This window comes from Lytechinus pictus, chromosome 2 (genome assembly GCF_037042905.1).
Source record: "Lytechinus pictus isolate F3 Inbred chromosome 2, Lp3.0, whole genome shotgun sequence".
NCBI classification, from domain to species: domain Eukaryota; kingdom Metazoa; phylum Echinodermata; class Echinoidea; order Temnopleuroida; family Toxopneustidae; genus Lytechinus; species Lytechinus pictus.
In genome coordinates this window covers 19,540,069-19,652,147 of record NC_087246.1, presented here as the reverse complement: position 1 = coordinate 19,652,147, position 112,079 = coordinate 19,540,069, and the positions used below count along the sequence as shown (strand labels likewise).

Sequence of the window (112,079 nt, the reverse complement as noted above, 5' to 3'; positions counted from 1 at the left end):
AATTTCTTGTCTAAAAAGTAAAGTAAAGTATTGTGCCCGTACATAGTGATTTCAACTCCATGTATATGGTAAACGTCCTTTCACAGTTCCTGTTCCCACTCTCATTAAAGATTTAATTCATTTTTTTTTTCAATTTGCATTTATTCCATTCTTGAATAAAAATATATTGGTATACAAAATATAAGGAACTATTTACAAGCAAAGGTAAAAAAACAAAAACGAAAGGGGGAACTGCATAAGCACAGATCCTACACCATTGATTACATGGTAAAGAAAAGAAAAAATAAAGTATAAAATGTAGTATATCAACAAAATACAAACAAAAACATGTGACAATTTACAATAGAGAAATTACTATACATATTTGAGATATAGAAACTACTTCAATTTTTTTTGGAAAGACTCAATGGACTTAGTTTCAGTTACATCTCTAGGGGTAGAATTCCAAATCACAGGGAAATTATGTCAGATACATTTCATTATTACTAGGCCATAAGTATAACAAATCTTTAAAACAGGTATCCTATATCTGGTGATTGAGGGTGAACATTTCATGGACATTAACAGGTAGTTTATTCTATAAAAAAAGAAACCAATATATATAGAAATTATACAAATGGAAAAAAATTAAGAGACTTCAATTTTCTAAACAGGGCGTCCACTAGCGTTATGTGCATTAGATTTTTTACAGGCCCTTGGTATATGACAAATGATGTACAAAAAATAAAATCAATAATGAATTGTTTTGGTATATCTTTATGTTGACGGTTAGCTTATGTGAATACAAAACTGGAAATAGATTAATAACAGTTTTTGTCTCAGCTTGAACTATAGCTGGAAAATGACCTGACACTTATGATTATTTTGAAGACGAATATATACATATAACATTCGCTGATGTGGTTTACGGTACACCATGTGGAGTATAATAGAAACAGTGGATAGAAGAAGAAATTGAAATGGATAGGCGAGAAAGTGGAAATGTAAACCACATCAGCGATTGTACATGCCACCATGCAAACCTTCAAACAACAAAAATATACATATAATCAATAAAACCTGAGAGATACTCAGACAAAAATGATTATTTGATTACTAACAATGCTTAATCTCTGCTTTATCCTAGAAGTAGTAGTTTTAAAAAGGTTTTAAATATCGCATGCAACAATAAGTTACAATAGTCCCCTACCTCTTGTAAATTTTCTTGTATTTTGCAAGGAAGTTAACAGAACGCAAAGATAAGAGAATTTTCAGAATACCTTTTATCTCGATATGTTATCTTGTGCACAGGGATATTTATGCGCCGTTTTTAACTTTACGCATAATTCTAGTTCTGACATCATACGCGCTCAGTGAAAGTTACAAGAAAATTTACAAGAAAAGAGACAAGAATTTTATTGTAACTCTAACGATACAAGAATATTTCTCTTAAGACAATTTTCAGAATACGGCCCCATAGCTTCTTAAATGACTATAAACCAAAATGAAAGTAGCAGTAAAAATTACTTGCTCCTTGCATTCTTTCATGATTATGTTGGACTTATGTGTCATTTCCGTATCATGATTTTCACATTCTATTTTCTTTTTGCTTGGCTGAGCATTACTGATGTGTAAAGTACCATCAAGATCCACACCTCAACTTTTAACAAAGACTATCAAAATTGGGTTGTTAAAGGGCTACAAAGCCCCCCAAACCCTGCCTCATGAAAATGGAAGTGTGGCACTTCTAGGTATGTTCATGGATGAACAATGATATATGTAATAAATAGGGATTTTATGAATTTACTAGCCCTTTATGGGACTTTTCGTTAGTATGATAAAGGGTAAAGAAGAATGATGGAATTGTTATTTTGCTGGAAGATAATGCTAATTGAGCAGTTGGTACATTACATTTGTACTTAACCGAATGATGGGTTTGGGGATTTGATTCATGAATCTACCTACTTCTTTTGCATACTGTACAAAGTAAAGCAAAAAAAAAAATGTTTGGTTAAGGTCTCACTTTAAAATAAAGTTATTTTACTTTACTAATTCGCACTCATTCATGATACAAATGAAAATTCAGATTATTTTACAGAATATATGCATCAAACATAAACATACATGTATGCAGATAACCATTCATTACTTTGACCTCTCTATGTGACCTATGGTAAATGACAAGTGACTACAGTTTTTGTTTTAGTAAGAATTAAAGAAAAACTAGCCCATCTTAGCTTGTTGTACCCTTATTTTCCATTCCCGATTAAACTATGCTAGAATATACATCAAAATCTTAGATCTTAAAAAAATCCTTTATCAAATTGTGATTACAAAATGGCCTGACAAACTATTTCTAGCTGCTTTGAGTATAATTCACATATTACTATTTCTTCTCCTGGCATGATTTCTAAGGACTTCTATCACATTATATCCATGTTTTGCTTTGTCTCTCCAATCCTCTAACTTATCAATATGAGCCCAAACCCACTGGGTTTTTCCTCTGGTTATCTCATTTGCATAATACTCCAACTCTTCTGGTTTAGCTCTTCTTCCAAGATCTTTGATTACTAATTTTTTGTGGGATTCCACATTTCCTTGCCCTAAGAACATGGAAAACTCAAGGTAAGGTTCGTACCTTGTCAGACGAGTATTCAGCTTTGATCGTATCGTGCTCCTAGCAGTTGTAGAGTTCTTTGTTGAAAATACTTCCACCAGGCAATGGTCACGATGTTTGTTTTTCAATCTGGCATCTAACCTTCTGGAGTCCAAAGAAATGCAGTGTATCTCTGGATCGATGTACAGTTCTTGGCCTGCCATGGCTTGGAGTTGTCGAACTGATTAAAATGAATGACTGTTGATGTTGGCACCGATAAGTTTTTCTGAAGATAAATAGAAATTGTAATCATTCTTTTACATTCCATATGCAGTTGTTTATTCGTTTGTACTTCTTTTGAAATTGGAGCTACATGAATTATTTGAATTTCATTGTCACTCCATTCTTTTTACCTCCATGTGTCATCTACTTTGCATACATGTATATTCGTGTCTTATCTCAAGTTGTGTCTAATGATGGGGTTCCAAACTTCGCTAACACGTCAAATTTATTCATGAGGATAATATTTGTTCTCAAAATATTCACATTTGATACAAAACCAATTCAAATAAAAGCTACCAAATAAATGGCAAGATCGTAAGCTAAAAAAAAATTGACAAGTAGGTCAAGGGGTTTTGCCAGCATTTTAATTTCAAAATTCTTTTCTGTTTGGTTTACTCACTTTTTGACAATTTCTGCTTGTAAAATGATGATTTCCCGATACTTGTTATAAAGTTCAGATATTTATTTCAATAACTGGGATACATCCCTTTAACTATGCTATTCATTCAGATGAATGCCTAACTGAAGACAACATACACAAAATTCCTTGCTACACTTACGATGTAATGGGTTCCGGAGACCCCCTTTTTTATGGTCAGTTCAAGAGTATTGCATTTTAGCAATCATTATTCAAGAGCTGTTCCAGGGACCCCTGCTTTAAGACCAAGATTTAGTTCCAGAGCCCCCAACTGGCCCCGACTTTGTCGCGGCACATAGGTATCATGTTATAGTTCGAGCCCCTTCACGCACTCTGTGTTTGATCACTTGGTTTGGAGTTGCACTTCCATAATTGAACCCTGGCTGTGCAGTGATCAGAACTATATGCACATTTAATTAAATTTTAAAAGTACACATAATACCCATTGATTATTCATAATATACAAGCATTTAGAATTTAAAAAAATAAAAAATAATCTGAAGTACAAACCCTACCTTCAAAACATTGAAGTGTAATAATTCACTCAATGACTCAATCTCTTGGCCAAGTGTATGTCCTGTCAAAGTCCCTTCAATCAATGATGCTCTCTTTCAAGGAGGAGGGGCTAATATTGAAATTAATGCGCCAAATTCTCTTCCTGAACTTAGTGACTCTTCTGTGATTGGCCATTAATTAATAGATGGGCAAAGGAGAGCTGAGTGATTTCATAAACTTTTTTTTTAACAAATGCATCCGTTAGTGGGAATTCCCAATCACAAAGGAGGCACAAATGAAAAAGGCGCTAAAATCGGTTCCTGATCAAGACGATGTTTGATTTCACATTTTTTCCCCTTTTTTTTTACTACAAATGAAGCATGTGGGGAATTCCAAGTTGTAAATAAGGAATAAATGTAGTCTGCAAGCGCAGACTCAACCTTGACAATTTATCTAAATATATACCATCTGTAGACTAGATTGAAGACTGGACTCCAAACTCTCTATATGCATAGATCCTTTGATCTGAGTCAAATGATGATAATTAAAAGAAGCAGCCGCAGTATTTTAGTGAATCTCACTGTTTCAAGGGCTGCTTTATATGCACTTTGCTGAAACAAAGGTCTGTGCCCGCAGACTAGCACGAATGTAGGTGCCAAAATTGAGGATTTTATTACATTACTGAGGTATTATTTTTTCTTTTATAAATAAAGCTCTGGGAATTCCCAGTTGCACAGAGAGTACAAATGAATGCGCCAAAATCTGTTCCTGACCTTTGTCATACTAATGTGCACCTAGCAGAAACAAATGTCTATGTCTGTAGACCAGCACAAATGAAGACGCCAAAATATGAAGGTGTTTGATTATTTGATAAACTTTTTTTTTTTTTCCTTTTACAAATGAAGCTCTTGAAATTCTCGCTGCAGAGAAAACACAAATAAAGGCGCATAAATCTGTTCCTGACCTTTTTTACGAGATAAGACATTTCTCACATATTTGATAATATGTCAGTATTCATATTTCTAGAGGAAGTATTACAAGAAACCGTGTTTACAAAAACCAACTTTATAGAAAGTATTACCCATTCTTCTGACTGATGCACACTTATTTTATAGGTTTGTTTTTCACTACATTCTTCCTACTCACTAAAAGTTTCACTTTCCCAATTTTGATTTAAGTTATAACTGTACAAATTGTTTTGGTCAAGGGCTCAAGGCTATAACCAAAAGCTGGGACTGTTATATGAAAAGGGTTCATTTCTGAACTCCAGTCAGATGGGTTTTTGAGTGAGTGACCATCAGACCTAATTCTGCCTATTGTTATTTTCTAGCAAGTTATTATCATCTACTGTACATTTCATCTTCCTTCATCTTTATTATAAGGCTGGCTGGAAATTAAAAGTGCAATGATCCAAACAGTGATATAACACTTTGTCCTATTGCTTTATATGCACTTTGCTGAAACAGAGGTCTGTGCCTGCAGACTATCCCAAAGGATGGTGCCAGAATCTGGGGGTGTCTGATTGTTTCATATTTTTTTTGCTTTTAAAATGAAGCTCTGGGAATTCCCAGTTGCAGAGAGAGAGAGAGCACAAATGAAGGGGCTGAAATCTCTTCCTGACCTTTGTCCTACTAGGGGTTTTAGTCGTGACATTTCTTGAGTGATCACACTCTAGGCTGCTTTTCTGAAGAAGATGATCAAACCTTCTGTACATAGGTCAATGCCGGGGACCTTCAAGTCCCAGACCAGACTCAAAACTGAAATTGATAAATCATATAATCAAAAGCTTTAAACTACTAAACACAGCATTGGAAGCTTTATACAGTTTCACCGCTTACCAGCTTAGTTTTTTTTAAACTTAAGAATAGCTTCAATTATCAGCTTTCGAAAATAGACATTCTTGCACTTTTCACCGGGCTCAAGGCCGTGACGTTTGGGTGACATCATGCCGTGTTAGAAGCGTTGTGATTCCTTACGTTTGTACACAGAAAAACTTGGTTATTTTTTTTAATTTTTAGATTACGCGTTTTATTTTCTTCACTTTTATCACTTTGAGATATCATACGTGTCTTTCCTTCAAGCTTGAAATAATGATATCTGCAGTCTCGGACTAGCTTGCCATATCCCCTTATTTGGTGCAATTTTCAAATTATATCTATATTCAGTTTACGTGTAAAAACTTTTCCTGACATAGCAATTTAGGCTGAATATGAGCCATACAAAGAAATGGCACAAAATCTTGTGAAGAGTTTAAAGAGAAATTCCAGTAGTTGCAGCAAACACTGATTTCATGAGAAAGTCTGTAAAACCATGCTTAATTGTCAGTATATCATCGAAGATCTAGATCTGGTACAGTTACATAAACTGAACTTTGTGAAATCTTGAAATCTACACTGAAAAATGTTCAGACTGAACTTCCCCAACACAGATAAGCACACGTGGGACTGTGTATAATTATTGCTTTGAGCGTCGGGCCCGACGCTCTACCCGAATCCTGTGCTTATTTGCTGATTTCTCAGCAATTACACAATTTCTTCCAGAATCCTTTGGCACATGCGTTTTATTTATACAAACAGACACTTTGGTGGTCATTTCATTGGATTCTGTACGAACTCATTTTGATATCGTTACCAAAACTAGCATTTACCTTTAAGGTTTCCATCCATTTGAGCACTGAATAGTTGTAAGTGCCATTTTCCTCAACACATCAAAAAATCAAATTCATAGTATGGAAAAAAATACTATTCATTGTACAAATCTATGGAAGCATGACCCTCCTAACACAACGTGATGTCACATAATTCAGGATGTTAGCTTGATGAAAGCCTATTGTTGAAACCCGTTAATTTGGGTTTTTCTTCAGCAAAATATTCAGCTGTCAAGCGGTGAATGCGTATCAAATTAAGTTCCCTTCACAAAGTGATCAGATGTTTTGCATGAAATTTCCTGTGAAGATTTCTTTAGTCGGCAGTCAGTGTGCACATTGGCCTTTATGTATTGTATGCACCACTCCTCAAAGGCCTAGCTCAATGTTATCTGCTGATTGTTGCTGATAACATAAATAAATAAAAGAATAAGATTAATTCATGAATTATTTTAAAAATCAATGGAGTAATAAATTAATGAATTATCAAAATTCATAAACAAATAAGTAAGTAAGTACTTAAGTAAGTAAGTAAGTAGCAAGCAAGTAAGTGATGTAAGTAAGTAAGTAAACAAGCAAGCAAGCAAGTGAAGTAAGTAGGGTAAGTAAGTAAGGAAGTAAGCAAGCAAGCAAGTAAGTAAGTACTGAAACAAGCTTGTATACAGATACACAGAAGTAAACTTTAAATATTGTCCAGAGTTCCAAAATACAAAAAATGTGTAATCTATCACTAAATGACAATGGCCAATCATGAGCATTGTTTCATGGATATACAAGTATTGTTTAAAACACTTACCAGGAACCAATCAGAATGGTGTTTTCATGATCCATCACAAACCTTTGTGTGATAAAAGCTTTCCATTTCTATTTCTCACATGACTTTTACAGGTAATAGCATATCTATTTTCTCAGAAGATTCTTGCCCCGGATAAGTTTTTCATGATTCGTGGAAACCACGAGTTGAGACCTGTTCAGAAGATGTTCCATTTCGAAGCGTAAGTGTGTATTATAATGATGATAATCGGAATGTGTTGCAAAAAAGAGTTTGTATGACTTGATATATCAAAATTTAGTTTGTGTTCTGAGCTTGGAATACTGGAAAAAAATGTCTGAAAGTGGCTGGGAGGGTTGTTTATAACGCTTTAAGATCTTGTGTTTGCCAGAAGTTATTGAAGCTCGCACAAATGGGAATAACTTGAAGAAAAAGTGCAGAGTCACATTTTCTGCACACAGAGATGAATGTATGGGACTGAACATTAAAGCGGAAGTTCAACCTGACAATGAGTTGGTTTCTATAATGCCATAAAATTGCAAAAAATACTGATGAAGGTATGATGAAAATCCATCAAAAAAATTAAAGTTTTGATCCATTTTGGAATTTTTGATTTTGTGACTTCAAAGACAGGCAGCTCCTCCATATAAAAAAAATATGATTTTCTAAAAATTGTTTGATTGTGTGGGGAATATATCATCAGACACATCACTTCACTCCCCCTTCCATGGGACTAATAAAGAAATAGAGTTTATGGGATTTACATTACATGACATATGAGGGAGCAGCTTGTGTATGACACCACAAAGTGACAACTTTATAAAGTTCATAACTCTTATTCTTTAATGGATGTTATTCAAGCCTTCACCGATACATGTATGTGGTGAATGTGAGAGTATCTGAAGAAAATGTATGAAAGCCAATGATTCGTATTTTCTTCTTCAATTCTCACCGAATGGGTAATAGAATTACATATGGCCATTAAGTGATTGTATACTTATACAAAGTATCTCAGCATATGCAATGGGGCTTCAGCTTGATTGTAATTTCACTAACTCATGAAATTCCCATTTGGTATCTATATATCCTTCTGGACATTGATAGTGTATTTATTGAACACTTAAAAGATTGTTATTATCCTGGTCATCAAATTCAATCAAAGATCTTTTATTTTGATACATCGCTAGGCCATAACACAGATCCTTTTTTCCTTTTCAGAGAATGTACCCAGAAGTTTGGGGCTACCATAGGTCAGCAGGTATGGGAGGCAGTCAACTGTTGCTTTGATGCCATGCCTATTGCTGCTGTTGTCGATAATAAGGTGAACGAATATCTAGGGAAGAATTACAATGCATTTGATTTCACATTGGTTAATTTGTTGTATCCTCACTCTGATGGTGGTCTGCATTATCGTTTGTTTTTATTATTTTTCTTTTACATAATTTGACTTATGTTGAACAAGTGTTTAGATCTGCCAACCTTTGAAATTTTTCACTGTCACGTCTCAAGCAAATGCGGTCATTTGTCATTTTGATACCCTTTTGGCCTTGAAAAAATACTAGTATCCTCATCCATATACTTTTGGCTTAACAAATTGGTCTAATGAAAAAGAATGCATTCTGCCGAAAATATTGGGTGCATGTATTAAGAATTTATTCAATCTTTCCATTGTGATGGTCTCGAGTTGACATCTAGTCTGTGTTTAATGCAGATATTTTGTACACACGGAGGAGTACCAAACTCTGAGGGCGGTGTTTGTACGTTAGCTGAAATCAACAAGATACCGGTCCCTCTGAAAGATCCCGAGACAGAGAGTCAGCTGGCCTGGGAACTCATGTGGAATGATCCTCTCAAGTAAGCCTCTATCCCTGTGTTCTGAACCTGGTCCTAGTCTGTACCTAGTAATGGTGGTTGCTGGAGGCATTATGTTTTCAAGCTATACATTTTATCTTTAGACTGTTAATGGGTAGTCAGTCTGGCAAACCTTCATGGTTCACTAAAAAATGGCTAATGATATTACTGCAGTGATGAGATCTAGAGATATTTTTAAGGGAGGAAGCTTAGCAAGATGACAGCTATTCTTTCAAAATTATTCAAAATCTGTGAATGTTATTTTGATACTTCAAGAGCAAGTTTCGATTTGTGTTCAGGACTGTAATGAGTAGGAATTGACTTGAATTGGTGCTACAGGGACCCTAACCCTTCTATTCAAAGTGTCATGTATTACCTCCATCTTGTATCTCGACTTTCCAATTTCATGTACAGGAGGGACTTCTTGGATGAGGATCAGATGTCGGAGATGAAATCCAACAACGGCTTCATCTTCAACAGTCGTCGCGGTACAGGTCACATGTTCAGCTGTGAGGCTCTTGAGCGGTTCTTACAGGTCAACAATCTTTCTCATGTGATACGAGCGCACGAAGTACAGCAGGCAGGGTTCCAGGTCAGTAGAAAACCACTGCCCCATCTTACCAGGATCGATCGATCTGATCAACCATACTATAAAAAGCTAGTAATGTCCTAACTTGTAGAATGCATGTCTATTCAAAATGTTTCCTCAATATGTATAGTCGTGCATTTATCAGTTTCTTGACAGTTCAGTTGCACTTTTGTTTCCAAAAAGATTGTATGAAGAATCCTGACATTGGTGGATCTTCATAGTTGAGATGGATTTGATCAGTTGCAACTCCTTGTTAGATGGTGCCCAGGGGAGTCACTTGGTTTGGGAGGTGGGGTAATATTTTTCCCACAGAATCAATGAGGTTTTTGAGAAAATTCATTTAGTCTTACATTAAATTTTTTTGTGGGATTTTCTTGTTATTCTTACATTGAATAATTTTGAGAAATTATAAATTTCAAGCAGGTCCTTTTGACAGGTAGATAGGAGTGATATAATGTAACGAATGATGCAATTTTAATACGGTCCAAGTTTGAGCTACTTATATGAGCAAACAATATTCCTTGTTTTGAAATATGGGGGGTGGGGTTATACTAGAATGTTTTTTGTAAGATATACCTTTGTTGAATTTGAACTTGTTAATCCCCATTTAAATTGAAATTAACCTGTTGAACAAAAATGATAGCCTCTATTACTTATAGTATATCATGTTTTTGATGTATTTATGTATGTATTTTTCTGTGATACTGGTTGGCATTTATTCCTTGACGATGAGGCCCTTTTGTATTCCAAGGAATAAATGCCAACCAATATCTTACCTCACCTGGGTCAAGTGTGGCAAAGGATGCTTGTATTGGGGGATTTAGACCCCAATCCTATGTATGAAATGAGTTTTCTTTTTTGTTTATGTTATTTGATATAGGTTCAACAGAAGGGCAAGTTACTGACCGTTTTCTCTTCGTCACATTACTGCGGGGGATCGAATGAAGCAGCATGCATCCTGGCTGATAGGCAGAAATTAAGAACGATAAGACTCGATACATCATGAGACATTCCATTGACTATGTGAAATCAGAAAAATTGATGACGATCCCTCATGATGTCGGATTGAAATGCATGGTGCTTCAAACATGATTTGATTTCTATTCTGATGAAGTCATGCAAAGAAAGAGTAAGGGCTTGATACCCAATGGGAGACACAAATTGAAATGTTTCATGGTTCTTTGTTCTAAGGCCATGTTTCATTGTCTCTGAAACTGGATTCTTTTCTCAGGATGCAAGCAATTGAGCCTGATGAGTGCAAATATTGACAGCCAGAGTTTGTAATTAAGGTATAGAAATGATACAATGTCATCTTGGCATGCAATCTGGGTTTACTAGTTGTGAATATGAAGCTCTATTGCGAGGTTACACCTGAATGTTTTCAAGATGGGTGTTGGAAGTCTTGCGCCCAATGAGCACAAATTTTGATAGCCAGACGTTAGAAGGTACAAATATTATGACATTGTTACCTGTTGTCTTGGTTACTTATTCAGAAAAGGAAGCTCTAGTGTAGGATTTAATATGAATATTCTCAAGAGGGGTGCTAAATTCTAGGGATATTCATTGGTTTGATCATGGTGCAATATTGCTTGAAACCATTAGTTTTGACAGCATGAACCACATACTGTTGAAATTTAAATTTTGATGCTGTTTTGAGAGCATTGGGTGATTTTATTTGTTGGTACTGGTGTTGGTGTTAAAAACACAATTTAGATTGTCTTTCATCGCTCCAAAACATACTTTTGAGTTTACAGAAATGAGCAAATAACATTATTGACAGCTCAAGACTTCACAAGGTTCATTCCAGTACAAACTTCGTTTTCAATTTTGTGCTATTCTGACCTAAAAACTGACAAAACACCAAGACTTGGAGGTCAACACCGGATTCGAAATCATCCTCAAGGAAAAGTTCTATTACATTTGGCCTAGATAGGATTTGATATTTACCTTGTTAACACCCTTGGGGTAAAGCTGAGGAACTTTACTTGTGACTTATAATTGCCAAATACATTTAAACGCCTTTTCTAGGTAATATTAATTTTTTTCAGTAACTCCATTTCCTCTCCCTTTAGTAAAATTCAAGTTCTGCCACCGTATTTTACATGTATGGTCAGTCTTTGATATTGGATGGAAAGATTTTTAAGCTTGATGATAAGCTTTAAAGACATGAATTAGGTTTGGAATGTCTTCATTTATAAGAGAATCTTGACATTTTAGATAATCCTCACATTCTTTTTTGAAATCCTAAGAATGATTTTAAAAAATGCATGCTTTCTATGTTTCTTTAAAAGATTTTATATAACTATAACACTGATGGGGTTCAAATTTTGATTGTTTTTGTTTTTACAAACAAAAATGATGTGCAATATTCCTTAAACTATTGTTTGTTCTTAGTTAACATAATATTTGAATACACTCTATGAGTTATATTATTTATGTGTAAATATTTCATGTTTGTTAATCAAAGGAACTATTTTCTTATTAAGCCAAAGTGATTGTTCTTTTACTGTGCATAAAGTATATATGCTTTGGTCTTGGTACCATTCATTTCATCAAATTATTTTTTTTATGGGGAAACATGTTTCCATTATTTTATCTGGAACAAGTAGTTTGCTGAAATAATACCTTGAGAATCAAAGGCTTGAGTGTGTGATATGATTAGAGAGTTTCATCTAGGTAAATCAAATATCTGAAATCCCTCTGTGATGTTGAATTTTGTAAAGCAAGTGATGAAAAGAATCTCTAGAAATAACAATGCCTCTTTAGTACTGACTTGAAATCCACAATAAACAATTGTGATTTGATGTGTGAACTGATGCCTTTCCGGGTACTCTCATGAAAGTGGAGAGTAGAACTTGGCAAAATATTGCCCTCATTTTCTTCACTAGTTGTCTATAGGGAAACCTGGAAGAGGGCAATATGACAGATATTGCCTGCTCTCGCTTTGGAGTCAAGGCAAAATATGACCTTTTATTTTGCAGCTAAAATGTCTTGTATAGGTAGTAATTATAATTTGTTTTGTTACTTTTATCTCATAATGACTTGTTTAAAGATGTACAAAGTTTTTGATACTGTTTATACTGAAATGATGATATGTACATTTGTGAACAAATGATTAGTGAATGCCTTTTTAGTGCAAATGAGTTGGGTTACCTGCAACCAATGCATTGACTAGAGTTTTGTTTCAATCAGAAACGATTAATTTCGTTTTAATTTTAACTTAATTACCCAGGGTAGCTACTTCAGTTGTAAGCTGTTCTCCCAGTGGGTCCTGCATGATATAATATCTTGTTATACAGCGTACAGTCTTTATATTATAAATGTTCGCAGACATAAATGCATAAAACTGCTTGGTCTATAAGACCGTTTTGTCTAAAAAATTTGGGAATTCACTTTATCATATAATGAATAGATAATTTTTCTAGTTAGTCACATTGCATGCTACAGTACACATCCTATTTGAAAGATCCCCCCTCCCCCCAAAAAAAAGAGAGATAACCAACATGAACAAAATATAATGGAATCCACATTAAAGATCATCAAGAACCTGACAAAAATTTACACTAAATTAGTAATTTTAAAACTACATCGACCAAGGAAATGTAAAAATGTGAAATGATTGTTTACTATTAATGTACTTTTATTTTAGAATGGATATGGGGGGGGGGGGTTAGTGGAGACAACTTGTTGAACAGTGATATGTATAAGAAATTTATCAGTATTACTTAAAGAGTCTTTTTCAATTATGATGCACAAGTGCACTTGTATTACTTTGTAATTTGAAATGCTAGCAGATGCACAAAATAATTATGCTTTTATATAATGCTGTGCCTTGTTACTTATATACTCTGACTCTTAAATATTTAAGCCAATCTAGAGTAGTCGCAATGAGCAATAATATAGTCTTGAAAATCCAGGTGGAAAATTAGTATTGTATCATGGATTGAATTCTGACATAGTATGTGCAAGGCAAACATTGTGAAATAATGAAATTAGTTGAAATCTGATTACCAGTATGCTGAAAATGCAATTCATCTTTCTACCATTTGAACACAATGCCTTGCTTATTTTGTTGCTTACTGAACAATTGCTAATTTTATAACAAATCACATTGGCACAGTTACTTGTTTATTCATACATATATACAAATACTTCATGTTTACTTTGTTGGCATCTGTTGGAATTTATTTTTATGATAGTGACAATTATTGTTTACCTTTGAGAATGGTGCTTTCCTTTTTAGACTCTTAGACCCGGTTCTCATTACTCTTTCTAAAACTCATTTGCTGGAAACCGGTTCAAATAACCAGTTTAGAAAATCGCTTTGCTAGCGTTTCCATTTGATCACCCGAAAGTGGTTTTCAAAATCACTTCACGTAAAGCGGTCTTGTTGCTACGGGAACGCTCTCAGTGGGGTGACACGTTTCATGCGAAATTTGAAAATGCAGCGTAGGCATTCTACACACAGTGTGTGGAGTAGCGCGCTCAAAATGTGCGAAGATCGCTTCCCGAAGAACTTTTGTGTCCTCGTTTACGCTAAAACTGGATTAATGGCAAAAAGAAGCTGCTGAAAACTGCTTATCTAATAAAAGAGAGCCAATGGAGTAAATTATGAAGTCAAAAAGGGGGCCTAAGCTTTCGATCCTAGCAGAATCTTCGTCGGAGGCAAAATGACAAACATATAAAGTGGAACAACCATAATATAGACCACAAACAAGCTACAGCAACACTAGAAACAAGGAGACAAAAGGGGCATTAGTGAGTAGAGAAGACCAATCAGGTTAGTGAAGGGGATGAAAGAAAAGGAGTAGGCAGACACAAAGGGAAGTTAGTGTAAGTAAGGCCAAGAGGGATTAAGATAATGAGGCAGGCAACATCAAACAGGATCTGGAACAAAACAGTGATAGAGGGATGAATAACTAGAGAATTAATGAGAGGTGGGTCAAACAGGTTCCAAAGAAAGGCCTGTTTGATGTTGCCTGCCTCATTATCTTAATCCCTCTTGGCCTTACTTACACTAACTTCCCTTTGTGTCTGCCTACTCCTTTTCTTTCATCCCCTTCACTAACCTGATTGGTCTTCTCTACTCACTAATGCCCCTTTTGTCTCCTTGTTTCTAGTGTTGCTGTAGCTTGTTTGTGGTCTATATTATGGTTGTTCCACTTTATATGTTTGTCATTTTGCCTCCGACGAAGATTCTGCTAGGATCGAAAGCTTAGGCCCCCTTTTTGACTTCATAAAACTGGATTAACGAGGCAAAGCGATCTTCAAAACTACATTGCGAGGTGGTTTTCCGAATCGGTTTGGAAGATCGCTTCCAAGACCGCTTTGACCGATCTCATAACACTTTTAACTAGTTTCCAGTAAACTAGTTTTAGGATGGTAATGAGAATGGTGTCTTACTCCTGACACATGTCTCTATATTTTATTCCATTGATGTGTGTATTACCATTTTACTGCATTAGCATATCATTTGTCAAAGCAAACTTTTTGAAAACTGTTCTTATCCAAAAGGTGCACATATACTTACTATAACTACAGTGTTTAGATGTGAGTGTTCTATATGTGTGTGCATTTTAAAAAAAGAAATATATTTAACAGAATTTACCTTGGTTTTGAAAATTTACATAATTATATTTTAACTTAAATGCTTTTTTAAAAGACAGGTTCATGAGTTCTTATCTTATTTTTTTTCACTTCAAAGAAACACCATTGATTGGACATTAACAAAAAAACTATCTGATTCCAATGAATTATTATACAATTATTGTGATAGCTTTGGTATGAATTTTTAGTTGAAATTGAAAAGCAAGTAAATTTGAATACAAGTGAGATTTTTACCAATCACCAATAAACTTTGTACTTTGTTCATTTGTGCCTTGTCATTAATATAAACATTTGTCTGGATCTGGGGAATGTTACACAATTAGCGTGATTGAGAGTCATGCTTAAACGGCAACGTGCACAAGATATTTAACACGTAATCTGATTAAATGATACACTGTACTTCACGTCTCGTGTGCAATTTCTGGGCCCCTTTTCAAATTCATTAAGACTTGTTATAATGAAGAATGCACAATTTCTGTAACAAGTTTGCTATCAGTCATTCAACTTTAAGGATTTCAGTAGCTATAAACTGCTGTTGCAAATTCGATAACAGTTCTTATGATCCAGGCTCCTGAACATTATGGTGATGCATTATTATCCCGCATGCAATTGAAATTTAAGTCACACAAATCTTTGTGGAACACCCCCTTAGATTGTAAGAATAATTATCTTGATAGTCTACTGTGTATTAAAGTTGGCAATCACAGCTGCTAATTGACAATGCAAGAAACTGTTTTGAAATTGCCTGGGTAAGAAATATTCCATTCACTTTATACATGTATATACATGTAACCTTTTAAAACTGCATAATAATTTTTTCCTTGTCAAGAGTTTTTCAGAGCTCTTGTTTTTGTAGTGGCCCTTTTGTGTTTTTGCTTTATATTCATTTGGTCTTCAAGCAGTTGGTCAACTTCTCAGATGGTCTAATACCACATGGGCGTAAACCTAGTTAGTCTTCTAATTGCTGTTTGGTCTAATACACATTGGCCCGTATTCTGAACTTGGGTTTGAATTAAACCATGGTTTAAATTTGTGGTTTAACTATGGAGAGTCAAGTTGGACACAAATTCCTGACAGCACACATCCCATTAATTAACTCATTTTGACACACAAATTGTTCATAATTGTCTATTGAAGTATTCTGAAGTATTTTTCTTCATTATGAATGCAACAAGAAACAAAATAGCAAACATAAGAGATATACAGTATCAACAAAATTTTTGAATTATTGGCTCCCCATAATTTTAGCACAGAGATAGACCGTGGTCTAAGTTAAACATGACTTCAGAATACGGGCCATTGAGTCTAATGCCCACATGGTCATGGCCTCCGGGAAACCATGTTTGCTTGGGGTACTGAAGCACCCCCACAAGATTTTTCTGGGATGTATGTCTCGTATGCTATTTACCATAGGCAGCAGCCCTCTGTAAACCAGGTTGACAAGCAAAAAACTTGAAAAAAGGGTTGTTGATCCCAAATGACAGAGATCTGGGAGCAATTTATCACCTTTCCCCCCTTTTGCTTGTCAATTTTTTTTAATGACAATCCACTGAACAATATCCACAGCACTCCTTATTTAGAAATCGTTCCCGGGGCCTTGCACATGGTCAAGTTTCAAAAACTTCATTTGCTTATCCTGCTTTGTCAAATGAAAATGTGATTTATTAATGGGTTATCTGACTTTGGTACACAAAGTGCTTTTAGACCAAGTGGATAGTAGACAATGGATAACGTCTGATATGACATAAGACAAAATGGCTATGTATTTTAGACAAAGTGTTTAGTATAGAGGAACTGGTTGGAGGCCAGTTGGGGTAAAGACCATAGATATATGCAACTTGGTTTATATGTCTATGGTGTAATTGTGTAGGCCAATCATTAATTTACCCTTGACATATATCACATCTACCCAGTAGCGTACCGTGAACCGCAGGAGACAAAGCATTGGGGGGGCAGTGCATTGTCTGTGAACAATGCTTTGCCCCCCCAATGCTTTGTCTCCTCCGAGTCACGGTACGCTACTGCATCTACCCCTGCCGAAAATGGGGGAACAAATTAAAATAAATCCAAACAGGTGATCAAGCTGTAGCAGTGTGAGAGTGAGACGATCTAGGAATTCCCTATTATTTTATCAAGTATATAAAGCTGGATATGAAATAGTTATTTCATGATTATAATGGAAGATGGCTGATCGCATTTCATTTATTTTGTGCATTACATTCTGAAAATGGCCTTTATCATATGCCCATGTTTTTTTGTTTAAAATGTGGCTGTGTGCTATTCAAGTTCCGGTATGTTTTTTTGAGAGACCTGCATTTACATGTACATGATCAGGGCCCTGTACAAACATAAGGAAAAACAATTTAATTTAATTCCAATCAATTCAAAATTTTGTGCATGTGGTATACCACAGCTGACAGTAAAAAGTAAAAAATCATATCTTTTATGTATATGGTCCTTGTAAAAGAATTTGAATCCTATTTTTGGTTGATAATTAAGTTTTCACCACTATATCTCTGTGCTACAAACATTTTTCCTTGCCGCTCAAATGAATAAAATATCAGATACACTTATGATTATTATAATTTCATGGGCTTTTTAAGATTTTGTTGCTTATACATAATACATACTGGATTTAGGCCTACGTGAACAAAAATATTAAAGAGATGAGATTTGAGAGAGAGAGACGAGGGAGAAGGGAAAAGGGAGCTAGAGAATATGATTAGAAAAATTAAAAAAAAAAGGAAGAGAAAGCAGGGATTGATGAGAGAGTGAGAAACAGAAGAGAGAAGGGGGGAATAAAAATGGCGGCGGTATAGAGCATTTATTACAAATCATCTTGCTCTTCCCGTCTTTTTTCGGTCTCCCTTTGGGGCCCTTCGGTCCTCGTCTCCGTTTTATGCTCGCGGTATAGTCTTGTTCAGAAAAGCTTTTCTCGCGCGCTCGCTCAATGCGAGTTACTGTCACATGTGTCGCAATAGTGACGTCTGGTAGATGTGATTTGAGCCCTTCTTTAGTCTGTGACCTCCTATATTTAAAAGATGGGGATTCTGGAAAGGATTGCTGAAATAGAGGCAGAGGTTTGTGATTGAATCCGATTTCTCTCAGTTGTGCCCATACTTTATACTAGTAATATAACGCCAATTGTCGGTAAAAGACGGAAGACTGGTGCAAATTCTTTCATTCTATTGCATGGTCCCATTCGTTTACTTTTATGTAGCTTGCACAAGCAATGTGACACTGCACTGTGTGAACTGAGTGAAATTGATGTGAATGTGAGACTGAAGTAAATGTGTAACTATTAGACCATGTCTTTCAAGACGAAATGGGCAGTTCAGGCAGAAAATAATGGCCTAATTTGTTCACCTCTGATCCTGTGACTGATTTAGATCTAGGCCTACATCGTTAGGCTTAATTTAAAGTTACTCACATTACGGCCTAAGGCTAAGTACGGGACTGAATTTGGATTTGAGTGGACTGTGTGGGAGCTGGGAGTCTGCCACTCACACGTATGCAGGGTGAAATACGGGATGAAATTTAAAAAAAAGAAAAATGAAATACGGGACAATCGACAAAAAAAGATCAACAAAGAAGGCCACAAAATGTTAGACTTGTGAAGAAAGTATAAAGAATTGGGAGGGTGAACAAAAGAATGAAGGAGAAAATTAAAGAAAGTTAAAATAACAGAAGGATGAAAGAAAGAATAAAGAGAGAAAAGGCGTTTCCGTCATTCTTTGAATTGAATATAGAAAGGAAGGGAAGATGAATAAATGTGTGAAAGACAAAATAAAGGAGAGAAAAAAAGAAAGCAAGAAAAAAGGAGGAAAGAAAAATGTTTCCTTTATTCTTTGAAAGAAGCAAACGGAAGAAAAACAGGAAGGGAGGAAGGAAAGAAGGAAAAGAATTATAAGAAAAAATGAAAGAAAGGAGGAAAGAGAGGGAGGAGAGAATGAAAAAAGAAAATAAAGGAACGCGACAAAGAACGAAAAGAAAATGAGAGGAAGAGAGAAGGAAGCAAAGAAAAGTTTAAGGAAATAAAAAAAGGAAATTTGATAAAGGAGGCAGGTAAGAGAAAGAAGGAAAGAAAGAAAAATGGAACACAGAGAGAAAGGATCAGGAAAGAAAAATAGGAAATTAAGATAGATAGAACAAAAAAGGGCAAGCAGGAAGGATAGAAGGATGAAGAAAGAAGGATAGAAAATAAAGAAAAAGGAAAAAAATTAAAACTTCAAGCAATTAAAAACGATCCAATGATCTAACAAATATCTATTTGGTGTTTTTTAAATATATTCTTAAAATTAAAAAAGCTAAAATGTTTTAGAAATGAATAAAATTTCAAAGTGAAACATTGTCAACTTAAAAATTAGATGAAACATCGCAGCATCATATACACAACAAGACTCAAAACGAAAGCTGAAAGAACTAGATCTAGTTATGAAAACTCAACTACTTGTTCCTCCGTTTACATCTCCAAATCAGTAATCTGAGAATCCATGATATAATTATACAAATTTCCCGCCGATTTGTGATTATTTTGGTTGAAAAACTGTTGATCATGTAATTGTTTGCACCATTGAGAATCTGCTGCTATCCTACATGCCTAGCTAGTAGCCTGCCACACACAGGCAGGAGGCCAGTTTGTTTGCAATGTATTGGGTTAGCAAGAAAATCACAGCAGAACTTGCAAAAGTTTAGTTATCGATTTTATTGTTGTCTCTGCTTCGTCATCTGTTGGTTAATTGATGAAAATTCGTCACTTTTAAATGTATTAACTACATTTTGTTCAATATTCTGAAATACGGGACAAATAGGCGTCCCGGAAAGAGTTTGTTGATGCGATCCCGGGAAATATTGGAAGTCTGGTCACGCTTCACGTATGCGAGGTTAGTAGGCCCTATGCTATACTAACTTCGCACTACGAATGTGATTACCGTAAGTAACGGTGTATTAACCGCACCTTTTTCTCGGCGGGACAGAATCAAAAGTCGGGGGTGCGGTTTATACACGGTGACAGGTCTGAGCCAAGCCAATCTCAGCCCGATACCACTACCAGTTTTCAACTCGCGTCGGGTGGCCGAGCATAGCCGCTTGGGGCAATCCCGTTTAGAGGGGTATGAGCCGCGGGTATAAAAGGGAAGCAACTATGACTACCGGTATCTACCGTAAATGTCCCTCAAAGTTATATCACGGTAACAAACGCACCTACCTTCATGAAACTGACTTTTTTTAATGGTGTGACTCTGTCTTTGTTGTCATTTTTTAGTCATCGCGGCAAAGTTCAGACGCCAATCGATCGCACAGCGCGGTGCAGCTAGCCGAATAAGACATGCATGTGTAATGTTTATCGCAACGTCAACGTAAGCTGGCGCTTTACCTTTCCGTGGAAGTTATTTTGTTTGACAAATTATTGGTATTATTTGACAATTAATTTCTTTCATTTGCCTTTCCTTCATTTCTCTCTATCATCCATCATCTCAAAATCAATCTTCAATCCCCATCTTCACTCCTTCCGACTTTTTATTTTTAATTATTATTCACTTTATTCCCGCCCAGAGCTCCCATTGAAAATACGGTATACCGGTACTAGCATTTTTCCCCTATTTTGCTGTCTGTAAGATACCGCCACACACGTACTGAGAACTACCGGTAGTGGTTCAAAGCAGACAAGAAAAACACCTGAACAAAATCGCAAATTTCTCGTATCTTGAACCTTCCCGTATTCCCTTGTCTAAAATTCATGTCAAGACATTGAATGCTAGACAGAATTCTGAAAGCAAAAGTGGGGCTGTGATGCAGGAAATATGATATGAACGATCTTCTCGTATGGGTGAGCCCCCATGTTGATGCTGGTATCGGTACTTGCAATGAACACCGGTACCATATGTGTGTGTGTGAGGTGACTCGGAGTGTGGAAGTGGCCAATAATATCGGCAACTTGCAGATAAGTGACGAAGCGCTGATTTCCCATCATTTTTTACCAGTAATTCTTCGATATTTTTTGGTTCTTGACTCTTTCTTAAATACGCATATTAGAGATAGAAAGTAAGTTTGATTAAATTTTTTTTTTTTGATTTTTTTTTTTTTTTAATGATTTTTTTTTTTTTTTTTTTCCATCCGAAAATGGGGGGTGCGGTTAATACACGGGTGCGGTTAATACACCGTTACTTACGGTAAACAATGGATTTTTGAGTTGTCGGTTAACATCACTTCATAACAGGAATAATGTTTGTCGAAACGCGTTCCGCTACTCACCAGGGCTCTTTCCAGTGACGGGCTATCCATTTTCAATTTTTTAATTATTTGTTGATAATGAAAAGCACATAAAAAAAAAGCACAATCGCTTACCTCGGCACGGAAAGTGGCTTCGCATGTCTCTTCTACAGAAAAAGGAAGGCCGTTGGTGGCGCTAATACATTAACCTTTATTCAGCTCGTCAGTATTTTATCTAAATTCATTGTATGTGCAATTCCTATGATTGTTTGATGAAATATGGACACTAATAAATGCAATAACTAAAAATACATGCTTTTAGATTATTATTGCTGACGATAAAACTTTTTGGAAAACATTCAAAGTGGTGACACATGAAACAAAAATATAGAAAATTCTACGTGCCTTGAACAAAGCCAGCAGTGCAAGCTACCGTTCGTTTGTCAACAAACGTTCCACCAAAGTCTATACAATAAAAAGATTGCACACTTTGCTGACTTCGCATAAAGCTTTGCACAGTGACGTAACTATGGGGGAGGTGGGAGGCAAAGGAGGAAAACGGGAAAGGGAGAAAAAGAGGGAGAAAGAAAGAGAAACGTAGTGGGGGAAGAATAAATTATTGTTTATTAACTATGATATATTATTCAATTCAATTCAATTAATTTATTGTCATGTTCAATGATTAAAAACACAAAAATTGTCCTCAGACTCTTAACAAAAAGTGCATTGAAACAAAAAATAATCACAAACTATAAATACATCAAAATAATACATACATGTAATATAAATATATAAATAAATATACCCTGTATGCATGCTTGAGCACCCACGACACGACACCAACCCCTGAACGACTGTATGAAACAAAGTGTAAAACCTTGTAACAGACCCACGGAGAGTATACCTAGGAAATTATTTGGGTGTATGGAATGACCCAAATGAACTACATCAACAAATATTCAGGGAAAACATAATTTGTGCCTCAAAAGAACAGTGGAGTTATGACCTAAGACATGTTTTCATGAGGTAGTCAAAATATGCAAACACTCTATTTGCAAACTTTTTGCTAGTCCACTCTGTTCTTCTCGAATCTTCCGGGCTTTCAGTGATGTTCATCAAATGTAGACTTTGAGACAACATGACATTTGCAAGAGCTGGTAATATGCTTCAAAGGATGCTGGTAGTTTCAGTCAGCCCATGGTGCTCTGTCGTTCTGGTCAGGCATTGCTGCACCAGGTCATCGTCGTCCTTGAAAAACAAGATTTCCATCCATGATTTTTTATGGATCATTTCCGGCTTCTTTGATGAGGTCAGGGACATCTCTGTAGATGTTTGGGAGATCAAACATGTGGATCAATATATCCTTTTTTCAAGAGGGTAGTTGTCACATACTTGCTGAAAGTCCTAAGGCTCTACATGCTGCGAGGTAGTAGGGTTCTGTTACAACAGCAGCAACAGTCTTTACTCTTTAGGCTGCTACACTTTCCAGGTTGGGAAGGCATCATATCCTCTAGGAAATAAACATATGCTGCATGAAAGAAAAAGATGTTTGAATGGTTCCCTCTTGAGTTGTACAAGAGGTTACAACCTCATCCTGTTTTCCTTCAGGAAATCCTCAGAGTAGGTCTGGAACTGGCCATGATTATCAGACTTCTCATCTCCACCATGGGCAAATGCTTTTGACAAATTCTTGATGAAGACAAAGAAGTCTCTTTGGTTAGGACTTGAAGGATAGACTCTTTTTCCTTCAAAGAGTTCTTCCTCTGTAGTAAGCAATGTCTTCTCACACACCTCTGTGTACTCTTCTAGACTATGAGGTCTACAAAAAAGTAGTAATGTTCTCCAATGACCTGCGCTCTTCATCACATAGGTTCTCCCAGTGGTCAATAACCGGTGGCAAGACTTCTTTTTTATCTGAATTTCCAACAATTCATGCCATTTTAGTTCTGTTGCAGCATGGTCTGACCTTGTGTTTCTTACATTGCCTCAAAGCTTCTTTCCTACCACACTGGCTTCTTATTCTGCATCCTCAGTGTCTGTAAGAACTTCTTTAAAGGTGACAAGGGTATCAAATGCAGATTTTGTTGTGATGTTTCTCAACCCCAGAAATAATATCTTTAATATCACCATATACATGTAGTTTAATTTCATGTATAATGTGGTGTCATCTAGTGATGTGACATCTTGTATTATCTGCTCTTGTGCTAGATAGAGCCTTGGAGTATTCATGTTTTCCATAAGTAGACTTCGCAGGTATCCTGATACATGTACCTCCAATAAGATGCTTCACAATTGCATTGATGCATGGTTAAACTTTCAACACAGCTGCATGTACGTGATTGTCAAGTAATTCATAAATATTAGCATATAGCCATGTTTTGTGAAATTAGAATTGTAACAGTTCTTTTCATTGTTGTAAGTTTCTCTTTACATTCTCTCACCCTAAGTACATGTATCTCATCCAGTTCCTTGTCTCTATGTCTCACAGCAGTACATTCTTTAATTGTCCTCTTCCAAGCAGTTCATCTAACAAGTTTCATGGTTCATTCTTTCTTCCATTTTCTTGACTTTTTTTCAGTAGTTATTTTCTTTGTTTTACTCCTTCTTGTCCTACCTTCTCTTTCTTTGCTGGGATTATCTCCTTTAACAATTCCAAAACATTGTGATTTTAAGAGGTCTTTTTCTTCTACTATTGATAGGGTGAATAGAAAGGGAAATGAAGTAGAGAAAAGAGAGAAAATGATATTAGGTGATAAAAGCACTTTTTGTCATAAATCATCATTATATGCTTCATTAAATTTGAAGCCCCTTTTAGGATGCATATCTGCATTGGGATCCTTTATCCCCCACCAAACAGGGATATCTTGGCCTTTGGGAGGAGTTCGTACCCCAATCGTGGGCAACCTCTTCATCATTTTAATACCAAGTTAGGCAGCAGCTAAAAGCAGAAAGTTACAAACAACCAAGTAAATAAATATAGATATGAATGTGAAAGTGTTTTCTCTTCGTATTCCTCTCTTTTGATTCAAACAGTTGGTTGCTTGCTCCATTCCCAGAGGAGTGGAAAACATCTCAGAAAAAAATACAGTAGACTTGACTTGTTTATCTTTTTGGATTCACAGATGGCTCGAACCCAGAAGAACAAGGCGACAAGCGGTCATCTGGGTATGCTGAAAGCCAAACTTGCTAAGCTGAGAAGAGAGCTTATTACTCCTAAAGGAGGTGGAGGAGGAGGGGGAGGAGAAGGTGAGTTTACTCTCAAACATAAATTCAGTGGAGTCCAGTGTTCTATTATGTAAGCAACTGGGAATTCTGTGCAATTTTAGTCACACTTGCTAATAATCCAGGAGGCCACATATGGCTTACTTTGTTTTATGTCCAATACTATTGGAAACTATTAGTATTTTAAAAATTCAATAAAACCATATTCTTATTTTTTTCCCACAGGTTTTGATGTTGCCAAGACTGGAGATGCAAGAATAGGCTTTGTTGGTAAGATTTGCATTTTTTTAATGGAAGTTACAGGTTTTTGTCAAAATATGTTTCCTACACATTCTTTCAGAACAAGTTAAAGTACAGATTTTCCTTTCACGAAAATCTACCCCTTTTAACCCTAACAAAAGACAAACTATATTGCGGTAGCTTATGTTTTTCAAGGTTAAGCATTTTTACTCTTTATCCAACTATCTAAAAATTACAATGTTTGTGTTATTTCTTCAAACATTTTAATTTTCTCTCTTTTGTTGGTTGGTAGGGTTTCCCTCGGTGGGCAAGTCTACCCTTCTAAGTAACTTGGCTGGTGTCTACTCTGAGGTAGCTGCGTACGAATTCACTACACTCACCACAGTACCTGGTGTTATCAGATACAAGGGTGCTAAGATTCAGGTATGTTATCAATGAGTGATTTCAAGTTTGGTGTTGGTGTAGAATGCGAGTAAGATGTACTCCCAACACCAAATTAGAGGGGTGTTTCACGAAGAGTCAAGTTTGAATTGGAGTTGCACATAAATTCCCATTTAATGTGTGGTGTAAAAGGCATCATCGCATTGGTCAAATCATGCAAAGAGGACACGCACTAGTGATCATTAATCAATAAGATTGCATGTTGTAAACCATTTGTGCATCAGCATTTAAGTATGAATCTAAATCATTCTAAGCTCTTTGTGAAACACCCCCTTGATTTACAAAATATACTAGTCACTTTCGAAATCCATTAACTCAACACCAAATTACATATAACATGATTCTCAGCAAGAGACCCATTTCAAACTTGATGTTTATAACGATCACCCTTGCACCATTACCAGAAATCAACGTCAATCTTGAAGTCACCCAATATTTCCCCTAATTCTTTCATGGATATCGATATTGTCAATGGCAAACTCCTTTTGCATATTAAAGCTATTTAAGCTTTGCTTGTCATCAACCTTCCTAATAAAATGTCACAGAAACAGTGCAAGATTGCGAGGCTACAGGCTTAATGATTGCTCGGACATTGAGAATGACCCAATTTATGCTTCTATAATGTTATTTTCATCTCTTTTGTCTTTTCTCTTTCAGTTACTTGATCTGCCTGGTATCATTGAAGGAGCTAAAGATGGTAAAGGAAGAGGAAGGCAGGTTATTGCAGGTGAATATGTATATTTTTTTTTATCCTACATGAATTAAATCCTGTATGATTATTATCTGAATATAATTTTTGGAATGTTTTTAGATTTTACATATCTTCTAGGCAATTCTCATCCTTCTATGAGATTAACGATTGTGGTAGTGCATTGATGTCTGTGTAAATGACAGACCTGTTAACTGTTTCACAAGAAATTATTATTTTGTTATTTCTTTTCTGTCAAAGAAGAGCATATTAATATTGAGGCTTGTAATTAATTCCCTTCTATCATATTGTGTTTTTGTTTCCAGTGGCAAGGACATGCAGTTTGATCTTGATTGTACTTGATGTTCTCAAACCCCTCAAGCACAAGAAACTGATTGAACATGAACTTGAAGGCTTTGGCATCCGGTAAGCCATCATGCTTACACTATATATCTTGGTTGGAGGGGGGGTGGGGGAAATTTAGCCCCCTTGACATAAGACATAAAGGTGAATTCTAATTCATGCATATTTTAACTAATTTTGGATCAATTAACTATACAAGTTTGTTGATTGTATTGTGGCTCTCCCAGGCTATGCGTTTTCAAAATAGCATGGGTTATTGTTATATATGATGAAAGTTGATACTCCCCATATGATCATACCTATGTAGGAAAATTTCCCACATTAGATGACCAAATGGAGTTTGAAATGAACTTTCTCATATAGTTTCTGATAATCATTTGGGTTGTTTAAAAATATATGTTGAACTTTGAAATATATTCATGCAATGGTATGTCTGGTTATCCATGAACATGGTTGACCATGGTCCCTGGGCCCGTATTCCATAAACGAGATAAGCATGCTTAAGTCAAAAATCTAAGCATTTTGTCTTATTTTCTGTCTAAGACAAAATTCTTAGCCAAAACGCGTATTCCATAAAGAATTGGCTAAGAATTTTGTCTTAGAATTTGGCTAAGAGGTTTTGCGCGACTAAGACAGATATAGGATGAATGGCTAAGTAACTTTTCTTAAAACTGCAGAGTCTGTATTTCATAAATACAACATGGCTAAGAATTTAGCCCTAACTTTAAGACAGTTGTGAGTTGTCTTAATTGCTTTAAGACAACCTGGTTTAAATCCAACAAATCATGGCCAATTTTTTTAAAGAATGTATACCTATATTGCATTTCGAGCTACTTCCTCAGTTTTTAACCGATTTTCATGAAATTTGGAACACACATTGGTCTTAAGGTAAGGAGGTGTAAGAATTTTTTTTTTGCTTTTTCAGAAATTGTGTTGCCATGGTAACAGTATATTATGGCAAAAATTTAAAATTTAAATTACTTCATCAGTTTTCTACCAATTCTCATGAAAGTTGGCTCACACATTGGATTTGAGGAAAAGATGTGCAAGACACAATTTTGCATGTGTCGGATATTGTGTTGCCATGGTAACAGTATATTAAATAACGAAAATTAGGTGAAAAATTTGTGGTTTTAACAAGTTTATAATATTTCAACCACTTCTCATGATGTTTGCCACAGACATAAGTCTTGAGGTAAAGATGTGCAAGACACATTTTCGCATGTGTCGGATATTGTGTTGCCAAGGTAACGGTATATTAGGGCAAAAATTATGTAAAAATCTTGCAGTTCCAACGACTTCTTCAGTTTTTAATCAATTCTCATGAAATGTGGCACAAACGTTAGTCTTGATGTGAAGATGTGAAAAGTATATTTTATGCCTTTATAAAAAATTGCGTTGCCATGGCAACAAATAAATTAACAAAAATTAGATGAAAATCTTGTGATTTGAATTACTTTATCAGTTTTCAACTGGTCAATTCTCCTAAAATGTTGGCGCACACAATAGTCTTGAGTTGAAGATGTCTAAGATATACTTTTTCCTGTATCAGAATTCGTGTTGCTATGGTAACATATTATATAATGAAAATAAGGTGAATATCTTGTAGTTCGAACTCCTTCATCTTTTTTCAACCAATGCTCATGAAATTTGGCACACACAATAGTCTTGAGTTGAAGATGTGCAAGACTAGTTTTGTCTGTATCAGAAATCGTGTTGCCAAGGTAACAACATATTATATAAAGAAATTAGGTGAAAATCTTGTGGTTTGAATCCCTTTATTAGTTTTACCAATTCTTATAAAAGTTGGCTCACACATTGATTTTGAGGTGTAGATCTGCAAGACATATATTGGAAAATGTGTTGGCATGGTAACAGCATATCAGATCAATAAATGTGTAAACAGCATGATGCGTATTGAACTACTTCTTCATTTTATGATATTGGCCTATATGTCCATGAAATGTAGGTTTTGAGCTAAAATAATCTGCAAGACACATTTTCTCATTCATCAAAATATGTGTTTGTATGATAACTACATGTATACGCCAAAAAAGATTAAGACAATGGTCAATGCTAACTTTTGTTTGGCTACATAGAGAACTACATGTAGCTGAGGGCTTAGTTTTTAGTTCTATTTTTTTTTTTTTTTTGGGGGGGGCTAGACCTCAAGATTTCGAACTACAGCCCCTAGTTTAGATCTAAGCCTAGATCAAGATCCTTTAGTCCTAGAAATAATCCAATGCTAGATCCCTAGCCTACTTCTTTTCTCAGGCCTAACGTTAGATGAGTAGAACTAGACTAGATCTAGCCTACATTTACTATTTTTAGATCTAGAATCTACATTGAGATAGAGTCTACAAGTCTCTAGATCTAGACCTATTACTAATACTATGACCCTATGTACACCTAGATTGGTATAGTTCTAGATCTAGATAGGGTCTAACTTTTAGTCTAAGTGTGTAAGTCATTTAGTCTAGATCTAGGCCTAGGTTAGAGATTTCTAGATCAAACAGTAGACTAGATCAGCCAGTCCTAACGTTAGGGCTACCGGATAGGCTAGAAATAGAATCTAGAATGAATAGAAGAAAGCACAGGCTAGGCCGCCTAGTTAGGCCCTAGATCTAAATTCTTAATCTTATATAAATCTAGGCCCTAGTCTAGACTGAGCTGTTGCCAGTGTTGGTCTAGGTTTAGGCCTGTTTTCTAGTCCTGGAAACCTAGATCTAAACAAGTCCTCAAAATGTATAAAATAAAAACTCCAAACAAACAGATGGACCTAAAGCAGGAGTAGATCTAGATAGATGTCTAGACTAATACTCGGACTAGATCTAACTTTAGGCATAGTTGGCAAGCAATGCATAGCGATAGATCTAGCACTGTTGACAGGAATAACCGTCGTTTCTGGGGATTTATAAAAGTTTCTGACATTTACTGTCATATCACATTGGTGAGACTAGGCCAACGTAACGTTAGACTGTTTAGTGTCGTACTCGTAATAGCGGAACAACCAAAATACAGTCGGAGACTGAAGCTTTTGGTCTAAGTCAGATCTATTCTAGACCTACATGTAGATCTAGATAGATCTATCCCTGTCTTAAGGATAAGCCAGGCTAAGTCCTGCATGTTCTAGGTCTAGACCAATACTAATATAGGTCTATCGTTAGATCTAGGCCTATGTAGCTTCAGTCTCAGTTGCTCCACTACGGCACTAGACTAACGAAGTTACGTTTTGCTTCAGCCTTCAGGAAAGTAAAAAGTAAAAACAATGTTCAATTCTCCTCCAAACAGACGGATATTAGTTGTAGATCTTGGGCCTAGGCTAGATCTAGGCCTAATGTTAGACCCAAGACTAGTCTCAAAAGTTACAAATGTTTTCCCTTAGACCCTAGGTCTACTTCAACTGAAGTAGAATAAAGATGTCGAGAGGAATCTATTCCATTTATATTTTGACAAACAATACATGAAAAGTAATGAATGGGACTGATACATAAAAAACTGTGCAAGTCACTCGGTTTGGGATTGAAATGTTTTGGTAATTCACAAAATATAGATAATCTGAATAAAAAATTCTTACCATATATGGGTGATGAATGCTCTTCTTTTACTACAATAGTTGTAATTAGTTTCAATAAAATCAAACTTGTTAAGAAAAAACAACTTCAATGAAATTTTTGCTATTTTGTTGCAGTCACCCCTGCAGCAGTTTAGAAGGTCATAGAATTTGACTTTGAGACTTTGGCTTAGCCATATCGTCTGACTTGAGACAAATGTCTTAAAGTTTATAGAATATCGTTAGGGAAGATTTCTTAGACAAGCAAAATGCTAAGACAAATTGCTAAGACTTAAGCAAAAAGCTTATCTCGTTTATGGAATACGGGCCCTGTTTCATAGCATATTTTATCAGTACCAGATAATGGAAATCTGTTCTAAAAGTACTCTTGACCAGTCAAATTGCAGGTTTTCAGTAGCTTACAACTATAGCATATATGACTTTCCATTATTAACAAGCTTCATGAAATAGGGTTATGATGTTTGATTTGTATGTTGAACAAGGCTCCTCCAAACATTGGATACAAGTGAAAAAGCAAAATTTGCTCTTAGCCAATCAAATTACAGGATTTCAGGAGCTCATAGCAGTAATTTATCAGTAAGCTTTATAAAACAGTGTTGGGGTGTTTGATATTCTTGTTGAACCAATATCCAAACATTGGATGCAAGAAAAAGGTCAAAATTGATCTCCAATCATATAACAGGATTTCAGTAACTTGTAGCAATATGTAACAGATTCATGAAACAGGTTATTGATGTTTGATTTCCAGGTTGAACTAGACTCCTAACATTGGATGCAAGAGAAAGAGAAAATTGCTCTTAACCAATCAAATTGTAGGATTACTGTAGCTTGTCATTGATACAGGGTTTAAAATGTTTGATTTCCAGGTTGAACAAGTCTCCTCCAAACATCGGATACAAGAAGAAAGACAAGGGTGGAATCAATTTGACCTCGACCTGCCCCCAGTCAGTGCTTGACCTAGACACCGTGAGGACTGTCTTGTCGGAGTACAAGATACACAATGCTGACATCACTCTGAGGTACACCATAGACTGGGAAGGGGGGTGATTCACAAAGATCTGGTCTGACTGAAAGTCATGATTAAGTGCCAACATCCCCATGATATATAATGCACATTAACAGATTAGCAGTAGAGCTCATGCCACGAGAGTGATCTGACCAATGCAGTAATGCATTATTTTCCACATGCAACTTGGAATTTGAGTGCAGTTTATTAAATCTGACTTGAATCTTTCTGAATCACCCCTTGGGGAAATCAACAATATCTGGAGCTAATTTCTTTATCTTGTCTCCCTCTTTGTATACATGAATATAATATGAATTTTGAGATTTTTATTGAGTTTGAAGAAGCATATCCTAAGCTTGATATTGATAAACAACCGTCACAAGTACTTGATTAAATGGAGAAGAAATCCAGAGCAAAATTCAAAGAATGTTTGAAGTTTGGGGTTCACTCATGCGTGAGAGGTACACACTGTGCAATCTCAATCAAACTTCTAATCAGTCTGAATAAAATGGTGTCAAAACCCCTCATATTTTGTCTCTTATTTCAGGTAACAACTTCAAATTTTGACAAAGAAGAATTACTATTTCAGACAAGCTAATATTCTTATTTAATTTTTTACTTTCCAAAAGCTAAATTATCATTTTTAGTATTAACAACGAACCTTCCCAGGCGACCTATTGTTACTTTTGGATGGCAGGTCTCATATTGTACATATATTATTACTATCAGTAATGAAATATATCGGGTACAAGCAATAAGAATTGCTTGTACCTGTTGCAAGCAATTTTTTTGTGGTCTAGGTTAGTTTATGGAATTGTAAATATTCTTTGTCTTTGTTTAAAAATGGTTTGTGATTGTGCAATAGTAATTCATTCAATTTGACTTATTTATTCATATTTCATAATTGCAAAGATATAATAAATTCATAAGTGTATACACACACACTGCAAGACAGATAATACAAGAACAATACATACAATAGTATTTTTATGTTCATTTATATACATTCTGACTTTAACCCTTTAACCACTTGGAACAATTTATGTGGGGCTAATTTATATCTTACAAGGAATATTTTCTAATACTTTTTTTAGAGATAAAATCCTTTGAGCCATTAACAGATCCTGAGGTCTACTGTAGGAGAAAATCAAACCATATTCATTATCAGTGATTCATTATTTTTCTTGTTGTTTGATTTTAGGTCTGATTGTAGTGTTGATGATCTGATTGATATCATTGAAGGAAACCGGGTCTACGTCCCATGTATCTTTGTGCTCAATAAAATTGATCAAATTTCTATTGAGGTGAGTATTCTCTCAATCAAAACAAGTTCATGGGCCCTTGACTTGATTTTTTTTAGGAAGTGGGGGAACCCTTACTATTACTTACACTGCCATGTTTGCTCTATCCGTGTTGAACAATTACTTAAGGCCATGCCAATAAAACAGTGAACCTCATAAAGGTCTTGTAGATTCTTTGTCCTTGATTTTCATATTTTTCTGGGATTCAGGTCTTATTGCATTCTGTAAAAGAATCGGACCATTTTAATCTGTGGGTTTTTTGCTTAGGTGAAGGGGGGGGGGATGGGGTAAGTCGTTATTATTTTTTACTTGATTGCTAATAAAACATGCTTGCTTGTAAGCAAGCAACCAGAAGGCTGACGGCTTAAGGTCCTCTCCGAGGGACTTAGTAATGAGGATTTAAATGCCTTACCAAAGGGCACTAGAGCACCAATTGGGAATCAAACTCGCGTCACCGGAATATGAAACCCCAGCTCTACCAACTGAGCGATTGCATCTCCTGGTTGCCTGGTAGCTTTTCAGAAAAATGGATAACAGTTTAACGATCAGCCATTTTATCATTTGATATTCCTATCCGAAATATTTTGAAACCTTCCCAAATGCTTACATTTAAATTTGAATATTGTAATATTTCTAATGGTCTAATGATTATTTCCCCAAGTGTGTTGCTTATTTGACTATTTTGAAGCATTATGTGGGCTTAACCTACCTTTGATTTGATATCTGCCATCTCTACAGGAATTAGATATCATCTATAAGATTCCACATTGTGTGCCAATCTCTGCCCATCATAAATGGAACTTTGATGACCTTCTGGAAAAGATCTGGGATTATTTAAATCTGATAAGAATGTAAGTTTATTTCATCATCAATCAACCTATGTGTAGCGTGTAAAATACTATTATATAGTCAATCTTGCTCCAAGGCATGTATGAGGCCGTTCTCATTACGCTTTCTAGAACTGGTTTACTGGAAACCGATTCAGGAAACCACTTTTGAAGATCGCTTTGCTAGCGTTCCCACTTGATCACACGAAAGTGGTTTTCAAAATCACTTCACGTAAAGCGCTCTTGTTGCTATGGAAACGCTCTTAGTGGGGTGACACGTTTCGCGCGAAATTCGAAACGCAGCATGGGCATTCTACACCTGTCGTGTGGAGTAGCGCGCTCAAAATGTGCAAAGATCGCTTCCCGAAGAACGGTTGTGTCCTCACTTACGCTAAAACCAGTTTAACGAGGAAAAGCGATCTTGAAAACTACATCGCGATGTGGTTTTCCAAACTGGTTTGGAAGATCGCTTCGACCGTTCTCACTACACTAAACTAGTTTCCAGTAAACTAGTTTTAGGAACGTAGTGAGAACAGCCTCTATGATTACATATGACAATTTTGTTCTGGTAAAAATGCTACCATTTCTTGTAGATCCATGACCAATTTTATATACTACAATGTTATGAATTTGGGTTTAAAAAATAGCGTGAATGAAAGATGAAAGAATTAGAGGCCAATTGTATTGAATTTACCATAATGGAAGTGTTAGCATGGAATGGTAACTTTCATCTTCCATGGAAATATTGCTCAACAGCCAATCAACACCAAGAATTTCATAGAAGTTACAAATGGATGGAAAAGATGCTATGATGATAACTTTTATCCAATGCGACCTGATGATGCAACAGGAATAGTTTTATTTTACTACTATTAAGTAGTAATAGGAAGATAATATACACTAGATGCTTACAAACTCTGAAAATATTGGTAGAATTACTTCGCTATCATAATATTGTTCTTATTCTGCTTCAATCCTTCTTCAGATACACCAAGCCTAAAGGTCAGTTGCCAGACTATGAGGCCCCCATTGTTCTCAAGAGTGAAAACTGCACTGTAGAAGAGTTCTGTAACAACCTTCACAAGAGTATCCTCAAAGACCTTAAATAGTAAGAAACTCATTCATTCAACATGCACCTCCTGCTCTGAAACATTTTGAGCCGTTGTGGGCTCTTTTTTTTCTCTACAATTTACTTATTTTAAAAAATCTGATTTCCTATTTTTTCCTATTTGATGACCTTAACACATACTCTTATTGAGAAACTGAATTTCTTTCTTTATCTTGACCAAACTCGGCCCATTTTACATAAGAAATATTGGGAGTTCTGAAAAAGCTACTTACAAAATTTTAGGATTTCATAATTCATGGGCACAGATTGCACATGGATTGTGACGTCATTCATTTGCAATTAATAATGAGAGATTGGTCAACAAATACTGTACTCAAGAGTCAAAACCATGCATTAATCACTGTGTTTTTCTTTCAAAAGTGATTACACTCCTAATATAAACACTACACAATTACTGGGATCTTATTATTCTTCCTTGCATTTGGGATTCGTCTTGTTCAATTCAATTTAATTCAAGTCATTTTATTTCACTCGATAAAAATAACATATATAGGCCTACAGTTAAATAAGAAATTACATAATGGCAAGATAGAACAATACAAAGTAACAAAAATGACAATACAGTAAAATAATGTACAAAACAGGCTTCGAGTGTGGACTGACAGAGATGCCAACCGTTACGTTTTTGCCGTATTTGTTACGTTTTTTCACTCAAAATACGGCGTTACTTTTTTTCTTTGTAAAATACGTTTTCTTAAAATTTCGATCGCGTACAATATGCATTGTGTTTAGCTAGCTGGGTGTTTAAGGTGAGTGTGCTTTAGGATAGGTAGTGCGGTAATAAATTACGCATAAAAAATCCCCAATGTGGTGGTGCTTTGTGCAGGGCATAAATTAAGGTATACCATAAAATTAATCGACGGCCGTCGATGCCCCTATAACTGGCCGTGATGCCTTTACAAAAAGTGATCAATTCACGGCCAAAAAGGCCGTGTCCTGTTTTTCTACCTGGCCGACTTGCCCTTTTTCAAAACTGGTCATGCCCTTTCTCGGTGTAAGATTAAAGTTTACAAAGTTCTCCCATATTTCACAAGCAAAAATACAGAAGAGAGAGAGAAAAAAACAAAGTTAAAAACTAACTCAGATCAATTCAAACTGCAAGCAATTTTCCGTGATTTTCTGGGATCTACACACAGACACACACACGCAAAGTTAGCATACAGTGTACATGTACCAGCTGCCGCACGTGGCTTGGCCTGCCTTCCTGTGTGGTGTGTGGCAGGCTTGCATGATCGGAGGAGATTTGCAAACTCTGAATTAAAGTGAACAATCTCACATGATTAACAGTTTTTCCAACAAAATAATCACCAAATCGGCAGGACATTTTTATAATTACATATATATGGATCCTCAGATTAATGATTTGGTGATGTAGTCGTAGGAGCAAGTTATCGAGTTTTCATTACTAGATTGGTCTAGTTGTTTCAGCTTTTGTTTTGAGTGAAATTGAGTCTTCTCGTGTTCGCACCGATAACAAGAAGACAAGACAATGGGAAGAGAGATGGTGTGATGCCGCGATGTTCATTTTAGTTTGACAATGTTTCACTTTGAAAATGTATTCGTTTCTAAAACATTTTAGTTTTCTAACAATTTTTAAATATATTACAAAAAAGACAAATATCAGTAAGATTTTTGTTAGATGATTACATTTGTTTTGTTTGCTTGAAGCTTGAATTTTTTTTCCTCTTTAATTCTTTCTTCATTTCTTTCTTTATTGCTTTCTTTCGTTCATTTTCTTTCTTTTCTATCTTTTTTTCTTCATCCTTTCTTCTTTCCTTCCTGCTTGCTTTTTTTGTTCTATCTTATTTCATATCTTTCCTAGTTTTCTTTTCTGATCCTTTCTCTCTCTGTTCATTTTTGTCTCACCTGCATAGCAGAGTGAGACTATAGGCGCCGCTTTTCCGACGGCGGCGGCGGCGGCGGCGTCAACACCAAATCTTAACCTGAGGTTAAGTTTTTGAAATGACAGCATAACTTAGAAAGTATATGGACCTAGTTCATGAAACTTGGCCATAAGGTTAATCAAGTATTACTGAACATCCTGCCTGAGTTTCATGTCACATGACCAAGGTCAAAGGTCATTTAGGGTCAATGAACTTAGACCATGTTGGGGGAATCAACATCAAAATCTTAACCTAAGGTTAAGTTTTTGAAATGTCATCATAACTTAGAAAATATATGGACCTAGTTCATGAAACTTATACATAAGGTTAATCAAGTATCACTGAACATCCTGCATGAATTTCACGTCACATGACCAAGGTCAAAGGTCATTTAGGGTCAATGAACTTTGGCCAAATTGGGGGTATCTGTTGAATTACCATCATAACTTTGAAAGTTTATGGATCTGATTCATGAAACTTGGACATAATAGTAATCAAGTATTACTAAACATCCTGTGCAAGTTTCAGGTCACATGATCAAGGTCAAAGGTCATTTAGGGTCAATGAACTTTGGCCAAATTGGGGTATTTGTTGAATTACAGCCATAAATTTGAAAGTGTGTTGGTCTAGTTCATAAAACTTGGACATAATAGTAATCAAGTATCACTGAACATCCTGTGCGAGTTACAGGTCACATGATCAAGGTCAAAGGTCATGTAAGGTCAAAGAACTTTGGCCTTGTTGGGGGTATTTGTTGAATTGCCATCATATCTCTATAAGTGTATTGGTCTAGTTCATAAAACGTGGAAATAAGAGTAACCAAGTATCACTGAACATCTTGTGCGAGTTATAGTAGTTTTCAAAATCAGCACTGCTGCTATATTGAATCGCGTGATGCAGGTGAGACGGCCAGAGGCATTCCACTTGTTTGTTCTTCCCTTCCTTTTCTTACTTTCCTTTTATTTCCTTTCTTCTTCCTTTCCTTATTTTTTGTGTTCCCTTCCTCTCCTCTTCTCTTTTCATTCTTTCTGTCATTCCCTCTTTCTTCTTTTCTTTCATTCTTTTCTTGCTTTCACTCTCTCTTTCGCTTCATTCTTTCCTTCCTTTTCTTTTCCTTATTCTTTCTTATCTTCCTTCCTGATTTTTTCTCTTTCTTTTTCCATTCTTTCTTTCTCCATCCTATGTTTTCTAAATTCCCTTTTCCATTCCATCTATATTTATTTCTTATTATTTCCTAGCTTTCCTTCCTTTTTTCTCTGTTCATTTATTTTCTTCATTCTTTCCTTCTTTACATGTCCCTCATTGTTTTTTTTTCTTTCTTTCTTTCTCTTACTTTCCTTCTTTTTTTTTTATTTTATTTTTTCTTTCATTCTTTCATTTCTTAAAATTGTCTTTGCATCCTTTTCCCTTTCTCTCCCTTTTCTTTTTCTTTCTCCTATTATTTTTTTTCTTTTTTATTCTTTCCTTCCTCTCTTTCATCCTTTAATTCATTCTTTTTCCTTTTTGCTATTCCCTTCCTTCCTTTCTCCCTCCCTTCCTGTTTTCTTCTTTCTTTTTCTCAAGGAATGAACAAAAAATTATTTCCTTCATTCATCCTCCATGTTTTTTCTTTTCCTTTTTTTCGTTCAAACATTCATCCCTTCCTTTCTTTTTCTTTCCTTTTTTCTGTTTTATTTATTTCAAAGAATGAAGGAAACCTTTATTCTTTACCCCAAGTTATTTCTTTCATCCTTCTTTTATTCTAACTTTCTTTCTTTTTTCCTTCATTTTCTTTAATTCATTTTTTCTTTCTTCTTTTATAATTATTTTCAGTGATTCCCTTTTTTTATTTTGTGCCACGGTTCGGTCATTTCGCTTCGTTATATTTTACAAAATACTTTTTTTTAAATCAAAATACTTTTTTTTTCCTCTCAGAATACTATTTTTGCTTTTTGGAGGTTGGCATCTCTGGACTGACATTAAAGATCTGTTGGATCTTAGTAGTTCCAGCCCAGTAAAGAAAGAAAAAGAAAATAATACAAAATAAAACATACAAAGACAAAAACATACAAGGTGAAAACAATCATTAACAAAGTGTTAATGAAAACGAAGTGTTTGTCTTTCTAGAAAAATGATATAAAAAAGGTAAACGATTAGCGTGTTCGGAGGGTCACAGAAAATCGACGGTGAAATTAGTGAGAATAATCTTACAATCAAATATTTCTTTATTTCTTCAATAGTTATTTGCGGTGAGTGCTATCTTGTATATTTTAGAAAAAATTGGTTAACCGACAATCCTCTATTTGGTGGCGGATGTGTTATGACATGCACAAATTTTATTAAAGAAACATCAGTGCTACCTTACCTGAATTCAAACTATAATATGTATGTCTCTTATTCTCTCTTCCTCCTCAGTGCCCTGGTCTGGGGCTCATCTGTAAAGCACAACCCACAGAAGGTCGGTAGAGAACATGTACTAAAGGATGAGGATGTTATACAAATCGTCAAAAAGTGAGTAGATCGATGGTGCCAAAATCATCATATAATAAGTTCATTTTATTTAATTTTATCTATGCAGAATTACAATTTATAGAATTCATATTGGATATATATCATATTTTTATATCCCAGGGGTAGCTGCTCACATGTGTCATCACAAAATTTAAGTTTTTTAAAATTGTTTACTTTATTTGATTTTTTTCACCAGACATTCATTGTTGTTTCTCTGATTTTCTGCCTTTATAAAAAACAAATGTGGGTCCCACACACAAAGCTAATAGGGTGTCGCAAGAAACTTGCGATCAATTGCAAGTCTATTCTTGGTCCCTAAATCAATCATGTCTTGCAGTTAATTGCAAATTAGTGATTGATTGCTAATCCGATATGTCTGGACCAAATTATTGTTGACCTTTGTATAGAATATTTGTATGTTTCTTAATTTCGACATTTGCTCTTGCATCAATTGCTCCGGGCTCCATTTTGTAAAGAGAATAGGGTTAGGGTTGCAATAGGGTTAATGTTAGGTTTAGGGTTGGGTTTAGGATGGGCTATAGTGATATATCCATGGTTGAAGTTGTCCATTAACGTGTGGAATGTGCAGCGGAACAATTGTCACCGGAGCAAATCATGGAACCTTCTTGATTTAAGGTAATATTCTAAATTCTTTTTGTCTTTTGTTGTCTTTCATTTTAGGGTATGAACATGAAACTTGCACAATCACAGATCATCTTTTTCAAGACTCCGACATGAATTCCAGAGTTTTCCTGAAATTTAAGACAAATTTATTGCATCATTTTGATCCTATACAACCTGTAAATCAAAATTATTACTAGTAAATGATGGATCATGTTTAACTCTTACTCTGACGATGTGTGACAAAGAGACTACGTATTTCCTATTGACCATTACTTCACCGAGACAGAATTATCTGTTGATTACAATAGGTCAAAGTTTAGAGGATAACTATTTTTATGCTAACTTTAATAGGAATTGTATGACAATTGCAGATTTGCCACTGGCCCATTCTCCTTTTAATAACATACATGTAAACTCAGACCTGCCAACCAGTACGTTTTAGCCGTATTTAGTATGTTTTTGCAACCAAAATACGGCAGTACGTTTTTTCTTTGAAAAATACGTTTTTTTTTTTTTACTAAATCGTAATTGAGTGAGAAAAATAATCTCTATATGTCTCTATTTCATAAAACGTACACAAATATGGTTATTAGATCAATGTAATTTTAGGTAACTTATTTTTTTTCAATCATTTTGTTATAACCAGGGTGAAGATATACACATGTCTTAATGTTTTTTTTTTTCATCTGCAAGAGCAGTGTGCATTTTAGCTTGCATGCAGCTTGAGCGCCGCGATGAGCGAGTGCGCCAAGCATTTTATTATGAAATACACTTTTTTTTGGGAAAATACATTTTTTTTAATCACAGAATACAGTTTTTCATTCCCAGAGGTTGGCAGGTCTGCATATTTATCTCACACGGTGAAAATACTGATTTTTTTGTCAAAATACTGATTTTGGGGGATAAGAATACTGAAAATGCAAAATACAACTTGGCAGCTCTGTAAACTAATAGCAATAAGAGGAGAAATTAGATAAAATGGAATCTCTGTTCCTTGATGAATTTCTTAGATCTTTGATTAGGACTACATGTATTTGTTATCATTTAGAGTATTATATTTTCCTCAACATGTGAAGAAATATATCTCCCTAGAAGTGACTGTTATAAACACATGGTTATTTGAAAGGATATGTGTCTAGAGGGCTTATAAAGGCTTCCAAAAATGTTACTATCACCTATTTTGAGAGCATTTCCTCTAACCCTAATCAACAGTTAAAAATATTGACTTCCGTTCAGCTTCTTGGACTCAAAATGAGAATTTGATTTAATGCACAAGAAAGGGTTACCAAATGTATAGTAAGTCTTGTGTTAATTTGTGCATAACTATTTTCAACAACTTTATGAAATCACTATTCAAGATTCATTAGAACTTGTGAGGAACTGTAATAATAAAACTATACCAATCAGTAAAAATGTACTGAAATTCCAGCTTTTCTTCATATGTTGAAATCATGAGCTTCAAATATTCTTCTTTTAATATGATATTGTGATATCATCAACATGGTCTTTAAGCAGAGTCTAGCGGCAATGACTATTATGTACATTTTCCATATGCCTTAAAATTTGGGCTTACACAAAACCCTTCCTGAATTGAGAATCTCATTTTTATCCTTCATTCATCCTTGCACATAGTCTAATTACCCCCAAAATGCTTGATAAAGCTCTTTTAGGTAAAGTATATAGTTTCTAATGTAAAAAATATATATCTGTACATGTAGATGTGTGGTATTCTATGGTACACTTTAAAGGACAAGTCCACCCCAACAAATAGTTGATTTGAATAAAAAGAGAAAAATTCAACAAGTATAACACTGAAAATTTCATCAAAATCGGATGTCAAATAAGAAAGTTATGATATTTTAAAGTTTCGCTTAATTTCACAAAACAGTTATATTCACATCCTTGTCGGTAGGCAAATGAAGAGACTGATGACATCACTCACTCACTATTTCTTTTGTACTATGTGAAATATTCAGATTTTTTCCCTATTGTGTGAAACAACGATTTATTCCTCCCTGAACATGTGCAATTAGCATTGTTTGATACTATATGGTTCAACCAAGTTGGTCCTTATTGTCAAATCTGTAAAAAATGAAATATTGTATAATTCAAACAATAAAAAACAAAAGAAATAGTGAGTGAGGGACATCATCGACTGTCTCATTTGCATGTCACTGAGTCGTGCATATCACTGTTTTTTGAAAAATAAGCAAAAATTTAAAATGTCATAACTTTTTTATTTTACATCCGATTTTGATGAAATTTTCAGCATAGTGCTTCCTTGATTTTTCTCTATTTATTCAAATCAACATTTTTCTGGGGTGGACTTGACCTTTAAGTTTCTTTCATTTGTTTTCAGTGCATACATTCTGTATTTCTTCAGTGAAATAAAATAAATTGTATTTTGAGTGATATGCTTTATGTATGCTATTTTTTGTTAATTGATTACTTTAAGTGTGATCAATTATACTTGACCTGTCACACAATTGTTTATGATAAGACGTTGTAAGAAGTTTACTACGTCATTATTTCAGGCCCATGTTGTATAAGTTATTAGGTGATGGGAGGCATGTTTATTACCTAGTCTGCAGATACAGACACTAATTGACATAGCTATCAACCAGTGGGTCTTGAGAGTAGTCTAGCTCAAGTTTTAGTTTGATGTGGTGTGGAGAGCTACAGTATACCATCACAGTACCTCTCTCTTTTAGTCTGCCAATTATGACCACAAGAGTTTGTTTGGTCATACACACTATTTATAACACCCCCCCCCAATAAAAAAAATGAAATGTTCCATAAATTATTAAATACACTATAGTCTATAATGTAATTCATTTTATATCCTCCTATGTTGCATGTATGATTTATATCTGGCATGTTACAGACTTGTAGAAGATAATTTTGGTAGTACACTCTATCTCCATTTAGTTCTTTAGCTATAGTAAAAAGCTGATTGTATGAAAGCAAATTAATAAAAGTAGAAAAATATTAAACACTCTGCGTTTATAGTGCCCACCTGTCTATGGTGTTGTTTACATTTCCCTTTTTCATGCTCAAATCATTCTTTTGATATGTCTATTTCAAACTGTCGTTGCTTACTTTCATATTTTTAGTCAAGCTCTGATTGACAATGCATTGTTTATGTTTCTGGGGAAGCATAAACGCGACATTGATTTTAAGCGTCTTTAAATGATGCTGTACCGGTTTGATAAAAAAATTGCAAAATGACAACTCAATAGTCGTTTTGAATAGCACACAAAAAAAGGTTAAAAACAGGACTCCTTAAAAGTGTTTGCGAAGTACATTTATGATTGAGTGTTTCAAAATGTTGGGCCGATGTAAAGGAAACGTAAATGCAACTCAATAAGTGTCAAAATCGGTAGTTAATCATGAAAATAGGCCCTACGGTGAGCTTTGTATTTTCAGACCCAGAACTATTTTTTTTTAAACCTCCATTGAACATTCTGGCTTCAGCTGGCTTCAGAGAGATAATTTGGAATAGTGCCAGATAGATATAGATATCATATGTATTATCCATGTGTTGGTCATTTTTCTGTTTCATGAGATAAGGCTAGAAGGAAGTCATGACTTTATAACATACTTCCTTGCAATGGCAAATAAGAACAAATGAAACACCATACAAATATACGTTGCTGGTACTTTTCACATCTTAATAAAATAGGCGCTCGACTACTTAACCAAATTTTTTTTTTGCAGGAACACTTGTCCTTCTAAGAGCACACAGTACCTTGGATATGTTACCCATTTGTGTTCTTTTACATGCCTTAGGTATGAAATTAAAGGAACATTTTATTTAAAAAAAAATTAAAGTATGAAATTAAAGGAACATTTTATTTAAAAAAAAACACAAAACCACTATTCTAAATGTGTTCAGAAATATTATGTGGAATCGAAAGCTCAGCTGACTCAGTTTTGTGCCTTGTCATGCCATTATGTAAAACATATGTAGGGCAAGACATAGTATTGGTTTGATATGAATAGGTAAAGGGGTTGCGCATTCACTGCCAGGGGGTTATTTCATAAAGCTGATCGTAAGTTAAGAGCAACTTTAAGAACGACTGGTGAACCTTTCTTGTGGTAAATGATATTGACCATTAAATGTCCATTGGTGATTTTTTAGAGCGTAAGAAAGGTTCACCAGTCGTTCTTAAAGTCACTCTTAACTTAACGATTAGCTTTATGAAACACCCACCAGAACTCTGGAATAACAATTAGGCAATTCAAATCTGCATTGAAAACATTTATTGAAATGATAACAGTATCATCATAGCATTACCATCAGCTTTCCCTCATCTTTTCTTCTTTAATTTTCCTGGTGCACATTGAGACATGCTGATTGGTATAATGCACTCTATATGAACAGTTCTATTATTATCATGACTGGATGACAGAAAGATTTTGCTTTTTACTGGAAATGTGAGTTTTGTCATAAACTTCCTTTTACCATTTCAAGAGAACACAACAGGAAATAATGACATCTCATGATCATTGTGGTTTAAAAAAAATCCATGAATTGAAATTCTTAAAGGAAGTCTTAACCTTGTCATGGTTTCCCTAAACACGTACCATTGTCAAATTTACAGGATGTCTGCCTTCCCCTTTTTCCTTAATGGTGCAAGATGAGAAAAGGTAGAATACTGTTATATTGACATTTTGGCACAGATGAATTTTCACCTTTTTTTCTCTCTCTGATTAAATTCAATCTCAAATTATTTTCATTTTCTTATATATGTTTTTGGTTTCATTCCAAATTACTTTAATTAGATTCCATCTCTGTATATAATCATTTAAAAAACACCATAAAGGTGCAATTTTGTACGTATAATACATTGAACAGGATGACTAGGATAATATTAACCAATCATAGCACTCACTGACTTGGAGCTTGTAGCTGTTAGAAAAAAGTTATAGAGACGAGTTCACTAAGTCTTATGAAGTTTGTTTACAACTCTGTGCTGATGATTTTCAATCAACAATGATGGGTTAACTTCATTGAGTGAAATAAAAGTCAATTTATTGGTAATTGGGCCTGCTTAATGACTTCCACTAAAGGTAATTAGTGATATAAATCACGAAGTCATCAGTTTGTTCGATGAGATAAACTGATCATACACTATTATGTTGTATATTGCAATAGGGCAAATACTTTTGGTTAAAGGTACCTCTGTCACTGCCCCCCCCCCCTCCACACATAACATGTTTCTTTTTTGTTGCATGTATCCATTGTACTAGCAATTGTTATGATTATTTTTGGCCAGGCATGGGAAAAAACACATTTATAACAATGCATTATTAAGAATGGCTAGTCATATTTTGTTAATAATGCTTTTTAAGATCTCTGCATCTTGAGTCAAAATTTCAATAAAAATACAGAACATATATACAAATATTGATGGTACATTGATTCTTGTTTGAGGTAGTTTTATTCATTTATCAATTTTATTGTTTTGATATTTTGTTTAATTATTGAATTTATTCCTCCATTCTTATGATTTTTCTCCTATATCTTTTTTCGTATACATTAGTAAGAACCTGTTTTCTTTTTATTTTTATTCTTTCCTTTGTTTATTCATCCTGTATTCCTTCCTTTGACTATCTTTCCAACTTTTTCTATTCCTCTCTTTCTTTCTTTCTTTCTTTCTTTCTTTCTTTCTTTCTTTCTTTCTTTCTTTCTTTCTTTCTTTCTTTCTTTCTTTCTTTCTTTCTTTCTTTCTTTCTTTCTTTCTTTCTTTCTTTCTTTCTTTCTTTCTTTCTTTCTTTCTTTCTTTCTTTCTTTCTTTCTTTCTTTCTTTCTTTCTTTCTTTCTTTCTTTCTTTCTTTCTTTCTTTCTTTCTTTCTTTCTTTCTTTCTTTCTTTCTTTCTTTCTTTCTTTCTTTCTTTCTTTCTTTCTTTCTTTCTTTCTTTCTTTCTTTCTTTCTTTCTTTCTTTCTTTCTTTCTTTCTTTCTTTCTTTCTTTCTTTCTTTCTTTCTTTCTTTCTTTCTTTCTTTCTTTCTTTCTTTCTTTCTTTCTTCTTTTATTTCCTTCCTTCCTTTTCCTTTCTTCTATTTAAAAAAAAACAAGTATCATATATCATTTCACGATGTGTACGTAGAATTTCCCATGTACATTTCAATCCAATTATCACCCAAATCCACGTTCTCCAAATTTGGCACAGACATGTATGTAATTTAAACGTCACATGAAAGTGTTCTGGTTTCGTCATGAATAGTCATGTGATTGCAAAACGACACGCTGTATACCTGTATACCTGTAAACCACGAAAGTGGAATTCCTGTTTGACATTTTTATTGTTATAGTTTGAAAAGTGCTGTCCAGAATATGGATAAAAATAATGTAAATGTTTGCAATGATGTTGAAAAAATATTTCTGTTGATAGGGTGTCAGTCAGGGGCCGCGGAACGGTTTTCAAAATGGGGGGGGGGGGGGGGGCTGAGCCAAAAGTGGGGGGGGGGGGCTGACCATGCAAAAAATCACAATCATATGGTAATTTTTACGTTTTTGTACACGGTTTTGGAAAAAAAAGTGGGGGGGGGGGGGGCTGAAACCCCCGGCCCCCCGCTTCCGTGGCCCCTGCCAGTGATCCCTCCACCCCCACTCTGATTACCTCAGCACCCTTGTGTTGGCTATAGGTGCCAGGTGATTAGCGGAGGGGCGGGGGTCTTGTGTCTTTTGTGAGTCTCCTGTGTTACAAATGCCAAACTGGACTATCGTAGTGCATGGTGATGATGATGATGATCGCAATGATGATGATGGTGACGATGAAGGTGCTGGTGGTGATGGTGATGATGATGATATTGGTATTGTTCTAGACTGGTAATTTGGAAGAACTTATTACGTCTTCATATTTAAGAGGATAAATACAGTGCTCTCTTTGAAATGCGTTATCCTTTATGTCCTTTAATCAGATCTCCAGCATAAGACACTTTTATGTTGACAGATATAACACTTGCATGTTTAATTTATTCATCCATAATAAAGAAATGAACCACATAAGGAAAACACATTGTCATATAGTTTCATTATACAATACATGAATATACATCAATACACATCAAACTGTTCTTTGGTGTTTTGAAAAATAAAATATAAAGCACATCATAGCACAGGCCTTGCTTAATTTACACAATTCAATCAACGAACAGGGGGGGGGGGGGGTATTCCTCTATAGAACACATTCATTGCTCCAAAAATATGTTCAAAAATGAAACTTTTTTATCAACAAAACGACTGAGTCAAAAAATGCGACAAAATTGTTGGTCGACCAACTCTTGATCGACGCTCCAACTTTATAATGTCCAGAATGTCGACCAGGAACAGGTAAAAACAAAAGGGTTGTCGAGTATAGGACATTTTGAATATACTGAAAACCCATACTCATTCCTCTTTTATTTTATTATACCACTTTAATATACAGTTATCAGACTAAACCTTTTATTATCTTTCTTATAAGGGCACTTTCCCATTCAAAAGTCACTCTTGTTGACAGTAGATTCGGTTCATTATCTATTTAGACAAACAGGAAACGAAACGCCATTCAGAAACTTTTAGCAGCACAATGGTCAGCGGAAATGTTAGAATGAAAAATGTTTTAAAATAATATAAATAGATTATTCATTTTACACCACTAGACATGTTTAGCTTAAAATAGATGAATCATCATAAACATAAATGTTTAAAGTCCTTGTTCTAATCATGCTAATGTAATTTCGAAAAGTCTTTATTCTGAAGGTTCGTAATTCCGAAACACGTAAATTGCCTATACCTCGATGTTCGTTAATCCGAAAAAGAACAGTGGTTCGTTAATCCGAACATTTGTGGCGTTATTCCGAAGGTTCATTATTCCGAAGGGTAGTTAATCCGAAAACAAAATAGGGATCGTTCTTCCGAAGGTTCGTTAATCCGAAAACGAAATAAGGTTCGTTATATTGAAGGCTCGTTAACCCGAAAACGAAATAAGGTTAGTTAGTCCGAAAACGAAATAAGGTTCGTTAATCCGAATATTCGTTAGTTCGAAAACAAAATAAGGTTTATTAATCCGAAGGTTCGTTCGTCCGAAAATGGTTCGTTTATCCGAAAATGAAGTTAATTAATTAATAACGGTGTTAAGAAATAACAGGATATTATGCAGTAATAGTTTCAACGGAGGATTATGCGGTCCCAGCATGTATTGCTTCAAGAATTGGCGCTTGGATCAAACATCTTAATTTTGATTTTCTCTGAGCAATTGCTGCGTGATCGAGCGAATGGATAAAGAATAATGTCGATCACATGTGACCACAAGATAAGGGGACTTTTTTAGGGGAGGGGTGTCATTTTTATCAGCTTCTGCTGGTTATGATTTTTTTAAATCACCGTAGGTAAAAATGTCCTTAATTTCAATAGGGAAAATGCCTTTTTTCAAAATGAAATGTGCCCCTTTTCGAAACTAAATACTCTATTTGAAGTACAACATAATAAATTTCAGGTTAGAAAATATTTTTTTTTGCTCGCGCTTCACGCTCGCCTCAATTATTATGTAGTAAGAAACTCATCCCTTTTCTGGTAATAAAAATGCTTAGAATTTCCATTTTTATTGTTGGAATATATAAATTTTCAGCTCGCGTATCGTGTTCGCGTTAATTCTTTGGTTAGATAAACGTCTTTTTCATGACAACGAGAACTGCTCGGAATTGAATTTTCATGTCTTACTGAAATTTCCACAAGTTTTAGCTTGCGATTAGCGCTCGCAGAGGCGTCGATCCTGGGGGGGGGGGGGGGGGGGGCAGGGGGGGCGATCGCCCCACCAATGAAAATATTGGGGGGGGGGGCAAACATATCATTTTGCCGCCCCCCCCCAAAAAAAAATAATTCCGCATATGCATAAAAAAAAACAAGATTGTAATATAATGTTCAGCAAGCGAGATTGAGATACACAACTCGTTCTTTATTTAAAATCGTGCTCAAAATGTCCGCTTTTCAGATTGGAATATAAAAATTTTCAGCTCGCGCTTCGCGCTCGCATCATTTCTGTAGCAAAAACCCATACTTTTCATGATTAAATTGGTGAATGTAAATGTCCTGTTTTCAGTTCTAAGCCTCAAAAGAACTGCTTCAATTTGCAATCATCTTTTCTTGGATATATAGCTTGTTCTTTATCAAAAACGTGTGTGAGGGTGTGTGTGTATAATATATATATATATATATATGTGTGTGTGTGTGTGTGTGTGTGTGGGTGTTTTGTACGATCCAGCGCCTTTGGAACGTTAATGATTTTGCCCCCCCCAATCTGAAAAATGGATCGACGCCCCTGAGCGCTCGTAACATCTCGCGCGGGATACCTTTTAACAGTATGGCCTAATTAGCCCCATAATTGACCAAAAAAGCGAGTTTTAAAACTTCAGATTTGGAAATTTTTCCAAACCGCGTAAAAAGCCTTAATATATAATAAATCACTTCAAAGGCTTTGCTCAACTTAATTACTAAAAAACATACAACGACACCACACAAATGATAATCTTATGGTGAAAATATCACCAAAAGACCAATTTTGACATTTAAGTGCCCCCTTTTTGCTTTGCCCCCCCCATGCAAATGAAAATACGTTTGGAAACGCGCCCCTGCCTTTCCATTCTCATAACAATTGAAAATGAAACAGTGTTTCTACCCCCCCCCCCCCCCCCGTCCACGCTTGCCCTCCCGGCTGCGCCACAGATTATTTCACTTTTCGGATTAAAGAACCTTCGTTTTCGTTATTTTGTTTCCGGATTAACGAACCTTCGGAATGACGAACTTAATCGGAATAACGAACCTTCGGAATTACGAATGTCACCCAATTGGTTGTATACCAGCCATTAACAACACCCGGAGTCAGACCCTTTACATAAATAATGGGGGGGGGGGGGGGGGTGAATGTTGTCGAGGTCTTGATTAATATAAAAACAAATTGCAAAATATTAGAATGTAATCCGCCTCTCAAATATTAAATCAAACAACAAATTTTTGACATCATTAGAAGCTGAAGAAATAAAAAACGGGGGAAAAACAACCAGTTTTGTTTGTTGCGAATGGCGGTTGCGAATTCAAATCAAATTTTCTTCACTCCAATTGTGGGGCAACATGGTTTTGCGGTTTTGAAGACGACATAACGAATTATGATTACAATTGACCCTTCAATAGCAAGTGATATTTTTAGGCCTATATTCATTTCATCCAAATGATGACGTCATCAAGCAAATATTTGCACGTTGTTAAATTATACAATTCGAATGCCTTGTAAATATCAAATTTGTTAGAGTCCTACTCCTCTCACCATGCTCACAGATTTGAAAGAAGGGGAAGAGGAAGAGGAAGAAGAAGAAGAAGAAGAAGAAAAAGAAGAAGAAGAAGAAGGAGGAGGAGGAGGAAAAGAAGAAGATAAATATTGATTTACAAAAATACAAAGAAAATCTTTAAGGCCAGTTAATTTACTTCCTTATTATTACAATTTATTCTGGTGTAAATTGGGCTACAGTAAACATGAGTATATATTTTTTCAAGTACTGGCTCTGCTGTCGGTCCTTTACTGTACCCCACTGTGGCGTAACTTCAGGCGGCACATGCCCCCACCCACAATCGGCTGCCCCCAAATGGATATATTACATGATAATTTTTTTCATAACTTTATCAAACATGATTTACTTAGGGCCTATGTGTTCATCACTCCTGGTGCTCGCATTGTCTATTTACACTCTAAAAAATGAAGTGCTAATTTAGCACTTAATGTCCTTGTATACTGACTCAAAAGTGCAGTCACTATACAAGGACATTAAGTGCTAAATAAGCACTTCATTTTTAGAGTGTAATGAGATAAATAATCCCATTCAAGGGGATAATGGTCCTAAAACATCCCTTTTATACACCAAATATATTTCCTTGCACTTCGAGCTTTTATTATTCTATGTAGTGACATAATTACACTTTAAAAAATGAAGTGCTAATTTAGCACTGACAGTGCTTGCATAGTGACTGCATGAATTTCTTTAAAAAATTGTTCTTAAAATATCCCTGTTTGTGGTCAATATATACAAAAAATTCAGCTCGCGCTCACTTTATTTATTTTATTGAGACAGGTACGTATCATGATTACAAAAATTTGCTTATATAGGTCTGAATGAAAAAAAAAATCAGCTCGCGCTTAGCGCGCGCAATATTTGATCAGTGAGATACATATCCTTTAAATGACACAGTCCTTAAACATGTTAAAATGTCTCTATTAGGTCAGTATACCTGGCTATTGTGACTTAAGATTGTTGCTGGGATTGCCCCCCCATGCCGCTACCCACGGTACGCCACTATAGTACCCCCACACACATTTACACCGGAATCGTGTTATCACAACGCATATTGACTTCTACAGATTTGACGAGACTTTCTTTGAAATATTCCCGCCCTGCTTCATCGTCTGTCCATCTCAAATAAGGTTTATTTTTGCTTAAAAACACCCGAACCAAAAACGGGAGATCTTTATCTTCAATATGCTCCAAGAATATAATGACCACTTTTTCAACCTGCGTTTCATTCACGTGTTCAAGCGCTAAACGAAACTTCGTTGTGAACCATTCATCACGAATGGCCGCGTAGCTGAGGAGAAGAAGCGTTTTGTAACTGTGAATGACGGAGTAGTGGATAGCGTCTAAGTAATACATTCCGGGAATCAAATCCTCGTCCCCGAAAACCATGTCGTTGTGGATGTCTTTCTCTGGAAACTGACCCCTGATGATGGGTTTGAGATAGTCATCGACCCACGGCTGGTCGTCGGCGGCAAACATGACATTGATATGATACTCGTAATCGTCGACGTCGCGCTCTTCGTATCGTCTGTATCCGAACAAGGACAATTTGAGCATGAAATACTTATATCGGATCCAATACCGGTACTGAAACGATAAAGCCACGCTTATTATGAGAATGACGGCGAGAGCAGGAATGCTCACCAGGAGAGCAATGTTGGGTCCACAGAAGGAAGCTGGTTCGAAGTCAAGAATTGAGTTTCCTACGACACCCTCAAATGATGAGGGTGAACAAAGAGTGCGCTCTTCGCCGATCAACGAGGCATTAGTTACTTTCAACCAATCAGAGAAAGGCTCCAATGCGCACGTGCAGGCAATCGGGTTGCCATGGAGATCAAACGTCCTCAGCTCAGAAAGATGCGACATGGAGTCGCCTGCTATAAATGTTATCGCATTGTTAGGAAGAGATATATAACGTAAAAAAAGTGTGTGTTTGAAAATAGAACTATCGAGGGTTGTGAAAGAATTCTCAGCGGCGGAGAATGTTTCTAAACTTTTAAGATTCCATAAAAGATTCGTAGGCAACTGTGAAATGGTGTTCATGTTGAACGAAAGTGAAGTTAAATTGACTAAAGTGGTGAAAATGTTTGCTTGAATTGACTTTAATCCACAAACATTTAGAGACAGAATCGACAAAGATGTTAAGTTCTCAAACGTTCTGGCGGGGATATCAACAATAATTGGATTGTTGTCAAGTCGAATTTCTCTCAGCCGCGTATTTCCAGAGAAGATAGAAACCTGAAAATATTCATTCCACAAATCTAAGGTCTGAAGGTTATTTCCAGAGAGATCTATGCTTTCTAGATTTGGTATATCAATTAGGAAACGTAGAGGATTTGCTTGGCGCAAGTCTGCATTTCGAAAATTAAGGATTTTAAGATTAGGGACGAATCGGAACGTTCCACTGGCTATACTTGTCAATCTTGTTTCAGACAGATCCAATGTTTCAAGTTGTTGCAAACCCTTTAAAGACTCGACGGTTAAGTAAGTGATTGGGTTCGAGTGTAGGTCTAGCGATGTCAAATTCTCTAAACCAAGAAAAACGTTATCTGGGATATTATCCAAACGGTTTTGCGCAAGTTTGAAAGTGCGCAGCTGAGTTGCACTCCATCGAGTTTCATTAGTCAACGTCTCCAGTCGTAGTATTTGGTTATTTTCCAAATTAATTTCTTCAAGTGCAGTCATTTCGAGAAAAACCCTGTTGCTTATTCGATAGATGGAATTGTCGGCCAGTGACAAGTTTCGTACATGATTGAGAAATTTCGACCAAAGTGGTATAGAAGTAAATCTATTTGAAGATACCCCAAGATAGTCTATCGTTTTATTCTTTAGAAATATAAAAGTTGAAGGATCGTTTGAATTAATCAACGATGATCGTAGCTCAATCGATCGCAACATGTCATTCATCCGAAAACCATAAAATAAGTTTGCTATCCCGATCTCATTTAACGGATTATAACTCATATCCAATGCTTGTGTTTTTAATGAAACTACAGCTCTGTAATCAATCGCAGTAATTCTATTCCCTCCAAGAAACAAACTGGATAGTGTACAATTTTCCAGAAACTGAAAATTACCCAGTCTTATAACGGGAATATCATTTCTACTGAGGCTAACAATGGCCCCGCTCGCGAGGTTAGGAAAATGTTCGCAGTATGGCCAGTTGATATTATTCAAGAAAAGCAAGAGCTTCCTCAGGCGAGTCAAAGGCATGAGTGTCTCGCAAGGAATCGAATCGAAACGGTTGTTACCCAGGTTGAGCTCGATCAGATTAGAGTTGTTGACGAATAGATCACCTGGTAGATCGGAAAATGAGTTTCCATGGAGATCCAGGATCTCTAACTCACCCAGATCCACAAACACAGAACTCTCAATATTTGTAAGTTCAGCTGATTCGACGTACAGTTCCCTTAGCTGCGTGAGATTTGTAAAACTGTCATTTCGCAGTCGAAAGAGAAGATTGAACCCAAGGTGAAGAATTTCTGTGTCGGCTGGGATATTATAAGGCACTGCGGTGAGATTTCGTTCGCTGCAATTTACGAATTTCTGCCATTTCTGGAAGTCACATACATCTGTTGCATCCATGGGCATCGCCGACGGCGACGATGTCGGCAAGTCGACAAACGACCATTCATCATAATCGCTCAACTCATCATCCCCAACGTAGGATCGACGTCCATTGTAGTCGATGGATTGCACGACATCGGAAAGAAAAATGAGCATCAGCAAACACTTGATCGCCATCGTGTATGCAAACAATTTAGACTGCTCAACATCAAATGATACTATACCTTCCAGATTATTGAGGCAGAAGTGAGAGAGAAGACGAAGTGTATTGATAACAATTAATGTTCGTTTTGCTTCTTCTCCTCTCGAACTTTGATTCCCACTCCCGGATGTGGGTTCAACCTTCCGCTCGATGCCGACGAATATGCAGTCACCCAGCTAAACTACAGCCACACTAAACAAAACATTTACGATATTCCAGGTTGGGCAGTGACGATATAACTATTCTCGACTTGGTTTCGTGGTGTGACTGCCGCTTGATGCGTAAACGTTGATGCTGCATAATAGAAACCACATTTGTCAGATTGGCGGGGGCGGTCTCGACAGATTTTTAGTCAAGATTAGGGCCTGTATATAAGGAGAGGGCCAAGGTGCAACACTGGAAGAGTGCGTTTTTTCTCCTGGAACAAGGATATGACCCCAGATGTAAAACTGATCACCCTCCTTTCCCGTTAAAGGTAGTGATAAAGCAGTTTATTAAACTTTAATATTTCAATTTTCAATTGACTACCTTCTTCGATTGTCATAATCTATTCTTATGTTGAAATTAATAAATTATTCATGTATTCATATAGTAGGCCTAGCGCTGATATCATGACATATAGGCCTACATGGCACACTCTAAGAACATCCTTGTACAGTGACTGCACTTTAAGTGCTATTTTAGTCATTCAAATTTGAACTAGAAAATCAGCACCCAAAGTGCAGTCACTATACAAGGACATTAAGTCCTAAATTAGCACTTCATTTTTTAGAGTGCAAACGAAATAAATGATTCGGAACATGTACTGCAGAAAATACTATGGTACAGGCCTGTTATTAAATTTTGAAAAAAAAACTATGGCAATTTCGATAGATATGTCCGTTTTGGGCTTATTTTGGAAAAAATATAAGCACTATAAAAAATTATATTCCACAAAATATTCAAAATGAAATTGAAGCCTTTCGATATTCTGCCATATATATAGGTTTGGAATTTTGATATACTAAATCGGTTGGATATTCATGGAAAATCCATAAGAGTTCTTTATTTTGTTGCAACGCAATGAATGAGAACCTCCCTCTATCCTCACCCCAACCCCGAAGTATATATGCAAATGGTGATCAAGATAATGTTATTGAAATACACTCTCCCTCTCTTTGTCTCCGCCTCTGCCCCACCCCTCCCTACCTTTCACCCACCCCATTTCCCTCCCAAAGGCGCGGGAAAGGGGTGACCTCCCCAATTTTTGTCAAGTTTTTGTCAATTTTTGAAAAAAGAGGAGGGATATTAAACGATGACGCTACGTTTTAGGGGTGTTGCCTCCTCTTATCAAAGTAGCCAGGCGTCGCCCTGTCCACCCCGGCTCTCTTCTCATCATCCCCGTGTTTTGAGTCCCTTCGCATCTTTCTAACCCCCTTTCTCCTTCATTGTATCCCCTTTCTCATTCCCGCCATCTTATTCCCTTGTTTTCTACACCACTGGCGTAAACCCGGTCCGAGCAGGGGGGGGGGGGGAATGAAAGCAAAATATTAAAGTTAAAGGCCTCTAAGGATTTTTTCAATTGCTATAAAAATGAATTTCTTGTGTTATAAACTACTGAACTACAGTTAATATCCAAATGTGAGCGAGCGAAGCAAGCGAGCAAATTTTCAGTAGTTGGACGAAAAAATGTTGCCCCCAAACCACTTTCAAGTGGTGTGTAATTATCACATTACGGGCTATATGTATATAATTGCGCGAGAAATGTTTGCATCTTTAGAATGCAAAATTAACCATTTGATGATTAAAAATATTTTTTTTTCTATCTTGAAAAGTGTGTGTGTGTGTGTGCGTGTGGGGGGGGGGTGATTGTACATGCCATCCCCCTCTCCGCAAAGTGGTGGGATGTACCCCCCATTCCCCCGGGATTTACGCCCGTGCTATACACATTTTATTTTTCCACAAACGAATGTTTTATTTATCTTCTCCATCCTACGCGTATACTTCCACGAACATGACAATGTGGTTCCAACCAGTCGATGTTAAAGCAGAGGTCAAATAGGAAGTTGTGCCAGGTGTGTCAAGGTCACAAGACTGATATATTTCACGTCGCAGGAAGCTCCTTTTCATGGCTTTGAAACAAAACCTAGAAGAAAAAAAAAAGAACATGATATATAACCAGACAGAATGACTAATATCCCATTGAAGCTGTTTATGCAATGACATTATGCTCACGTTTTTTTCCCTCCACATCATTTCCTTTTTGGTATTTAAAACAAATTAATGAAATAGAGAATAATGCAATTTCCAGTATATTATACAAAAAAAAATATTGGAACGTATTAAAGCACTTGACAGATTTTTTAAGAGAAGGGGGGGGGGGGGGAGGGTAGAGAGAGAGGGAGAGATGAAGTGGGAGAGAGATATGAAGAGAGAGAGCGGAGAGGATGATATTCATTGTCTAAGAGGTAAAATGTACACGTATGAATTTATCAATTACCCAAGTGATTATTTAAAAAAGTATGACTGTCGACAGAGTCAAGAAGCCCCAAATGGCTCCTATCATAAACCTACTAATTCAAACATATTCAATTTCAAATCACTTCTGGGTCATATTTCATGAAAAAAAAGTTGATTCGATATCAACTCTTGCTGGAATGTCAACTACCATGACAACAGTGCACAATCTGTTTCCTTATCGGCTCTTCCAATAAAAGTTGACATTCCAACAAGATTTGCTATCATAGCAAATTAAAAAAAAAATAAAATGGAACCCTGGAGTGTATTATCACTATTGGTTACTTCTTTGCCCAGTCAAACATTGAAACATTCATTCCACTCTTTTATCTCTCTGAATTTTGCCTTTTGAAACTAACTGAACTGCATCAGTACCACTGGATGTACTTTTGTCTTTTATGTATCTTGTATTTTAATGTTTGTCTTTCTTCGCCTCTACCCATTTCTCCCGTGTCTCCTACTTTCTCTTCTCTCTCTCCCTCTCTCTCAATTTTGAAAGTTATTGTACAATATCATATTGTAATCCATTGTGAGTTTCCTCAGAAAAAGGAAATCCATTAATAATACCAAAACATATTAACTAAACAAAAAAATGCACATAAAACACAAATATAATGACTGATTTACTGTGAATTGGAGTAGACTGGTAAATTTAATTAACAATTAAATTTTTTGCAATACTTCAAAATGTTCCTCACTCCAACTATTGTTATCTTCACATAATTTGATAATGAAATGTGACAGAAATCAGAAAGTCAATTTTGAATCATGATATCAAATAAGAAATACTAGCCAATGTAAAAGTCATAGACAAAATTAACTTGCATGTGAGTATACTAGACATAACAAATTATCTTTTCAACAATTCATTACTTCAAATGATAATAGTAAATTAGAACCATTACTAATTTGCTAGACAAGGCCTCAGGCCAGGGTTGAAACTGTCATACAGAGCATATGTAATTTGTTTTGGTCTTGAGAAAACAAGATTATCACATTATAATTCAGACCTAAACAAGCATCACAAAACAAACTTAACAGTTAATACTAACACAGATAATAGTAAATGTACTTAATATATAAAGCTATCTATCTAGAAATATATTCTGTTTGATATAAGGTGAGCTTGACTCGTAATGATTATGATAACTTAATTAGAGGCTGAAGAAGCAGAGTAAAAAGAAAACTTTGGTGTGAATTTTGGGTACAATCCATTTCATTTGAAGCTATAGCATACATGACCACAATGAAAAGTTATTATACAACTTAATTCTGCTGGTAGGACTTCATGAACTAGAATTACAAAAAGAGTATGCCACATGGTCATACTACCATCTCTTCAGGTGCATGTCTAATGGAGTGTTGCAAGAAACCAGCAATCGCCTGCGAGTCAATTTTAGGTCCCCAAATCAATCACAAGTCTTGCATTTAATTGCAAATTTGCGATTGATCGGTGGTCTACTTCTCGTATCAACATGTATACATAAATCAATTTGCTTGAGTTGAAATTGATTGCAAATGTTTTGTTGCAATACCCCCTATGACACCATGGTACCAGCAATAATCATTTGCCTTGAGATAATTACCTGCCGATTCAAGAGGAAATACCAAACACACATTGTTTGTGACAGGTATATAGTAATCATGTGAGAAGTAGAATAGAGGAAAGGATGGTAAACTTTGAAATGATGATAGTATATTCTATTTTTATTATCTTTTTATGAAGAAAATAGTTAAATTAGTGACTAAAATTATCTCCTAAAATCAATAAAGATGTACAGACTATTCAACATCTTCCGCATATGCAAGATTCAATCTATAAATCACTATATAAGGTCTCCATTTTTTTCTGGGGGGGGCACAAAAATCAACATGATCATTATAGAATATCAATTTTTTATTAAGGATCCTGAAATTGATACACCTGTTTACAAAGACAGCCATAATACCAAAGGCTTAGTTTATGCATTAGCTCTCAAAAATTGCTTAAACAACATAATTAACCTGACCATGCATATATAATTTCAAATGAAAGATCTGCTGGTTGAAATACTCTGTTGGTAGTTTCCAGTGAGCTAATACGTACTTACTTTGGGCCATGACGATTAGCATACGGGGTTGTAACATCAGATGAAGTGAGCTCATTAATTCTTGTTCGATTAGACTTGTTATTATTATTGATAATAATAAAAAGTCTATAAAGACTATATCTTTACAATATACTTAAGTATTCCTGTAACATATTTGAGAGAGAGGTACATGTTTAAGAAGGGAATATTATCAATGCCTTGTCTTGCTAAAATGTACACCTATATGCTACAAAAAATGGGTTTCCAATACATCTTGAATTTGGTTTCTGAAGGAGCCACAGGAGTTTAAATTACGTTGGACAAGCACCATTGGCTAAATTTATACATTGAATAATGAGAACAATATTTGCAGCTATATGTATATACTACCATTTTGAACTTCAATCATTCTGAAGTGCTCGTGAATGATCAGAATTCATTGAAACAATAATATGACCTTTGGTCTGAAAACAGATAACAAAATGTGGCTTGAAGATATGTATTGTATACTGGTGCTGTGTGTTAAGTGTTCACTCATAGCCATAGAGTCTGCCATCTTAAGTGAAAGTGACTACACTGAGCTCAAGCACAGAGAGTCTCATCACACAGGGCTATGTCTATCAGGGTTAGCCTTTACACATACACCCTTTCATAAAACAATCAGAAATTTATTGTGAATTTCAGAATTATGATGCTTATTCAATCTTTCTTGAAAACTGAGGAATAAACGAAAGCCACCTTTAAATAATCGATTTTTTGGAAAATACTGTGATATGAATTTTGTAAATAATAATGGAAGTTTAAATTGGTAGGCATATATTATAAGACTGTGAATAAAGATGTTGCACCCTGGGTAATGTTCCAGTAACTTGAGAGGGCGCTGTTCAAAGTGGATAAGCTATGCTGTCTTTAAAATCATAATCACAATGCAACAATGTACTTCAATACAACACTGAATAGATAAGTTGATGAAATGGTTAACACAAGATTGATGAGTGGGTGGATATCATTTTCTAGTTCAGCATGATGTCATTGTAGGCTTTCTGGATAGGTGGTATCACATCCAGGGCTCGTGTCTTGAGGGAGAGCTGTAATAGAACAGAAGTCAGATAGTTAAATTGATATAATGCTCAAGGGAACAGTGTCACAATACTACTACGACACAAAACAACTGACAAGCTCAAAATATTGAAATAAAGAAATCAAACTATATTGTATAACTCAATTCATTAATACAGAATATTAAATGGTATCTTCATCATTTTTTTGTCTGGATCTCAAGACTCCAATCCATAAATAGTATTGAATTCCCCATGAAAACTCAATAAAAACATTACTGCAAGAGATGAAATGAAAGAGCAAAACTACTTGGACTGTAAAATACGCAGGTGATGAAGGACACCTATTTTTGGATAAGCACTTGAATGGTATCAATTTCGTATAAAACATTGGGTGATTTCAAGTTTGGCGTTGACCTGTTTAGTGTTGGTGTTGGGTCAATTTCTACACCTAGCACCAAATTTACGAAGATGTTCATCCTGGGATGAATCTTGCTTGATGCAAAGCTTTCAGTAGTGTGATTTGAATCATTGGTAAACTCACATGAGGTGTTGAAGCTAGGGACAGTAATCTACATTTTGTTCTACATCAGCACCTACACAAACACCAACACTCAACTACAAATCACCCCCTGCTTTAACTGATGGAATGTGAGAGCAAACTTACTTGGACTGTGGGGTTTCCTGGAATCATCTTTAGTTCTGACAGTACCCAGATGTTATTGGTCAGTCGGAGTGATTGGTACAGCATGTCCTGACCATCTACATTCCGGTTGGCCACCGTGAAAATATTATTCTGCCGAAGCCTGTTTGTTGCTTGTTCTATAAAGGGATGAATAGAGGGGTAATACCATAAAGTAATCACCCTTCATGTATGGTTGACCCCCATTTTTTTCCTCCATTCTTACTTCACTTTATAAACTGCGTAAGCCATGAAAACCCAAGAGCATTACACTTTTCATAACTTTTCATGAACTACAAAATATTAACAAGTCATCTCAGGAACGTCACACATATAGGGGGTTGGATGTTTAACCCTTTCCACACTCGGTGCTGCATGAACTTCGCATTTCACGCTCAAACAATCCATAGTTTCCTTCCCTGAAAATTATTCAGCACAGACGGGTTCATAGCCCAGCGCACAAAGAGATATATTTGTTCTAGAATTGCCCAAAGGCAAGCATTCCTAATTCATTCATTTTGTGTTCGGGAGGGCTCCTTAAATCACACCGTAAACAAAACTGGTTTTCATGTATACAATGACCTCTATGATCTTTGACCTCAACATCCTTGATCTAAACATTTGGCTTTCCAAATTAAAGTCAGTGTAAATGTTGGGAAAACTTTAATATTCAATCTTGCAACAGTGTTTTGGCTCAGTTGATAGAGCATCCGTCTCACAACAGGGAGGTCAGGAGTTCAAACCCGGCCGCGTCAGACCAAAAGACAAAAAAAAAATTGGGGGTTGCTGCTACTGTTTGGCATTCAACAATTTAAGGGATAGAGCAACATCGATCTGGCGCTGCTCAGTGGCTGCCGGGCCTACGATCAATCAAGAAAAATTAATTTTCAGAGGATTTCTATTTTTTTTTATTTCTGTTTCAAATAAAATATGGATTTTCAGTTTTTTTCATTAGGTTACTCTCGAACAATCATTTTTTTCCCCACTCTCATCAATCAATTCAATGCATAAATTAATACAGCAAATTATTTGTGAAATCTAGAAATAGACTTAACACTTTGTAATGTTCAACCTTAGGAAAAAAAAAACACTTCAAGGATGGTTTATGTCCCTGCATATTTTAAGTCATCCTGCAACCAACAACTATTGAAACCACCCTGAATGATTTGTTACCTGATGATAAATTGCAGTTATTGATTTGAGCCTGAACCTCGTTGGATGAAGGGATGTCCTTCCAGGTGGCTAGGAACACTTTACGATCTGGAGAAAGAGGCAAGAGGAGAAAATTTCATTTCTATCATCATTGAATATATTCTGAATGAGGAAGGTAAGTACTGCTAAAAGGTTGATACCAATTGTGACGGTGCTATTGAGGCATGGAGATGGTGGCAGTAAGGATCAATGTGATGACCATGATGATGATAATCGTGATGATGATGATAGTGATAAAGAACATTATGAAGATGATGATGATGATGAAGACCATGATGATAACAGTTATGATGGTGATGATGACGATAATAATGATGATAATGATGAAGAACATTATGAAGATGATGATGAAGACTATGATGATGATAATGATGGTGATAGTGATGATGGTAGCGATTGTGGTGATGAAGATGGTAGTGATTGTGGTGATAATGATTATTTTCCATGACTTCCAAAAGTACTTAAAGGAGAATGAAACTCTTGGAGCAAGTTAGCTTTTGTGAAAGCAGAAAAATCAAAGAATAAGATCAACAAAAGTTTGAGTAAAATAGGACTAGCAATAGAAGAGTTATGAGCATTTGAATGTCGAGATTCACTAATGCTATGGCGATCCTCCTATTGGCAATGCGACCAAGATCTATGATGTCACAGATGAACAACTCTCCCCTTTTGGACACTGAAAATATACCCCAAAACATCTCTTTTTGCTCATTCTAATCATATGACAAACGATTCATCAATGATATAATGTTGTGAAACCTCTGTACTTGTCCTCTAATATAAAGAGAACACCTCACCTTGTGATAGACTCTATAAAAGTGAGAATATAAGTGAAATAAGTACTAAAGTAATGAGGGAGTTGTACGTGTGTGACATCACAGATCTTGATCGCATTGCCAATGGGAGGATCTACATGGCATCAGCGATCTCGACATTCAAATGCTCATAACTTTCTTATTATTCATTCAATCTTCCTCAAACCTTCAACAATATGTTTCTTTGATTTTTCTCTTTGATATGGATTCAGCTGGTTTCAAGGGTTTCATTCTCCTTTAATAAATTCCCAAGTATTCCCTATCATTTTTCTTCAGAACAAATAATTCGGAAATTCCATGACCATAGAAAAATACCTTGACTTGGAATGAACCAAATGTAAACCCAAGAATGGCTTATCTCTTAAATTTCATGATGAAGCGCAGCCCATTGGGATTTATGTATATTATTTGATGCCAAGTGGTGAGAGTGGCATGTTACGAGTTAATTCATGAGTGTATTCCCCAAATGAAGAGATTGGAACTGGTTCTTACCCATCTGACCATCCTCCACAAGGAGAACATTGATAGGGACAGTGGTGCTGAAGTAGAAGACATCAATACAGTTCTTGACAGCCACCTGAAGGTTGGTCAGTGGATCCATCCTCTGGATAGGCCCATTGGCACTGAGGGGAAGAGTGGTATCGATGGACTGGTTTGGACTCAGCGGGCTGGGTATCGTGAGGGCAGACCCGGGTACCAGACCAAAGCTACAGAAAGAATACACAAATACGGAAGTCATAAAATCATCATGGACAGAAGTTGTCTTAATAGAGTAGTAGACTTGACAGTGGATGAAAGATGCTTTTGGCAGAGGGGTAGACTAGTATCAATGGACTGGCTTTGACTCGTTGGGCTGGGAATTGCGAGGGCAGAACCAGGTATCATACAAAGGGTACATACAAACAAAGAGAAGGTAGAGTCAAGTCTCCATAAGTCAACATATAAGCCCAATAAATGCCCATTCTCCTGAAGACGACAAGAACAGACTTGTCGAAACGTCAAGTTTGGGTGGTCCTTTTCAGGACCAACATTTACCCAAGGAAGATACCGGTACATGATGGAGCGTGAAACCTACTACACTAATAATTTTTTCATGCTCCCAAGTAGCAAATTCAGTACTTTTATCCTCAAGACATTTATTTTTTTTTCTACACAAATAAAGTTATAAATTAATCTTTTCACTGTACTATCAAAAGCTATCTCAAAAGCTTTGATTTAAGACTAAAAAACAATCTATAAAAGACTACACAGTGTTTTTCAGGGGAGCATTTCATTAAAGGACTTGTCAGATGTTTTATTAGAAAGGTCTAGTTTTATCCTACAGCTACTATAGTAACAGTGCTTCTCAGCCAATCAGAATCAAAGAAAGTTTTCAGATCCGGGGAGCATTTCATGAAAGGACCTGTTGCAGTTGTATCCGACAAGTCCTGTTTTATCCTAGTTTCCACAGTACCAGTGCCTCTCAGCCAATCAAAATCTAGGTAAAATATCAGATCTGACATCTTGTCGGACGAAAAATGTTGATGAAACACTCCCCCGACAACTTATCAGATGAAATGCTCCCCCGTTCTCTCTCACACTTAACACCAACCTGTTCTTGTTGAACTGAACAGCAAAGCCGGTCATTGGTTGCATGGCTTTGTTTGAGAATGTCATGACCATCTGTGGGTTGCCTTGCTTCCTACTGAAGGTGCCCAGGATCTCCAAACCTTTCCCTTTGCTTGCTGGCAACCACATCTAAAAAAAACAGACAAAAAAAATATTACACAATAGGGAGTTTTATGAAAGGCATCAGAAAATTACATACCATCTGCATGTCCATGGCACAATTGGCCAGCGATGACACAATCAAATTGCTTTATTTCAAAACATGTTTTAAACATGCTACTTCAATCAATCTCAAAGAACATAGAAAAATATAAGAAAAAAAAATTCATGAAATAAATTCATTTACCCCATATTCCATTCACTCTGATCCGATGACTCATTCATAGTTTGTTTCTTATTTCATTAATTTTTTTTTTATACATTCATTAAGGCAACTTGTCAAAACTTAGAGTCGCATATCTTTTCCGCAGGAATTCTCCAAGCAGCTTATCATGGAGCGTCGTGGCCCAGTGGATTAGTCTCTGGACTTTGAAACAGAGGGTCGTGAGTTCAAATCTCAGCCATGGAAGGGGCATGGATAACTAACCTGCTTAGGTGGCGTGTAGACCTCTGATGTTCCACCTGCTAGACCAAAGATGTCACCAAGAGCTGCCATGTTAGCACCCCCAGGACCCGGAGGTGGTGCCCCAGCTGCTGCTGTAGGGGTGTTGGTTCCAAGGATCTAATAGCCAGGAGAGAAGAGGAGAGAAATGGAAATTTGAAGTCACAAATGCATCCTAGTATAATCATGGTGCATGTGTATTTGGGAACTGCATTATAAAGACTTACAACGATTGTGAATTAGCTATTACGATTGAAACCTTGATTGAGATTGGCTGCTGAACCCTGTTACCATACGTCAGTTGTAAGTCTTTTATGAAACAGGTCCCTGTACCCCATCTTTTCAAAGAGTTGCAATAGATTCAAATAAAACTCAACTGAGTTTGATTTCAAAATATGTAGGAAATTCAGATCAATTGACTTTGGTTAAACACTATGGCAACTCTTTATTGGATGCTGTTTGGAATCATTTTGAGAACAGTACCAAAACTGGCTCTGATTTTCAACTCATCACTAATACTAATTACAGAAATCTTTGAAGCTGGCTAACAGCAAATTTGTCACTGACAATAAACTCTCTTCTGGGTTGTCTTACCAAGCTCTCCATGTTGTCTCCGAGGAGGTCCACGGCACCAGTGTTCTCTGGCTGCGGGGCTCCACCCAGCCCACCCATGGTCATGCCCATACTCATACCCATGGGCATGCCAGGCTGCTGCCCCATGCCGCTGTCTCCCAGGTCGATACTGAGCAGGTCACCAATCAGGTCGCCACCAGAGTGCTGCTGCTGGGGTATGACCGTGGTCTCGGGCACAGAGGTCGGTGCCTGCTCCGTCTCTGGTGAAGTAGAACCAGAGCTCCTGCAAGGTGGATAATTGATGATTATATTAATAACATCAGTAACAACATCAACAATAATGATAAATATTTTCCCAGAGTAGCTACTTTAGCTTATCAGCTGCAGGACCTGCATAACATAATGTAATTATTATCCTTTTACATTCTAATATTATGAGTGCCTGGCTAGGTATAATTTAAATTCCTTGACCAGTATGTTTCAGTAGGGATCTAAATTTATGTATACTGTCACGAGTGGGGAAAAATCTGTGTTAAATGTACTCTTACTCACCCTGGTGCACGAGTAGGAAGGAATCTCCTAGTAGCAGTGCGACCTTCCACAAAGGCGCTGGGTGGCTTGTGATAGACAGAGGCAAGACTGCCGATATAGCAGATGAGCTCATCCAGGAGAGTTGGCTCGATGAGATCGGTTTCCTCCGAGATGAGAGGCTTCTCGGCAAGTACGACATCCTTGGCAGCAGCCGGGTCGGTAGAGAGCAGACGCCAGTAGATGTACCCACGGTCACGCAGGTCAGGGTTATCGCATTCCTGAATAGAACAAGGACATTCAAACAATTAGAGAGATATTAATTTCTTTAAATTAAATATTGTAATCACTGAAGTCCTCAAATTGGTAATGGAAACCTCAAACTCTGTGATAAGTTCCAAATCAAAGATAAATGACTGAACGAATGAGTTTACCAGTTAACCCTAATTATGCAAAAACCTCTTTTCCACAGATCCCAGCCTGCATATATGCAGTAACAGTCTCCAACAGGTTAAATGGGACGCATATTACCAACCTGTGTTGCCAGACTGAGGACATTCTGCACCAGATCCTGTGTATCCTGAGGTCTCTTCAAGAAGAGCTTGACGATGGAGGTAAGAAGCTGGAGCTGTACTTGGGTGTTCTCATCATGAAATCCTTCCACAAAGCTTTCTAGGAGCTCCTCTGCGTTGTCGATACGCTCTGCGTACTCTCCGAGGATCCAGATCATGGAGGCTCTGAAACAAATAGAAGAATACATGTTGTGAAGCGGACTTCATCCCCTCCCTGAGGAGCATTTCAGCAAGTGCTTTAAAGCTGATGTGCTTGGTATATCACATTGGCTTTCACATCATACAGTACATGTACCCATTCATTACCTTGGTGCATTGTAGACAAAATGATTAATAGATGCATTTTTATTGAAAATATGCTAAAATTCAGCCTTTTGTGCATGCCAATTTTCAGAAGGGGGGTTCATCATGAGACCCCTCCCCCAGCCCCCAATACATCTCAAGTAGACCAGTCGTTTTAGGGTTAAAAGAGATTATATTTTCTGATTCCAGAGTTACACTTTTTGAATAGGTGCATTAACATAAAAATTTATGAATAATATCTGTGTGCAGGGTTCCCATAGAAATTTGAAAACAGAATTGCATTACTTTTCTGTTAGAGAACAGCACGTCAAGTTCCCTTTATAAAAAAAAATTATAAAAGCACTAGTTTTCCTGGGACATCAAACATAGTTGTACTGATTAATCTTTATTCTTCCCTGAACTTGGGATTGGGATTCCTTGTTCAGTATCATATTTCTTTACTTTTTAAATTCCCACTTGCAAAATAGACTATCTTGGAAGTCTAAGTTGTGAACTCACAAGTCTCTTATGATAATCAAAATTGGTGGCACAAGTATTATGAAACAAACAAGTTAAAGAGAATGTTATTTGTTCCTACCTTGCCTCAGGTTCATCCAGAGAGTCTAGGTTCTCACAAAGTGTAGCAATGATACTTTCATACTTGTTAGGGTACTTGCGGAAGATATCCTTGATGACGACGATGGCCTCCTGGACAACGTAGTTGACCTTCGTTTGGATGAGGTCAAGCAGCGTACTTACACATCGCTCAGCAGATTCCTATAATAGAACAAAACACATTTATAAATGAAGTCTCTAGATTGGTGCAGTTTGAGATGATGGTGCAAAAAATCGCCAGCCTACCAATCAAGATCTCTAAAATGTGTGGCTAGATTCTACTTGAGACACTTCATGAACTCGAGTTAAAGTAAAATACTTGGCCATTGGCATAGTATTTTATCTACGTAAATTCAAGTATTCAAAATACTTCTATTTTCTGACATAGGTAATATGATGAATGTCAGCTTGGGCATTCAAATTGGCATTATCAATAAATTACTCAAACTGAAATTTGAGACCTAGGGCACACTTATGTGCCCTAGGTATGCACATAGGTGCATGAGGGCAATTCTGATTGAATAAGACATATCAAGGATATGGATGAGATTTGAGCATACCTCTACTTTGATGGCACAACGTCCGATTGCACGGACGGACTTGCGGACAAAGTCCACATCGACTTCTGTGGCATACTCCTTGAGTTCAGCCAGGACCTGTGCGATGTTACCCTGAGATGCAAGACGGATCATGATATCAAGCTTCTCCAGTTTGACGTAGATTGGGTCATTGTACTTTACAAAGAAGACCTTCATCTCGTGCTTCAGGATGTCAGGTCTAAAAAGAAAATCAGAAACATATTTCAAGTAGAATGAAATGTGCAGTGATTACCATTATTGTGACAAGATGCCTCTTCCTAATAAAAAACAGGTTGAAAACTGGACAGGGCCTTTTTGAAAAAAGAGTTAAGTTTAAAAACAACCTGTTAATCATGCGCATGTCCATATGAAATTTGATCCCAGCTCAATCTGCAACAGGTCCCGGGAAAGGGAGTGTCTGAACCGACTTCGCATAGAGACGGGTAGATTGCAAACCCAATATGAAAAAGTGGGAATACATGGAAAAATGCAATATAAATTGAGCATTCCACAAACCATGTCACATCTCCTTCAATACCCTAACATCAAGCAGTGACGTAGACAAATGACCAAATGGTTGCCAATAGGAAGGTTGTGAAATTGCCAAATTCTGGCCAAATGACTGACATCCCTTTGCACATGTAGATGGCGGTCATGAAAGGAGAAATTGAAATTACCAAAGAATACAAGAGACATAATGTTTAAAGTGTCAGGAAGTAAGTCCCAAAGAAGAAAAAGTAAATGTGCTTCCATATAATAAAGGACACCTGCCAAGCCTGTATGAATAAGTGAAGGTGCGGAACAGCAGTTACATGTTCTATCTTAACCGATCAGTAAATTGAAAATATATTGTTCACTCTGAACCTCAGACACAACTACTGTTCCAGTTATTCAATTCTCGACAAGACCTTTTATGCCTTCTTTGGTATGCAATGATGCATCATTTTGTTTTAGAATTCCTTCATACGTCTCAGAGTGGATACTCTCGATCATCATATATCAGGGGATGACCCTGCCAATGAGGGAGAAATGGTAGCACTAAGTAGGAAATCATTACCTCTTCTGTACAATGAGGTTGATATTTCGGAGAGCAACGTATTGGACTTCCGGTTCAGCGGAGAGAAGGGTGACGAGGGGTGGGGAAAGCTTCTTGGTAAGGGCGCTGACGTAGTCCCCTGAAGGTGGCATCATTTCCATGAATTTCATCAGAACCTGTGAAAGGGAAGTGAGATGATCATTACATGTTTCCACACTTGAAGGAAGTAATTTGTAGAAGCTTGAATGGAGTAATGTGTAAAATTGCAAATTTTGTGGCATATCATATGTTCAGATATGTATAAAGAACCAATTTGAAAATTTGAGAGTTTGAAATTTCCAAGAAAGGAATTACATTATTATTTAGATATCAATGACACAAATTCTTTTTCCTCAATACAGCAAGAATGTACCATGTCTAAATTGGAATGGTGTATTAACAGGGGTTTCAAAAGGAATGTGAAGTATTAAATGCAACATTCAGTAGGGGGCATCATATCACAAAAAAGTCATAAAATCAACTTTACAGGAATCCTTTTGAAAGAATTAAGCCGGGTAAGGGTTGACTGACTGCTCTAAACGTACCTTCACAGCTGAGAGGACCACAGCAGCATTGGCATGAGCTAAACGAGGGGTAACCCGTTCACATATGCTCTGAGCTTCTTTCTCATCTTTGGGACCAAAGTTAGCCAATGAGTCAAGGATGAAAATTTGACCCCACCTAAAGAAAAATAAAGAAGATGATTAGAAAAACAGATGTTTTATACCTCCTGTCTTTCAATAGCAAGCATTAACAGCGATTTAGAGCAATATTCAGACAGTGGAATATGAATACATGTTAGAATTATACCAGAGGTGCTAAAGAATTTGTTGCTCATAATCTCATTATGAATGTGTCATGGACCAGTAGTAAGCCTGGGGTTGGGTCCCTGCCCGGCCAGCAGTAGAAGATAGGTTTAAGTCTTGCTACGTCCAAGATATTTAAACTTATTTTTCTGATCCTATTTACTGGGTTAAAGCAAGAAATATACAATATTCAAATTCAAATCTTTGATTTTTTATTCATACTGTATTCATATCTGTATTTCAGGCTTCTGAAAATGAAAGGAACAAAGTGTAAAATGTATATGATGTATTTGATGTAAAAACTATCATGAAGAGCACACAGATTTTGTATTTAACATAAGTATACAGGTAACTCCTTTGAATATATCATTCCATTAGTTTCTTTTTATTTATTTGATACTTTGCAACGTTAATGAGATTATTACACATTTATGTTTACACATTAATAAGTAATAAATCTTCTAATACTTGATTTTTTGCCGACCTCCTGAATATGATTTTCTTTTGTTTTACCATTTGATTTCATTTTGCATTCTTCTGTCTTTTTATGCAATATTTGATTGAATGCGATTTATAATTTCACTTACACTTAGAACTCCTTAATTAGATCCTTCATAATGGAAATCTTTGTGTAATTTAATCTACTATGTATTGAATGATTGTTTTTTTTAAATTATGTACTCTTTGTAAAATATCTTTGTATGTTCTCATATTTTGTAAACATGAATATTTCAGCCACTGGCTGCCAAGCATGTATGTATATTACCAATAAACCATTACTATACTATAACTGTGACAACCATGAATTCGGGGATGGACCAAGCATGACATTGATTTTAAGTATTTATGATGAGTGCCTCAGATGACCTCTTACATGGATATTTCCATGAGTTTATACAATGATATTACTTCAAAATAAATGTTTGAATTATATACCTTTAGATACCACTGCTAAACATAACATTTAAGTTTGTGAATACCCTCAGAGACAAAGATAAATACTCACTCGGTGCATTCATTGAGGGCGGTGAGAAGCTTGTTGATGGTTTGTGAGTTGAGGTCGAAGAGAGTACTTCCTGTTGGGGAGGCATCGTTGATCTCAGAAAGGGCAGCCACTGCATTAGCAACAACCTATGGTTTGCAGGAAAATATAATTAATGGATGACCAATTCTTGTAAGAAATAAAACAGACATATTAACAATAAAACCAGCCCAAAGACTGCCCAAATTTAAACATATTGAAAGGCAATGGAAAGAATTAGCAGGGTAACACCCCCCCCAAAAAAAAACCCCTCTCCAACATTATGCATTTTCATCATATGAGGTGATGGAGTGTCTGAGATTGAAAAGTTAACCATACTACACTTTGACTTTAAGAATTGATATGGTTAGTGATTTAGGGGCAAATGCTGAAATAAAAATTATAATCAATAATCATGAGTAAGAGAATAACAGCCCAAGGGCCTGTTACAGATAGAGTTGCAATCAAAATAATAAAAAATAAGTCTAAGTATCAAACGCACCTTGATTTTCAACCAATGAGTGTGCGTATTTGGGACTTGTGTTTGACTTTAACGCAACTCTTTCTGCAAAGGGCCTCTGGTGAGGTAAATGGGGCCGGGCAGTAATTTACTACAGGGCTCCATCTTAATTATGATTGATCCGATCAATCTCAAGTATATGGAAATCTATCAATGTCATAATTTTTCCTTAGGAAATTTGTTCAATGTCCTTTGAAAACAAAGAGAAGCATACCGTACTAAATTGTCAATTGTCAAGAAGACAGTGAATGTATGAATATACATAATTTCTCAAAAATATTTTGAACAAACATGTAATTTTAGATGTTGACGTTGCTGGCTTTCCATAGTTGCAATTGAATGGATCAATCGAAACTCTTTGCAAGACAGGACCCCGACATGCAGAGTGTGCAAAAGCCACTCTCATAAAGCCAAGGGAACTGTTGTGGAGCACTTTGTGGTCCCTTAGGGAAGCGTTAGGTGTTATGTAATTACTATCCCCGGTACTCACCATAGGATTTGATGCAGTGAGCAATTCCCGCAGAAGATCAATGAATCCTTGATCCTCTACCAGCACTGGGTTGATGTCGTACAGTTTGGCAACACACACTGCAGCTGTCTTCTGAACGTATGGATCCTCATCCTTGAGGCACTTGCGGAGTGGCTCGCAGAGGTACTCTGTGATCTTGTCCACACGGATGCAGCCCATGGTGCGCACTGCCAGTGCACGGATCAACGGATTAGGGTCCTCACAGTCCTAATGATCGTAATGGTTAATAACATTAGGAATTGAACATCAAGCATTTATTAGCTTCAAAGATTGACAAGAATCACATTCATTGGGAATATGATACATGTAACATTAGAGTATCAATGCAACAGTCACATCAACATGACCGACTCCAGACCAACAAAAGCTATTATATTTATTTGGTTTTACTCCTCCTGTTAAGCTGTTACAGTACCCAACCAGGTCTAGAATGGCATATCGTGTGTTGGTTTGGAGTCAGTTTGGTTGGTGCTAATGTATATGGCATCACCCAGTTACAGATATTGCCCACTAGGGCTGCACGACATTGCATGGTTGGGTATTTCGATCATCACAACCTGATAGACTATGGTATCGGGATGTATTGTCCCAAATGAATACCTGTCAAATAGTGTCAAGCACTGCTCACACACCACCTTTTTTCAGCCAAGATCAACAGATGTCAGAGATGGGGAATAACAAAATTATTTGCCTGGGACCCCTGTGGAAAGGATTGCGGTATAATGGGAATAATGTCTGGGTTTCATTAGCATTTCAAGACAGATTTCCTGTCTGAAACAGAGTAATACCTCAATTAATAACAATATTTTGATAGCCAATAAATCATAGATTCATTGTTTATTCATTAAATTTTCAATGCCATGATATTTGCTTTATCATCAGGTGAAGGACTTTGTGTGGAGGGACAGTTTGCTAAGCAGTGAAGATGCAGCTAAATTGCAGGTGTTTCAAGTACTTGGTGAATACATTAGCAGATCACAATCTAATTGCCAAGTTCAAGACAAAGTGTAAGTTTCTATGCAAGTTTCTATGGGTATCATCCCAAAACATTAGTAAGAAGACTATTAAATAATAAAGAATAATTACTCCAAGCTAAAAGTTGGAAACCGCCAAAGCTGTACCTGCAACCCAGAGAGTGTTTCATGAAGTGACTTGCACGTGATTTTTCATGGACAGATTGACTCTCCACCAATCAGATACAGATCTATCAGTAGCTTATAACACTCTTTCATACCTTGACAAATGTGTTGACAGCCATAATGGCCATGTCTGGTTGACTCTTAGCGTAATTCATCAGGTAGAGATAGACCAGTTTCTTGAGCTCAAGGTTGTCAGTCTGCATGCAGTTAACCACATCTGGAAACAGAGAGCTACCAATAATAAACAGAATAGATTGGTTATGACTTGGTGTTATGTCGTATAGAGCAGGGGCTAATACTCTACAACTCATTTTACCATCGCAATAATCAGGCATAGCATTTTGAAAAAGTAACACCAGCAACACCATTTGACCTACTCAATTTGAGCATAAAGCAATTTACAGTCTAGGACATGCTTATATATTAGGTAGTTATGATTTTAATGGATTTAAGGGGGTAAAATATGAAATAAAATTGAATATTGCCATAATAATTGAAATTGGTGTGAAACATGGAGACCCCAACATACACAATAGAGGTGGATTTATCCATGAGCAGCAGTTCCTATGAGTCAAAACTTTCAAGATTTCAATCTTAATCAACCTTATGTTGTATATCTTTTTGTTTGAGATTTGCAAAAAAGATACCCTTCTTCTTTTGTGTTTAATTCAGAAATTGTTGAAAATACATGGGAGCGATGAGCGATCTCATTCTGGTCTGCTCTGAAAATGTTCTCATACAATGTCTAGTACTGAGTGATTACCAACATGATAATAATTCAACTAGCAGATCTGCAGCCGGCTGCACCAGGCAGCCATAATCAGTTCCTCCAAGGAGCTCGCCTAGGAATTTTGGCTGCTGAAGAAATCTCCAACAGAAGTGTCAAAATTTAATCAAATTCACATTTTACACCACTAATATGTTTGATATTTGAAACTGAATCTCATGCAAACATGATCAGTGATATTAGGTTAACCTCATGTCCAAGTTTCATAAAATAGGTTCTACTTTCAGAAACTTAATCTTGGTTAAAATTTCAATGCTATAAACGCAGCCATGGGCATCCAAATGTAGTGCCTCTTGTCTTGCCTCTACTATGCAGGCAAGACAAAAAGTAATTTTAACACTGAATACAGACCTTAATAGAATAAATAATATTCCAAATAGTGCAGTATTTAAAATTAGTGTGCCATACTTCATCATCGATTCATAGAAAATGAGGTTACAGCTGCTTGTATTTTAAAGTAAAAGTGCTCCCTGTGCAAGTAAAGAAATAACTCCTAAAATTAATTTTTCACACACAGAGGGAGGAGCCAAGACGGTTGACTGCCGATTCGTCTATTCCAACTCGTTCAATCATCACATGGTCTACCTTTATTTAGTCTAATGCCATTTCGTCCAACAGCCATTGGTCCAATAATCACTTCGTCTATGGCCATTTTGTCTCGTAACAAGTTGGTCTCATACCCATTTTCTTTTAATTAATTTTGTCCAATTAGACCAAATGGTATATGGAATGGCTATTGGACCAACTGGTTATTACACGAAATGTTGAGTGGACGGAATGACAATTAGATCATAAGGATAGTGGACAAACTGATGTTAGACCGAATGACAGTAGACGAGTTGGCAATAGGACGAATCGGCATTAGACCAATTGGAAATAAACCGCCAAGACTACTTCCTACTTACCTGACATCTTTTCCTACTGTCATGCTAGCAATTACTTTCTTGACAGCTTCTTTCTTCTTCTCTTTCCTATCGCTGTTGAGGTCTGCTTTCAGCTCATAGATCTCCCCTTTCTTTGTTGTGGTGAAGTACTTGGAATCCGACATGATGACAGATTTTCACTCTACCTACATGCGGAAAAAAAGATTTGAAAAAGATTACTCAATTGAAATAATGTTGTGCTAACTAAATGTTCAAGTCCAGTATTAGTAACAGCCGTAAGACCTGAAAAACAAAGGCCTGAACTCACAAAGGTATTTTTTCAAACAATTGGCTGGACCCATAATTTATACAGATTTCCTGTATAAATTACGAATATATTGAAAAGTGATGTGTGCTTTTTTCACACTACTCACAGTGCAACAAATAGATGCTTGTTGTCATGGTTGAGTACGCTATTTTATTCACAAGTCCACTGTTTTGAATTACTGAGTCCACTTTTCAAAACAGTGGACTCTGGAATTAAATAACATATGCGGCTGAGCCTGTGTGAATAGATCTAATGTTAAGCCTTATTTACTTAGTTTACGTTCTTTTTAAACACCAGGGGTGGTATTCTGAAAACGTTCTTCGTCACGATCTCAAATTGGTATTCTGAAAACGCTTTTATCTTTTTTTCTTTTGTTTAAAAGAAAAAATTGTGTTGTATGTTGCCAACTGTTGTTGCATAATACCTCAGGCAGGGTGCGCGTTTCCGTTTTACACCCTGGCGAAGGCAATCTCTGCAAAAATAGCTACAAAGCGACTAGTGAAGAGTCTACGTTTGTTTACATTATCAGCTTGGCGCGCAATGCAAAAGTCCGCACCGACGATATCCCAGACTATGTGCAAATGTAGCTATACAAGTTCAACACGAATGTTTGCCTTGCTCATTAGCCTTTGCCAAATTGCTGGTAATTTGCCCTCTCACTATCATGGAAGAAGAAGACAACATTCCGTCACCGTTGTTGGTATGAGAACAGCTATCAGAAACTAGGACCAACTCACAAGTATGCTACATGTACAAATATAAGGTAACAATGAATTTATCAGATTTTGAAGTTGAATGTCAACAGTCACAAGGTCTCATGCATGTCTAATTTGGGCTTGTGATTTTGAAAAATTAAACACCAAAGTTCCTTTTTGTCAATGCATGTCATTTATCAAATGATAGTGAAATTATAAACAAAAGTGGTACACGCACTGTACTAAGAATACATGTCATCCAATTATCACTGAGGGTGTGTGTTATTATTATATTTTTATCATGATTAAAGTATTGTGATGTATTGCTTTGAATCTATACCAAATATATGAGTAGCACTAGCACCCCTCACACTCATAGGCATGCTGCCCAACTTGATGATGTAACAATCACTCTCTGTCTACTGGAAACAAGGAAAGCCCAGAGTGGCTGTATCAATAAACCCTCACTCTTACTCTGCGCATCTCCTGAGTCAGACGTCTTCTATGTCTCTTATAGTTATAGATACAGACACGTGGCTGCCACCACTGTCATGACTGTCTAATAAGTATATGAATACTTCACAGTTTAACTATAGAGGTATAGTGAGTGATTGTATTACCGACCGGCCTTGTTGTATTACCTAACGCGCACATCGTATGCGTCAGAAAATAATTTCATACGCTCAAAACTTTGCAACATCCTTCCAAAGGGAACTTGAACTTAAGTTGAATAGAAAGATGATGAAAAATGGTCAAAAACACATTTTCAAAGTCTTAATATTCTAAAAATAATAATATATGGTCAAAATAGCTCATCGGTGATTTTTGTTGTTTTCTCAATTTTCCCATAGAAAACACACGTTCGGAATACCATACCTTTTTCAACTGTGACCAAAATATTTCACATGCGAAGAGGGGACCGATTGGAAGCTAATAATAAATATCGTAAAAAAGAAAATCGATTTCGGCAAAATTTTTACATATTTATATTTTGTAGGTAATTGTGTATTTATGGTGAAAGTTTGATGAATTTTATGAGAATAATGATTAATGTGTTTGATATGATTGAATTCATGAAAAGTGTTCGGTAATACTAAATACGATCCACAACCATACCGACTACCGCCGGTAACGGTACCACTGCGTCTGTATTCGTATTTACACACGGCTAGCCTGGAGGCGTCTGGGGAGTAAAAATTATTTACTACGTAGGCTTACTCCCAATGACGCCTGGCACGGGAAGGCATTGGGCCAGACGAAGGAGTTTTTGGAGAAAACAATGTTGCTCCAAAATACTTGATTTGTTTAACTTGCTAGCCACACACTTATGACAAATGGACAACAAGTTCAAATCCCCCCATTACGTACATTTATTTATAGTATACTTAAAAACGATAAATATTACGAAAAATTATGTAAGAAGATGAGCAGATACTCACCGATGATCTTGTCGCCATTTTCCTTCTTTGTTGGTAGCCTAGTTACAAGACGCGTATAAGATCGGACGACGATATCATGAGCAGTGCCAATTTAAAAAAAATAAATAAATAAATCGGCTGATGAATATCGTGAATTGTAAAATACTTGCATTAGCTAATAAATATTTATTGGCTAATGCAACTTGCAAGTATTTACAATTCACGATATTCATCAGCCGATTTATATTATTATTATTTTTTTGAAATTGGCACTGCTCATGATATCGTCGCCCGATCTTATACGCGTCTTGTAACTAGGCTACCAACAAAGAAGGAAAATGGCGACAAGATCATCGGTGAGTATCTATCTGCTCATCTTCTTACATAATTTTTTGTAATATTTCTAATAATTATTTTTAAGTATAAATATTAAATGTACGTAATGGGGGATTTGAACTTGTTGTCCATGTACATTAAGTGTGTGGCTAGCAAGTTAAACAAATCAAATATTTTGGAGCAACATTGTTTTCTCCAAAAACTCTCCTTCGTGTGGCCCAATCACCAATGCCTTCCCGTGCCAGGCGTCATTGGGAGTAAGCCTACGTAATTTTTACTCCCGAGACTCCAGGCTAAAAGTTACACACGGCCACAAATGCCAATGAATGTCACGACCACATGCACACTGGATCTCGGGAATTACACGAATGAAATGGACCTTTCACTTATTTAGGATAATGTCACATTAAATAAGACTTACAATATTACAAATTTCTCGAAATCAATCTCAAGACAGCAATCTTTTTGCCAAGCTTTGCCTTCTCTTCCTTTCTTTTCATCCGGTCAATAATAAACGTCTCCTCCCTCTTTTCGTCCAGGCTCATTCGTTAACACTAATTTTTCTGTTATAAAACCTCGAGATTTCAAAGAAAAAAAATGTATTTGATATCAATATATATAAAATAATTTGGAATATTTTTAATATAGACATATGTAACTTTTATCAATATTAAACAAATTGTTTGAGGGAGGTAAATCATTTTTGTTTGACAAAGCCCATGGAAATATATCTAAATCAACTAGATCGGGCCACTTCCAATGATCGGGCATATTGACGATCGATTTAGAAATGAAATCACCAAGGTGGCGCCAATAGCCATATCTATCAAAGTAATAAATTAATAACAAACCGGTCATAATGTATGAAAGATCATTATCAAATATATAGGAAATCCAAAGTTTTCAGTAAGATTTTTACTATCATTAATTCAGAAATGTGAGGGCTTCTATTTGAAAATATAATGTTTGATTATTGATGAGCAAGACTAAGAATGTCAATAGGTAAGGGGGTCACTAAATTATCAATATGTGTGCATGGTGCACTGGGGGTTGACCATGCCAAAAAAAATACAGCTGGTCATGTTTCACGCTTTTTGTAAACGTTTGCTGAACAAGTGGGGGCGCCGAACCTCGAGGGGGGGGGGGGGGGCCGGATCGCACCCCAAAAATATCATGGGGCAAGCCCGGGGCAAGCAGCGTTTTGCGCAAAATGATTTTGAGGTAAATAGAGCCACATTTTTGAAAATTTTGATACAGTGATTTGAGATCTTTTCCTCAGGCATGTCAGAAATATTTTCATATGGCAAGGATATTTTTTTCACACCCAATTTACGGCACCATTATTTTGAATGATATAGAAAAAATGATTCGTGTATATGGCCAGTGAGGGTATGTATATATATATATATATATATATTGAGTTTTCATACATGGCAATTGAACTTCAAGATTGACTTGACCTTAAAATTCAATACAAAAAAGTATTAGTTTTCACATATTGAGTTTTCATTAGTTTGTTTTTTGAGATACGCATCCTGTTCATGATTGCAAAAAAAGTGCCGAATATAAAGTAAATTAAAAAAAACAGCGGCGGATCAAGGAACCGGATCAAGGATCATAGACGGGGTGCATAAGAGGGCAAATTTTGAAATAGGGGGTGCTAATCAGAATTTAGCTGTACTTTAATGAGCAATTCTTAATTAATAGCTAGGGGCGTAGGCTAGCCTTTGCGTCCCATGGCCCCATCTGGATCCGCTAATGAAAACAATGATTAATGTCAGCTCACGCTCTATGCATGCACACACACCCCCACGGTCGCTTCAGCAAATCTTTAGAAGTAATGCTGCTGGAAGTAGGCTGCAGGCACGGACCCTGAAACTTTGATCAACAAGTGTGTCTCCACGCAAAGACTATCTGCTGTTTCAATTCCTGAGCGAGAGGGCCTTCAGTACACAAGGCATGAGTATAGGCTGCAATTCAGACCCTTTACTCGAGTGAAGGGTTTGCGCAGCAGACTATAGTAACTGTCTAAAAGCAAATAATTTCTGTATAAAGATTTTTTTTCATTAGTGAGAAATATATAATTTCCATGAATTCAAACCGGCATTCAAACAAACAGTCCTTGAAATGGTACCCTTTTAAGTCAATGTCAAACATTCTCAACTAGCGATGTACGTTCGCATTAATTAAGGTACACCCCTGTACAAAAATAGGTGGTTGTAAAAAAAAAATAGGTGGTTGTTCATTAATGTTATTTAGAGATCGTTAAATACGGTCTTCACAAAATTTGGACATTTTCCTTTTTTCTGGCCAGAAATGAAGAAAAGCTTGCACTCTGCGCGCATCGGTTGTTTATTGAGATACACAGCCCTTCTCCTTTCTCCTTAATTCTTTATCTTTTTTTTTTTTAAAGTTCTTAGAATAACCAATCACGTCGATCGGAATAAAAAAAAACTAATCACACGCTTTATACTCGCATTAATGATCTTGCTGATTAGTACAAACCTGTTTTAGGTCTAAAAAAAGAATAGATAGGTGCACTCCGCGCTCGCATTTTTTAATAGACAGTCGCTCCCGCGGGCAGTCGCTGAACTAGTTGTTATATGGTTTGATGGTCCCAAGATGGCGGATACCCGGGGCGGATGTCGCATGCATAGATTTAAATGTGCGCTGACATCCAGTATCATGTGGGTCCATGGCTTCGTGTAGCATCTAATGCAAAATTTAACCTCTACTTTAATATATGCGATAATCTTGGCGCTGGCCGGCGATGGCCGGAGTTACAGAGCAGTGATGATGACGTCGCCGACGTCGCCCGTCGCGTCGTCAGGCAGGAAATTTATCAATTTTTGTTAGGCCTACTATTACATTTCGACAATGCATCTTTTAAGGATGAAATGTCACATCAAGTTTGATCCAGGTGGCAGAATGAAACTTCATGCGCCGATTGTTTTTATCTTGTGTCTTTTACAATTCAGCGTCAGTGAAGCGGAGTGTTCCTCGCGCTCGGGCTCGGCAGCCGATAGCGAAGAGAGATGGCAACGACGCCGAGAGTTTCCCGAGGTGAGTATTAAGTTAACCCGCCTGGTGTTGGCTCGGGCCTCTGCGGGCTCTGGGCCCGTGGGCCGGGCTGTCGCCGTCGGCGTCGCACAGTGGGCCAGAATGAACCCAAAGTGCGCCAAAACCCATTATTCACACATTTGTACGATGAAATTAGGTAGATAGGGGTAATTTCACCCATAGAATTCAATAAAAGTATTTTCAAATATTGACGACATCGTTAAAATACTGTATTCTGATTGGCTGTTAACATTTGAGAAGAAATTACATGTTTCTAATTCTACAATAAATAAGTTTCAAATTTTCAGAGACTAGTTTTAGAGAAATTTCAGCAATAATGAAGCATATTAGCAAACAGCAAACACACAATCAGGCATGGCAAACAAACAAAAAAGTCTGTGCGCGGGGTACAAACAATTCAATTGGTGACTTGAGTATCGCTTAAAGAGGGCGCCCTACCATGAATCCGGAATTGTAAAATTCAAAGTGAAATTGTAAAAAAAAATGCAAAGGAGTATTTTCATTCCCTGGGTACAATGATTTACCACACCTAGGGCCTACATGAATTAAAATGGATTGATACCAGAAGTTGACAGTGAAATCTTTAAAATAATTATTCCAATGAGAAATAATAGAGGCCGGGTCCTCTGCAGGTTAATCGGTACAAGGCCCTAAAAGGCCTACCTATTTCACCAAGAACAGCGTATTATATACAAAGTTATTCCGAATCAGAGTCTGTCTCTGCTATCTCATCAACTATTATGTCTTTGGTGAGAGGATCTTTTAGCATACTTTGAACATCAGGGGGAAGAGGCTGTGATTAATCACAATGTCACCTGTTACCATTAGTCTGTGGAATACATATAAAGTCAATGAGAGTCATAAACCAAACAATCCTTGAAATGATAATATACACTTCCTTCTTGATCGATACTAACAATAATTTATAGCAAATTTAGAATGAGCCAAGAGATAAACGAATTCATACGTGTATGTAAAGTTACAAACCCCCCCCCTTTTGTGGGGGGGGGGGGGGGTAAATACTAATAATGATAATGCAACTTATATGTGTATAGACACCACGTATATATCCCATCTCTGTCCTTTACACATTTTCATATTTTGGCAGAAAACTGAGTGAGACCTATCACATCCCTATTCATGTGTGTTATAGCGATATACAGTAGCCCCTACTTGGTTTATGAACAACAAAACAAATTAATAATCTTACCCGGGTATCTTACCTTAAGAAGTAATCTTCTCAGGATGACAGCATATCAGATATGAAACACGGGATGGAACAGTTTGACATCAAAATGATGTTGTGTTACATGTATTATTATATAGTTAGTGGAAGTGGAAATTAAAGCTTGTCTTTACGTATGTTTAACGAAAATATTTTAGGCAGATACCAGTCACAAGAGCCAGACACTTGGGCCAGACATCCCCCCCTCTCTCTCACTCTCCCAGCACGCGACGCGGAGTCTCACAGAGATACGATCTTACGTATACGTAAGCTCCCGAAGGGAGCGGGGAGTTTGTTTAATGACACCCGCAACGTTCGGCACGCGCGTAATGGGACTCGAACTTGGAACAATTTTTGTGATAAATACGGCGAACATGTGGTTGGAATATTGGTTATATCTCCATAAAATGCACGTATATGCAGCTAAATTTGGTATCAGTGTAAAGTATGAACTATAACAAAGACCGCCATGGTATGTACAGTGCAGCAATCGGCAGCAATTTGTAAAAGAAATGCTCATGAAAAAATAAATTGCTAAAACCCCCCATTGTCAAATGGTTTCGTCCAAAATTACCTCTGAAGGTATTATCATTTTATCTTGAAAATTTCTGATCACTTAAAACAATCATTCAACAAGGAGCACCATGAATTAGAAATAAATTAAGCAATCCGTTTTGTTAAAACAGTGAAATCTCTAAAAACGTGTCATTTACACATACGGTAGCCGTAAAGGGTAATTTTCCGGTAATATTGAATAAAATGGGCAACTAATAATCAATTTCATGGAGGAATATTGCATGGAGACATTCTACAGGTTCTTATCTTTGCTTAGAACATGAAAAAAACAAAATTTGTTTCATGACCAAAAACCAGTTTTGGCGCACTTTTGCTTTCTCCTGGCCCACTGTGCGTCGGTATCACTGTTTTGTTCAGGAAATATTAATTATGCATCCCCAAAATAGCCTTGAACGGTGTGGCATATGCCTAGATTTATAGACCTATGGTGTTATGGATTTATCGCAAAAATTTTGGACCCTAGGCAGCTCTCGACACTGGCACTGGTCTGACGGTCCCAGGCTGATAAAAATTGCTGTTGGGCCCAGGGGGGGGGGGGGGGGCCACTTCCATTGACGAGTGGATACCATGCGTGACCAAAAAAACGTAAAAAGGATCTCTTTTTCAAGATATAGGGCATGTTACGTACGTAATGTAATAAGGGTGTCAAAAACACTAAAATAATGAAAAAAATGGTATTTACGGTCCAATTTGCGAGGATATAAAGAGACAAATATTTTTTTGCCCCAACACTACGTGTTTAGGTTCCAATATGAGTGAGGTGTGTGGGGTGGTACAAAACCCAATGAAAGTAAAGGTAAAGCCGACGTCCGTGACAATGAAGATATCGTTGTACTTGTTCTGAGGGGGTCAATGAAGGGAATACTTGTCAAGGGTACCATTTTGTTTCCAGTACTTGTAGGGTTTCACACACCAATACTTGTGAAGGGGTGCATTTTCAGAACATGGAAAATACTTTTTTAGGGTGCTAAATTCGAAACCCTATGGTCATGCATGGTATCCACTCGTCAATGGAAGTGGCAACTTGCTTGTGAAAGTGAAACACTTCCATTACATAGGTGCACGTACATTTATCCACCTCCACAGCATGCACATTTGAAGAGAAACAAATCAAAAATTGAACAATCGCAATGTTCACAGAAAATTTCCTAAAAAGAAGATGTAATGTACGAAAGATATTTTTCCTTTTTTTTAAACCAGTATTTTCACCAAACACTATGGATAAAAAATTCAACTGATTGAGTCAATGGTGTCCCACACTGTTTTTATGTGTTTTATCAAGTTATGGAATGGAATACATGTAGGCCTATCTTAATTTTCTTCAATTTGGTGTGACTATTGATAAAAAGAAGTTTTTCAATGTGATTCCGTATGGATCAGTCCAATCTTATTGAGGGGGAAAATATAAATATTTTGTATTCTACATTTGAATAAAAGAGAAGTTTGTGAGATATCATAGGCTCTCTCGCCTTTGCACCCGTGTTGGCAATAGCTATTTTTTAGACTCAAACTGCAAGTTCAAAATTTCATAAACTTATTTTTCTCCCAATGTCAATGACCTTTTCTTTTTTTTTTCTTGTTGAATATATCTCTTGTTACTCAAATTACCTTGGTGTTAAGGTGGACCTGATCTTTATATTTTAATGAAATGTATCTGTTGGATGCACATTTGAGGAAAAAGATACTGAAACAGTATACTTTGTGTATGTTCATTCGGATTATGTTTATTCTTCTTCTTTTTTTCTTCAAATTTTCAGATTGATGGACAGACAAATCTTGGTACTGATCTTGATCAGCAGTTAAATGCAAATGAGATTCCCAGGCACAGGCATTCTGAGAAACAGGCAATAAATAGTCTTTCAGTCCTAGTTAACCCATTGAGAAAGCTACATGTACCAACCAAGTCCTTGACAAATGAACTTGCAGCTGATGTACCTCTTGTAAAGTCTCAGGTTGTAGAAAATCAGACATCAAAGAATGCCCATGTTGGTGATGGGGAGAAAGAATTGACTTTCAGGAGCAGAGATAGTGAATTAGACCCTTCAGTCGAAAACAAGCTGTCCAGTATTCTTAAGGTTGACCTTCAGGAAGGAGAAACTCTGAGCTGGTCTCATGAATCTACAGGTTCAATTTTGAATGAACATAGACATTTAATAGTCAAAAGGCAAATTAGTAATGAGACTGAAAATGCAGCAGGGAGTGCGAATGAAGACATGGTTACTGAAAAACTTCCTGCCCCAATCTCTCAGGGTGAAAGCAATGTTTCCAGTTTAGATGCACCAAGTGTAAGAGACAGACAAACTGGTGGGGGCACATTAACAGAAAGTTCATCAAAGACTTCTGCAGCAGCTCAGACTACAACTCAGACCCCAGAACCCTCTTCCATAAGAACTGCATCAACAGCACAAAAAGACAGTACCGCACATCCTCCAAAGACTTCCTCTGCGACTTCATCAACAGTTCACCTTCAGCAGCCTCCCAAACCTACAACCCTTGAGAAAGAAGCCAGCGAGGCAGACACTTCGCCATTGGTAGTTACAGAAGAGAGCCAATTGACTGATGCCCTGGTTGAAGAGAGTAATGCTTCCTGTGAAGGTGCACAGTGCTATGCATCTCGCCTTCCCTATCACTGGACGTCTGATGCATCTTGGGCGCTTGCGAGTATGTTATTTCTTCTGAGTGTACTCACATTCTTTGTCCTGTACACTGGACTCTGGAAGAAGCGAAATCCGATGAGTTTTCCTCTGGACAGCAGCCTGCCACCAAATCCAAACCCTAAAATCACAATAGCAGGTGAGTTGTATACACCTGTACTAAAATCCCATTTTAAATGGGCTATTTGAGACCAGGGGCTGGACTCTCATAAAGCTGTTCGTAAATTAAGATCGACTTTAAGAACGACGGTGATCCTTTCTTACACACTAAACCATCGCCAATGAATAAACATGTACCATAATATACCTCGGTCACATTTGCTCTACGGCGGCCGTACGGCGAGTCTAAAACATCTGTTTTATTCAAACCACCTATATCATGTATTTATGTAGCTGGTACAAAAAAATGTTAAAATGGCTGTTTTTGACTCGCCGTACGGCCGCCGTAGAGCAAATGTGACCGATGTTTTATGAAACGCCCACCAGGTTTTTATGGAGGGGGGGGGGGTACAGTAGCTTTATAAAAAAAACTTATTTCTTGTAGTTTTTAAGTAAATAATTATGCAAATACCTTACATGAAATTATGTTATGCGTTTTGCCGTAAACTCATTTTAAATGGACCAGTCTTTCACAGTTTTAGTAAAGGGTCAATAATGTGAATCATGCATGTACCCAAGTCTCTTCTAACATTCCAATTTTAAAAACATGTAGAAGCCATTTTATCTATTTTTCAACCGCCAATTCTCTGACAATTTAAAGGAAAAGAAACCTTAGGGATAAGATAGCTTGTGCGAAAACACAAAAATCAAAGAAATAGATAATTAAAGTTTGAGAAAAATTGAATGAATGATAAGAAAGTAATGAGCATTTGAAGTTTAGAACATTATTGTAATGTAGATCCTCCTATTGGCAATGCGACAAAGATGTGTGATGTCACATTTAAACAACTTTGCCATTACTTTTGTATATATTTCACTTGAACTGCCTCTTTTATTACATCTATCAGTAGATCATGTATTCTTTGTATAGGAGCCTGGAGGCCATGTAATACAGATTTTCAAAGAATACATTATGGATGAAGAGTTTGTATCACCATAAGAAAGAGCAATAAGAGACATTTTGGGGGCATTTTATCGTCCATCAAAGTGAAAGTTGTTCACTTGACATCATGCATCTTTGTCACATTGCCAATGTGAGGATCTCCATAGCATTAGCGATTGCAATATTCAATTGCTCGTAACTTTCTCATTATTTGTCTGATTTTTTTCTCAAAACTTTCTTTGATCTTATTCTTTGGTTTTTCTGTTTCAACACAAACCCACTTGTTCCAAAGGTTTCATTCCCCTTTAAATATTTGTTAAATCAAATAGTAACTTTTTGGGCAGTGTTTTTATTTCCTTTAAAATGGCTCTTTGAGAATTTATCTTACAAATAAAAGAATAGGATAAATATCAAGATGCTACAGATAAACTTTTCAGCCCAGTCCATGATTTGGAACAGCCATAGGTTTTGTATCAAATACAAAAACCATGCAGACATTTTATTTAGGCACCTGATCAAACTACATTTTCATGTAATATCAGTTTCAGGAATAGTGATGATACATGTACATGTGGCTATATTTTGGGGGGATTTGCTAAAGCTAGAGACAAGCTTTAAATAGCTACCTGTAGTTGAATGCTATTTTTTGTGAAACTATCAATTGTTGCAGGATAACAAAGGATTCTAGATTCTCGAATTTAGGTTTAATATCATTGGATTGTATTTGTTACATGCATACATGTAGAACAGATAAATGGAACATGACCTGTACATTGTATAGAACAGCTACAGGAGAAAATGTTGCCTTGTAATTCTATGCATATCGAGGTACAGGTACCATCAACATTACATTTGAAGCCACAATCGGAAATAGCAAACATCCAATTTCGAGTTGCTGACTTAATGGTATAATATCCTCAAAAATTGTACAGGATGAAAGGAATTGTTTTGAAAAAATTTGCAAACATTCTTTATTCTTCAAGTGAGCGTATTTGGCTCAGTCGGTAAAGTGTCTGCCTGTCGAACCAAAGGTCGTGGGTTCGAGTCCACCCTGGGTGGATGACTGAAGCCTGTATTGTGTGTAAATATCTCTCCCCTGTTACATTGATGCAGGCTATGTTACAATGGAAAACACTCCATTCCTCTTGCATGTTAAGAATCCACTGCACTATTCGTTTAAGAGTAGGGGGAAACCCTGGTGTAGTGGTCCACCTGCACTCCCCCAATCAGTTATATCGGGAGGAGAGACCTGCGGGTCATAGTTATTCAGTTCGCTTTTTGCCACCCAGGCCCAGGTGATGCCAAACAAATGATAATAATAATAATGATTCATTTTTTAAAATGTTTGAAAATACACCAGATCATTCATTCCTTGGAATTTACTATTATTCATTTGTAGAAAAATATAGGTTCGTTTTCATTTCCTTACATTTGTTTATTCATTTGATCGTTCTTATTTATAATTGTGGTTTCTGTTATTTTTTTTCTGGGGGGGGGGGTAGGATGTTACTTGAAAGACAAATCTATAATTTCAAGACATTTTAAATTTCACTCCAAATGATTTGTACATTTCCTGCATTGAGACACACGTACATGTACCACATGCTACATGTATGTCCTCATAATATTAATTAACTGTACACACCGTCTCTGCAATTCAGTACATATATTACATGTATGTTGCCTTTTTGTGTTTGCAGAACTACTGAAAACAAGACTAGCCTTGATACCTAAACACCTTCGAAACAAACGCAAACGTCAGATGCACAGGAAACGCATGAATGGCAGGAGATACGAAGAGCTTCCACTTCACCTATCAAACGGTACCTGCAATGATGAGGAGCTAGGATATTTTGAAGATGATGAAGAGGAGGATTTGTACTTGCAAGGTGGGCATACCGTCTGACAACTCTTCCTTGGTTCAAATCATCCATTTTGCATTGGTACTGTACAGTATGTTCAGGGATACTATTTTCGTCATGGTTAAGAGTAAAGAGGTTTTAAAGTGACATTGGATTGAAATTACAGAAAGTTAAGTAAATTTTCTTGAAGTGTGTGTTAAGACTTTTGAAGTACAAATAAAGTCTTCACTTTGTATCATGCATTCGTCTGCAAGTACAAGAAATATACATCAGATTTGTACACTTTATGTGTATGTGCAGACTTAAGATCAACCAATCACCTGTGATTTTCCTTTCTTTCTGATGCAATGATTTCATGATTTTATGATTTTCAATTTCATTAAAAAGTAATATGTCCGATGACCAAAGAGATGTCATTTCAAAAACGTAAATTTTGAAAGACCTAAAAAAATTAATTAAGCCTGTAAACACAATTTCAATTATAGTACAGATAATGTTTCCTCTAGACCCCAAACCCGGTTTTAAAGGTATGCTACATGTAGGACTCTGTGGGTTGGAAGTCAGTTTAGGAAAGACATTTCATCAAACACAAATATTATCTTAAAATGCAAATAAGGGCCCTGTTTTACAAAGAGTTACAATAGATGAAACTCAAATTGCGATTGATCTTAATTTTGTGTACCGGGTAACCAAAAAGTTAAGCTAGGTTTAACTGAATACTGTAATCAATGTTATGAGAATACAGAATAATTTATCAAAGGATCATCAAACGGAGTGTTCATTTACTGTACGTTAATGATTAATTGAATAATAATTGATCTAAAGACTTGACCTTCTTCAATAGTCTTGTTGATACAGAGATATCATATCATGTGATCTTTGTGCAGGTGAAGGGTTATTATTTAATGTTAGAAAATTTAGTCAATGTTTAATGATCAATGTCAGATTTAAGTGAACGACAAAGACCAACCACATCAAATTTGATAACTTGTAAAAATTCTTTGTTCTTGTGCTGCCAATCGTTGAGGGATGTGCTTTCTAAGAGTGAATAGGGTGTCCATGATAAATGATTTTCAAAAGATTAGTACAACATAATATCACTTAGTGATATCTGTCTGAGAGTGTTTTAAAGTATTTTTGAAAATGACCTGTCATTTGAACCTGGTGGAAGTGTCATCATATTGTTGAGACGTTGTCAGACTTGACAACTGTCCATGGTGAAAAGTGGCTGAGAAACACAGGTGGCTGACAATTGTAACTATGGTAACTGTTGGATACTGACAAATTGTCCTCTGAATGTATTGTATATTAAGACATGTTCAAATATTTTGTATGCTTCATTATTTTATACCAGGGTACATTCAAACTTTCATTTTCTTTCTCCAAAAGTTATGGGTCTCACTCACTGTTTCTAGAATACTGGAAGGTGATTGCAGCAAAGCCTCAAGAAGAGAGCATGAGCCATGTTTAGTCACAGCTTTTATCAAGAATATAGTTGACTGTCTTTTTCATTTAATCTTCAATTATTTCCATGTGATCAGCCAACCCCAAACTAACAATAAGTCATCATAAATTAATGAGATTTCCATTTCCATCAGGAAAGACGCAGTGAAATCACTGTTGACACAACATTTGTTAATCTGTTGGACACTGGTTGATTATGCTATGACCCACAATATCCATAGATTAGACCACACATATGTGGGCTCAGTCTCCTGTACCTATCTATTTTTTTTTCAATTTTCAGCCAAAGAACTTGAATCTGTTTAATCTTGATGAGGGAAAATTCACAGCACCCTAGTTTTGTGTTCTCTAGCTACTCACTACATGTAACTTTAAAAATGGTTTCATTTGAGGTCGTACCAAAGCTGAAATTACGTGCATGTTGAATTAATTGATTGTATGGATAGAGCCAGTATTTATCCACCCTTTCTTTGGATGACATCAATCTTATTTGCACAGCTGACTACAGTCAACAATCAATAAATCATAGCAATGTAAATTGAAGTTCAAATTCAATTGACAAGGAAGTCTACCCCAAAGATACAACTTGCTTTAAACATAATCATGGCCAAAGAAAGATGGTTGGTTGCAGGTACAACTAATTTCACTATTTCCACAGTCAGTGCTCATATCCAAATTCCTTGTTTAACTTAAAATCAACTCAGTTGATTATACTGGATAGCCTAATAAAACACAGCTCTTTGATTTGATACTAGTAGTATATTTTGGGATTTGAAAGTGAAAACTTTTCTTGTGATGGAGTAGATTATAAGTACCTGTACATGTAGGTACTAATTAATACAGATGCCTTCAGGGTTTGCAGCTACAGATGTGCCTATACTTTGAATTCCTAGTGTAAAGGGGTAATCTGAAGAAATCAAGTAAAATTTAACAAGCAAAACACTGAAAATATATTCAAAATATGAAAGCAAGTACAAAAGTTATTGAATTCTAGAATGTAGCAATATTTTTTGAACTGTTATTTGCTCAATGTTATGAATATGCAATAAGTAGGCTGATGATGTCATGTCCCCACTTTCCACTTTCTTATTTTATTAGTAATTATTTGGAATAATGATTGTTTCTTACTTTTTTTTACATAGTGTGTTTGACATGTCTTTCTTGTAAGAGAATAAGTTGCAGCAATGATTATCTTACACATTGATTCAATTCATTCTTGGTGGACAAAATATATGAATAAATTCCATTTTATATAAGAAAATACGAAACTCACGAAAGAATAAGTGGGGATGTGACATCAACCTGCTCATTGCATATTTACTGATTTTTTAATGGATATTTCAGTGTTTTGTTTGTCTGATTTTACTTTATCTGTTCAAATCATTTTACAGAGCAGCCAACAGTTCTGTTTTGCAACCAATACCAAATTATGGCATAACCTTTTTTCTTCATCAAATACAATTCCCCCCCCAAAAAAGAAAAGTATCTTATTTTTTTAAAGAAAATTGTATCTTATTGAGAAAATTGTCTCTATATGTCTCTATTTTGTTAAACTTACACAAGTTTAGGTAAATGGATGAATGTATTTCAGGTAACTAGACCAAAGGTCAAATGTCATTTGTGGGTCAATATTTCAAAATACAGTTTTGAGGATCACTCAATAGGTTTCTCATTCCTAGAGGTTGGCATGTCTGGTTTCAAGGGTCTTGTTGAAAATTTTCTTCTTTGGAAATTCCCTTTTTTTTGCAATTTTTCCTGTTTTTGGTTGCATAAGGTTGGTAGCTAGCTCTGATTAAAAAAACCCTGAGCATTTTGAATGATACGTGCATAGATACTTGTGGTCGTCATTGCTTTGAACACAAAATGTCTTTAGATAGATAATTGAAAGTTGTGATTATTTACAGTTTTTGTACAATTTTGTGGGCAGCATAGAGCATAGATGTCTATGTTCTATAATGTATGCATGCATTGAGAATCATGTAATTTCATGTTTAAAGCGTGGGTGGTATGCTGTACAGATGCTGTACTGAGATCATATGGAATTGTGCTTTATCATTTTTTTTATTCATGGTAATTGGTTTAACTATTATTCTTCTTTTATTGCACCTCAACTCCAACTACCACATTACATTTAGATTTTAATATTTATACTTTTAGTCCTGTACATGTACAGCCCCTATACAATGTAAAGCTTAAATTTGAATTGAATTTATTGCCAAATCTAACTGCCACAGAGCACTCTGGTCGTTGCAACATAATGCATGGTTTTCTGCAAGTGGAGCTAGCAAAATAGTGACATGCTAAATACTAATTGAGTTTACCCATATACTCACACTCAATGAACATTGATAATTAGGACCAATTCTACTTATATAGACATGACTTCATTATGTTAACAAACATATTTAATTACTAATTTGCAGAAAGGGTTACTATCTTCCTTTACAAAAACTCAAAACGAAGACAGTTATTTTAGATCAGTATGAATTTGCAGGCATCATTTTTTTTCACTACTGAATGGCAAATAAGACTCACTTCCGGTTGGGACCATGAAACCATGGAATTTGTCAGATGGTGAAATATTGATATTGATTTTTTTTTCAATGATAATTGTGTGTTGCAATTGTTAATGCAGACATTATTTCCCTGAATATTCTGCTTTGGATACATGTGTATCTGCAAAGTAAAGAGGGAAATATATTTTGTGTAAATACATAGATTAATGAAAACCAATATGAATAATGAATGTGTGTGGTATGTAATTATATCACAGTACAAATATCATCCAGATTTGAAATTGAATCATGTTCATCATTAGACATATATGATGTGAACAGGTTGAAAAATTAAAGCTTTTAAATGAATATTTTATTGTTGAAGATGTTTATAGATTTGAAATAAATAAATATGGTATATTATATTGAAAGTGCATTATCTTTGTCTCTCTGAAATGAATGTTCTCTGTGATGATGATGATGATCCACTATTCATAACCGCAGGCTAATCCAATTATGCTAATTACACATTATGGTCAAACATTGAACAGTAGAACATTACTGTAATCAATATCATCTGTATCATGATTATATTTTTCTAAGCACAATAGACAGTAAAAAGAATTTCAAAACACTGCAAAATTAATTAGGCAAAAATTGCTAGTAAATTACTGAAATTGTTACAACAGTAATACTAGAATCTTAGATAGTATAGTCAATTCTAATTGGTTTTTGCACATGTAGGCATGTATTTGACCTATTATGTAGATTTGATTATGACCGGTGATGAGTTCATACAAACGGTATGTTATGACTGGTCATGATTTTGAGATGGTTGAGGATTAACATCCATATCTTATAAATCAGATAATACACATTTCCCCCAGGCATCAATATTATACCACCGTCGCGTACCATCGAAACGGGCAAAATGACCGCGACTGTGTTGGATGTATTAGAACTGTTTTACAGAACACTCTTGCGTTTCGTTCTTAAAGGGATGTTCCAGGCTAGAAATATTTATATCTCAATAAATAGAGTAAAATTCGCAAAGCAATATGCTGAAAATTTGATCAAAATCGGATAACAAACAACGTTATTAAAAGTTATTGAATTTTAAAGATTTGCATTATTCCAGTGAAACAGTTCTAGGCATGTCTTCATGAATATTCATTAGGTAGGCTGATGATGTCATATCCCCACTTGTTCTTTTGTATTTTATTATATGAAATTAGGTTTATTCAAAAAAATTCTACTAAGAACTAAAACAATTGGATTGACAACTGATTAAGTGCATAAGATAAGATAAGATAAGATTTATTTTATTTATACACGGTTAAAAAGCCCAAACAGTTCACAGACTGATTTCCATTGGGGCCGTGTGGAACATACAATTGACAAAGTAAACATTTTAAAATCAGTGTATAACGAACAATATATATGGAAAAGGAGCATCAATGAAATATTGCAAGACAATCATTGAAACGTGAAGAGGAGGGGAGGAGAAGAATAAAAAAAAAAGGAAGAAGAAGAAGGGAAAAGTGAGAGGGAGACGAAAAAGAGAAAAGACAACAGAGAAGATAACAGAAGAAGAAAAGAAGAAGAAGAAAAAGAATAATAATGATAGTAAGAAAAAGACGAAGAAATTATATACCGTTTTCAAAAACATCAATAATTTACAACATGAAATATCTATCGGTAAATTGGAACAAAGCGGTGCATACATGGTAATAGTAAATGTGTACATGGTAAAGTAAAATGTCAAAGTAAATACATGTTTCTCTAATGGATCAGTTATGATTGCTGCTACTTTTTTTTATCATAATGGAGACACATCATGAAAAAATGAAACGATTATGATTTCATGTACAACACACAAAAAAGGAAAGTGGGGATGTGAAATCATCAGCCCACTGATGAATATTCACGACGATGTGCATATAACTGTTTTCACAAAATATTGATAAACTTTGAAATTCAATAACTTCGTTATTTGTTATCCGATTTTGATGAAATTTTCAGCATTTTGCTCTGTGAATTTTACTCTATTCATGTAGATATAAATATTTTCAGCCCGGACCATCCCTTTAACGATGCTAATCTAGATCTGGACGTTAGTAGTTCTTTGTTTGGACTCACTCACCTGCACCAATTCATCAGCCCTCTCTCTTTTCACCTTAGTAGGAGCATGGACCTACTATAGCGATGTAAATATATATACCTCATTAGGCCTAAATAAATAATGCCAAGAGCTGTTTTTTTTTCTTACTTGGCCTGAAAAACGATTCAAGAGGATACGTGCCTCACTAATCAAAATTGATGCCAGGGCGAAGCGCGAGCTGGAATATTGTTAAAATCAGTCCTAAAACGGGACACTTTATAAGCTCCTTTCGAAATCATGAAGAAGATACTCATCATATTTTTTGTCATATATTGACGTGAAAAGGGGGCCTTTATTAAGCAGGGGCGAATCCAGCTTTTACCATAGGAGGCCTGGGTATGGAGTGCGGAAAACCTCTTCCTTACTTTACCAAATCGGCCACCTCGAAGAGTTAAAAAACCGGGGGATTGCCCTACTGACTGAAGTTTAAGCACAGTTTACCTTTATTTTATCTATTCATTTAAAATTTCTGATAAACTGACCTGACAAAGAGTGCTCGCAGGGACGCGCAAAATATAAGGATGCGAGCGCGAAGCGCGACCTTAACGTTTTTGATATCCCGACCTGAAAACGGGACATCTTAAGCACATTTCATAAATACTATACCTGAGTAATATTATTAATTAATGCGAACGAGAGTTGAATTTTTATATATACTGACCTGAAAATTGTACTTTAAGGACTGTTTTCGGGATTCCTGCAGAGAATACTTATTGCTCTATTTTTTTTACTCGCATGTCAGGGGCCGCGGAACGGTTTTCAAAGTGGGGGGCTGACCATGCAAAAAATCACATTCATATGGTAATTTTTACGTTTTTGTACACGGTTTTGAAAAAAAGTGTGGGGGGGGGGGGGGGCTGAAGCCCCCCAGCCCCCCGATTCCGCGGCCCCTGCATGTAATTGATATAAAACAATTTTTCAAGAGATTGAGTAGTTCCCTTTCTCATTCCCTTATAAACTCCTCATAAAAGTTTGGAAATCTGACTTTGATCGATAATCCCTCCTCGGTTTTAGTGAGCATTAACACGTAATTGATATCAATGAATAGATCATTTAATTTTCTTTAGAATGATACCCTACATGATATGATTATGGTTCACATGGAGGTGCAGTGCCTTGAAATGTGGGGCAATGTCAAAATTCAAAAGTTGCAAAATGACACAATATTGAAAGTCACTGTTCTTTTTTTCCGTGGTGAAGAGTGAGTTTCTCAACAGTTTTCATGCACCTTAAACATCAACATTAACATGGAATCAAACACACCTCTGCACAAGCAAACACATAACAAACAAACATTGCATGGTTATTTCAAACCACGACTCAAACCATCTCACAGAACCATCGCTACATGAACCAACACAAAACATCAAAACTGAAGAAGCAGGGGCTTGATTTGAATGGATTTTCTGTAATTGAGGTATCAAAATAAAGAGCAGATATTGAACTTTTTAAAAATGTGGTTTTCGTTTTGAAACCCAGATACAGCCCGCCAAATGACTTTTTGGTATCCCCTCTTCAAATTGTTTTTGCTCACTTATGCGTGAATGAAAAATAATATAAGTAATTTCAGATGAAAGAGGAGATTATAAGCTTTACAATGGTAGGTCATTTGTCTATTGTATTTGTGATTAAGGTATAAAAATCATCGATAAATCTCGGTTTCGTTTTTTTCTGGGACGCACTGTATATATAACGTCAGCTTCCAACATGTCTTCAGCAAATTTTTTATGGTACAAAAACAAATTATTCACGTTGCTCTATATAATGCACATCTCTTTCCAGGAAAAAAGGGTGTATGAATTTCATGCCTCTACTAATTTGATACATGGTAGCAAAATGAGGGCATAACGAGGCCCTCATTCTGTACCCCCATATTACTTAAAGAGTAATTTCCTAAATTAAATGGGGTTAAATGTACTGCCCTATTGTTTTGGGGCTTTGACGGGACACGTCGTCGAAAAAAAAGAGAATAATTTGTTCAAAGAAGAGGCACAAAATTTGTCATCGGGTGGCAAAAACTGTGTCCGTCTTTTTTCTGTGATAACATGGTCTCAGGGGCAGATCCAGGATTTTCCAAAGGGGGGGGGGGACATTTTCTCGAGGAAAAATTTGACAAGCAAAAAATAAGGACATTTCGTCCACGAAAAAATATTGGACAAGAAAAACAAGAAAGGTCTTCACTTTCAAGGGGGGGGGGGCACTTCTGTTTTAACGGCGTGTTTACATTAATGTGCCTCTCAAGGCGGGGGGGGGGGGGGGGCACGGGCCGGTTTTGCCCCCCCTGGATCTTATGTTTATGCTCTCCCGAAGCGGTAAGAAGTGTCTTTCGTTGGGGAATTTTCCGACAGCCTTGTTTTCTGCAACAAACAAAATCACTTCAAGGGGAAGGACGCCCCCCTCTCGCGTACACTTTACAATGTGCATCATGGCGCGTATAATCTGGAGAGATTGAAGAGCGCCATCATATTCAACAACAACAACAACAACAACATCATTATATAGAGCTCTGTATAATCCAGGCAATATATCAGCTTCATTGTCGTGGAAGCAAATACTTTGACATGTTATTGTGTTTAGATTCATGCTTGATAACAACAACAACAAAAAAGCAGCAACAACTACAACAAAAGCAGCAACAACAACAACAACAACAACAACAACAACAAACTCAGAAATCGGATCGTTGACAAGTCGCAAGGCGTGCAGAGGCCTCTACGAGCATGACAAGTCAGCAAAGACTAAAAAAGAATGATGCAAAGAGAAATTTAACTTTGGGGGTACCAGAATATTCGTTTAATTTCACCAATAAGTGTCCATTTTTTATTATACAAACCGTTCATATTTTGTCCAATTTACACCATGAGCATAAACCATGAACACACACATGGACGAATGAAGGCAACATAATTATTATTAAGTTGGATCTTATTTCGGACTCCAAGATTAAATCATGAAGAAATAAAATAGGATATGTAAACGGGAGGGAAAATTGTGAGGGGTTAAGAGCAAGGTAAAGGAAAATGAGGGGGGGGGGGGGGGCGACAGATATTAAGAGAAACGGAGAGGGACTGGGATATAAAGATATAGATGTAGTATGTACACAAATATTTTATGGACATCCCATAATATCATGAATATTGAGAATAACAATACAAATGCATTTTGTAACAAGAAAAAATAGACCGAATTCAAAAAGTCACTGAAAAAATAAAGGCGTTGTCATTAATACATTCGTGAAATCCATCCAATCTTCTCTCGTATTATATAGAAATAATAATGGAAGTGTTAATTGGGGAGTAAACTATACATGCATGTCGATACTCAAGACAGCTTATGAAAATTGTTCATGTAACTTGGAAATAGTTATCTTAATGGGCTATTCACCCCAACGAAACTTTTGAGACAAGTCTTAATGGCAGTGACTACATGTACATTGGAAGTTATTTTGAGCGATTAAAAACAATGAGCCGACAAAAATGTCTTTAATCAGTTACGATAAAAAATTCCAAAGTCTTCAACATTTCTCAGAGTGCTGAAACTTAACCTTTTAGTTCATCAGACTGAGAGCGCTATAAACAGTATTTGATTAGAAACGATCATTGAACATGTCAAAATGAGGTTTTTAAATCAAAGACGAATTAACATCCATACAAAGTCAATGTAGTACAAGGCTTGGTTAGATATTGTAGTTGAAGCTATGGACCGCTGAATTCATTGATCCCCCATATAGATTTTGTACAGGGAGGTTCCAGAAAGCTATGGGTTATCAGGTTATGTTGTATTTACTTTGAAATTAATAAACTATATGGTTATTTAATTATTGAACAAGTCAATAATAAGTTGTGTCAATAGATGAATTACAAAAACACGACTTCCAGGCTTGGATTGCGACAAAAATAGCATCAAACGAGTGCAAAATTTCATCCAAACAAAATATTGAAAACCATTACATCCTTTAAAACATTTACATCACAAGAACCACAATTATTTGTGTTATACACAGAGTCAAGATAATATTCATAGAAAGTTGTTCAAATATCAAGTTAAGGCCTAAACTTTACCCAAATATATACAGATAATATACAATACGTCATTGTTTTCCTTCATAAGGAATCAGGTAGAATATCATTATACTCCAAATATCACAAGAGTCGCATCATTTTCTTTTACAAAGTAATTTCTGAACATTTATTAAGCTATGGGGCCAGCCGATTTGGGCTTATTTGTGAATTACAGACTTGCACTAAACCTTGTTTCCTGACAGAAATTGACAAGGGAAGGGGTGGCCATCATGGCTACAATACTCAGCAACACAGGAATTGCATTGCTGCTTCTTAACTTTTCTTTTAATCACGTGCATCATTCGACCACAAGCTCAATTTCAAAGCTTGACGTCGGACCGACACTTACTAAAAAGTCGATTTTATAAGAAGTTCCATTATAAAATATTATATTCCCAGTCAAATACCTCAATTAATAGATGAATGATAATTAATATTATTAATGTACAATTTTTGGAAAAACACACACGTTGTTTTCGGTTCCCCTGTTCATGACAGAGATTTCACAGAGGGGAGGGAGGAGGAGGGGGGGGGGGGGGAGGGGCAAATGATCAGCCAAAGCACAGCAAAGGAAAAGAAAATGAGCCGAGGGCGTACAACTTTCCGTGTTCTTAACGAACGTTGGTCGCATGAATAATTCTGGGAAACCTTATTTACAGACTATACAGTTTCTATGGTTGGGAGATAGCGCTATATATAACTGCTAGATGTTAGTATAAAATACATATTTGATTAATAACAAGGGCGTATACGATAGAAAGCTGACTTAAACGGAGCTGGCTTCACTGTATAAAATAACAAACAGCTGCATTCGCTTAAACACCAAAAACAGTCGAATTATTCATAACAATTCAATAATATCATCAAAATTAGGAAGGGTGTTTCAATAGAGAACATTTTCTAAATCCAATGAATTGCCAGTACATTACAAATTCGACAAATTGAAATTCTATATACTAGTAATTCATAATATCAAAACAATCAAATTTAACAAGAAAATAATTATAACATATTCATGACGAAACAGTGTGGTTTTGATAAAAAAAACAAATATGAAAGGGGAAAACGAATCTGCAAACGTTTAACTACTTCATGATGATAAAAATAATTTTTTTGGAAGTCGATCTAAAAGTTCATCCATTAAATTTTGTTGTAAAGCAGGGACGTGACGTCCCTGGATAAAGTTGCGTAGTTAAATAGGAAATTCACTCAGTAAATAATAATTCGAGAACCATCATGCACTGAATATAACACACACACATGCAATGTAATACTCTCTTAATACTGATACATCAAGCTATATAATATTTGGTATCTTTAAAACTTTAAAAATTGAGTATATTGGATTCTTTAGAAGATTCACACAAGCTGCAGGGACAAAGACAATCTACATTGAGATAACGTGGATAGACACACATATAACGCACATTTATGTACAAAATGAGTATAATTAAAAAAAAACCAGCGCAAGGGGTGAAAGTTGTAACTTCCTAAAGCTCACACACATGTCACATTATCAATACCCTTAGCTCGATACCCTGCATTCCTATTGATAAAAATGAATGAATTTGTACAAGATGAAAAGTATTAAAGGTAGCGTAGAGTCTGTAGAGATAATTTGAATAAATCAGAAATGACAATAACATAGTGAATCGCACCACTATAGCATACATGATGTAGGTGTTGAATGAATTAACTATACAGTAAAATCTTTAATTGAAGATAATTATTATCGTAACAAACTTTTGGAGAAGTTTGCCATGTAACCGTTTGGAAAAAAGGGGATTGAGGTAAACCCTTTCCCACAGGTTAGTTGTAGAGAGAGTTATAATCAATCACAAATTGAATTCAACCAATAAGATGAGTAAACTTTAGACTTGCGAATGATTGATGAAGTTATAATTAATTAAAAACAACTTTAATTATCTGCAACAAGTTCCATCAAAGAGGATGAACAACTTCATTATAATTCAACTTCACCCACCTAGATCGAAAAAAAAGCAAACGTGCACAGATGCCCTGTCAAAAAATAGTATTGAAAACTAGTGTTAATCTGTAAAACTAATCCATAATTGTGACTACAGACCACTTGTATTAATAAAGGCATATATACCCTATAAGTTTGAATTCAAGGTCAGACTGACCCGGAAATCGAGTCTGAAAATGACCCAGAAAAGGGTCAGATGTGACCACTTCTGGGTCAGTTCTGGGCCCCGTCTTACAAAGAGTTACGATTTATCCAATCAATCGTAACTCTATGGAAATCCATCAGTGTCATAATTTTTTCTATAGGAAATTTGCACAATGTCCTTTGTAAACAAAGAGAAGCACAGTGAATTTTCAAGAAAACAATGAATGCATGAATATACATCATAGTCAGAATTTTTTTTAACAAACATGAATAACGCATGTTGATGTTGCTGGCCGTCCATACTTGCGATTGATCGGATCAATCGTAACTCTTTGTAAGACGGGGCCCTGAACTTCTGACCTTTTGTTTGTCACGTCGAACCTTTTCTGTATCATTTTTTTAAACTCGGAATGGAAGCAATCTGACCCGAGATTTTTTTAGGGTGTTGAGTTTTGAATTTAAATTAATTGAAAATGATGGTTAAACCTGAGTGCAGGCAAAATCATAAATAATAAGACCATGGATTGTAATTAAATTAGCGAGGCTTTTGGAAAAAAGACTTGTTCCATGGATAGGCAATCCATATCCATTAAATCTCAATATCTGGGAAAATGACATAAATTGGGATAGGTATACAATCACGACTCTACACCCATACGGTACCTTAAAACAAGAATGATATTACACGTTATACATATTCATATACACCTATATTACATTTATATATCTTTGTAATGATACACTATCTAATACACGCTCTAAAATGTGCATATTGTGCGAAACAGCGACTGTGTATTCTGATCTCGAAATATAACATGCATTCAGAGAAAAAAATCATTATGAGTACAGTTCATGTGTGTTTTAAGATTCTCAGCGTTCTACATGTATAATAATACCCTGATTTCAATTATGACTGCTAACTACAACGCCATCGTTGTCTTGTCATCGTTTTGGTTACTATAGATAATTCAGAACGAGGTCATTGCCAACTATACAGAGATAAAATCAGGGGCGACGCTATATTGGGGGGGGGGGCGGGCTTCTCAAATAGAAGAGTGTTTAGGGGAAAAAAAAGAGAAAGAGGAAGAAGAAGAAAAAAGAATATGAAAAGAGTCGTACAACCACCATCGCACCTCCATTTCAAATGAGAAAGCAATGTATTGCCGCCAATCAAAATGACATGGCGTCGCGCCCCTGTATTAAATCATGGTGAGGTGAAAGGTGAACGAATATCTCCAGCCATAAACCCATAAATCCGTGTATAAAATGTGTGTGCAGTTGTGAATGAACACGTACCCACTTTCTCCTTTTAAAAGGCACTAAAACAATCCACATTCTGAGGGTTCATTATAGCCTCAAACAACTCTTCATGGAAAATCGGGGTTTTTCACAAAGTGTGACATCACATTTATGGGGGTGTTGCAAGCAATTACAATTCCAAATACATCAAAGGCCCCTCGAAGCGTAAGTTATTTCATTAAAACCAAATTTTGTAGTTTATTTGTGCTATATTACGCTTGATTTGCAAATGATTATAAAAATCTTGCAACCCCCAATTAGATTCTAAGGTGCGTGTGAAATTCATCACCGCTTTGGATAGATCTTGCAAGGGGGACACACCACACGAGTTGACACCAGCGAGATTGCCCGTTAAATCCTTTGAAATGCATTATTTCATGACGTCATGTACAGAGTAACAGCAAACGAATCCTAAAAAAATAATGATCAGATCTCATTGCCCTTTATCCTCTTTTTGTTTGTTTGAAAACGACACTTGTATGGGGAAATTATGTACATGTTATGAACGGAAAACATTTAAAAAGTGAACAGTGAATCCATTGTAAGCAGGGATAAGACTCTTTATGATGATCATAAAACAGTAAAAAAAAAGATATATATGTATCGCACATAATTTCAGAGAGATAAAAAGCTAAGAACAGAGACATTTAGAATTCATAATTTAGCGTCAGTTTTGACAAAGACAGTTTCTCATCGTGAAATTCACAAAAACAATAAAAAACACAGCTCAAATAAGGCTCAAAATTACCATTTAGAAGGTGGTAAGATATGGCTATGCGAATGTTAACAAAATAAATTATATAAAATTGTCTGATGTGAAGAATACGCCAAGGCGATTTGAAAAAGGAGGGAAATTCAATCCAGACAAAAAAATGGAACGAGCAATGAGAATGAAGAAGATAAACGTAGGGCCTTTTCACATGTGAATCTTGAACCATCATTGTAATGATGATTGCAATTCGTCTATAGAATTATCGGACCTCTCACATGGAAAATTCGTACCGTCATTTGAATGAAACTTAACTGGAATTCACCTCCAGAGTAGAATTTGAATTCGTGATTGTGATTAGAATTCGTGATTCTAGTTTGGTTTCACACGTGCAAAAAAAAAATCGTCATTAGCCTTATTTTCCACTGGAATCATCATTCAAATCACGATTTTCTTACCGTGTGAAAGGGCGGGTAGACATCAGAGATGAACGGATCAATATTAATGGGCCGTCTTTATCTCAATAAATCCATCCATTGAATCTTCGCGTTACTGACTTTTTATCTTCAAGTCTTGTGCATCTTATGAGACAAAATTTGCGACGGATGGGTACGGGTTCCGAAATTAAGCAACATTTTGTGCATCCGCCCTTTCAAACGGTAAAAAAAAAATCGTAATTTGAATGATGATTCCAGTGAAAAATTCGGCTAATGACGAATATCATTCACATTACGATTTTTTTAGCACGTGTGAAAACAAACTATAGATCATGATTAGAATCACGAACGTTAATCACAGTCACGATAACATTAGCAATCGTCATTACAATGATGATTCAAGCTTCACGTGTGAAAAGGCCCCAAGTCAGATCCAAATTGCTCCAAAATATAATTTTGTTTAAAAAGTCAATGCGAATGGAGTTTTCGCACCTTATTCATAAAGAATTAGGCTTATTATTTTTACTTTCATCAGCTGAAATTAACTGAATTTGTCATAATCCTGCTTTAAAAGGGTTCTGCAATAAATTCAGCAAAAAAGAACAAAAGGTTGAAAAACAAAGAAATACATAACAAATTCATTAAAAATGAAAAACATAAGAAATTGATTTTTGAACCGATTTTTTTAAACACAATTGCTAGGAATGCTATAAAGATTTTTTTTACATAAAAAATCAGAACTCCAAGAGTCTCTTTTCGAAAATAAGAGTCAAAAGTATGATTTATGCATAAATTAGCATAATAAATTCATAAATTGATAAATTCAATACATTCATAATATTAATATATTAAAATGTTATTATTTCGGAAAGAATACCCATACAACTTTACCAATTACATCGCACACACTACCACTGAGTAAATTAATATTCGCGGCGCTCGTGCGATCATATGTGGAGGGGGATTACTCCTTCACCAGGCCTGGGTAAGAGTTAGAAACCAAATAAGACACGTAGTCCTTAACGAATTTCCGATCCGACCATATGGTTTTTAAAGAATTCAAGACAGAAGCAATTTTCACAGTCCTGGGGTAAAATAAACCTTACAATAAATCCCAAAATAGAAGCCCTAACATTAGTCACTGTTTCTTGGAATATATATGACATGAGTAATAAGAAAAAAAAATGTTTGTACCTTGAAACTTTGGAAACTATTCCATACAGAGTTGTATGATTTCATAATTAAATGGAATTCAGAGAGATGTGGGAGTGGGAGGCATATTTCCTACACATTTATAACCTATGTATGATTTCAATACAGCATGTAACGCAAACCCACAAAAATCCCCAAAATAAAATTATTGATGAAAAATTAACCACAACCGATGTCTACTGGTGTTATGTCACTCTACATGTACTCTCGCAAAGTATTTTTAAATCTAAGAGAAAAAACAACAATTAAAAACCCCACAAGAATAAGAGTGCATACCTGATGCTAAAAGCACTTCAGCAAAACCGACTCCAGACCGAACACGTCTCTTGCTTATTCCTCAAATCTGTTTGGAGTCAGTTTTGTTCGTGTGATTTAAGCATGACATATCACTATGTGAAACAGCCCGATACCATCCGGGATGCATTCATCGTATTCTTTGTACGAGTCCTCTACTGAGCAGTGGTAAGTGATAAAACATATATACATTATATCCCATTATTTATCAACTAAATAGACATTACCTTATTTAAAAAAAAACGTATACAACTAAATTTGGATTCCTTTCAGTGCTTGGTTGCTTGGTTTCCACTGCTGGAGTCATAAAAAAATAGTCTAGGCCACCAATTTCCAATTTAAGGATAACTCAACTAGGGATTTAGGTCCTTGATTCACATCATATCCTACTTGTATGAGTTGATCCGTTCCGCATCTGGAATTTAGTACAATAAAGGAGGAAACTCGAAAGCGTTTCGATTTCCCATATTTTGTGAAACACGAATTCCGACGCTCCACGCGTTGGGCAACGCTAGAAAATTGAGTTACAATGGAGGAACTTGTCAGAACAACTTGGTCATGGCCAATTCCTGCCCATATCATTTCAATGCGTGCGATCAACAAAATGGTAGAAATCGTTATGTGATATTTGCAATATGATTTGTGAATCTTCGTGTTAGAAGGCAATGAATAGTAATTAAAAAAACAACAACACCCAAATCCGAAGTGTATTTGATTACATCCAAAAGTTATCCTTAATTGTAACTCTGATGTTTTATTGGGATTTGTAATCGGTAGGTCATCATGCACTCTACTACTTAAACACATCATTGATGATCTCCTCAAAGGTTTTCGCGGTCATTCGGTGAGTTATAGAAGAACCTACTCGAAGACCTCCTGATGAAGATCGCTGAACATCCCCGGCATCTTCATCTTGAAGTTGGAGACAAGGTTGCGATGGGAAACATTCATTTCGCGGAGCATTGGCAACACGATGAAGAGCTGCATGAACGTGTCATCGGGGTCGACTCGTAACGAAGATCGGATCTCTCTACGAAGAGCTTGAGCAACCCGGTTCTGAAGAACCGAGATCGTGTCGCGATGTTCGATATCCTCTCCGTCTGGAGAAGAAACGAGAAAAAGTAAATTCATATTTGAAACAAGTGGAACGCCTCTGGCAGTCTCGCCTGCATTACGCGATTCGATAAAGCAGCAGTGCTGACTTTGAAAACAGCCATTGAATAATTATTCACAAAAGAAAAATTTATATGATAACGAAATAATATAAAAATGTCCATTGACCCAAAATGACCTTTGACCATGATCATGTGATCTAAGATGTGTGCATAACAATCATTTATACTTGATTACCCTTATGTCTATGTTTTTATGAACTAGATCCATAAACTTTCTAAGCTATGATGCCAATTCAACAAATAACCCCAACATGACCAAAGTTCATTGACCCTAAATGACCTTTGACCTTGGTCATGTGACCTGAAAGCTGATACAGAACGTTCAGTGATATTTGATTACTCTTATGTCAAAGTTTTATGAACTAGCTCCATAAAAAATTAAAGTTATGATGGAAATTCAACAAATACCTCCAGCATGACCAAAGTTCATTGACCCTAAATGACCTTTGACCTTGGTCATCTGACCTGAAACTCGGGCAGGATGTTCAGTAATACTTCATTACCCTTATGTGTAAGTTTCATGAACTAGGTCCACATACCTCCTAAGTTATGATGACATTTCAAAAACTTAACTTTAGGATAAGATTTCGATATTGATTCCCCCAACATGGTCTAAGTTCATTGACCCTAAATGACCTTTGACCTTGGTCATGTGACCTGAAACCAAGGCAGATTGTGAGTAATACTTGATTTCTTTTATGTCAAACTTTCATGTACTATGTCCATATACATTCTAAGTTATGTCATTTCAAACACTTAACCTTGGTTTAATTTTGATTTTGATGCCGCCGCCGCCGTCGGAAAAGCGGCGCCTATAGTCTCGCTCTGCTATGCAGGCGAGACAAAAACAGAATATGGATTCTTTCAGCCGGATATATACCCAACATTTGATCTCTATGATATAACCAAATTATGTTGTCTTCATGAAAATAACTACTTAAAAGTCGTTTATTAAATAGTCAAATATAACAACGATGTAATACTTGTAGTATTCCATCTTGATACATTTTGAAAATGTTGAGCTGTTTTGTATATATCTGCAAATATGTAAATGACAATGAGACGAAATAGTTTCATAAAAAAGGTAGTTTTAATGTAGGAAAGTATAATCGAAAGATTGAGCAGAGCATGGGAAAGCAATAAAGCGATTTTCTAACTTTCTTGTTCCTACACAACTAAGCTTCAATCACGTTACATCGAGATTAAAAGCTATAAAGAAAATCGAGGAGGCAACGTCCGAAACACTCAAGCTGGACAGACTGATGCAGTGAAAGAAAATTGTACAGGGTTATGAAAGCATATTTGCAGAACATAATCTCACCATACATATAAATCAAACTCAGAACCTCCCAATGGAAATAGATGTGGGTTGAGCCTAATTAAAATGAATTCATATAACCATGTAAAAGATGGGATACGATGCTACTTGCTGTATAAGACAAAAAAGTGCACCGCCAACAACAAAAGCAAAGAAATCAACAAACTCTCACCTGGCGCGAGCATGACCATGGCACAAAGCAAACTGGTTTCCCGGGATGACAAGCCTAGACTTTGTATCCTGTCGTTGAGTCTGAAGAGGGGTACAATGGTGCCACTGAAGGGAATCATCTTCAGTAACTCCATGGGAAGGATGAGATGTGGATCCCCCATGACCACAAACAGCTCGTTCCGTTCCACCAGATGCGAAGAGTGGACCAACACCATCTCAAACATGTTGTTCTTGATAAGCGACGTTCGGTCATGGATGGGAAGCTCGGCAAAACCAGGAATTCGTTTGCAGAAGGAAACAACTCTCCTGATGATGTCTGTCATGCAACCGAGCATTGATTCCATTAGTGACGGCGTGGGTACTTTCACCACCATGTGGCAGCCCTGACGGACGGAGTCCATGTCTATGGCTGGGGGCACCTTCTGCTTGGGGTTGTGGGCGCACTCAAAGATGAAACTCTCAAGTCGTATGCGATGGATATCAGCAGCAAACTTTTCCAGCTGAGAGTCCTCAACGACATTGAACCAGGCGCTGGTCGGAGATGGAAGCGGAACTGACGACACATCCGGCCACTGGAGCGACTGGTGTGACAATGGTGATTTTATGGGCATGGATTGGATATCGTCATCAGCATGCTTGTGCTTCCTAGAGTGTGGCTCACAGTCTTCTTGAGTAGATGAGGTATCCGTTGGCACAAAGACACTTCCAGTAGGGCTATTCAGCTCCATGCTGTGCCGTGAAGACTTAGAGCTTGCTTCCCTGAGAGGGGAGAACTCCCCATAGCCAGACAGGGTAGGGGAGGAGAGCTGCTTGGGTGTGTTTGGATGGGAAGAGCCATCGTTTGGACTGCAGATCGGGCTGTCGAGACCAGAGTCTGATGATGTTGATATTGGAGCCGTTTTGTTGGGCACGTGCTTTGCGATCTGAGCCTTGAGCTGCTTGGAACGGCGGCCAAGTTTGGAAGCTGATGAAATAATCATAAGCAGAATACTTAATCTATTATAACTAATGATAATGACCTTTACCAAGTTTTAAATTGTCATTTAAGAAGTTGAAGAAAACAAAACAAAACAAGTGGAACGCCTCTGATAGTCTCGCCTTTATTACGATTCAATATAGCAGCGGTGCTGACTTTTTAAATAACCAAATGAATAACTTTTCACAAAACCCGATTAATTTGACAATGAAATACTCAGTTCATTGAACTCAATGACATTTAACCTTGATCAAGTGATCTGAAACTCATGCAAGGTGATCAGTGATTCTTGATTACCCTATATTCAAAATTTTATGGAAAATATCCATACATTCTTTTTAAGCTTTGATACTTCAAATATCAACATTGGTTAAGATTTCGATGATGGCGACGTCGTCGCCGCCGTCGGAAAGGCGGATCATTTGTCTCGCTTCTGCTATACAGGCGAGACAAAAACTATGACGTTTATATTTGTAGAATAAATCTACCAAGAATCTTGTACATAGAGTTAGTCAGAAATTAACTTTAAACCTTGCTGACATGGTAACGTACATGTAAGTCTACATGGTAAAAAAAATGATAATAACCTACCGGTTTTTGACATGCCTACGGCAACACACTTCTTCCATCGGCAGTACATACATCGATTCCGAGTTTCCTTATTAATCACACACTGTTTGGTTGGGCAGTTGTAGCTTATATGGTTAGAGCTGGCCCTAGCGAAGAAGCTCTGGGAGGAAAAAAACATAAGAGAGAACGTTGAAAAGCTTGACATTCCGAGCATTTAATAATTGATCTATTAAACGTATCATGAACTGGAAGAACGTCAGACAATATATTAAGGTTAACAATAATCCGAATGATATGTTAATAATCACATGAAACAATATTTCAAATAATGCCTACCTTGCATCCTTCGCAAGACAATATACCGTAATGAAAAGTATTTGATTTCTCTCCGCACACCCAGCATTTATCATCGCTCCTCTTTTCACCTGAAAAAAAAAGAAGAAAAAAAATTCAGTATGCAATCATGAATAAAACATTATTTATTATTCATGTGAAAACAAAGATGATAAATGCAGGCCCCCAAAAGGTAAAAAATCAAATCGGCTGATGTGCATATCATGAATCTCTCTTTTTTCATTACAAAAGATCGCAGGGGTGCAAATTGAAATGAAATGATATTGAATAGTCTTAATAAGGATGAATTTGGATCCTTATGATGCCGCTGTGAATGACGGACCTGCGGAATTGTCTATTTATTCCTGGTACAAATATAGATATGGCACTCAAGACAGACACTACCTAGATTTTTTTTTGTGTGTGTGAATCTATAAAGTTCATTAAGTCCATCAAGTCCATGGTACTATGGTATGTGGGTCCGTGATTTCAGAATTTCCCTTTGACAATTTCCGCAAATCGGGGTCCATTCTCTCCCCCCCCCCCAATAATTTGGGAAACAAAAGAAACGAAAATTTTAAGAGAGAGAGAGAGAGAGGGGGGGGGGGGGGGAGGAGAGCTAAGGAAGGGGGGGGGGAGGAGAGCTAAGGAAGGGGGGGGGGGAGGAGTGGCTCATAACTTGTGGGACCCCCGAATACAGTTGTTTTAAACGAGAATCAATGTATGTTGCAATTTTGGTTATCTGACAAAAACCGATCAAAGCCTATATATTTTGTAATTGAATTTTGCTAAGCCGTGATTCACATTATTTGGCGACCTTAAGATTTTTGTAATGTAAACAAAAACACGGTCATATCAGCCGAGAAGTTATAGGGGATGGATATTTATGATGCAATTACACGGTAAAGACACCTCCACATCTATCTTTGTTCTTTCTATTTTTAGACTTTGTCTTACAAGAAATTTCATCAGCTTAAATGACCAATAAACCTTGCAGTGCCACCATTTAACAATTAACATCACCCAAATCAAACCTATACACAATTCTCCGCGATTTCTAGAGATTTGCTGTCCTGAGGCCTGAGGGAAGGGGGGGGGGGGAGGAGACGACCCTCTCCCCAAATCTGCAATGCAAATTCGAGGGGAACAATTCACCCCCCTGAACAATTGTCGCCTATGGACCTAGCTTAATGCGTCGTTCCCGACCTTTCGCTGGAGAACGCGAACGCTTATTTACGACGGTAGTTGATTTTGGAAGAGACTTTTGGGCCCGTCGTCATGGTCGTAAAACTCTGTCCTGCAATGCAAATTGTGTGACATGAGATTTTTTATCGTTTCGCATCTGCAACGGTAACATTCAATATGCGTTTCGTGAGCAAAATTCTGGTTGCTACTATGGTAACAGCGATATATCCGATTTAGGACGACTTTCCAGAGCCACATTTGGTTCCTCCCAGAGCTCGAGAGGCCGCCCGGGGGCCCACTTCCATTGACGAATGGATGCCAGGCGCGACCACGCGTAAAAGGGGACGGAGTGGGCACGTACGTTACGTATAGGCCTATTTAACGTTATAAGGGTGTCAAAACGATGTTTAAAATACTGAAAAAGGGATATCCAATACTTGTAGGGTTTCACAAGCCAAATACTTGTTAAGAGATGCATTTTCATAATCTGGAAAAGACTTGCTTCCCTTGTTTAGGGTGCTTTTCGAAACCCCATGGTTGTGCCTGTTATCCACTCATCAATGGAAGTGGTCCCCCGGGAATTTGAATCTATCTAATCCCCCATTTATGGGGAAAGTAAAACATAATGCCCATTACATTGTGTGCTAGAGGCATATCGTTTGTGTAGAAGGAGTAAACAAAAGAAAAAAAACCCGCAAATTCGGCTGGTGTTCAGACGTATAGGCCTATATCATATGCTGTGTACATATCAACGCATGCGAAATGGTTTCGGCTGGAGAGGTGATCTGACCCATGGAATCAATTGCCAGTGATCCACCAATAATCCACATTAAATGCAATATCGATTCGATGGACTGTAATGATCTATATCTAAGCCTTAATTCAGTAAGTTTTTCCTCACTCAATATGTACTCGGTTCGTTTGAAAAAGCACTTTCTTATCCATGTCATAATCTATTGTGGGCCCTGCATTTCGAATATCTCCAGCCAGCTGTTATAGAGGCTCGCCGCCGGCTCAGGGGGCATATATGATGACCAGACGTACATGCATGAAAACGGGATTTAATCTCGCAGCATGGTGCGGGTGTCGCGTGAAAGAATTTTGCACACGAAAAGCAGATCTACAGGGCCTGTATCACTAAGCTTAGCAATGAGTGTAGAACAGTTTTCTATGATTGATTCCATTGATTATAATGTACGATTAATCGCAAATTTTTGTGTTAGGGGACCCTAAATGTTACCGTCCCTGAGGTTTGCGAAAGGTGGCTAAGACCAGACGGACGACCATCCCAAAACATACATTCTTGGAATCGCTTACTTAGTACTTTTCTCGGGAATTTTCAATGTTCATTGGCAAGACGAAAGTCGCCCTTGGTTGCCCCGAGTTGCAACAGTTTTGAGCAAAATAATATAAAAGGGAGAAAAGAAGAGTCCATTGATTCCATTGACCGTTCACATCTTTAATAAAGTACTGGAGATTTGAGAAAGGATTGACCAATCAACAGAGTGTTGAGAAAGGTCTCACAAAGTATTAGAGCTTTATTTAAGGATTTGTCAATTATTAGAGCTTTGAGAACAGATCGGCCAGTCATTAGGGTGTTGAGAAGTCATTGTCCAACCATTAGAGCTTTGATAAAGGATTGATCAAGATCAGAGCTTGGAGAAGGATTGGCCAACCATATAAGGACTAGATAAATTATTAAACAATCATCAGATCTTTGAGAAAGGATTGAGCAATCATCAAAGCATTGAGAAAGGAGTTGCCAATCATTACAGCTTTAGGATTAGCCCATCAGAGCTTTGATAAAGCATTGACCAATCATTAGAGCATCGAGAAAGGATTGACCAATCATTAGAGCTTTGATAAAGGATTAGCCGATTATAAGAACTTTTGTAAACGACTGACCAATCAGGGACAACTCCTACTGACTCCTACTGCGATATTTTGCTCCGGTCTTATTTATCACAGAGGGCAAAGGGTTAGAATTAGGGTTGTAATAAGGTTTTTGTTTCAAAATAATGTAAAGAATTTAGGTTTTATTTAGTGTTGGAGGATGGATTTCATTATTGGCTTAACGTGCGGATTTTCCATCGGAGCAAATGTCTCATGGAACCCAAAGTCACACCGGCAAACCGACTCCAATTTGTAAATCGAATTAAGTTATTTCCTTTTTCCCCCAATGACATAACGTCCTCGATTTGGAATCGCTTTCTTCCGTAAGACTGGGGCATTAGTGAACTACATCATTATACCTGTTAACTGCACTCTACCAGACGAGGAGAGCGCATCGCTGCTATCATTGGATGACTGCCAGCATGGACTGTCCGGGACACGAGATATAACAGTAGGATGAGCGTCGAGGGCTGTCGGCGACGATTCGCTCTCCATGACTTCCATCTTCACGTCGGACGAGCACGTGTGGGGAGCCGGCATCGTCTGCAAATTGCTCAAACCCCCTGTAGGGGATCCGAGGCTTGAGGACACTCTCAGAAGGTCCATGGATGCGATCGTGGAAAACGCCTCAGACGTGACAACAGGAGTGACGTCCATTTAGAATGATGGTTGATTTGTTTTTCTTGCTCACGTCAGCTTGATGGTGATGGTTCAGAGAAATCTACATCTTGCTCCATAAGATCAAGTCTCATGTTCTTTACGAGATTAATTCCTGCGGTCTCCTTTTAAAGATTTTCTTCAAGCACTACGCGTGTCCCGTGGAAGCAGAATGTGAAATCAGGAGACCTACACATAACAAGAAGATATGGAAATAAATACGAACAAGTTATTAGGAACCAGGAAAGAAGTGAAAATTTAAGAATTATGTCTAATCGACTTTTTAAAATCAGTTTTGTACCGCAGGGGAGAGGGGTTCAAACCTATGACTGAAATCACACGACGGTTCAATCCCTAATTTGGGTTTTAGAGTAACAGTGTGTGAAATTGCATGGAAGGATTCTGTTCAGAACTTGAAGTAGCGTATGCGATGTCAGCAACATGACTGCTAACAACTCCCCAGTTCGGCCTACATTACGAGCTGTTGAGTATTTGGATAAATTGTTGCTGGATTGGAACGATCTCTTTGCAACAATGTAAATAAAAACAAGTGTCGACACTTC

At 36.5% G+C, this 112,079-nt stretch overlaps 6 protein-coding genes across 7 annotated transcripts; 3 read left to right on the top strand and 3 right to left on the bottom strand.

The window, feature by feature from the left end:
• The first annotated feature begins 7,306 nt into the window (after positions 1-7,306).
• Positions 7,307-15,478, top strand: LOC129254614 (serine/threonine-protein phosphatase PP2A catalytic subunit 3-like). The gene is made up of 6 exons (XM_054893117.2): positions 7,307-7,409; positions 8,405-8,507; positions 8,898-9,040; positions 9,452-9,629; positions 10,507-14,172; positions 14,870-15,478. Exons 1-5 carry the CDS (start codon positions 7,354-7,356, stop codon positions 10,630-10,632), a joined length of 606 nt encoding a protein of 201 aa, XP_054749092.2. The 5' UTR covers positions 7,307-7,353; the 3' UTR covers positions 10,633-14,172; positions 14,870-15,478.
• Positions 15,479-18,152: 2,674 nt separating this feature from the next.
• LOC129254615 (developmentally-regulated GTP-binding protein 1) lies at positions 18,153-42,224 on the top strand. 2 transcript variants are annotated; one of them, XM_054893118.2, is made up of 12 exons: positions 18,153-18,313; positions 24,566-24,689; positions 24,891-24,935; positions 25,198-25,328; positions 26,004-26,073; positions 26,361-26,460; positions 30,838-30,990; positions 32,179-32,281; positions 33,017-33,129; positions 34,091-34,213; positions 38,512-38,607; positions 39,289-42,224. In XM_054893118.2, exons 1-12 carry the CDS (start codon positions 18,275-18,277, stop codon positions 39,293-39,295), a joined length of 1,104 nt encoding a protein of 367 aa, XP_054749093.2. In that variant the 5' UTR covers positions 18,153-18,274; the 3' UTR covers positions 39,296-42,224. The 2 variants fall into 2 exon arrangements, with proteins under 2 accessions (XP_054749093.2, XP_063968391.1); XM_064112321.1 differs by lacking the exon at positions 39,289-42,224 and having other exon boundaries at positions 18,199-18,313; positions 38,512-38,611.
• Positions 42,225-49,697: 7,473 nt separating this feature from the next.
• On the bottom strand, positions 49,698-53,475 carry LOC129274214 (toll-like receptor 4). The gene is made up of 2 exons (XM_064112305.1): positions 50,189-53,475; positions 49,698-49,960 (listed from the first exon to the last, which is right to left on the bottom strand). Exon 1 carries the CDS (start codon positions 53,302-53,304, stop codon positions 50,584-50,586), a length of 2,721 nt encoding a protein of 906 aa, XP_063968375.1. The 5' UTR covers positions 53,305-53,475; the 3' UTR covers positions 49,698-49,960; positions 50,189-50,583.
• Positions 53,476-56,447: 2,972 nt separating this feature from the next.
• LOC129254616 (AP-1 complex subunit beta-1-like) lies at positions 56,448-77,100 on the bottom strand. Its single transcript, XM_054893120.2, has 18 exons — positions 76,957-77,100; positions 73,801-73,964; positions 72,204-72,339; positions 70,931-71,176; positions 69,906-70,030; positions 68,639-68,774; positions 68,076-68,230; positions 67,001-67,217; positions 66,424-66,602; positions 65,507-65,708; positions 64,996-65,252; positions 64,465-64,726; positions 63,856-63,990; positions 63,253-63,398; positions 62,154-62,368; positions 60,808-60,894; positions 59,620-59,774; positions 56,448-58,982 (listed from the first exon to the last, which is right to left on the bottom strand). Exons 2-18 carry the CDS (start codon positions 73,941-73,943, stop codon positions 58,908-58,910), a joined length of 2,871 nt encoding a protein of 956 aa, XP_054749095.2. The 5' UTR covers positions 73,944-73,964; positions 76,957-77,100; the 3' UTR covers positions 56,448-58,907.
• A 2,001-nt stretch (positions 77,101-79,101) lies between these two features.
• On the top strand, positions 79,102-89,164 carry LOC129254617 (uncharacterized). The gene is made up of 3 exons (XM_054893121.2): positions 79,102-79,598; positions 83,175-84,210; positions 86,814-89,164. The coding sequence occupies exons 1-3, from the start codon at positions 79,413-79,415 to the stop codon at positions 87,017-87,019; spliced, it is 1,428 nt and encodes a 475-aa protein (XP_054749096.2). The 5' UTR covers positions 79,102-79,412; the 3' UTR covers positions 87,020-89,164.
• A 12,401-nt stretch (positions 89,165-101,565) lies between these two features.
• LOC129254618 (probable nuclear hormone receptor HR3) lies at positions 101,566-111,707 on the bottom strand. Its single transcript, XM_054893122.2, has 5 exons — positions 111,219-111,707; positions 107,785-107,873; positions 107,470-107,608; positions 105,904-106,866; positions 101,566-104,338 (listed from the first exon to the last, which is right to left on the bottom strand). Exons 1-5 carry the CDS (start codon positions 111,514-111,516, stop codon positions 104,100-104,102), a joined length of 1,728 nt encoding a protein of 575 aa, XP_054749097.2. The 5' UTR covers positions 111,517-111,707; the 3' UTR covers positions 101,566-104,099.
• Positions 111,708-112,079: the final 372 nt, after the last annotated feature.

What these genes read in the sequence shown, in the direction of transcription:
- LOC129274214 (XM_064112305.1), bottom strand. Translation starts at nt 53,304, where the DNA reads ATGGCGATCAAGTGTTTGCTGATGCTCATTTTTCTTTCCGATGTCGTG.
- LOC129254615 (XM_054893118.2), top strand. Translation starts at nt 18,275, where the DNA reads ATGGGGATTCTGGAAAGGATTGCTGAAATAGAGGCAGAG. An exon ending in TTGATCAAATTTCTATTGAG is followed by an intron (nt 32,282 to 33,016) that starts GTGAGTATTCTC and finishes CCATCTCTACAG; the next exon opens with GAATTAGATATCATCTATAA. An exon ending in ATCCTCAAAGACCTTAAATA is followed by an intron (nt 34,214 to 38,511) that starts GTAAGAAACTCA and finishes CTTCCTCCTCAG; the next exon opens with TGCCCTGGTCTGGGGCTCAT.
- LOC129254617 (XM_054893121.2), top strand. Translation starts at nt 79,413, where the DNA reads ATGCATCTTTTAAGGATGAAATGTCACATCAAGTTTGATCCAGGTGGC. An exon ending in GACGCCGAGAGTTTCCCGAG is followed by an intron (nt 79,599 to 83,174) that starts GTGAGTATTAAG and finishes TCAAATTTTCAG; the next exon opens with ATTGATGGACAGACAAATCT. An exon ending in CCCTAAAATCACAATAGCAG is followed by an intron (nt 84,211 to 86,813) that starts GTGAGTTGTATA and finishes TTGTGTTTGCAG; the next exon opens with AACTACTGAAAACAAGACTA.
- LOC129254618 (XM_054893122.2), bottom strand. Translation starts at nt 111,516, where the DNA reads ATGGACGTCACTCCTGTTGTCACGTCTGAGGCGTTTTCCACGATCGCA. An exon ending in TGGTAGAGTGCAGTTAACAG is followed by an intron (nt 107,874 to 111,218) that starts GTATAATGATGT and finishes TTTTTTTTTCAG; the next exon opens with GTGAAAAGAGGAGCGATGAT. An exon ending in CATGGTCATGCTCGCGCCAG is followed by an intron (nt 104,339 to 105,903) that starts GTGAGAGTTTGT and finishes TTTCTTCTCCAG; the next exon opens with ACGGAGAGGATATCGAACAT.
- LOC129254614 (XM_054893117.2), top strand. Translation starts at nt 7,354, where the DNA reads ATGATTCGTGGAAACCACGAGTTGAGACCTGTTCAGAAGATGTTCCAT. An exon ending in CTGCTGTTGTCGATAATAAG is followed by an intron (nt 8,508 to 8,897) that starts GTGAACGAATAT and finishes TGTTTAATGCAG; the next exon opens with ATATTTTGTACACACGGAGG. An exon ending in ATGTGGAATGATCCTCTCAA is followed by an intron (nt 9,041 to 9,451) that starts GTAAGCCTCTAT and finishes TTTCATGTACAG; the next exon opens with GAGGGACTTCTTGGATGAGG.
- LOC129254616 (XM_054893120.2), bottom strand. Translation starts at nt 73,943, where the DNA reads ATGTCGGATTCCAAGTACTTCACCACAACAAAGAAAGGGGAGATCTAT. An exon ending in CTGGATGAACCTGAGGCAAG is followed by an intron (nt 65,709 to 66,423) that starts GTAGGAACAAAT and finishes TATTTGTTTCAG; the next exon opens with AGCCTCCATGATCTGGATCC. An exon ending in TGTGGAGGATGGTCAGATGG is followed by an intron (nt 60,895 to 62,153) that starts GTAAGAACCAGT and finishes CTCTTTCTCCAG; the next exon opens with ATCGTAAAGTGTTCCTAGCC.